This window comes from Manis pentadactyla, chromosome 2 (assembly GCF_030020395.1).
Source record: "Manis pentadactyla isolate mManPen7 chromosome 2, mManPen7.hap1, whole genome shotgun sequence".
NCBI classification, from domain to species: domain Eukaryota; kingdom Metazoa; phylum Chordata; class Mammalia; order Pholidota; family Manidae; genus Manis; species Manis pentadactyla.
Window position 1 is genome coordinate 76,576,230 of NC_080020.1, and position 144,179 is coordinate 76,720,408.

At 37.8% G+C, this 144,179-nt stretch overlaps 1 protein-coding gene across 4 annotated transcripts; it reads right to left on the bottom strand.

Annotated features, from left to right (window-relative positions):
* Positions 1-16,409: 16,409 nt before the first annotated feature.
* Positions 16,410-118,830, bottom strand: VCAN (versican). 4 transcript variants are annotated; one of them, XM_036914217.2, is made up of 15 exons: positions 118,248-118,827; positions 108,113-108,188; positions 102,675-103,052; positions 99,455-99,629; positions 99,234-99,361; positions 84,234-84,527; positions 74,689-77,688; positions 53,412-58,607; positions 50,108-50,221; positions 47,787-47,900; positions 42,798-42,956; positions 41,434-41,516; positions 24,633-24,777; positions 18,526-18,708; positions 16,410-18,380 (listed from the first exon to the last, which is right to left on the bottom strand). In XM_036914217.2, the coding sequence occupies exons 2-15, from the start codon at positions 108,180-108,182 to the stop codon at positions 18,253-18,255; spliced, it is 10,167 nt and encodes a 3,388-aa protein (XP_036770112.2). In that variant the 5' UTR covers positions 108,183-108,188; positions 118,248-118,827; the 3' UTR covers positions 16,410-18,252. The 4 variants fall into 4 exon arrangements, with proteins under 4 accessions (XP_036770112.2, XP_036770115.2, XP_036770114.2 ...); XM_036914220.2 differs by lacking the exon at positions 53,412-58,607 and having other exon boundaries at positions 118,248-118,830; XM_036914219.2 differs by lacking the exon at positions 74,689-77,688 and having other exon boundaries at positions 118,248-118,805.
* Positions 118,831-144,179: the final 25,349 nt, after the last annotated feature.

The following is a 144,179-nucleotide window of genomic DNA, read 5'->3' on the forward strand; positions in this document are numbered from 1 at the left end:
CCATCACACTGGGAGTTAGGGCTTCAACACAGGATTTTGGTGGGGAGAGGGAGGGGCACAAACATTTAGCCTGTAACACCTGCTGTGTGCACCAGGTAAATAGAAAAGCTGGGCTTGAAGGGCAAGTGTGGTGCCAGATTAATGACTGCTCTTCTGTCATGCCTTGCTGCATGCCTGCTCATCTCCTGGCCCCTGCTTCAAGCTAATATATTCTCTGTATTCTATTAGAAGAGTAAGCAAACTACAGCCTGTGGTCCAAATCTAGCCTGCCACTTGGTTTTGCAAATAAGCTTCTACTGGGATCCAGCTGTGCATATTTGTCTATACATTATCTGTTGCTGTTTTCACACCACCATGGCAGAGTTGAGCATTTGCAGCAGACAGCACACGGCCCACAAAGCCAAAAGTATTTACTTTCTGCCCTTTACAGAAAAAGTTTGCTGACTCATGTATTAGCTCATTGCAAAAAGGAACTTGACTAAGGCAACCAACTTATGAAACTGTCATTACTATTAACTTCATCAACTGGTTAAGTACCATTAAGTTAATCACTCCTTAATAAATAGTGAGTGATGCTTATGTTCTGGGAGGAAAGACAGCAGCCAGTGCTTGGAATCGGAAGTAGTATGGTTTCAGCTGTCATGACCAATGTGCATAATTAGTATTAGACCTGTAGAACAAAAAGGGTTTCTCAGGATAGAATCCTCTAAGAATGAGGAGTTGATTGAAGTGACACTGTGAATCCCCATGTCCCTCAGAGTAAAACCCAAAGGTCTAGCTCCCTATTATCTCTCTGATCTAACTCGTAATCCCCCCACCATCGCACGCCGTTGCTCATTGTACTCTGTGCACATTGGCCTTTGTGCTGTGGCCTATTGACTTCAAGGAATCCACTCTTACGGCTCCCTTGCACTGACCACTCCCTAAACTTGGAACTATTCCTTCTGATCTCACTTTAGCGAGGTACTCCATCTCCTTCAAGCTGTTGATCAAATCTTACTTTTTGCATGAGACCAACCCAGACATCACTGACAGTACATCCAACTTGCCTGCCTGTACTCTACTCCATATTATTTTTACCAAAGTTATTATCACTTTTTCTATTTTGTAATATACTCAGTTATCATGTTTATTTTTATTGTGTGTCATCCCTCAAAAGGACCTAAGCTCTATGATGGCTGAAGTTATGGGTATTTTTATGTTCACTCATGTTTCCAAAATACCTGGAAGACTGACTGAAACATAATTCTTGCATATCATATATTTATATATTTCTTAAATGAATGAGAGTACATTCATATTTTGTTCCAGCATCCCAGAAATATTTTTAGTGCAATCTAGACCTATGATTTGGGGTTGGTCCATGTAAGACTGAATCATTTTTCCTTTCCTTCCTTGTCATAAGTCTCCCTTTCTTTCCTACTTGGTGAATAGCAAGTCTCTCAGAGATTTCTGGGGAAAGAATTTTTTCACAAGCAAAAACTCATTAACCAAAAATACTGACACAGTTTTTAATCCAATGTAGCTCCTAAAAGCTAGACACTGATGTCAGACCATTAGGGTTAACGTGGTAGGGTGGAACAGTAACTTTTGATATTCTATTTTGATTTAAAACCCAAATTGTAAAAAACTCAATGACTAATATTTCTATTTGTATTAGAACAAGTTGTTCAGTCTAAATCAGTTTTTGTTCCTCCTTCCAGAACATATCATTATGTTCTTCATGTCTTATTTCTATAATAAAAATACATTAAAAGTATCTATACCCCGCTTCTTGGCTCCAGACCAGGTCTGATGCAGAAACTGGCACTACTCATGAGAACAATTACCAACAGCAGTCTTTCTCAAAGTTCTGTATGTGTTTCCCTTTCATTACACAAAGGATTAAATAACAGAGATTTTCTATGCTATAATAAAATCATCCATTTTCAGCCTTTTAACTGATGTAGAAAATTTGTCTTGTTCTAAATGAAAATAGAAAGTGTAAATGCTAGTAGATGAATTTATATCCAATTATCCACTTGTCAATTTGTAGAAAAACCATTTCAAGATATGTAAGTCAGAATATTCTGCCTAGAAATCAATGTAATAGCCTGTTTTCTATAGAGAAAAATTTCTTATTGTTTTAAACCATATTCCAAGTTTCCAATTACAGATCTATTGCATAAATTTCCACATCTATTTAATTTTAGTATTTAAATATATTTCTGGAATGGGAAGGGGGTTTTCTTCTTTTAACAAAGCCCTTGTGTGGACTCTTACATGCTTATAAATATTAACTCAGTGTATTCCCAAAAATGATTCAGTTCTGAAATGTATCTGGTTTAGTGAAAAGTAAGCAAGAATTGTTCAAAACACTATGCAGGGTCTGGTCACATCTTAGATTTTAATTCTCTGAAAAACATCTATTCTGGAATCTGCCCTGGTTCTCCTACCAACAAGATCTGAAATAACAGAGATGAGCCCTAGGGAAGACTATCTATGATGTTTTAAATTTGTATTCATACAACTTCCAATATCCTGCCTGGCATCCCAAGATGGCAGTGTACTGCTTAGGCATTAAGGACCTGGGATACACATGGAGAAAGAGCACACTAATCGGCATGAATTACCTTTATGTGAGATGTTCTCCATTTGTAAAAGTCCATACAAAGTAGAAACAACAATTTGGAGTCAAAAGGAATCATATATGTGGAATTATTTAGTTCCCACCGAGTTAGAAAAATGGGGACCAGAATTGCTCTTTTGTTTTAAACAACCAAAAGAATAAAAAAAACAGATAAAATATATAAAACAGTGGTTTTCAGATGCTGAACAACAGGCAGTACTACGCAACAATTCCTGAGAGAGGAAAAGCAAATGAGGCAAATAAAAAGATGTCTTTCCATCTAAACAGCTGAGAAGTGGAAAAATTTCACAACCACCAAATATCTTCATTTTTCTTCCATTTTTCAGAATATGTAAACTCATCTGCTTATGCAACAAGTATGTATTGAGTCCCTAATATGTTACACGTACAGGCACTCAGTGCTAGTAAAAAAGACAAGGCAAGAAACAAGTAAACAATGAAATAGGTGATATAATTCCAGCAGATACAGAATATAAAATAAAATTTAAAAAAGCAGTAAATGATTCATAGGGACTAAAGACAAAGTATGTGTCTTTTTAGATGTGATAATCATGAAAGCCATGTTTAAAAGGACTTAGCAGTTAAGTAACTTGTCAAATATTGCAAGCTGTTAAGAGGTGACGCCTGGCCTTGCTCTCGGGCATCTGGCTCTACAGCTCCAACCCAGCCCCTGGCCACAGCACAGCGCTGGACCTAGGGGAGCAGCCAATCTCTCTTCTCCATCACACTGGCCTTCTTTTCGTTTCACACATACTCCATGCTCTGTACTCCTTCAGGGCCTTCAGATAGAGTTATTTTTTTTTTCCCTGAAATGCCCTCTCCCTTCCCAAGCTTTACAGGATGCTAGGATGCTTGGCTTGCTCCTTCCCACCCTTCACATCTTACTTCAGCTTAAATGTCATCTCCCCTTACTGCTGTTACTTCTCACAGTACTCTGTTTCTGCCTTTATAATCTTTTACCACAATTTATAGTCTCACATGTATTTGTGAAATTATTTATCCAATGTCTTTCTCTAATAACCATATGGCAAACTCCAGGACATCAGGGACAAAGTGTGTTTCATGACTGTGTTCAGCACCTAGCACAGGATCTGATATATGGCAGTCACTCAGTAAGTATTTATTGAATGACAGGAATAGGAACTGGAACTCTAGCTGTTTGAAGACACAGGCCATAAGGAACAGGGAGAAAGAGTATATTAAGAAATAATTCTGTAAAAACAGGTCACCTATTGCTCAAATATTAGAAGAATCATCTGGAGGGAGATAGTGTTTTGCTGGGTAACTGCTAAGGGCCAGGGATTCTTGGGTCACTGGGGATGGCTGCAGTAGTAAGCAAAAAAGACAAAAACAGCTGCCCTCATGGAGCCTACAATTTAATGGAAGTATGTACATAGTAAACAAAATCACTCAATCAATAATATGCTAAAAGATGGAAAATAAATTAACAAAGAAGGATAAGAAGTGTTGAACAAGGGAGTTGGAGTGTTAAATAGATGTTCAGCAAAGGCTCCACTGAAAAAGTGACATTTTAGTTAAATCTGAAAGAAGTGAGAGAACAAGCCAAGTGGATGTCTGGAGGATACGTGGTCCATGCAGAAGGAAAGCAAGTGTGGAGCCCTGAGGTGGGAGTGGGCCTGGCATGCTTAAGGAACAGCAGAGAGACCAGTACAACTGGAGCAGAGTGAGCGTGGGGGAGAGCAGGACAAGGAATAGAGAGGTACAGAGGAACCAGGTTGCGCAAAGACCCTACACAAATGTGGTCTATTTGTGGCTTTTAATCTGAGAGATATGGGAGGCCATCAGTAGATATTCAATAGTGGAAAAACAACAGGCTCTGACGTACATTTAACAGAGCCATTCAAGTTGCTCTGATAAGATTAAACCAAAGTGGAGTGAGGATGGACCCATGAGTCCAGATAGTAGGCTGTTGCCAAATCCAGGCAGGAGATACTGGTGGCTTGGACCGGGGTGGTAGCCGTGGAGGTGCTGAGATAGGGAAGACAATAGATGGAGGAAGCAGGAGGGAAGAGCAGGAGTTAGTATTTGGACATGTTACGTCTGAGATGCCTATTAACATTCAAGTGGAGGTAGAGTAGTCAACTGGCTGTATAATCTGGAGTTCAAGGGAGACATCCAGGCTAAGTCATAAACACATATGTGGCATATGCAGTCTCAAAACTAGATGTGCTCAATAAGAGAGAGGGAATAAATAGAAAAGATGTAAAGGAACCAGCAAGGGAGAGGCCCAAGGAATGGAAGAAAACATGATTCCTGGAAGTCATGCAGAAGAAAGTGTTTATGGGAAGAATTTAAACAAATGATCACCTAGATCAAATGCTTCCTGGCTTAAAAAACAGCCTTTGTGTCTTCCTTGGCCATAGAGCAAGTCTTTATCAGTTTTCTTGTTTTTAAATATTGAACTACATAGAAAATCATTAATTTTTTTGAATAATCAACAAGAACATGGGGCCGGAAAGATTTGTGGTTTCTAGCTATGTTTCTAGCTATAAATCTTTATGCCTTATGGTAAGTTTGTTTTCTTTGCAAAGACAGGTAGCCTTATGGATTGTTGCTTTTATAGAAAATGAAACATTGGAGGTTAGGATTCCAAAGATCCACATGAATGCTAATGGGCTAGAACTGGATCTTGCTGCCAATGCCCCAAGTGGCAGATCGGTGTCAGAAAATTTTAGAGCTGTCATTTTCATGGCAGTATGGTATCTTTGTGTTAGAGAAATGCACACTGCAGAATTCTAGAGTCGAGTCCTTTCTGCATCTCACAGAACTATACTTACTAATAGCTATTACTTTGGCTATACATTTAGAAAGCTGCACAGTTTCTGGCTCTTGTATAAGATGCATCATTGTAAGTCTACTGAAGAACTGAAGGCTTCAGATGGACATTTTCAGAAGCAAAACCCAGGAAAGAATTATATAGATTTAGATATAGATAGATAATTTATATTATATATGTATCGTATATTATTATGTTACATATTTATTTTCTTCACTATAGTGTATACATATGTAAATTATTGGTGATATATATTGTATTGTTCTAATGAGACTTTTTTCTATTTAGCAAAACATCAGGAGATCAGATTTTGTAAGATAATAATATTCCATTTGAAACTAAAATCCAATTTCATATTCTTTTAAGAGAGTCACCATTTCCACTGAGGTTTGTGTTGGCAACCTCAGTGTATTAATTCAGTAAAGAAGATGAAATATTAATTCAAGTTTGAGCTAAATCATTTTCTTTCCTTCTTGGATTTAAGAGCTTTGTTCTGCTTATTCTGGGTACCTGAGGTAAATGTAGATGAAATAAAATTAAACATAATTTTAAATGAAATTAATTTAAAATAAATAAAAACAGACATATTAGCATGCCATAATTAATTCCAAATGGCAAAAAAATAATTTTTGCAGGCCAACTTTAAATGAGATTTTTGTACCTATGTTAATTTGTAGTTTCAATTTTATTATTAACCACCGGCTACTGGAGCTGACTTCAGTTGGCTTCATTTGTGTTTTAAATAATTAGTGTTTAATAATGTATTGTGCATCACACAGATATTCATAGAGAACCCAAGTTTCAATTACCTGTCACTTCAAATTACAGACTCCCAGTAATTACTTTCTGCTACATAACCCATGATGAACAGACCCAAGTTAATGGAAAATGGGACCCAGACTATACAGCCAGTTTGGCATGAGCAGATTTCAAATTAACCAATTTGTGTATATTCCTCTTCAGGAATTAGAGTGTGTGGTTAACCTCTCTAGTCTCCCTCATTAGTAATAAAAGATAATGAAGAAAGTATCTGCCTTCTAGGGGTAATTCATTCACCTACCCAGATATGGTTCAGTTGTCAGGATTTCATCAGTGATCTGCTTTAAAACACTTTTGTAACCAGTCACAAATCATTTCTAAAAATACAGACAATTAGTTCATAGTATGATGTTTAGAATAAAATCTGAAGTCTTCATGTGATGGATGAAGCCTTCTATCTGTGGTTCTCAGACCTGACTGAACATTAGGATCACCCAGCGGGCTTTAGTTCAGATTCTGGGAGAGCACAGTATGGGAGACGGAGGGGGACAGGGAGGGGTGGAGGTGCCTGGCCTGAGTCATGCTTTATAAGATGCCAGGTGTGGCCAGGTGTGAGAATCACTGCCCTACCTGATCACATCCAGTGCTACATTGCCTGCAAACTTATTAGAAATATAAATAATCAGGCCCCACCCTTGACCTATTTAATAAGCACTCTGGCAGATTTTGAATCGCACTGAAGTATGAGAACCAGTGCTCCGAGATCTAGATATTCAGTGTGTTTTACCTGCCAGCAGTGTCACCATCACCTGTGGAGCTTGTTAGACATGAAGAGCCCAGACCTACCCCAGACATCCTGGCGTGGAATCTGCATTTTAACAAAGTCCCTGGGTAACTGGTTGGCGCCCCGCATTAAAGTGAGAAGCACTACTCTAAGACAGCTGTTCTCAACCTTGTCTGCAAATTGGAAGCACTTGGAAGAGCTGTAAAAACTACAGATGCCTCGTGCACTGAGCAGGGAGCTCCTGGTACTCCCCATTTCAGCACAGAGAGCTCCACTGTTATCATCTGGAATAAACTTTCATTTTAAGAAGGGCCCTGATGCTACTAAATGTCTTTAGCCTCATCTCCCGCCCTTTTCATGGCAACAGCCTCAGACGAAATCACAATGGCTGAAATAACCGAATTAGGCTGACTCTTGCCTCCGTGTACCCTCAGAGGGCCTCACCCCTGGCTCCCCAGGCAGCCACTGGTCTCTCTGGGTGTCTACACTGCTGCATTGCCGCGGTGCGTTCCCTGCAGCCCTCACTGTGCCAGAAGCACTCGACCTTCCCAGCCCTATCCCCCCACCCGCTGTGGCTCACGTTTGCCCTTTTCCCCCTAAAGCCCAGCACTGCATCTGCCTTGGTTTCAGAGTCTCTCACAAAAATAGTTCCTTCAGAGTCTGCCTCAGGTGGTTCCTGTTCTCTCATTTCCTCGTTTCCTCACGGGGGTGGGGGGGCAGAAAAACCTTTAGTTTTTAGCTAAACAAAAAGTTCCCATAGAAATAAATGTATTCATTAAAACAAAATTCCTAAGAATCATCTCTTCACCAGATCTTGAATAACCATTAAGGTCCCATTAACGGCCAGTGAGCAGACCGCGTCCCGCAGGGGCCAAGTCTCAAGAAGCCCCTTAAATCGTAGATGGAGATGTGGGGGTCTGATCCTCACGTTCTTTTCAGATTTCAGGCAGGGCTGCCTTCCGTCACACCTAATGTGCCTCTGTTGCCTGAGGTCTGACAGTCACTCCTGCCCACATGCACCCTCTGCAGGGTTAACTCCAGATCTCTCTGGGGTGTAGGATCCGCGGGGGGCTTTCCCAGCTACTTGGAGCATAAGCTTGCAATTTCCAACTCCCAGACAAGAAGCCGGGAGACTTCAGAATAGAAAGTTTGGCTGAAACATTGTTTGGCACCATGTCAGGACATTGTGAATCTATTTACAAAATGGCAGAACCGTGACTTTAAAAGAAATATTTAAGGCAATATGCTCAAGAAGGTCCTTCTTTACCACAGAATTATTACAATCTTCTTGCTGCTTGAATACCAATCTTCCTTCCTATCCCCAAACATTTACTTCTATTCAGAACACACAGGCTAGTTCTAGTTCCCAGCAAAGCTTGCTTTGCTCTGAAATGTCTGCAATCCTGTGGCAGAGGATATGTATCTTCAGTGTGTCAGGGTAGGTGCAGGATGTTTTCAGGTCATTTCTGGACAGCTGAAAACTCAAATTTTTCAGGAGTAATTGCCAAACACCAGAAGGGACTTGTCCCTATTGTAACAAAGTAATGAAGTTTGAAATGAATCCGAGAAACTGGGAAGAATAGCTCCTGGAGTGTACTTCTTGCTCAAAAAATGTTTGTTCCACAAATGAAAAAAAATTGAGTGCACAATGAATAAATTTGTGCTTTTACAGTTACAGCTAAATTGAAATAAATTCCTAAGGTTTAGGAGCACATGATTGCCATATTTTTTTTTTCCACTACATTTTCTTTGAAGGCAGAAAGTTGGATATTTTATTTCATCTCTACATTGACTTCAAAGGTTCACACATTCTCATACTTAAACATTCTCAGGACACATGATAAAAGCGTATCAGTGACTACTATGAATGCCATTGCATGAGCTGTTATTTACAAATTTCATGCAGTAATTTCTTGATCTCTGTGATCAAGTTAAATAACTGCATGGGGATTTGTCCACATCTTGCTGGAAAGCAACTTCTGGCTCTGTTTTAATGGCAAGTATTTACTTTGGTTAAACAGGCAAGAAGGAGAGTGAGAAGGTATTGACAGCCAGCAGGAAATGACACTGCCAATCACTCTGACTCTGCAGGCTGAGATAGACACAAATTGCATCTGTACTTTTCTGAACATTCTTTTCTGTGATATTCTAGAAGTCCCAACAGCCCATATAATTCTCATCTACTAACCATTCAGCCACTAACTCAGGTGGAAGACAACTGTGAATGGCATATTTCTGGAGCAGAATGGTAAGAGACAAACAACTTCACATTTCCCTTTTTTTTGTCCTCAGCTTCTGATACTGCTGGTTAATAGAACTGTCCAAAGAATATAACATAACAGGTAAGCATTTCTGTCTTAGCTGCAGTATGGTGTTACTAACATCATTGCACTGATCTTAGTTTCAACAGGCTCCCCCACTACCTACGGAGTAACAACCAAATGTGTTAGTGAGCCCCAGTCAGACTTTCTGGGGGTACATCTTATGCACTAAGTGACTTGGGGTTGTCCATGTAATCTCCCTGTGCCTCTGTTTCTCCATCAGTAAATAGGAATGAAAATAAATCAATGTGAATGTAAAGAGAGGTGATTTCCTCATTCATTTAACAAATATTTATTGAGTGTCCGCTGCATGCCAGGCACTACTGCAGGTGTTAGGAGCATGGTGATGGTCAAGACAGAGGGGCCCCTGTGCTCATAGAGCTTATGCTTTTGTGAGAAGAAACAGATGGCAATACGCTTATGAGAGTGACTGGCACCCAATAAATAGTACCTTCTCCACACAGCTATTGAACACTCTTTGAGCCCATGTAGGCTAAAAATAGTGATCTCAAGCAAATAGTCACTTGACCATTGACTTTCCTATTTGTGCTTTTCTGTATTTTCCAACTCATTTACAGTGAGCAGGCATTGCTTCAGTAATACAAAGACCTGAGAGTGTTTTCTGGTGTCTAGGAGACAGAGTTATGATGCAGGTAATGATTCAGCAAACATTAATTGCCCACACAGTTTTCAGCCTAGATGCATATTTTCCAGCATTAGCACAGCGGCCGATTCATTCTCAGCTATTTCAGCATCTGTCGTGCTTTGGTCTAGCCTCTACCCTCCTTTGAGGATAGACAGGACCATTATTTTTGTGTTTTCAAATCCTAATGTAATTAAAAGTCATTCTAAATATTTTTTGTCTTTTTATAACCAGAAACTCCCAAGCAACTGACATTTGCCTTATTGCTTAGTAAGTTTTAAATATTTCTTGGTTTTCCAGGTAAATTGTCTTCTCTTTTTAGCATGAATGCTTTATAGTATTTCTATTTTCCCTAACTGTATGTAAATTGTTATAATTGATATTTTTCTTTCCTCCTTTCATAATCAGAGCTTTACCAAATCCCAATGTCTGCTTTTTAATGACATGTTTTGGCTCTACCTACAGCCTCTAAAATGCCAGCAAGCCTTCTTTCTTTCCTAAATCTATTTCCAAAATCATGAAATTGTTGTGCTACTATCATTCTTCTGGAATTATTTGGCTAATTTCCTTCTATTTAATATGCTGGGCTATTTTTTCTTTTCTGCCTTGTAATGTCATCTTTAAACTCCCAAATTACTCTTTTTCACCCTACAGAGCCTTATACACAATGAAAGTATCTGTTAACATACTTCCTACTTTAAGGAGAAGAAACTCAAATTGAGAAATCAGAGTATTGCAACATATTAAGCATTGAAGATATTAGTTATAAGAAAGCCAACATAATACAGATGTTCATATATTTAGTTTTAAGAAATTATGCTTGCTTTTAGTGCTAAAACAATATTCCCAAAACCACATGTTGCTTGACAAAAATAAATAAAAATCTTAGCAGACTCTTCTCCCCCCAAATTCCTGACACACTGCCCTGTTCCATAAATCCACCTTGCATGTCCCTCGGACCCCTGCAAGCCTTCTGGTATCAGCTATATGACTCCAGGCCACGTCTTGCCATCTGTACCTGGCTTACAAAGACTGCTGCTTATCTCTGCCTGTCCACCCTCCCCATGAGGGCACCACCCATCTCTGAATCCCAAGGAGTCCAGTTAAACCTCAACTTACCACAACCATCTTGAGGACTCGAGGAAACATTTAACAATTCTGAAATAGTCCAGCAACAGTAAGTGTTGCTTTACTTGTGCACTTTTCTGGACAACTTCCAGAGCTTATAGGCCTCCCCACGCATCTCCACTAGAAGTTTCTCTTCATATCAGCACACCTGCCACCATCTTGCTGAAATCAAGTTCCCTGCTCAACAGAGGATGGCCCTTCTGCCAATAGCTTTCCATGCCTTGACATCAAGAGCCCAGAGAAAATAAACAGAATATTTCTAAAAGTAAAAGTTTACTCTAAAAATACATCTTGTAAGAGAAGAGAATAACACCTGTGCTTTAATGCAGAGCAGTTCAGCTCCTCTTTGTACCAATTCATTCCAAGGCAGGCGCTTGGTCTTAAACCTGCATGACTTCAAGACTTCCTGAAATGGATTCTCCAAAATCAAAGAGGAAAAGTCTTCCCTGAGAGATAAAGGTACACCTCTCTCCAGGGAAATGACATGAGCTGGTGGCTTTAACATTTTACTCTCCTTTTCCTTCTCTTCCCACTTTACCCACAGATGGCCATAAAACTTCAAAAATATCCAGGTTTAGTTGCAGAGAAACTTGTTATGCACGTGTATAATCTGACTCCTACTTTTTTCCTTCGCTCCTAATTATAAAACAAGCATTGAAAACTGAACTTGATGGTGATCTCACACTGGGGAGTATCATGTTTTATTTTGGAAATTTAAGTCAGAGAACACAGCTTCAGGACCATCCAGTCCACAATATGACTATGTTTATGCATAGCTGAGGTAAAAGAATGGCTGGTTTAGCATTTAGTGTTTGTTAAGGAGGGAACAAAAGATATAACCTTGTAAAAGCACGCAAGAAGATTCTAGAGAAGGAACCCAAGGGAACCAATTCAAAGGCTTCCAAACTGTAATATAGCATGCCCACCCTATGATTCATAGGAACTGGGTTATTTCCATGATTTCCCTAAAAAAAGCTTCTAAAAATACTTTGCCAGTCAGAAATCCAGGAGGAAACAGATGACACAATCAAACTGGAGAAGTTGGAAAGTTTAATAAAGGGATCATTTACAAAGGTGTCAACTTAAGGAAATCACAGTTTATCATGCAGTGCCCTGGGTCAATAACAGTGAAGAGCTCTTACTACTGCAGCCCCGAAGGGTGAAGGTCAGAGAGCAGCAGGGAGCTAGCAGGCAGAGAGGGCTCTGTGGAGATGGGAGCCTAGTCAGAGCTACGGACTTTGCTGCAGGGATGCAGGTAACCGTGGCAAGCCCACAGCGCTGGGGGAGCCAAGGGGACACCCACACTGACATCACTCCCCTTGTCACTCTGATCTCCTCCATGGCTCCCCCATGGCTGAAGACACTAGGAGCAGTCTATACAGTCAATCTCATGGGCCACAAACAGGAGAAGAAGGGTGGAGAGTATATTTGGGGCAGTGAATCAATGTTCGTCTAAGGCAGATAGCATTTCTGTTTCTGTCTGCCTGGTACAAAACTGTCACAAGGGGAGTCTTAACATTTGATCCAAGTCTGAACAGGAAGCCAAATTGATCTAATTAAAAGGAGGGGAACCTTAAAGCTTAAATTTAATGTTTGACTTACTTAAGATTTCTAAATCAATTCCTCCGTTCTTGAACACATAATACCTAGAATGGGGTGGTTTGTTTTTCCAAAGCATTTTATTATGCTTATAAAATTATATTTGATTTTATAGGCAATAGGTTCTGAAGAATTTTGGGTTTGAGAATGCCAAACTCTAATTTTCACATTTGAAAGAATACTCTACAATACTTTAAAATATTAGTTTGAAAGTGATGCATCTAGAGATAGTAATACCATATGAGATACTGAGGAGAGCTTTGATAGAGAAAGTAATGGATATAAGAAACTTTGGAGGTAAAATTAGTAGAATTGGTGCTTGATTGAATACGGACATTAAACTAGGAGCCCAAAATGACGCTTAGGCTCCTAGTCTTAAAAGATGTGTAGATGGTTAGTGGAGGGGTAGTTTATAGTTCAATTTGGGACATATAGGGCTTAATATGTCTGTGAAATCCAATCAACTGGATACATACCCATCAACAAAAGAGAGATATAAAAGTTATCATAATGTAGATCCCTTCAAAGTTGGGAAAGTAATGATAGCCAGACTGATAGAATGAATGTATTTTCATAAGGATGAACAGATAATGTATAAGAACTTTTAAAGTACTTTCAGGACTGTGTCCCTTAAAGCAGCAGTCTCTAAACCAGGGCCATTTACCCTGGGAGTACTCCAAGACTCTCCAAGGGGCACGAGGGTACACGCAGGGAAGCAGTTTCTAGAACATCAACTTTTATCTGGCCTCTTTCCCAAAAGTTACCTACCTAAGAAAGTGTCTGTCATGGAGACTATTGGTTCTACTTTCTTTATAACTAGTTCTCATAAACATTAGGATGCATCAAAATCATCTAGAGTGCTTGTGAAAACCCAGGTTGCCCTCCCCATCCCCCAGATCTCTAATTTAGTAGGGCAGGGCCTGAGGACTTGCACTTCTTACAAGTTTCTAGGTAATGCTAATGCTATTATTTCAGGGAATGAACCTTGAGAACCAAAGGCTTTAGATAATTGCCTTTTTCCCACTTTATAGAAAACCACTACCCCATCAAACACACCTTTCATCAATCCTGAGTCATAGGGTGCATTGCCATGAAATGTAAAATCTATGAGCAAACAAAAGGATGAATTGAAACTAAACTTAGGTTCGATCAGTGTCAAATCAAGTCGTTTTTCAAGTCAGGTGTTTACAATAAAATTTTAAGAAGGCTTTCATTGAGATGTCAGCGGAAAGGTAATTGAAAATAACTTTTGATAGACCACTATGTGACTTCAAAAATATTATTCAGAAAGAGGTTAAAAAATATCGACTAGCATTGCTTAATAAAAGTATCTTTCCCCTCTACTTATTTATGTGAATGAGCTTCCTCAGTGTTTAAATCGATAGGAACAAAATTGATGCTAAATCATGACACATTCTAGTTTTAAGTAACATTTACTCATGGAAATACAATATGGGAAAAAGAGCCCTAATCATCTAGTTGAGACATATTTCTAGTAAAATTTTACAATTTGTTTAATTATCTTTCAAATCTTGCAAGAGCATAATATTGTTTTGATCAGTTATATATGAGTAAATCACAATGAGAACTCAATCCAGGGGAAGCTTTTAATTTTTACACTTTCATGTTCACAAGAAAAAATTAATATTCAACTTTCAAGTAGAAATTTTGATGTACATGTTTGGAAGCTTAATCAGTAGAAGACTTTCAAGTATATAAATGTAATATTTAGGTAAAAATCCATGGGGGTGGGGACTGAAATTTCTAAAAAGTACAAAAATAAGAAAAGAAAAATACAAAATACCTGACTGACTGCTAAGAGTATATTTCTTCAAGTATTTTTTAATGGATGATAGTAGGCATCAAAGTATTGTGGTAATTAAATTCCACTGAATAAATTTAAGAATGGGTTACATGTTTATTTCAGAATGGCAAAATTTAAAATGTGCCAAAAATGATATCCTTTATAACTGTTTAACTTTATGATGAAATACTATTTTGTTGACAACTTAAAATGTGATGGGTATATAGTTTTAAACTTTTATTTTAGAATAAAGCCTATCAAAAATCAATGAAGACTTACTGTCTTAAGGCAATAAACTTTTAATCTTTAGCAGGGATCATCTGATAGACTCAGAACTCTGAATTAAATTCCAATTAAAACCCAGGCTCTGGTTATTGTGTGAACACCTCAAAAAAAACCATTCTTGTTCTCATTTGCATTTGCTCTGTCTTGTCCAGCTGGGATCCAAACATACAGAAATGAGTAATAATTGGAAAAGATTATACAGTCTTGAACAATTCATTCAGAGACCTTCATAAACTTTCTATTTAGACTTGTTTTAGAAAAGAAGCATTTGGCTGAATTCTGGCTTGGTTAGCAAATGGGACCTGCAGCACACAAAAAAAAGATGCTCAAGAATCAGTACAAAAACATCACTGCAGGCCTTTTTCTTCAAAAATTATTTACTGCATTTGTAATATTAGGAGACATAAAAAGAAACATGAAAAAATGTTGAAGTCATCAGGGAGTCACTAACCCCTTAATAATAACTTTTACCTTTATCTAAAATATACTGGCTCCTGTAGATTCTTTTCTTGGGAGATATTCATGCAGAGGTCATGCACAAAATCAACTCTGATCCTTTTTGCAAACTGTTATGTTTTTTCTGTCCATTTCCAAACTCCATAAATTTATTTTCCATGATATATAACTTCTGGACAATTAATGTAGGCTAATCCAGTTCCAACTTCCTGTGCTGTGTTGAAAATTCCCTTAAGATCAGGAAGGGCCTACTTTATAGCACATGAAAAAAATGTATCTCCCTACAATCTCTTCTCTCTTTTCCATTTCTGCTCTTCTGGTAGACTACCGAATCTTAAAGAGCCCCCAGTGATAGGGGCATATTCTTCCTCTAGGTATGCAATCTAGCCTTAAAAAATGAATAGAAAACCACCACGACTGACTCTGAGTAGTGCACATGTCCTTAAACTTCTGTCCCAGGATTCTGGGTAATGAGATATCCCAAAAACTCCATTATTTACACCTAGATCAATAAAAATTTATTTGATGGATTTATGAACATCTAATAAGGGTGTATGTGCACAAGTAATGCAAATTCTTAGGTAATTTTAATTTAAAGTCCTCTGTAAGTTATGAGAGATTTCATATCAAAAGGACAAGCCCGGCCAGGAAAAGGATCTCTTCTGTTCTGCCCTCTGTTCATGCCCAACTTCCCATTTATTTTTGATATTCAGAAAAGGAACCTCAAAATAATTTCAACTCACCTTTATTCTTTTATGATATCTTCTATATAATTGCAGAGCATATAATAGATTTGTGCTTCCAGATTATCATAAAGATACTGAATAGAATGAGCTGTATCTGCTGAATCTCCAGGGCCTAGTTTCAGTACTTGACACGTAGTAAGCACTTACTAGTGAATGGTTGAAGAATGAAGGAACGGATGAGTAGGAACTTGATGTTTTGACATCTTCTGATCATTATTTTGATATGATCTTATAACTAATAGGTTAACCTCTTTAATGTATAACAATTGGGAACATAATATTTTATATTTTTCTTGAGAATATCATACAGGCTGTGGAAATTACCTGCATCTACTACAAACTAACCATGTAACTTTGACCAAGCCAGTAGCTTGTATTCTGTGATGGAATTAGAATGTAAAAATGTTCGTGCACATTAGGATTCAGAGTTGTAAATAACCAGACCAGTCACAAAACAGTAAAAGAAGGATTTTAGGTTTCTTTGGTGAAACAAAAGCAGGTATAAAAGTTACAAAGATTTTAGATTTTCATTCACAAAAAAAACAGTCATTCACATTTTACACTATACATGTTATAATATAAATACAGGAATGTATTATGTGCATTGAAATGAAAGAGGAAAAATTAAAACCTAATAGGTCAACACAGTGCTCTATTTCTGTGCTCGAGGGCACCCAAAGATGGAATACATTTAATACAGCAACCAAGAGAACTTCTAAAGACACTGTGTATGAAGGTAACTACTAGTGTTCATATAAGCCAAAAGAAGTTTTGTGGGAAAGAATCAGTGTTGGGTACGCACTGTTTTCTATTTGCATTTTATTTGTTGTCCAATTCTCTCAAGGTCATTTTAACTGAAATTAGAGAAGGACTCCTAAATGTCATGTTTCCATTACAGGATTTTCTTCAAACATTAAATTAAGTGGATAATGATTCTAAGTCATCTTCACCAGTCACTTTATTCAAATAAAGGGGAGAAAACACAGTGGGAAGAGATAAAGAGAAATTTCAACACTCAACACTCCACCTACCAGGAAGAAATACCCACACTATTTCTACATATATGCCCCTTACTTAGGATGGGCAAACACCATTTTCTGAGAGCTATACACTTTTCCACTCTTTTCATAATAAACACTGGATGCATTCTATCCATCACATTATTTAATCAGGGACAAAGTACCTAGATTATATGATTCCAGACTGTGTGAGGGAAATAAAAAGGTTAATGCTGAAAATAACTAGCATACTATGTCAATTTTCAGGTTTGGAGGAAAATAACATCCAATAAATTAAATCAGTATGGCTTACTTCATTTATTTATGTATGCTTCACAGCTGCAGCATTCATACATGAACATTCAAAACTTTTATAAAAGATTAAAATGGTTATATATACAAAATTTCTTTCTTTGAATGTGTGTTGTTCTAACAATCCCCTGCCCTCCAGAGTCCTAGGTCTGTGTCCATTTAAAATGTGTTGATCTGTAACCTGCAAGTTAGTGCTACAAAAGCCATTAAAAAGTAGACCTGGTTGAGTTAATAATTAGCACTTTGACCCCTAAAAAATGTTCCTGGTTGTAGAAAAGTCCCCCATTCAGGCCTTTCTTGTAAGTGAAGGAAATGGAATGCAGCAAAGAAGAGTTCCACGTTGCAATCCCCAGTTCTGTGGGTTATCCCATTAGCCAGGCTTCAGCATCATGTGGAAGCAAATTGCACTAGTGGCTGAGATGGTGTACTGACCTACGAGACTTTGCGATTGCTAGTTATCCAGAAAAAGCCATCCTTAGTCTTGCTGACAAAGGGCAAGTGAAACCATTTCCAGCCTAAACAAACTACAAAAAGCAGCCGAACCAATGATTAAAGACCTCTAAGGTTCCATAATCATCATTAAATATGCCCAAACTCAGTGTGACTTTTCATTTTATATACAGGATTAAAATCAACATTAAATCATCTTATTTACATTGCCATTGTTTCTGAAATTGAGTTTTTTTAAATAGTACAGTAGGCTGGTATATGTTATAAAATTGTCTGCACTGGAGGCAAATAGAAACCTAAAGAAATTAGACAGGCTGGATATGGTTACATTCTGCCCTCATGTTCTTTCATTTTGTTTGCTTTCCTTTTGAATACCAATACTTTCATTTAAAATGTTTTGGGAGCATAGCAACCCAAAACGACTGGATGGTGGTCCAAAAATCCAAACCCAACTGATAATACTTCTTGAAGTGAAAGGAAAGGCACAGGAAGTTAGGACTTTGGCTGAAATGATGAAAACACATATTCGCCATTTTAGGGATCAGCGCCTCGACTCCTGCCACCTCCGGCTCCAACGGTGATCATGTTTTGATGTATTTATTGAATTGTCCTTTGCTGATGAGGAATTTTTTAAGTATTTCTTAGAATAAGTCCTTTGGTATGCAGATGCTACATGGAAGGAAAGAAAGAAAGAAAGAAAACACAACAATATTACTTGCTCCATACCCTAAACTACCAATACCGTAGCCGTAAAATGAGGGTGTCTAGTAGTTGTTATAGCACGGTTGTCCATTCTTTCTAAAGGACCACTTACGGTTCATGCAGGTAATTTTAGGCATAGCCCATCTTCCATTTCCTAGGCAACGGATAGTTGGAAGGTGGCGTTGAATGAAACCTTCTTTGCAGTGATATCTAATCAGGGAGTTGATTTCATAACGAGGTTTCATCTTTCCAAAGGTCTTGGCATTTTCTACAACTGGGGGTTGGCCGCAAGCAACTAAAGAAAAGTAAATTGGATTACTTCCAAATAATCTAAATATTTCTATTAGTATGAGTCTCTTTTTCCCTCTTTCTCTATGGCACCCACTCAAGTACCTTCACCAAATGCAATCATTTAGAATTAAGAAAATGAAAATTTTCAAAAGAAAAACTAAATATTGAGGCATGGGCCTACTTTGAATCTCAGATTATATCATCTTGAATTGTGTTTTATTAAAGAACCAAAGTTCTAAACAGTCATACATTCATCTATCCATCTGGAAGAGCTACTTTTCTGAAAAAAAAATCCCACATTAAGAAGTACCTGTCTCCTACCATCCTGCAGCCTGTTGGTATTGTCTTTATCACCACTCCCAAGTTTTTATTTATTACTCATCTTCACTTGGAACAAAAATGGTATGTAACAATTAACTATTACTGTCACTTCCCTGGAAAAACTTAAAATCTATAATAATATCATAGTTTCAAGATATAGACAAGATATGGACTCCTAAGTATAAATAAATATCTCAGGTTCCATTATGTTTATTTGCACTTGTCTATCTTCTGTGTGGAGAAGGGGAAAAGTCAGGACATAGTATTCATGCCTGTTTTGTAATTACCTTATAAATATAAATTTCAACTCTTGAGAAGGGTAAGTTAAGGTACATCTTAGAATATTTAACGATCATTTTAAATTTACAATGAAAATTTTGAATATCAACAACTTAGCAGTAGTAGAAATAATAAAAAAGAAACAGTAAAAGAAACCTTGCAATTTTGAAATTTAAGAAGCTATGAAAATTGATTCAACTGAATTAGTATTAACATAGTTTTATTCAACATTAGAGTACTTGTTTTAAATGATGCATTTTGAAGACTAATTTTTATTAAGTGATTTTGTTTTATTATATAACTATAATAAAAATATTACTTAAATACAAGTTCCCTAAGTGGCATTTCCTATCCATAATTTACTTTAAGAATTTTGACACCACAAGATCATGTAATATACTTTCTCGAAATAATGCAACTCTTAAATGGGAGAATGATTACCAGAAACCGTGGCACCAAGATGTTTGTACATCAATATCCTAATATTAAAAGTTTACAAATATTAAATTTATTTACATATTCAAACAACATTTACAACCATATTCTTTTGCAAGGACAAATGTGGGTTTAATTTAAATATTTAGTTCCTCTAAGTTACTTATGATTGACAAAGCAGCTTAGAATGTATTGACCCCATGGCAAACAAAGTTGTCTTTAATGAAACACAATCCAAGAATATACTTACATTGACATAAGAAATTTTCACTCAGACATAACTTAAAAATAGATTATAAAGTCTATTATATAATGTCTATAAAGATTATAACTAAGAAATTAGAAATATTTTTGCTTGTGAGCATTTGATCTTCACAAATTCCTACAAGACAGATTCCTATAGTAATACATCATTTTCCATTAATAAAGTACACTATGTATATGGTACAGTGATAACCTCAATCTGGGTATCTGTACTTCTTTTATTGTAATATGGAAAGCTAATACTAGTTATTGATACAAGCAAATATCAGATAGAATGAGACAGAAGTGATATGGAAGATTAAATATTATCAACTAGGTAATTCATTATATTTGATTCTGTGCTATGTTGACAAATTAGCGGTTTTTATCATTGCAGAGAAAGCAACATACATATTTCTTCCAGGACTATTTATATATGAAGACTTATTATAAAACTAAAACAATACAGTAATTGCAGTACTGTCAAAGACTGGCAGATAGTCCAGAAAAAATCTGCACATATATGCTTGATATTTGACAGAAGAAATATGGCAGAACAGGGAGGGAAAAGGTCATTTATTTTTTTCCACTTGGACAACTGGGTATCCATATGTAGAAAAAAGGAACTTGGTTCCCTAACTGGGAGTACATGGGAAGTCATTTCTAGGTAGTTTATAAATGTAAACATCAAAGGCAAAACTGTAAAACATTCAGAAAACAATATAGAATATCTTTCTGACTTAAGGGTAGAAAAAGATTTCTTAAGACACAAAATGTTTGAATCATAAAGAAAAATGCAACAAAATGAAGACTCCTATCCATCAAAAAATAAGTAAAATAAGAGTAAAGACAAGCCACAAACTGGAAGGAGATATTTGCAACATGTATAACGGTCAAGGAATTGGTGAACAGAATATAAAAAGGACCTAAGCAAGCCTGTAAAGTCTGGAAAAGAAGCCCCATTACTCAAATGTGCAGACACCAATCAAGGAATTAAGGATCATAAAAAATCAGGTAAACATGACCCCATCAAAGGAAACTCCAATAACTGACCCTAAAAATATGGAGATGTATGAACTCCTGGACAAGTTAATTCAGAATAATCCTCTTAAGGAAGTTTAGTAAATGACAAGAAAACACAGACAGACAACTAAATGATATTGGAAAACTGTGCATGAGCAAATGAGAAGCCCAGAAATAAACCCAAGCATTATGGTCAATGAATATTTGACAATGGAGCCAAGAATATTCAATGGAGAAAAGACAGTCTCTTCAAAAATGTGCTGGGATAATTGGATATTCACATGTAAAAAGAGTAAAATTGGATTCATATCTTATACTACTCTCCCAAATTAACATGAGATTGATTTAGGACTTAAATGTAAGACATGAAACCATGAGACTCCTAGAAGAAAACAGGAACAAATCTACTTGACGTGAGACTTGGTAATGATTTTTGGATACAATGCGTAAAGCATAAGCAGCAAAATAAAAAATAAACAAGTGGGACTATATCAAACTAAAAAGCTTCTGCACAGAAAAAGAAACATCAACAATGTGAAAAGAATAAGAAAAAACATTTTCAAACTATATAACTGATAAGGGGTTAATATCCAAAATATATGGAGAATATACACAACTCATTAACAACAACAACAAAAAACCCAACCCAATTCAAAAATGGGTAAAGGATCTGAGTAAACATTTCTCCAAAGAAGCTATGTGAAAGTCTAAAGGGTACATGAAAAGATGTTCAACATCAGTATCATTAACAAAATGTAAATGGGAACCACAATGGGTTATCACCTCATGCCTGTTAGAATGGTCATCTTCAAAATGACAAAAGATAACAAATGCTGGCATAGATATGGAGAAAAGGGAACACTTGTGCATTGTTGGTGGGTTTGTAAATTGGTACATCCTGTATAGAGAGAAGTATGGAGGAGACTCAAAAAAATTAAAAACAGAATTGCTAGATAATCCAGCAATTCCACTTCTGGGAATCTATCCAAAGGTAAGAACACTAACTTGAAAAGGTATCTGCACTCCCCCCGTGTTCATAGCAGCATTATTTACAATAGCCAAGACATGGAAACAACCTAAGTGTCCATCAATGGATGAAACTGTGGGATACATATACAATGGAATATTATTTGGCCATAAAAAATGAAGAAATTCTACTATTTGAGACAACATGGTTGGGCCTTGAAAGCATTACGCTAAGTGAAATGAGTCAGGCAGAGAAAGACAAATGTTTTATTTCACTTATATATGAATTCAAAACAAACAAACAGACAAACTCATACAAAAGGAGATCAGACTTGTGGCTACTGAAAGTGTAGGGAGAAAAAGGGGGAATTGGAGGAAGGTGGTCAAAAGGTACAAACTTCCAATTATAAGATAAATAAGTATTAAGGATATAATGTATAAATGACCATAGCTAATACTTCTGTGATACATGGGAAATTTGTTAAGAGCATAGACCCTAAGAGTTCTCATCACAAGAACATTTTGCTGCTTTTTTCTTTTCTTCCTTCTTTTCTTTATATTATCTCTTTATGAGAAGATGGAATGTTAGCTGCACCTATTGTGGCAGTCATTCCACAATATCATCATGCTGAACACTTTAAACTTATACACTGATGTATGGCAATTATTTCTCAATAAAACTAGAAAAAAAGTCTTTGGTATATATTATAATCCTCCTTTACAAGTATTTAATTAAAAGTAGAACTACTTGTAAATGAAATTTTAAAGATGTCTAAAGAATTGAAAGGAAAAATGAGTATCTTTTATAAATGTTTATAGATACTTTTAAAATTCCTAAAATTCCCCAGAGTACTGATTAATGAAGAATTAAGTCTATATTAATAAAAAGCAGACAGGAGGGAGATAAAATGCAAGAATAATTTTGTTTTGTTTTTTTCTCCTTTAATGAGGTAAGGCCCAATGTTTGATAAATCTTCTTCCCAATTGGGAAATGTAAGTCATGATGCTGTTTTGTGAGCCCTCTCTAGCTATAGGGCAGTCAGTGGCTCTCAACCTGGGGCCATTTTCCTCCTCTCCATCCCTCCACAGATAGAGTGAGAAATATCTAGAGACCTTGATGGTTGCTGCAAAGCAAAGGAAGGAGGATGTGAAGTGGGGGAGAATACTACTGCCATTTGGTGCAGAAAGGGCAGAGATGATGCTGGACATCTCTAATGCACAGGGTAGCGCTCCCCAGCTAAGATTATCTGGCCCAAACTGCCAATAGTGCAGCTGTTGAGAAACCTTGCTATAGGGAAAAATAACATAGGCAATATAAGAATGTTTGGATTGCAAAATGAAAAGCGTGACTCCAGGAAATATTTGGAAAGCTGAGAAGGCAAACATGACATTTGGGTAAAGATTGTTCATTAAGGACTTCTTAGAAACAGGGAAAACAGCAAATACTTGATTTGCTTTTTTCCCAGGTCCCATTACAGAAGTGCTGAAGTAATGCACATAGTCAGAAAAGCTGCTCACAGAGAAAGGATTTTCAGAATAAATTCTATTTTAGATAAGAGAATAGCAGAGCAAAGCAGTCACAGATAAGAACTGAGTTTCATCTCAGGTTTGTGTACCTTATTGTTCTTTTTCTTCTGATAGAACTTCTTATTATTGGTGTTTAAGTCTTTCCTAAAATAACTATACAGGATGCATTTTTTGTTTCATTATTTTTATATTCTAAGACAAATAAATTTAATGGATTTTATATTTTGCATTTGTACTTTGTCCTCTTATCTGAGGTAGATAAAAGTCTGTGTCTAGAGGCAAACTATTCATGTTCTAATATTATTATCAATTACCAACTATTGAAATCCTGTTTTTTTAAGGAAGAAGTCTATACTGTGTGTCTTAGAAATTCAAACATACTGTCTAATGAAAAACACTTAACAATCAGCTTTCTTAATTTTATCTGTATAATGTCAACTAAGCAATTCTCACTACAAAATTTACATTACAAATATTTTCATTTTATCATGTCTTGAAAGTATTCAATAATAGATACAGGAGTGGCATTTTTGTTCTGTGGTTTATAAGCATGCAACGGGCTTCTCGGAGAATTATTAAAAAACTCAAATGCCTACAAAGACCAGGCACTTAATCAAAACGTGGAGGACTGAATAAGGACTGCAAGGCACTTGGGCAGCCCCACACCAGGAGGGCGGTGGCTTTCGCTCCTGGGACTTCAAACCACTGACAAATTTGCCCAGGGGACAAATGGTACCGGTGTTCTTATTTTCTTAAAAAAGTAAAAAAATCCAGATTATTTAATGATATACCCCTTTTTTTAAAATGTTGACAACTAAGATTTTTCTTTTGTTCTCATCAAAATAAACTGGTTTATAGGCCGTTGGAATAGCGATTGTTTTAATTAAAGATACTGCCAGGTTATTTTTCCAAAGAAATGCTACATTGTTATCATAAACTCCTGAAATCTGAGGTGGAAACATTACTGAAAACACACTTCAATCGTATTGGAAGAGTGCAACATTCCAGAGCAACAAGAGATGCCTTAGGTAGTGACCTCCGTCTTCTGTCTGAAAGAAGGAAGTTTATTCTTCCTGAATACACTTGGTAATTAAATGAAAATTAAGTATACATTCTTAATGGGGTAAACATTACCTGTTCCTTTCTTGCAGGTATAGGTGAGGTGGTAATTGCAGGGAACATCATTCCACTGGCCGTTCTCATGCCAAATGATTACAACACAATCTTCTCCAGCAGAAAAGAAGCTGTCTGGCTGGTTGGGCCTCCAGTTCTCATATTGCTATAAAAATGCAAGAAGATAACTAACTACTCGATAGGCAAAGGGTAGCATATTATAAGAGTGACAGTGGTATTACATCCCAATTGAATTAGAAGAACTCAACAATTTCTGTTGAATGATGTAGCCGAAATGGTTTTGGTAGGAACCAAACACATTTTTACACTCTTAAGTGGAAAAAAATATATGTATCTCAAAGCCTCTCTTCAACAAATACATATTTTTTTTCCTGGCAATGAGATATCTGAGGAATTTTGTTTTAGTTATCCTGGATTCATAATATATAATTAATGTTCAATTTAATAAATTTAATTATGTTATTATTAATTGTAACAGCATTAATGGAAGTGGAACTTGAGAAAGAAAATCCATTATCTCATCACTTCAGTTGATCATGCTTCCTTCCAGCCCTATGTGTACATATAATTTTATGTAGCTGTGATTATACTACAATAGAATTTTTATTCTTTCTTTTTTATCTTTACCACTATAAAGAACCTTTCCTTGTGTTATCTAATGTGACTGCTTTTGTCCAAATTCATTTGTGTGGTTAAAAAATTGAGATATTTGCTGTGTTTATTTTTTTATTTTACCCAATACATCTACACCCATCACTTTATATTCCACTTTTCTGTGTAATTCTGCTTCAGATGTGATTTTTATGTGCACTGTACAGTTGAGTTTTAACTTTGTGATCTAATCCAGAAGTTGTTTTCTCTTAACTGGAACATTTATGCATATTGATATAAAAATATGCTTTTAAAACTGTGTCTTACTATAAATATACTTTTGCTTTCCTGTGTGCAATGTATGTTCAGATAATGAAAAATAATTTTATTGACTTGGTGTTTTTCTATTGGTTACTTTTATATCTATATCTTTAGATGTTGTCTATTGATTCCCTAGTCTGAGCAATGATATATCACCAGAACTATTTCTCCCCTTCCATCAAAGTAAGATGTGTCATTTATTTAGCACCTATAATGGATTAAGTGCTTTTCTAGGGATTTGGCATGCATTATCTTTTACAACAATTCAGCAAGATTGGGAGTAACTTGGACCTTAGAAATGTCAAGTACCCAGGACTTTGGGGTTTACATTCAATGTTTGGTTACCTTAAAATGTTGCCTCCATATCAACCAATAATTATATAAAAAACACAATCCCTATCAATCCCTATGCCTATTCAAAAATAACAAATTTTGGTGAGATGAAAATAAAACTGGACTACAAATAAAAGAGCAGTTTCCTAGTCTCAGGTGTCCTCTTAACTAGAATGTGATATGGGACAAGTTTGTTTCAGTGTCTCTCTGGCTCAATTTGAGCATCACTTTCCCAATACACTTTGCCTAGCGTCATGTTTCTCGCCACATCTAATATTGACAAGACCAGTGGAGACAAACTGCCTTCATATGCTACAAATACAGATGCAGATTTATATGATAATGCTTAATCTGACTACCTTTTCTGGGCCTACACATCTACTAGCCTTTCCTTGAATTTAATTTAAAGTAAGGCTGTGGTTTGATATAATGAGTTAAGAGTTTTTATTTAGGAAAGATAAAGTCAGAGAAGAAGGAACTATATGTAAGAGTTCAGACAATTGTTCTTAATTCAGAGTATCAAAAAAAAAAAAAGTCCTATTATTTACTCCCAACAGTATCATGGCTATTTTTATGTCTTTTAAAAAATGTATAATAAATATACTAGAGCATATTTTTTATTTTTCTTTGTTCTCCGAAAAAAAACACGGTTTTTAAAACTTTCAAAGAGAGTAAAAACCTAGATCTTTAATAAAATGATTTGTGAGAAGACCTTAAGTTGGAACCTCAGGATTAATGGACCTTCTACTTTTCCTTCAATTTATTCACTTAGTTTTGCCTGAAAGTCCTCCTCCATTATCCTAAAATTAAGATAGGAGATGTGATCTCTGTTATGTAAAAAAAGAGGCTTTGAAAAGCGATACAATTACAAAGAACTAAGGAAAGCTTAAAAAAGTTTTTTCTTTTGTCAAAACATAGAATGAAGGATGTTTTTATTTCTCTGGTGGAAATCCAAAAATTGTACGGGTTTAAATCCAACTCTCATAGCCTGAATGGTCCCACTGGGCTACCCTCCAGATGGACCTGGGAAGCACTCTCAGGGGACAGAAGCTCTCTGGGACCGGCCAGTCTCCCTGCCGCTAGGAACTGACATTTGCTCTTAACTGGGTTACTGATTATTCCTCTATTTTCCTTTCCTTTGCTTACCTCCCTTTCCTTATCATCTCTGACCCTACACCCACCAAGCCTTTTTTCTTCCTTTTTATTGCTACTCTCCTTTAATAGATAACAGACAAAGAAATAGAAATCGAGTGGTAGAGCAGACATATGGAAGTCATACTCGGCCTGTTGCTGAGTTGTCTTTAACAGATGAATTAAAGCAGGATAAAATAAAAATAAATTAAATTAACAAAAGAATAGGAATTCCTTAAAACTAACAAATATCTATATTTAATAATTTTTTAATACTTTTTTATGGTCTGAGATTCTAGAGTTCTCTTAATTTGGATTTTGGAGCTCAATACTCTCTATCTTACCTTCTAACAAACCTCTTACAGGAAACCTGTAAATGTCCTCAAAGGTGGAAAAATTTCCAACATCTCAGTAACATATGCAAACTGCAATGCCCCTTCCTTCCCTGACCTTACCCACACCACCCAACTCCCTTCCTTGCTTTATTTCTTCATAACACTTATTACCTTCTAATATCCTATGAAATGTACTTATTTATTATATACTTTTTTCTCTTTAGCAGAATATAAGCTCACTGAAGATAGGAATTTGGGGTTCTTTTGTTTATTACAGTATCCTCAGTGCCAGGAACTAATCCTGGCACATACTGGTGTCGTTTAATAAATAATTTGACATTTAGAAATAATGAAACACAGTGTGTTGCATTCTTTCCCATCCACACCCACCCCTAACGTGAGATGGTGCTGGCTATTAGCAAAGGACAGGGGAGATAGTCACTGACAAAGCCAGTAGAAGTAAATAACCATTTTGGAAAACAATTGGCAATACACATCACTTCTAAAATTGTATTCTAAAAAATAATCAGAGATGTGAACAATGTTTAACCTAAAATACTATTCATTTACTTGAATACTAGATTTTTCTTTATCTAAAATGCTAGCAGTACATGGGGGAAAAAATTTATAAAGTGAACATACATTCAATGAAATATGGTATAGCCAGACAAACAGAATATTAATATAACCATTAAATAACTTGTTTTTGAAAATCATATAAAGACATGAGAAATAATAACAAGTGAAGCTAAAATTGAAAAGCTAATTACTAAAAATATACAGTGATCCAAACTTTACACAAAACTCTCAGATGCAGGTTTGTGTGCATGTGTGTGTACAAAGGGCCAAAAGGAAATTCAGGAAACTGTTACAAAGTTTATATCTGAGTGATATGAAACTGAGATAGTATTATATTCTACATACTCTTAGTGTATTTTTCCAAGTTCCCTAAAGTGAGCATGAATTATTTTTCTAACCAGTTAAAGCAAACTTAATAAAATGATCTATTAGCTATCAGAAAGGACTTACAGATGTCCTAGCAAACCTTTTCTTAATCTTACCTTTCATCAACAAATACTTCTTCACATTAGCAAAGTCACTTGACTGCCATGTATTTTGCTGCTAACGTTTCCTCCTGATCCTCACAATAACCATCTCATTTTCACACTGAAATGAGATTCAGAATCCAGGCCACTGAAGTGATTCTCAGGACTTAGGCTGCCCAGACTCAGACCTCTGGTCAAAGATTTAATTGTTTTTGGTGGAATTACATTTGGCTTGCAACAGTTATTTAAAACCTGTGTTCTGTGTTGTTGCTTGGCAGAACTGTGGCTTCATGGTGCAGGACCAAATTTCGGTCTGTGGTTTTTATAAAAATGTCTGATACCCACAGGCATGTCCCACTATTACCTCATATCTGATAGCTCCATTGTGCAGATTTATTTTGGCTAGGTTACTGATTTTGCTCCACGGAACTGCCAAACTAGCTCAGCAAAGGAAACTCCAGTTTTCTGAACAACTTTCTTTGTTTCCTCTTGAATTCTTTATGGTCTTATTAACATCACTTGCTGGGAGAAAGTGTATAAAAAATAAATCTTTGACTTTAGGTTTAACAATGTATTTTTTTCACTAAGGTTAAATGTAAGGACAGGATCTCTGCTCAGGAAATCAATTCTGAACTATAGGAATGTCATTAAATCTCTCTCACATAGACAGTGTCTCATACATATAGAAATACAGATTCTTGGAGTGAGCAGAGACAAATTCCCCACTCCCATCTGTTTTTTTTCTCCTCATTTGAGATCATAAACAAACATTCTGGGTGATGTATCTGGATCAACCCTCTTCTAGGGCTGGACGGGCAATCTAAGAATTACTCCAAAAAGCTGGCATGGCTTGGGGAGAATGTATTTAATACCAATGAGAAAAATAAATGCTGATCAGACCTCTTCATGTCTGTGTCTTAAAGACTCAGATTTCCTATCCCAAATGCATGTCGCCTTCTCCAGTGACCAGAATTAGATAGATGCTAGGTCTGAAAAGAAAAACCTAAATTACTTTGCATTTTTGTATTCTTCTGATGGAAGAGAAATTTATGACATAAAACTCAAATAGTTGATGAAGGAGAAAGTCAGCTCAGATGTGAAATTTTCTACATGTTCCATAACACACTTGGCATTTTATTAAGAGACAATAATTTTACAAGTGTGAAACTGCTTAATGCTGTACATTAGATGATAAAGTTCTTTATTTTTAGAGTTCCAATTAAATGATAAATAAATCTCCGTATTTGTAAAAAAAAAAAAAAGTGCAAAAGAAGACAGCCATGTCAATAAAATTGTATTTAGTAAGTTTCAGTTATTGTTTTCTCTTTCTTTTTCTCCCAATTAGCTTCAAGCAAGTCAGCTGCCAAAAGCATAAAATGATTCAAAAGCCCTGGCCAAAATCCAACAGCTAAGCACAGTTCTCCCACATGAAAATTGTCTCCACAAACCAGAGAACTCATTTTGAACCAATCCTAATATTGAGAGGAAAAATTCAGAGCCAACTGAAGTTATTCATCAAAATCTATCAAAGTTTATAAATGCTTAGATTACTTCATTCCAAATAATCTGTATTTTATTGCCAAAAATTTATTTCTGTCTCATGCACTTTTAACATAAAAGTGCTCTTCTGGAGCACACAGGACTTGCTTTCCAGTCTACATTCTTCAGTCTGAAAGAGACATCAATTCCACAGATCTAAGAGGTACTTGACTAATTTTTCTGAAGCACAGTGGCTGAAGAGCTTATTCACTCCTTCATAGTTCTTTGCAAGGCTCCGACCTGATTTAATCAATATCCTTGGTTGGGAGCGAGGGGATTGTGAGTGTGTTTGGTTATGTGGGTGGAGTCTCTGCTTTTGAGAGTTAAGAGCAATCTACTAAAGTCAGACAGGTTTTACATCCTGTCAAGGTGGATCTCCGATTATACAGTGTCTAGGAATCCCAACTGTCCTTTGAAGATACCAGACAATCTTTTATCTTTAAAATGCATACGGCACAGCATGTTCAATGGCCCCTGAAATCTCGGTAGATAACTACATCACAAGCATGAGCAAAACAAACTGATGATAAAAAATGCAATGTAATTAATTGACCTCTTCCTTACGCAGAGATATATAACTGCCTTTTTTTCTGAGGTTAAAAAGACATTATTTCAGTAATATATAAGATTTAGTAATAAACCAAGTACTTTGCTTGTTTTAAAAAAGGAGCTCGCTGTGTTCAGCTTTGAGCTCAGCTTTCAGTTAATGAAAAGAAACAAGACCATCCAGTATCAGTCAGTTACTGTTGTGACCGTCACATTACAACTGGTTCTATACATGATATGTATATAAGCAAATTGATTTATGAGAAAATATGCAAACATTTTTAGCACCAAACATTGGGTACTAAAAATTAAAGGCTGGAACAAAGAAAGCTCTTGAGCCATAGAGTGACTTACTCTTATTCTTCCATGCAACATCCCAAAACAGTATTTTTTTTCACATCAGGATTTTTTTTAAAGCCTTTAAAAGAGAATGTAATTCAAAATCAAAGCCCTGAAGATACAAGGTTATGTTTCAATCTGTCATGGAGAAAGAACTCTTGGAACACTGAAGAGTCTTGTTTTTAAATACCTTTTATCAGCATCTTAAAACTAAGAAGTTTTCAAAGCTACTGGTCAATTGAAAACTTAATCAACAACTAGCTCTTCTCTATAATATTTGACCCATTTCAAGTTCTTCTCAATGAGATTTTATAACTTCTTAACTTGGTCAAATAACTACAAAGACTAATCAAAGGGCACCAATAAGTTATCCTAGGGTTAGACACTGTGTTTACAATCCCTTGGTTTCATTTCTTCTCTACTGCAAAGAAAACAGCATTTTCACAGACACTAGTAAAGTTCACCTTTACTAGTGAGACACAAATTTGAGGTTTACCACCATTACACACACACACACACACACACACACACAATCTACAAATACAGTACTTCTTGCCACCAGGGAAGGCTGTATCTGAGACCTTTGGGAATGCCCCTATCCACGCAAACCGGTAGAGCAGATAGGTTCCCAGCATAGATACAATAGAGACGGTCCAAAATCATGAAACGGTTAGCAGAGTAAACAGTGACAGACCCCTTGAGATGGGAAAACTGAGCTGTCCAATAGATAGACTTGATAGCTAATCACCAATTCTTACACATTAACCAGTCATCAGGTACAGTTCAAATCTGTGCCTGAGCAAAAAAGCACAAATTATTTCATACTGTGGATCTTCAGGGTGTCACATGTATAATTGTAACTTCAAATCTTGAATCTGCATCTGCCACTGGCCTACTCTATCTACTTGTCTACATATTTAGCTGTAATTTTTCGGCTTGATGAAGTCACCTTTTATTTATAGTTTAGATTATCTTAAACAGCCAATTAAAGGCTCTAGGTTTTAAAACTATTATGGATTTTGCCAAGCACATTTAAACAATCACACAACATTCCATTGATAAAAACCATTCTTGAAATTTTCCCAGTGAAGCTATTCAATGATGTAATATATTATTGTAATTGTTGGGACAATTTATTAAGGCTTCAAGCCATAATTGGAATTTTTTTCCACAAACAGTCCAGTCACTGTTCTCCACCTACTCTCCCTACCGCCAAACACTGCTAATTTAATTCACTGTAAAAAATTGTGGTAAGAAAACCAAAAAGTCCTCTAGGTTTGTGTACTGAGGGAAGTAGCCAAGGAAAACTTTCTTCTGGATTCTATTACTGTGTATAAAGTGAAGATATGGGAAAGGTTAGTCCTAATATTTGCCTCAGTTGCTAGGGTTTTTACTAAACATGTGACTGACTCCACAAGATAGCTTCATGCTGCATTTGAAACATCATCTCATTTCATATTTAATTTTTAGACTCAAAATGTACTTCAACTCATGCTAGAGTTTTTAAACCCAAAGCTGCAGGAACTTAATTCACAGAGAATTATTATCCTTGCATAGATCTAAGTGAAGTTTGGGATGCGAAGTTTTGAAATGCAAAATACAATATGGCCACTAGGTGGTGATATCCACCCACCATCATATTATGAATTGTCAACCAAGTTACTTAAAACAAAATATAGAATACCCCCCAAATTATGATTATTTACTCCATGTGGCAAAAACGATTAAAGTATTATCTGTAATGGTTCTCCTCTATTTTGTAAGGAAAAGCATGAAGAGAACTTTTTGCGGAAAAATTGACCTTAGCTAAAACAGTGTTCACCAAGCTGATGGCACTCTATTCTGTTACAGGCCGTTGTACCCATTGTCTGAACTTTCTATCTTACTAAAATGTCCATCTACAAATAACTTATTTTTATCCATTTTTTCCTTTTAAAATTATTAGATGATTTGCATCAATGGGGAAATTGCATGAGAAGTAAGCCAAATCTATACTATCCTCTTAAATCCTCAGAACAAGGGAGATCATAAGCAAACAACTACACATACAGATTGGCGTCGGCAGTGTGATTCACATTTAGTTTGTTTTTAGGTAAAAAGTTGTCTCGATTAGCTATAAAAATATGACATCTGTACAAAAAGCTGACTTCTCTGTGCAAACTCCTTTTATTACCTGGAACTGTTAGTGCCATTGCTCTACGATAAATAACATCCAAATGCCATCGATGTCAGGGATAAGCAGATGATGCCACCAAAGCATAAGAGCAAACTCCAAACAGACAACACTTTCCCAAGGGGACCGCATACCCGTTTGAAATATACGCTGGTAAGAAACCACATTTTCACGAAATCAAGAACTCAGTATAACCACTCTGGGTTACCCCCAGCCTTTCAGAACACAGGTCTACCTTTGAGGAAGCTGGGAGGACTACTTATCACAGAAATCCAAACAGTTGGTAACTTTAAAATGCCTTTTCTTCCTAGATGGCTGTGGCACACAATAGGCATTTGTTCGCAGTCTGTGGGGGGCACGTTTCATTCTGTTTTATTTAACTGGCTGGGGCAAGTGACCTCATGCAAGGCAGAGACAGACCCTCCTCCGACCCTGTCCTTGCTTCAGGTTACTCTGGTCTGGGTCCTGATTTATTTATGTTTTAAGAAAGGTTATGGTTTTGCTGTTGTCTTTTAGTTAAACAACCAAAGGAAAAGAGTGGCTTTGTTTTAAAAGAGAAAGAGACGTTTGTTTCGGTGTCGCCCCCCTAAGCTGGCAGCTGGAGTCGGATTCTACAGACACGAACATGATGAAGGGAAGAAAAACTAACTGGGGTCTCCTGATAGTTGTTAACATGGCAATATGCCCATTATTTTCCTGGCTGGCAAATCCCTGTGCAGGAGAGACGATCTGCCAGACCTTGAGCACAGCACTAATCTTGGGTAATGGCGTGAGCTCACAGCCCTACAAAGCAGCAATTATCAACAGCATTTTCCGAAGGATGTGAGTTACTCCCACTGTGAGACCACGTGGAGAGGGGGCCTGGGCACAGCCCCACGGAGCAACTCGCATTTAATCCCCACCATGAATGGTGCCAGTGGGCTCCTGTTCCCGAGCTTGTCTGCACAGGTCTTCAGTTAGGAAGTGCTAAGATCCAAGTGCAACGTGAACCTGCCAAAACCCATCCAACTTTTTTTTTTGCCGTTGCTGTGCATTGATTGCCTTAAACTAATTAGCAATTACATTGAAATATCTGTGTGTCATTGTAAAGTTTCATACAGCACTGTTGGAAAAGTATCTGTGAGAAGGTACCACTGCATTGATAAATTTTCTTTTTTTTTTAGGATAATCCTGTCAATAATGAAATACTGCTTGACCCATGGTTAGCAATCTGCACTCAAGTAAACGCAAGGCGGAGATGAGGGTTTTGGGTTCTAGAACTACTCTATGACTCCTCACAGTTCACACTTAGAAGAACCAGTTCTTTGGTTTAAATCAAGCTGAACTGCAACACAAGCAGAAGTTTTCATTAAGAGCTCAGTGGTCTTTTACTTAAAAGAAACTGAGAATTCTTCCACTCATGAGTAATGTGTTAAGGGATGAGGAGACAGCACGTTTTCCTTGGCTTTTAAGTTACTATAATGAAGCCTGTGAGGTTTGACATAATTAAATCAATGTTGCTCTGCAGTGTGACTTGTTCACAAGGAAGTGGCGTCTGGCCTGGAACCAAACCCATAGCCCAGGAGAGGGGCCTCCACCAGCAAGTACTTTACAGAAAGTCTCCTAAGACTTTCAGGTAGAAAAAGGAAAACAAGTGTTTGGTCTGTGGGTTTTGTTCTGCATTGTTCTCTGCCAAATCACGGACAATCCTTCCAAATGAGCAGAAACCTAGCGAGAAGCTTGGCAACACCAGGAATCAGTTAATACTCCAGATTCTCTTTTCAATGTCCAACACATCTGGGAAAGGGAGGAAGATAGGAACCTTTGTGTTTATAAAAGGGTAATGATACATTCCTGCAGGAAAACAATAATGGTTTATGGCCTGTGATTTGTTACTCCTTTCCTCTGCCCCTTTCAGTGTCTCTTCCTGGGTAAAGGGCTATTTCTTTATTGTTTCTACCTTTTTCAAAGCTGGTTTTTCTCACTATACTTTGCTTGACAGACTGATGTGTTTATTTATGAAAAAGAAAAGGGGCCTCTGGATTTAAAGTCAAAAATCTAAAACCAATCTGGCGGGTCCCATGCATCAGCTCTAACCAGGAGTGCAAGTGGCATCCCAAATTTTAAGTGAGCCAGCTTGCTAAAGGTGGACCATGCTTAACAAAATGAAAAAAAAACAAAAAACAGAAAACAAAAATTCAGTTATCCTCCAGAAATATTTTTCAAGTAGGATTTTTAAGTACAAAAGGATTTCTTTTCAATTAGCCTTTTACAATCTATGTCATAACGGTCAAGGGGCAAGATGCGGTTGGTTAGAGCTAGAAAAGAAGATATTTATGGATCTGTGAATTAGTAAGTTGTCTGAGAACTTCCTGACTAGATTCAGACAAATGCAGAGGAGAGGAAGTCTTTCTGTTTTCTCCAAACAGGAGTGAAGCAGGAGGACACGACAGCTTCCTAGGAAGCTGACCAGCCAGCAGCCTGGCAAGGGTCGACACTGAGTGCTGACGAAGTAGCGATGACAGAGGGAAAACGTGAAGGAGGCATAGATGTTTTTTAAATGTGTAAGAATAAAGTCAGGACCTTTATTTCCTGTCCCACAAATCAAACTCTCTAAAAGCTCCTCAACACTTTTCAGAGGGTTCTATTTGGTCCTCAACCTCTGGACACTGCTGTCTAAGGTGATATTTTCCTCTGCGGTAACTGCAGCTGATCTGCTGAAGCATCCACTCTGAGTAGTGAAGGGTAAGCTTGAGGTTGCCACCGGATGCACTAGAGAGAAAAGGGAATGGAGCAAAGTTCTCCCCTCACAGGAATTTATTCCTGGAGGTTAGAGAGAGGAAGGAGTGAGGTAGTGACAGGTTTACATCTCTGAGGTCCATGGGTTAATGGTGAACCACTGGCTGGGGAGATGTGTTGTAAGAAGTACTATGATGAAGGCACCTAATCGTTCCCAGTTTCTCCCTAATTGTGATGTCAATGGGCAAACCATAAAATGTGGTTGAAAAGAAAGTTGTAAAGAGGATTTTACTAGAAAGTAACAGATAGAGAAACATAAATGATCCCACAGTGTTCCCTGGTGACCGTCTGCACTTGGAAGAACAGAGACTTTGATAGTGGATGAATAAATGAAGCTCTGCCCAACTTTAGGCAACCAATCCATCCCTGGTCAACCAATCTGTAAGAAATTAAATGAGCCAATTACATTCAGGAATGAGACTTCTTTTTGCATGTTTCGTTGCATTTTGAATTTGAATAATACAGTTTTTTAAAGCCACTCTCTTTCAGAAAGTGTAATAGAATTTAGGCCTATCTTGAAAAAAATTCCTCCTTTCAAGTTTTGAGTAATTGTTGGTTTCCTAAAACTTCATGGAAACTCTGTCCTGATATAACTCAAACCTGCAAGGGTGGCAGAGGTGGAAAAGTTCGCTCTCCATTTTTTCCTCCCAGAGCTTGTTGCACATGTATTCTCGGGACAGCCATGGGCAGGACTGCCAGCATTTCCAGGAGGAATGTCTGTTCTCCTTTAGGCTAATAACTTGTGAGATGCATTATGCTCCATTATGCACTTCTGTTTTTGAGGGACATTTTTTTTTCTTTTCACCATATTTGATATCCCACCTATTAGGTTTTTATGTTTTTCACACAGGTGAAACTTTAAATATTTAATTTAGATAAGCAAGAATTTAGCAAAATACTTCATTGATCATTTCAGGATTCAAAAGAGAGTGAGCTGGTTGGGCAGTGGGTGGATATTGATACCATTCAAAAAACATTTATTAACTATCTATTTTTGTCTGCCAGTCTGCTAGGTGCTGAAAAAAAATAGAGATCCAAGTTAATGCAGGCCTCAGAAAACTCAGTGTTTGGGAATTAGCCCCACAGTGGTCAGTGGTAAATAAGAAGAGGACACAAAGGCCTTCTGGAACACAGAGGGTGAGCTCTTAGTCACACCCAGCGAGGAAGGCTTCCTGGAAGAAGCAGACTCTTGACTAAGCAAGATACTTGAACATTTATTAAATAAAACTAGGGCAAGAGGTGAGAATATTCTAAGCACCAGGACAAGTGGGTATAAAGACACACAGGAATGAGATGCCATGGCTTATTCCAGAAACTGTATTTTAAGATGAGAAAACTTAGGAAAAGGCATATGGAGTTGGTGGACTTGGTATGCCATGCTAAAAGTTAGAACTTTTATCCTGAAGGCAAGAGGAAGACATTGCAGAATTTTAAGAAGGAGGTAAGGGTATATAGCAAGGGGAGAGGAAGGTCATAAGCCCTGGAAAACAACTGGGAAAAAAACACTTCAGACTAGTCATTCATTTAACAGTGGGTTAAAGAAAAAACTTGAAAGTCAGCTAATAGTAAAAAAAACTAGATAAGAAATGTTTGTTTAAGTTTGCCAGCTTTAATGTGTATTTAACTCGGATGGTTTAAGTTAGTGTCTTTGAAGACATTACTTGTGTGACAAGTAAAGTAATTCATTATTGAAGTTATTTGTCAGGGTTTCTAATGAAGCAAATGGGGCATTTTGCTGTTAGAGATCAATAATCAAGTTAAAGAATAACTGGTTAGTACAAAACCAAGGGAGAAAATGAAAACTAAACTCTGTTATGAGAAAATAACCATAGGAGAAATCACAAGGGTAAGGCTAGAACCAATTTTATTCATGAGTATACTTCTGTGAAATGTATTGGATAAACACCTCAAATAAATAATAAAACATATTTTTAAGCTATAACAAAAAATTGAATTTGGCATTTTATTAATGATACTAATGTCCCATTAGAGGCCAGTAGTGTGGAATGAATCAATTAGAATCTGAAGAAAAAGGACAACTTAGTTAACTTGGTCAAACAGCATTATTAATTTAGTATAAGCATAGCAATTGAATTAGTTCAGCTATCGTGCATAATCACACTAAATATGACATAATTACACTGCAAGTTTACTGGAAGCAAAGTTTGTTTCAAGAAAAGAAATTACTAAAATTAAGACCTAACATAAACTTGTTTTTACTGAATTGTAAAACTGAGTAACAAAAGATCATGTATGGTAAATATCAAAGGTTCTTTTTATTTTAATACTGCGCTACCTCCCAAGAAGAATAAGCCCTAATAAATCTTTCAAACAAAAAATGGAGATGCTGGGGATGGGGAGAAATCACTCTAAAACATAAACAAGTCCTCAAAATTGCACATAGTCAAGTTAACACCATTTCCAAGTGTATACAGATAACTGCTCTTCCTGATGAAGAGTTTACTATTAGGGACATTTTCAAAAGCAAGACATTTGGAGTAAACAGCGAAATAAAGAACGACTATTAGAGTCAAAGGCCTGAGCACATATGGAACCTGTTAGGGGGTCGGTGGCTGTAGGAAGAACTACAAACGCGTTTGAGACACCTAGGCTGTCTCTGAGAGGAAGGGATAGAAGCAAGGGTGGTTACAAAAGCAGAAAGTGGGCCAGAGATCAATCAGATGGGAGGGATAAAGGCTGCTGGGCAGATGGTCTCTTCTGTTCCAAGATGTTCAAAGTTAAGGGACACTCCTTAACACACTTATTCTACACAGAGAGGGAATTAAGAAGAAACGAAGGGTCTGCCAGAGTTTTTTCTAGATTTACTTGTGTCATTTCTTTGATAAACTTTGCTTGTTTATGTAATTCATTTGCTGCCTTCTGCAAACCAAGGCCCTTATTTGGTGCTCTCTCCATAACCCTTATGTTTCCATTTTAAAATGTGAATTAATAAAGAGTAAGGTTCTTGCTTACATTGTACAGTTACCTATGTTAGGTTATGTTACCTTCCTCTAAAAATTTCATAGGACGATCCATATTTCTTTTTTGACAAAGGGCAATGCTTGCTTATTTACCAAGTTTAGGGCCAGTCTAGACTATGGAAATGGTAATTAAATTATTTTCTTCACAGTATTTTTCATAGCCATTAAAACTTAAAATTAATGGACAAAGATTAAGAAAACAACAACAGTTGAGGTGGCCGGCTTCAGGTAGCAGAATGATGACATCTGATGAGCCAAGCTCCCCTGAATGGCATTTGACAGGGAAGATAAACTCCCAGAGATACTTCACAGACTTCCCATAGCTGCCAGATAAAAGCCCAGTGTCATTAGCAAAGAGCATCAGCAGCACAGGGCCTTATCCTAGACACCATGAGAAATAAAAAGCAGGCAAGAGAAACACTTCTCTGGAGAGATGAATTGCCCATGGAGAGACCAGAATAGACATCAAATAACACAAAAAAATGCTAAGAATGAAAACATACAAATCAATTCTATACAACCAACAATAGATTGGAAATAGTTGGGGACTTGATCCAATAAGGTCAGTATGACATAAATGACAAATTTTACATATACTCCACCTGGCCAAATGAGGCTCCTGTAGGCTCAGGGGAACATACAGGGACACTTTGAGGTAAGTCATGGTCCAGGTCGATAAGGCACAAGGAAGCAGCAACCAGAACTGGCCGCCTGAGTCCTTGGCATTTTGTCTTCGGTGGTACAACTGGAGCTCACAAGGATCTTGCACTTTTTACTGGGCTTATTTATAAGGGAAAATTTGTGGGAGGAAGCCTTACTAGTGAGTGTCCTAGAAACCCAATCTGTCCCACAGCAATGAGGCGTGCATTCAACAAAGAGAAATCTCATTAAATGCCTATACTACTTAATACACATTAACAAAATTATAAAAGTTTTAACTCTCTGTAATATACGGAAAAAAATCCTTCTAATTTTTATGCTCACTTCTCAATTAAATTAACCAAAATGTCCATCTTCAATTTTATATGTAAGGACTCATGCCATACCAACCACTACTGATCTAACTGAGCAGTTATTATCCCCTGCTCAACTGAGCAAAATTATCCCCCTGAAATTATCATCCATTTCAGCAAAGTGAACTCATACAGATGCAACAATTGCAGGTACACCATCCAGCTAGAACAATTAGAAGAAAATAAGACTATTGATCCAGAACATGTGATTAATATATACCTTACTGGGAATTTATTTTATGTGGACAATCTACCTGCCTTATTTTTTTGCATCTTGCAGAAGTACCTACTTAGGAACTTGAATGACAAATTAGTGCTGATTAAATATAAGGGGTGATGACAGAGAGACAGAAAGCCAGGCTTTATTTTAAGGTTACTCACATAAAAACGTAGTGACTTCATTACATTTTAAAGTCAAAGAGATGCCAGCCAGGAGAAACTGGCTTTAGAGTTTAAGTTCAGGTCTGAGTTCAAATATTGGCTCCACCACTTAATAGCATTGTGACTCTTGGAAAAAATCTCAACTTAACTGACCTTCCCTTTTTTCACCCATAAAACATCTAGTGCCTCTCTTAAAGTTTATCATGGGGCATAAATAAATAAAAAATGCTTAGTGTAATGACTGACACGGAGATGAACTAAGCAGTGTGTCCACAAAAAGGCAGAGGAGATTTCCTGAACAGAATAGAACTTCCAAAAGCAGAGATTCCTTTGGCATCAGTTCTAGGATGAACTTTACATTTCGCCAAACTCATTAAATCCAGATGAGTGGCCGGCAATGAATGAAATTTAAGCACCTAAGTAATTTCATACCAAAAAGAGCTTAAAAATTATTTTCAATTTTCCTTCTTATTTTTATCTAATTTAGAATTTAATTTACACTTACTGTGTAGCCCAGTGGACCCCAACTTTGTCTGCATTTTAGAATAAGCTGGGAACACCTGGAAAAAATCACTGCCAACAGTTTTGCTTTAATGAATTTGAGCTGAGGACTAGGCACTGGATGTTTAACTATACCCCCCAGGAGATTCTAATCCGCAGCCAGGGCCTAGAACCGCTAGTATAGTTAACCACTTTTGCTTCACCTGTCCAGACTTAAGAACCAGCCTACTTAAGGTTGTAGCCAGAATCACCATTCACTCCTTTTTTGAATAAGTAGAAAAATCTAAAAAACTACATAATTAGTCAGCAGACTTGAATGGAAGGAAATTCACAAGGGAAGTCCACAGTCATTTTTGACATGAAAAAAATAAGCACTTTTGTTTGGATAAAAATGAGCCATGCCTTACAGCAGGTTTCCAGCACAATTATGTAAGAGCAAGAGGTTTTATTCTTTTTTAAAGGCCCTTTCTCTTACATTCATTCTTTTCCTTTTTGCTTTGAAGCTCTGAAAAGAGAGATCATCTAAAAGACAGACGTGAGACAATACCGCTGATCATGCAGGTTTCCAGTTCAATGGAAAATCCGATACACCTCTCTCGTGAAGAGAGCCACAGTGACTGGGGCTCCGGTAGTCGGACCAGTCAGCATGAGCTCTGTTCTAACCCCCCTTTCCCACTAGGTGACCCTGAGCAAGTCACTTAACTGGTCTCCAATCTAATACACCTTCTGCAACGCGAAATCAGCACACGGTACAAAGTTCCTAGAATTGGTGTCACTTCCATGAGCTGCTTACCAGCGTGCTGCCATCAGTCCAACGGAAGTCATGTTCAAACATCTTGTCATTGAGGCCTATCCACTGATAATCATGGCCCACACCTAAGAGAGGGGAAACAACACAGACATTTTTACTACCATTCCCATATAAGGATGAAATGTAGCAAAGAAAATTATTTTCAGAGTGAATCATGTGTCCTTTTTTCTGGCAGGGTTTTTGTTTAGTGGCTCATAAAAATCTGTCATAGTCTGACTATCTTTTGTTTTTCTGCCCAATGTGTTTTAAACTAAAAAAGCTAATGCACCAAGATTGTGAAACATTGAAATATCAGACATAAGGCAATAATTTCCCTGGCAGTATATTATAAATATTTTTCCATCCTTACTTATCATAAAAGCTTTCCATTTATTTATTTATTTATTTTATTAAGCTACGCCATTGGCAAAAATTCAGTGACCCAATAAAAATGTGACAGATCTCACCCATGGTAGCCTTGCTTTGGAAGCCACATGTTTCTTCTCAAAGTGTTTTAAACACTGAACACCTAGACCAAATAGTTCTGCAAAATTATCCACAAGAATAATTCCTTTCATCAGGAGATGAGTCACTGGCAAGGACACCACGTAAAAGGTTAAATGAACCTCTATCCAGATTTTGCAAAGTAACAATCAAACTCTTAAAAGATAGCAGTCCTCATAAAAACATACATAACAGAATATCAAAATATGTCATGAGCCAAACACTTCTACATATTTGTACATAAAAGCTAGCTGCCCTTCTCTTTGCTAGAGTTTAAGGAGTTATTGTTAAATAATTATTACCCTGGTAGTAAGTTTTATTAACTTTCAGTCTCCATCTTTTCATATTCTTAATATGAAGCCCACTTTCTATGGCCTAAAACAATTAGAAACTTGGAAGAGAACCAATTATGTACAGAGGATAAGATTAGAGTGCCATCAACAATTCAGTTTTAAGAAGTGAGATCAAAATAACTAACAGCAACTTTCTCTTTAGCTTTAGGCAATGCATTCACATATTCAAAACAGAGACCACAAAGGTAGCCTTGAGGAGAATGAGACTGACCCATAAGCAGCCACTTTTGCAAGTCAAAAAATAATCAAACAGCACAACTCAACTACAGCGTGCTTTTGTACCTATTACTGCTGGCAGACCAGGAAATCCCTGCCTATGTCACAACTGAAGGTTTCTCAGAGTAGGAGGCTCATATAGGAGAGATGATTTTAAGTAGTTTGCAGATGAGGGATTTAATAAGTTGAATCACCACTGAGAAAGCTATGTCTTTTAATTCGGATACAGAGAAAGCCAAGAAGGTGGTGAGACTGTGTGAAGCTTCAGGAAACCTGTGTATATGTGGTACATACGGTTCACAAACATTTGTTCCTCATGAGACAGGATGCTTGTGAGATGGGCACCCTGCAGACGGCATTCCCGCTCAGCCGCGTCCCACGTGCGTCGGTGAGCGAAGTATTTGTAGCACTGCCCTTGGAATTTGTGCCAACCATAGTCACACGTCTCGGTGTCTGGAAGGAGGGAGGCAGGGGCTTATTAAACTCACCTACGTCATTCAGTCTTGGCTCACGTTTCCAAGTGTTAACAAGAAGACCCAACGATAGCAATGCCATGTCCCTGAAGTTACCAATTAATAAGCTGTGATCACGATGACAAAAATCATGACAAAGACAGCCCAACTAATTCCTGCCAAGTGGGTGGCTGTACATCGTTGGACTGCAAAGGCAGTATTTAATTGCAATTCCCTTGATTAATGGCCAGTGTCAGCAGGGGAGAAAACTGCAAGGGGGGGCCAATCCACCCACTTGTGAAGCCACTGGGGCTAATTCCTTACCAACAACTTTTCAAAAGAGACTCATTCAAGTGATAAGTTAAAATTCCAGAGGGAATTTCAGATAATAAGATTATGAATGTTCTATTTGCATAAGGACTTCAAAGGCTCTGGAATTAGTCCTTTCTTACTACACAGAAAGATAGCTGGGGTGGCCAGGGGCTCTTGTCAGTGCAAAAGCCACTTAACAGAGTGACTTTTTATTATTAAAAAAGCCAAATATCCACACTGATTCACTTAATTTTTGTTATTCATTAATTCAATAAATACATACTGCATGACTACATGTCAAAGAGAAAAAAATGTCAAAGAGAAAAACATTCACAAAGAGAAAAAAATGTCTTCATCGTCAGTAGGTAGCTTCGGAGATGTAGCCAGGGCTGTGTGCTTTCTTACCAAAAACGAGAGGGAATGTAGTGAACTCCTGGTGCAAATGCATCAGGATTTTAAGTCTATTAAGAATGAAGTAACCTAAGTTATTTAACTTTGTGCCCCACATTCCACCAAGCCATATACATATATGTGTATTTGTGTATGTAGTTTTATATATGTGTGTGTGTGTGTGTGTGTGTGTGTGTGTGTGTATTTTGCAAGAAGCACCCTATAACCAGTATCTTTGTGGGATGAAAACATTTTTCAAATATATCTAAATTTTACACTGACAGTAAACTTCAGCTATACTTTCTAGACTGCCAATTTTTACGTACTTTCAGTAAAGCAGCCTTGCTCATAGCTCTGCAATCTCATTGGTGATTTTCCCTCAGACTCACCCACTCATAGATGGGGTTAAATTATATGTATTAAATAATAGTCAATAGAAGTAATTTTGACTTCCACAAAATCCACCTCACAAATACATTGAGCTAGTTAACTGTAAAAACTAACAAGACTAAAAAGTTTATAGAGAACTTCCCAGATTGCCTAATAACCATCCTCCCCTTCCCTAATTTTACTGAAGGAGCCAAGGGTTTATTAAACTCACCAATTTATCTATGAAGAAAACAAAACCCTACTGGATGAAAGAAATGTGTGTCTTATATGTCATACTTAGTAGCCAAACTGAAAGTCAAATTGTTTCCTGACTCTTGCTCACTCGGATTTCTCCTCTTTCTATAATTGTGGGAAAGTATGCATTCTGAGAGATTTAATTTTTTCCTGGCTTCAGTGATTTAGACCATAATCATACAACAGATGCAGCTTACCTCTGAGAACAGTCTTTATTTCAGTTTAGTCTATCAGACCCGTTGTTTAGTTACAACCAGCTGACTAATTGGTTTAAGTAACATCTACTGGAAGTTGTGAGTTTTATAGAAGTGTTGTTTGGAGACCACCATATCCCCTAGGAAAGGACTCAAGCCTCAGCTAGGTGGTTTGGGTTAAATTAGCACTCAGCACAGAATGGAACATGTTTTGGCTACCTGGATTAATAATTTTCCTTTTGCAATATTCACATGGAAGAATTTAGAGGTGAAGTGGGAGTGTTGGGGAGCAAACATTCAAATGTGAGGGGACTTAGTTTATAAGGAAGGAGAATTGGGACAGTTTCAGAAAACTCTTACTGTTAAAGTCAGTATATGGTATTGTAATAGGACAGTTTTCTTTAACCTTGGAAATTATTATTTATTTTAAGACAGCTTAAAATTCTAGAGGATCCCTAACTTATTGAGTGAGACATTAGAAAAAAATTATTTTATATACTCTTTTTCTCTATTAACCCAAATGGTATTAGTCTGGTCTTAGTCTTTCATTATTAAAATAGATTATCATTAAGTACTTTTCCTCTTATACCAAAAATCTCAAATTATCATTAAATTTAGATGCATGACCACATCATTGCTACAATGCCTTTCTCAGTTCGCAGGTGTATATATTCTGATCAGAACACAGGTCCAAAATATAGGCACAGAATTTCTGTTAAAACTAAATGGGGACAGTTTATTTATTTATATTATCTAGACAACAGATTTATATTCCTAACGATTATATGTGTGCAAACACCAATTATAATACATGTGCAAAAGCCACTTAACAGAGTGACTTTTTATTATTAAAAAAGCCAAATATCCACACTGATTCACTTAATTTTTGTTATTCATTAATTCAGTAAATACATACTGCATGACTACATGTCAAGCAGCATCTTCTTGTATGCTACTCTGATAGGAGAGATCAGAAGCAGTCCATGTTTTCAATCTTTCCTAAAAATAATGGGGTACACATTCCATTTATTAAAAGGCAGACCTTTTAGATGATATTTTCTTAAAATTCTTCTGACATGTAGGATCACTTCTTACGCTTTAAAACTACTCGAATGCCTAGGTTTCAGGACAAGACTCAGGTTCAGTTTGGCCAGTGAGTGTTGGAGCAGGGAGAGAGGGGATGGCAATTCCTTTCATGGTGACAGAATCTGGAACTACCACTCAAGAGACTTCACTAAAAATATATTCTCATTATGCCAGATAGGTAACATTTTCAATATCTGCCATGCCTTAAGAAATTATCAACACTTAGGCACCTCTTGCTGTGTCATTGATTTTGGGTGGGGACAATCTGTGTGTGCTGAACTGTCTCCAAAGTCAGCTGAAGAAACAACAGCACAGTCATCACCGAAATTTGGACAGAAAACTGTTTAGACAGCAACGCTGCTGTTAATGAAGAAAACATTTGTTCTTAGGCAACCTGAAAAAAGGAGACATTTTTCAGTGTCCTGGCAATAAATCACAGGAGCGCAGCTGCAGCTGGTAAATAGACTCGGATGGCTGTGTCTTAGCAAATAATCTGGATGAAAGTCAAACTTGCTTTAAGATAAAATAGAATTTACCTGGAAGTCAAGTGGCTCCAGAAATGAGAGAAAAAAAATCAATGTCTTTTCTTCTTAATATTCTTTTAAAGAGTAGGAAAAGGTAACTGTCTCCAAAGTCTCTTCCAAGGATCTTTGACCACTGAATCCATTGGATAGACACATAAATAAAATGCTTATCTGTGAGAGTTACTTTATAAATGTGAAGATACTGAGAAAAACCTGGGATTTAAAAGGCAGCTAAGGTTCATTTTTCCCATTCTAATGCACTAGCTGTTTGACCTGGAACACTTCACTTTTCCTTCTTGAGCCTCAATTTCTGACCCAATGCACAGAAATACTATCAACGAAATAAAATCATGTACCTGGAAGCACCTGGCAACTTATAAAGTATCCAATAATAGTATCTCTTTTCATACCCTGTCAAGAATTCTGCTGTGTCATCAAGAGCCAGGATTTTTGTTTTCTTCAGAGCTTTGTTCTGTTCAGTTTCACTCAGAACAGTGCCTGGCAGACAGTAGGTGTTCAATAAAGACTTGCTGAAAGAATTTTTTGAATCACTCTGTGGACTTGGAACTAAGGGAGGCCAGAATCATTTGATTCTGTATTTCAAATATCTCACCCTTTTGTTTTCTTCAACAAAGGCATCCTTCTTACTGTTTTCTTTTAAGAAGAGGATCTTACTTGATCAATTTTCAGATTTCTTTCTAAATTCTAAAACAGACTCTTCCTATGCAATAGAGTAAATGAAAAAACTCTAAAAACTCAGCCATCACTCATCTTCTTCAATTGGTAATTCAATACATGCTCCTTTTAGTTTTGTTCTGAGCTGATGCCCAGATTGACACTGCAAAGTAGAATGTGGGGCCAGACCAATGTGCCTGACTGTCTTAATACATTTTCATTTTGTCTAGTGCTATAGAAGTTTGGCGCGAGACATTTTTGTCAAGGCCAAACCACTGTACAACTTTAAGCAGAGGAAATCAACATCTCAAAGTGGAGTGTGCTGAGCATGCAATCTGTTTCTAATTGATGGACTAAGAACTATTACCAATAACGATCTAAAATACACTCTCAGGTTGGCCATAAAATGCAAATTACAGGACAAGATAGTCAAGCCATTGTGCACATAGGTTTTTCTTTCATTCAGAAAAAAATAGATCTTCGGTAGGAAAATTCCCTGTTGAGCAGATTGACAATATCTTTTACATAGCGTTTGCCAAGCTAAAACTAATGCATTCTAACAACTATATTAACTCATCCTCCAGAGGTGATGGGCCACGAAAAATAAGCCTGCTGAATCTCCAGTGCTCAGGGGAGAAAACAAAGGCAGCTAACATTGAGTGCAAGACCCTTGGTACAAGTCATATACATGGGTGCCTAGTTTGTCCTCAGGAAGAATATATATCACAATGCTCCTTTTATTGGCTAGATGTCCTTACGTTCACCTCAGTATGCCTGTCTGTAATTCCACTCTATCAGCAAAACAGCAGTGATCAAGCCCCCACTACCGTTTAGATGTCGTGAGCTATGGACACATAAGGAAACCTAACATATGTGGTAACCTGTGCATTTCTTCTGCAGAGAATATGAAGTATGGCCAAAATTGCTAAAAACAACCAACTCATTATGACAAAAGGCTGCCTAGAAGTAATGTCAGAAATGAAACATCAGCAATGTTCATCATACAAATGTTGGGATAGCTCTTACCTTGCTCACAAAGTGCACCAATATAGCTCGGAAGACAGAGGCACCTAAAGGTATTAAAACCATCAACACATGTGGCTCCGTTGCGACAAGGGTTAGAGTGGCATTCATCAAAATCTGAAATATAATCATAAAAGCCCATAAAAGTACTTTCAAAAGTGATCAAGTTGTTGTAAGGATCCTATTTAGTGTAAAGTTTCCAGATAAAATAGATGGCCCATTAAATCTGAATGTCAGATTTTAAAAAAATAATAATCTTTAAGTGTAAGTATGTCTCATGCTATATTTAGGGCATACTTATATAAATAATTATTTGTTTATCTGAAATTAAAATTTAACTGACCTTCCTGTATCTTATTTACTAAATCTGGCAACCCTAAGAAAATTCCAAAGATATTCAGAGAAGGATCATTGTCTCCACTGCTTTTAGATGAGTCACATGAATCCTAACACTGATAAGAATCCCCCTACCTTTCTAGCCCCAATCCTGGCTTACAGGGAATAATGAAAACACTCAACTGGTTTCACTGCCTCTGCCTCTTCCGTCTTATATATCCTTCACTCTGCTGATCGTCATCTTATCTTTAGGCACAGACAAGATAATTTTACTCTTTGGCTTCCAAACATTCTGTGGACCCCAGCTGCCCAGGGCAGTGGTCCTAAAAGCGCAGTCTGTGGGCCAGTAACACCACCACACCCAAGAATGTTGAAATGCACCAGGCTCACCCAGACCTACTGAATCAGATTCTGTGGAGACAGCAACAATTTACCAAGCCCTGCAGATGATTCTGATGCACTCTGAAGTCTCAGAATCATTGGCTAAAAGATGAAGTACAAAACTCTTCAGTACAATGTATTCAGGGCCTCTTCAGACCTACATAGATCCAACCCTCCTTCAAGTATTCTCTCCCGGTAGGTTTGTCTCCCACAGATCCCTAGGAGGCCACCTGAATGCTCGTAGTCACCCACATGCATTCTGCAGTTTGTGATCTCTGTGCTTTTGTTTGATGTATCTGAATCTCCTTCCTCCACCTATTAAAATCCTCCCCACTTGAAGATCTGTATTAAATGTAACTTTTCTATACAGATCTACACGATCTTCCCTGGTGAAATTAATGATTTTATTCCTGTACATTTTGCAACTCCACTAAAAATTTAATGTTTAGTTAAATGAAAAGAATGTTAAAAATGAATACATAAAATAAACTTCCAAGAAATATATAATGTGTTCTCACCTAAAATGGCTTTAGTAATGATGATATTATACCGTAGTATTACAAAACACTTTTAAGGTGTTTGCTATGTGTCAGCCACTCTTCTAACAGCTTCCCATATGTTAGCTCATGAAATTATTTTAAATTGATTTCAACACAAAACAAAATGGGGGTCTGATAGATGCTTTTAAACATATATATGTGAATTTGATATTTAAGATAAAATTATTCCTTAAATGTTATCTATTGCTATCTCTACATCCCCACTAATTAGTACAAATATGGAGCTTACTAGCTTATTGACTTTTTTTTAAGACAAGCACTCTTTTAACATGTATGTCATGGACTTTTTCTAAATATTTCTGCGTAATCTAAAACCGGCCTTCTTTACTCATCACGAGAACACTGCCACAGTGCCTCTAATGGGAGCACCTGGCCACTATATTCCATCACTTCTCCTCAAAGACAAGGTCTAAATTTAGCCAAATCAAAACTGGTATTTATAGTTTTAAGAAAAAAGGAAACATAAATAGGAACGGGAATAAAAGGAATTGATTTAGTAAAGAGACAATGATATTCCTTGGACCTCAAAAGAGGATGACAATCTCAAAGTCCCTTGAAGCAGAGGTGGCTTACAGGGGCCTCAGGGGACAGCCCCAGAAGGAGCTCTCTATTCCCATCAAAGGAGCCTGTTAGCCCAAAACAGAAAAATGAAACTCCCTAATTTTTTAAAGGTAGCTTTCTAAAAACTTTTTTGCATTTAAATAGATTATTTATTGATATGCAGATTTGGGAGACTAGATTAAAAGTTTTTGTTAATACTTATGCAACTTTATTTAGGCATTTGTAAAGCCTATCTGTAACAAGCGCAACAAGACAGCTAACCACAGTAAGCTTTAGGGAATCTTGGGTACATTAACAAAATCTAATAAACATCTGCCCTCATTTTCCATATCCAACTTCAATTACTTTGATTTTAACTTTATTTAACATATGCTTCATCTATACATGGGTTTCTCTGAAATCCTCTCATTGATTTGAGCAATATAAATTCTTCCACAGTATATCTTCTGGAAAAGCACTACAGCCTTTCAGACAAGAATATCTTACCGAGTTCACACTGGTCGCCACTGTATCCTGGCACACAGGTACACACATAGGAGGTTTCAGTAGGATAACAGGTGCCTCCATTAAGGCAAGGGTTTGTTTTGCAATGATCAGGTCCTAACATGTTCAGGAAAGTAAGAAAAGCAATTAGGCTCACCTCTGAATAAATTTCAACATATTTTAGCATAAAATGAAACTTATTGCTACTATAATAGAAGCTTTATCATAGCAATTTAGATATACAACACAGAAAAGTTTAACATTAACTTTACTCTCTGGAGTGTTTCTTGGCATTACAACTAATTGTTACAAATTGTATCTATTCATTTCTGGGATCCAATCGCTGTTATTTTTTAACAATATTTTGTATGACATCTGGCAACTAATATATTCTACTGCAGATTTAGTTGGCATGATAATGGCAATTGATTTTAGTCAAAATGATTACACATATGTGCACAGTGAATGGAAAATGTAATCTTTTAAACGAGGTTAGTTCATGGGAAATGGCTGGGTACACAGAACATGCATTCTTTTTAGCAGATTGGCTTGTTATCATCATTTGAATTGTTATTGCCTTTTACCACTTAATGCTCAGAAACTGCCTTTCTTCCAAAGTGTGCACTGAAGTCTCTTCTGCTACATTAATATGCTTTTTCCAAAAACACGTTCCAAATGTACTCCTTTAAACTATACTTGAAGAAAAGCAACACAGGGATTAAATTCTACTGTATAAAAACAAACCCAAATACAAAAGCCTCACCTAAAATGAAACCCCAAATTTTTATTACCATTTCCTTATTAAAACACAATGATACTGACACTCCTAGCAGATAAACGGAAAGGCCAAAGACACATATTTATGAGAAGAAACAGTTTAAAATATATTTCCTAAATGCAAATATTTTTAGACTATTTGAAGCACAGATATTATTCTGTAATATTGCTCAGATGATTATATTTACATTAATACCTTCTATTTATTATTTGAATACTTTTTCAGATTGCTTAAGTTTCAAAATGATCGGGAATCCAAATGACAGTTGAAAGTTTTACACAATAATTGATATAAATTGGTTATAAATGGAATAAAAGTCATATTTTCAAGAATCCTAAGTCCCAAAGCCCTGAAATAATTACACATGAAAAAAAGATATCTACTTATGAAACATGAATTTAAGGAATATTCTGACACACAGATACTGCTACAGAAGATAACTGAGACTTTTCCACACAGGAATGGCAAACTCATACTTTCTGAATGTTAATTAAATTCTAGGCAACTAGAAAGACTCATTAGATATACATTCGCATGTGTGAATTCAACATTACAATTAGTTTAAGCCAAATGCTTGCACCTATTTATTTAAAAACAATCCCAGTTTTTCTAAGATTCTTTCTCCTAAAATTCTAAAAATATGGAAGATCTCCCTAGCCATTTAGTTTTCTGCCTTTGAAAGTACACTGCTTAGATGACAAAGCTACATCAACAACACATTTATGTGCTGCACTTGGTGCAAAATCAACACGACACTTATGTGAAAGTGCCTGGTAAGACTGTGAGGTACCACATAAATGTGAGGAAGTGCTATGACTCCCCCTGCAGACCCCACACATCGTGCTGAGGGTATGGGGCAAGGACTTGGCAAGAAACTAGGTGTCTTGTTTATTAAAGTAGTTTAGATTGAGAGAAAAGTTTTGTTTTGATGAATTTTATTCTTCTCTAAACAGTTTGTATTAATCTCTGAAAGTTCAATCTGCAGTAGATGGGCCAAGCAATCCAGTGAGAGCTGCTCTTTCCTGAATTAGCCGAAAGCGTCAATTTGTTTTGCGATGAAGATGCACTGTAGATTGGATAACTGATACACATTTCTCACTCATTTGTCAAACCTAACTCTCTCTATTTTACATAGCTATTACCAATGATATCTGTATCATATTTTTGCCAGCCTGAAGTATATTTCAACAAAATTAGGAAAGAACAAATACTAGAGTAACATCACCAACAACAAGAAATCCACCAACCACCTTTGATCAATTTTATTCATCATTTGTAAAAGTCGCACTCTATCTGAAGCACAACAAACTGAAGTATCAGTGGCACAGAAGACAATGTTGAAACTATCAGAAGAATAATTCTAAGTATAGCTATACTGTGAAACGTACTCATTAAAACAAAACATGATTTCAACCAACACAGCCCTTGAAGTAATGACTTCTTTTTCTTTTTCTAGATAGCAGCTAGGTGGTAATGGCCACTCGGAGATTCCACTAACATAGTTATTTAAATTATGTTCCTGAAAAACACCATTAAAACAGACTTCTCAGCATCATCCAGCTGGATTAAAAGGAAAATAAATTCCTCAGAGTAAACGTTCCAAGACTTCTGGTTTGCATATCATTAAATATCAATTACACATTTTTATACTATATTAATAAGAAATCAGGAAAGAGCAGTGAAAAGACCAGAGACTTTGGCGTGGGACTGACTGGATTCAAATACTACTTTTCCACAGTGTGTGTAGCTATGCAACCCTGGACAAATTACAGAGCATCTCTGACCTCCATGTTCTATCCTTTTAATTGGGGATAAAAATATGTGCTTTATAGCCTTTTTGTGAATGAGATAGACCATGTGAACCAGTATCAAATTCATGTTTTCTGTCCATTCAATTAAAAAAAACAAAAAACAGAAATTCTCTCTTGACAGGCAAAGCACGAATATACATAGAATGGATACCCACCACGGGTAGGCACTGTGCTAGACACATTATGTAGGACTATCAGGAGCAAGAAAATTACATAGAAGTTTGAACTGATCATTAATACTGCACAAACCATAATATTTATTAGAGCAATTTACTATTCTCAAATTTTAAAGCTCTGACAGATTTTGATTATTGCCATAATAGCACCCATCAGTGAAAGAGTTTTAAAAACAGAATTTATTTTCCTGTCTTTATCATAAGGTGTATAACTTTGGGCCATATGACAAAGCAGTTCTTCAGTTGTGAGGAAAACCAAATTGATTTTTAAAAACCATTAACATTTTCAGTTTTTCCATGTTACAATTGTATGTGGTTCCTAAAACCCAGAAAAATACAAATAACTATAAAGCCCAGAAATAATCCATACTTACTTTCTTTGCATCTCATTATGGACTCAATCCTATGGCCTGTCTTGTTACATGAACAGTATAAAAATCTCCACTGATTTAATGTCACAATAACAATTATATACATATTATGTTATGACCAATGGACCATCTCCAAGTTTGGAAACAGATTTATCAGTGTTGTGACCTTACCTGGTAAATAGACTGCTGTGCCTTCCACTGATTCTTCATTAATGCCAATCAGGAAACTGGTTTCATTAGAAGTTTCCAGAAGGGAAAATGATGTTGTTGTAAGCTCAGTATTTAACTCTGCACTGCTTACTGTTGCCTGATTATTGGAATCAAGGATTCTCGCTGTTACTTGCTGTTCTGATTCTGCTACTGTGGAATCCTCCTCGCTGATCAAAGCCGCCTGTGTTTCAGGGTTTGTTTCCAGAGGAGGAATGGTGGGCCCCTCAGAAGTCTGTGGGCTGGGCTGAGGTACCACATCTGCATCAACCCCGTAAGTTGCAGAAGCAGTAGTATGTGGCCGCAGTGTAGCACCTTCTAACTTAAGTTCACCTGCAGCTGTGATAACAGTTCCAGCCTCAGGTGTGCTAATACTGGAAAAGACCTGGACTGTTTCTCCAGAAAGCTGAACACTGGCTTTGCTTTTGAAATCTTGGGGAATCTCAGTTTCGTCTGCAGCAATTGTTTCTGTGGGAAAAGCTTCAATTTGGTTTAATAACTGAGGTTCACTTTCATTTTCTGAAGGTTCTAGTTCTGTGTCAGGAGATAAGAATGGAGGCTCAGTTATGTGAAAGTCCTCTTCACTTGATAGTCTGAAAGTCCCTTCAATGTTTCCAAGTTTTCCTGGGTTCATTTGAGTTGTGACAGCATCTGTACTTGGCAGAGCACTTGGCTGGGGGCCCTCTGTGTGTTCAGAGAACCCACTGTCGAAGTATACAGTGAATGGAGATGACAACGTCTGAGAGGACGACTCTGCAGAAGCTGGAAACACTGATGTTATATCCATATAATCTGGGGGATTTGATCCTTCCATTCCATTTGGTGCCTCCGTTAAACTCTGAGTCATAAGGTGGAGAGGCCCAATACTTACGTAGGGTGAAGGATGAATCAGTGACTCCTCGGCTCCTGAAGAGAATTCTGGTTGAAAAGAAGGAGCTCCGTATTTCTGTTCTTCATACTCATCCTGTGTGCTTTCCAAATGGCCCAATGTGGATATCATCTCACTTTGGTCTGCAATTGCTTGACCATCAGACAAAGTACTCGATTCAAAGATGTCATCCAGGACTTTTGCTTCCATTTTTGGTTCTTCAATCCCTTGATTAACTGTGGCAGACTTACTAGGAAGGGGCAGGGATGTTGCTGTAGGAAACAAAATATCTAATTCTGTTTCTGTGCTAGGGACAGGGATCCCAGTTGTGAAGATAAAGCCCGTGTGATCTAATTGGCTTCTGTCTCCAGAAGTCATTGCTTCTTTATCGGTTGCCTGAGTGTAGTTAGCCAGAAGAGTATCACCAGAGCCCTCAAAGTTTTCCTCAGTTAAGGAAAGGTTAAGAGCTGCCTCATACTTCTCTTGAACTTGAGTACTTTCTTCACTACTGTCATGTGATCCTGATGGTACCTCCGGATCTATGTCTGTTTGCATTTCAAGGATGTCTTCATATACAGGTTTAGTGTGATCAATATCTATGATAGTATTTTTATCTGAAGTCAGCTCAGGTAAAATTTCAAGGATGGGACTCTCTGTAACAGTCAATATTAAATCCTTGTCTTCTTTGTCCAAATCTATAATAATATTTTCAGTGGTTTGTCTTCTCTCAGGTTTTAAGGTGGAATCCTCAAATGCTCTGAAATGGTCTTGGGAACTCTCTGCAGCACCTTCAGCAGACCTCTCATATGACAGTGTGCTAGCTGGGTTGGAGGGGCTTTCATTCTGCTGGGAACGAAGAGGCGGCGCCGTTGAAACTGCTGGGGATCCATCAGCAGTAATCGCTTTAGCACTTGGAACTTCAGGATGTTTTTCCAGGAATCTATCAGAAACAAATGTGGTGCTTCCTTGCCTGGTTGCCTGAATAGTTCCAGAAGTGTGGACTAAATCAACCATATCCAGTTCCCCAGATCCTTCTCCAGAATGTTCATAAAATAAGTCAGATGGCTTTGGAGCTGATGTAACAAATCCTTTCACCATTTCAAGACCGTAAGTCCTGGCCAGAAAATCAGTAGAAGAGGTTGCCGTTTCTTTCATTTCTGCTACTGAAGAATTGTCATCAGAGACTTGTTCAGGGGGAGGCTGTGGTCTGCTAGTCTGTATGTCTTCTGCCCAACCTCGAGCCTGATCTTGAAGATGCACAGTGTCTGTGGAGAGAATGGGAGGTGCCATAGAGGGTCCTTCTGTGCTGGTGTCACTTAAAATTTCTAGTATGGTTGGGCTGGATGCTGTGTCCCTATCATCAGAGAGACTGTCTGTCTGGGAAGTGAGTGATCTAACTACATGTGCCTCATTTTCTATTTCCACAGAGAGGTCAGTTGTATCACTTAAGGTGCTAGTTTCTAAACTTCCCACTTGAGAAATTTGGGGATATAATATGTTGATGATTTGTTCCATTTCAGTAAAATTTACCGATGTTGTAGCAGGCAAAACTTCTTCTCCTGATCCCAGTCCAGAGAATAAAAGATCAGAATCTGACTCTTTAATTATTGGTCTCATAATTTTGGGAGAGGGTTTCATACTTTCTTCCTCTTTGATTGGTGAATCTGTAACTATGCTTTTGGCTGGCAATGATTCAGTCACTGAAGCACTGGCTAAGAAAAAATGGGATTTTTCAGTAACTTCAGGGACAGTACTGTAGGGTTCCAAGCCTTTTGCATCTGGCTCTGGAGTAGACATATCAAGTAAGGAAATGCCTTCCACCTCCATTTCACCGATACTGTAAGTTTTCTTTGTCGTTAGTGTAGAATAATCTGTGGTTTGGAGTCCAGTTTCAGTAAATGTTTGCGAATCAAAATTTGTTTGTTCTGGTGCAGTAGAGCTTTGAGGGAATTCAAAAGATTTTTGTTCTTGAGTCTTTTCCTCTGAGGCTGTTTCACTTTCAATTCCTTGTCTTACAGGAGTGACTTCTGGCCTGGACCATAAGTAGGCCGGCTCCATAGTCTGGGGAAAGTCCATTGGAACTGTGCCACCAAACTTCACTTTCCTCATTTCTGTTGGAGCTTCAGTACCTTCAGCTTCTGCTATTGGTAAAACGGTGGATCTTGTACCAGCTTCATTCATGGCACCTTCTCCCAATCCTTGGTCAGTAAGTGGGGAATCTGTACCATAAATATTTCCCACAGCACTGGCAAACCCTTGGTCAACAGAGCTGCTTACTGAGACCAACTGCTCACCTGAGCCCTCAGCAGAGGCTATGAATTCTTCCCAAGACAAGGCGGAAGTGCTCACCAAGGTGCTTTGAGGTCCTTCCAAGTCAGCTATGCGACTGATATGATCTGAGGTAGGTGTTACAGATGCTGAAATTTGGGTATCCTTAAATGCTGCATCCCCAGAGCTTTCCATCATTACTGTTTCTTCTTGTGTTAGGGGATGAGATACTGTCACGTATTCTCTAAAGCCACCACTGAAATCTTCCTCCAAAGGAAAATCTGTAGAAAAGCCCTTTATTTCTGACCCACGATTTTGTTCTCCTGACACCTCTGAAATCAAGCTGTTTTTGGATGTTTGGCTTATAATTTCAGCAACTTCTCTGTCTGTTTCAGTACTGAAAGCCAATCCTGTTGGCTCAAAAGGGAATATAGTTCCCACATGGGGAGACAAAGTGCCATCTGCTTCCTTTTTGGTTTGAATTTCAAGTTGTAAGTGAGATGAAGAAAAAGCAGTGGTTTCTGGATCAGCAGCAGCTTCTCCAGAGCCCTGCTCCACAAAGAGAGAGATGAGGCCACCTGGGCCAGTGGCCAGCTGCTCCTGAACCCCAGGTTGCCTGCTACTGCTGGGTTCTGTGGTTTGTGCCCCCAGATTGTCTAAAACATTTGTTTCTGTAAAGACAAGGGTAGAACTTGTCATTTCCCTTTTAGACTGTGTGGGTGTCATCAAGGACATAGCATCGGTCCTGGTAGCAGATGCTGAATCCCTAGATGTGGCTTTGCTGGAGCTTTCTAATTCAGAGGGTAAGACTGACTGATCCGATCTCTGCAGAAGTAACTGTACCTGCATTGTAGAAGTTGTGCCTGTAGTTCCTTCCTCATCTTTCCTTTTCTTTGCAAGAGATGTGCTGAAGACCCACTCCGAAGAGTCTGTTTCCCTTACAAATTTGGTAGGCACTGCTTCTGCAGAAGGCTGTTCAGAAACTGAAGAAGCAGTGGTTGCCAGAATATCAAAAAGGCTTTCTGTCATCATCGTGTCACTGGGAACAAGAGAATCTGTAGTATTTCTCTGTGATAGATCAGTCAGCATGGTGAACATTTCATCTTTAGCTTCTCCTGCTTCCCCAGAGCCTTCTGGAATTGGAACTGACGGCCTTCCTGACAGCTCTACAACTTGTCTGGGGCTTATTTCCACCCAGCTTTCTACAGTGGACAGCACGCCATCAGGCTGGGGACTTCCTGTTAAGGTAACTGATAGTTCTTCTGAAACATTTGCAGGCAAAGAACTTGGAATCATACTTGGAGTATATGTGACAGGTGTGCTTTTTTCTGCCTTTTCACTGAATGTTATCATCATAGCCCTTGAAGAGACCATTTTTTGAGAGTGTTGGTCCATGACTGCCTCTCCTGAAGACTCTTCAAGAAAGAGAGGTAGGGGTTCATTGTGCTCATGGCCCCGATGCCCAAGCTCCGGTCCTCTCCCTGTGACTGATCCTGGCCGCTCTGTGGCCTCTCCCTCATGGAATGGGAGTGTAGGAAAAATGTCCGGCTCGCCACTTGAAAACTGTTCTGGTGTTTCAGGGTAAGTCTCGGGCCTCCACGTCAGTTCTGCTGAGTCGGTGGTTTCTTTAGATTCATTAGGTTGCATGGCAGTAGACAAGCCAATTTCAGCTATCACAAACTGGTGAGGATCACTTTGGCTGCTGTGTGAGAAGTTTTGAGAAGGCGCCACACTTTCAAACTGGCCACGCCTAGCTTCTGCTGCTTCTGGGTCCTTGGGCACTGTGGTGACTAGCTGCTTCCCATTTATGTACTGCACTGATGGGGTGGTGGTCACGTCAGCAGCGTTTGCACATTCTTCGTCTTCCCCCTCATCTTCACTGTGGTATATATCTATTTCAATTAACTGAGGTAAAATTTCAGCAATTAGATCATGCTCTGGATCTGTTTCTTCACTACAAGGCTCATCTTCTTTAGATTCTGAATCTATTGGATGACCACTTACACTCAAATCACTCATTCGACCTGAAAAAAACAAAGAGTTTTCACAATACTTAAATGGAAGATTTGACAGGGTACGAAAGAAGAAATCGATAACAAGGCTGGCTGACCACACACACAAAGAAGTATTCAAATTTTTTCACATTAAGTGCAATCATCCTTTAACACATGGTTCTCAGTCTTCAAATTTGCTGTTTTACATTAACAATAGGAAAGTGAATCCAATTGAAATTTTAGAAACGGGTTATGAAACCTTGTCAACATGTCTAACAAAGCAACATCCTTAAAATGAAACAAGGAATCACATATATACATGATAATCATGAAGTGTGGGAATTCATCTTTGTGTGAACTGAAAAAAAAAATTAACACCATTTCACCAGATCATAGAGAAGACGTAATTGATTATGTCTTATGTAAGGGGATGCTTAACACTTTCTATTTAATGAGAAAATGAGAAGAGATTCTTTTGGCCTTTTGTCATAATCAGTCCTAGAGAAGACCGTTTTTAGAAAAGTAGAAGAGAGGTTTCTTTATATCCTTTCATAGTGCCATGACAACCCCTCCCCAGTGCAACCATGAGACAGGACTGCGTAGGCAGCAGCCATGTCCCAGACACAGGGTGAGAAGCACTGGATGGAGGGCTCAGTGGGTGCAGGCACAGCTCACTGAAAGCACAAGGGAAGAAGGGCCCTCCACACCTTTTCACCTTCATCCCTCATGGGAGGTGACCTGGATTGGGTCAATTTTAGTTCTGTTCATTAACATTTTCTCCAAAGGAAGTTCAGGAGTCACATGTCCACATTTGTACTAGCGTACCTTAAACAGCACATACCTTCAGATCAGCCCCTAGATTACAAACTGCCATAGGGTTCCCACCAGTAAGCCCAAGGGACTTCTCTGCCTCCAGAAATACATCAGCAAAGCTCTTGTCTGTGCACCAGGAAGGAGGAAATTCTGGCCTTCACACTTATCAGAGTGTAATTCAATTGTCCTAAGAGAGGGTCCTGCCACTACAGGAGTCCTATTCCCAGCATCACAGCAGCGCGGACATGCCTGTGGCCTCGCTGACCCATGAGAAAGACGGAAGCACGGTGTCTCACCCTCCTGCCCCTGTCAATACCATTATGGAGTTTGGTTTCAGCCCAGCCCAGGTCCATGCCACACAGGCTTAGGCCGAACCCGCAAAGCTTACAGAAGACCAATGAAGATGGAGCCACTCTGCCCCCCGTAGGTAGGGAGACTGTTCCTGTTACAGGAAGCTGCTGCCTTCCATGTAAGAAGGGATCAACATCTACATTTACTGATAAGTCAGAAAAGAAAACAACCCTATTGAGAAGGAGCCAGTATTGCTTGCATTCTTTAGGCAACACATATATAGAAATACAAGAACTCTCAATTAAAACTCTATGAATCTCCTTCTATTTTCTTAACTAGGATTTATTAGAAAAACCAAAGACCACAAAACCTTTCTGGAACTAGAAAAATTAGGCTACATTTACAATTATCCCTTTCACTCTGATAAAAACAAAACAGAAAACTCTTCTCTACATCCCATCACATCTTCACTGTACTATCTCCATAAAATACTACTCGTGTAGGGCTAGATTGCTCTTAACCATAACTATATGTCTCTTCTCATTGACTTCCACACATTGCAGTTCATTTCTTATATCTCCAGCCTAATCCACTACATATATTCAGCCTTTTAACTATGTAACCAAAGGCTTATGGGTATTCAAATGAATGAAAAAATATTTCCACCATAAGAAAAGTGAGATTAATGCATAACTATTATTAAAAAATGAATAAATACAGATAATTTCTACCATAGATGTTGCAACTACCCTAATTATCAAACTTAAGAAAATGACTAAATGCCATACATTTTTTCAAAAACTGTAATTAAAAGAATAAGTTTATTCAATATTAGATCACTGAAGTTGTTACTGTGGTTTATAGTCCCTAGTGGTGTATATGTTTTAAAAACGAACACAATAAAATCTTCAGATAATAACACCTTTCAACATAGCTTTCAGTGAAATGTACCTTTACTCTATGAAAAAAGAATGTGAGAGAATATATATGCATGTATATGTATATGAAAGAATACATTTTAAATGCTTTTTGTACAAACGAATCTCTTGAAATGCCCCATCAATAATTTTTATCTAATCACCAAATTAGTCTCTCATTGCTTATACTATTTGGATGTAGTTGAGTTAAGCCAGACACAATTAAATCTCTCTGTACAACACGGTAGGATCGAACTGGAACTGCAAAAATGTGCCTATTTTGAATTGGTTATACTTTTATTTTATATTCAACTCTTTTCATTAGGCTTCATTAGGTGTAAATAAAACTAGAACTCACATTAAGAAGTATCACACACATAGACACTAAATCCACATACTGTCTTTCATTTAAATATGGAGAATACTTTTAAATAAGAAACATGGGTCTATGTCAAGCATATAATGAATCCCCACCACATTCTGTACCTTTCTGTAAATAATGGAGATAAAACTAATCATTCAGCCAAGCTTCTCCAGACAAATGCAAGGAAATAACTGCTTTATATTGTTTATAATCATAGGCCAGGAAGAGGGTAAAAGCACTCATTGCTATTATAGATTTGTATGGTTTTCTAAATAAAACCCTAAGTTTTGAAAATAATAATTTTAAAAAACTGATATAAAATATCCCATGATCTTCTCAGGAATAATTATAGATGGAGGTTCCACCAAGTATGATGTTGGTAGCTCTAAAAATAATGGGGTAGAGAAAAGCAGAGAGAGACACTAAGGTATGTCAGTACACCAAATGTCAGGGTGTCAGGGGCAATGACATGTCATGATGCTCCCTTAACTCCTTTACAAAGGAATGAATAATTTAAAATAAAATGTTTTTCTAGGAAAGAAAACAAATAAGATTCTAATTGTAAATCAGTAATTTTTATAATAATTTCATTGACTATCAATGCTTAATGAGTTGTTAATCAGTTTAAAGACCCTGGCATTTCACTTTGTATACTCTAATTTTAGTTCCAATGAACAAAGTATATCATTCTTTCAGTTCATTTTCCATTTGAATAAGCAACTCTAACATTTCTGATCGCTCCTAAATCATTAGGAGTTCATTCGCATTTTAGGCCATCACAATGGAATATTTCACCAAAATATTCAACTGTTAGATGCAATATAAACCATTTTCTAACCTAAACAAGTATCACAATATTTCAAGTACAGCAACACAAACACAGCAGGGAGATGACCTTTGCAGAGACTTCATGAACATAGTTAGCTTCACACTGGTTTTGTAAGCAAAATTAAATTCACTACTACAACCAGGCAACCACACAACTGTGTTATCTCCCCAGAAGCACAAAGTTTACTTATGTATGAGACTGTATAGCAGGAACTTGCTTACCAACTGTATAGAGGCCTAAGACCTCCAAGGGTATCTTCCAAGTCTGCCTGTCTCTCTCTCTGAAATAAATGCTCTTGGCAACAGGTTAGAGAAAAGACTTTACTAAACGTTTTTTCTCCCTACTTTAAAAGGAAACCTTGAGTTCACATATTGCAAATTTATTGATCATTATATTTAAGTTAGGGATCCTACCTGCCTCCTGAATAGTAGAAAACATAGAAACATGTTAAGCTGTCTCATCTTGTCACCTTATTGTGACATGAAGCTGGCAATGGACAAAGAACTATTGGCACATCATAAAAACCAGTGATTGAAAAGAAAATGTGTATCTTTTCAAAGTGCTCATTTGATATATATTACAAAAATGTTCTAGTAAATGAAAACTCTTAAATAAATAATGATACAAAAGGAGAGTTGAAATTATTTTGCTTCCTTTTTCTGAAAGGACTATTCTCATAATTACAAGACTGATATTCATTGTTTAAATAATTTGTGTCAGCTTCCAAATGGTTTCATTTGATTTCTTAATATCGGTCTGAGGGTGAGGGAAATGTTCATTGCCTAGGACTTTCAAGTTCATATTTTTCTGCCAACAGACTCTCTACAAATTACTTGTAGAGAATAAGTAAGTAAATTGCTTTTTATTCTCTTAGTGTAGCTAGTTTTTTCCCATACTTTAAAAATAGCATGGGGGTGTGGTGCTACGAATTTTATTATAGATAAGTGAATTCTTTCCTGACATCCACACCCAACATTGCCACCTTACATTTCACCTGTGTTCCTATGTGCTTCTCTTTGTTTGTTCAGTCTCTGAAATTACTTCTTCGTCCCCTTACCCTGTCACCACCCCCACCCACTACACATGCCATTAGAGTTGCAAAAGCTGTAATTACAGCAAACCAAAAAACTTTCTTTGTAGGGTGTGGTGGGGGGACACCTGTGCTATTATGAAAGGGGATATCTCATTCTGAAATCGTGATGTGCTCTATTTTGTACTAACAGTGCAACCTAATGGAGTAATTACCGTTCCCAGCTCTTAGATGAACATGCCCTTATAAAAGACTGCTCTATGTTAGAATTTTATTCTGAAGGTAATATAACTTTTATTTGAATTTCAAGAGTCAAACCACAGAACTGTACGTAGCATATGTATAATCTTTTCTATGTTTATACAAATGTACTTTAACAGCTTGACTTGAATATACTACCACCACCGTTAATAGATTTTTTAATGGCATTTCACACAAAGCTTTATTGCTAGCTGACCTCAAATTATTCACTGAGTATTTTTAAGTACTTCATGGCAGAGTTTTGCAGACAAACACAAGTCTTCCAGTCATACTGTTCACAGACACAAAACATAGTTGCTAAGATGCATAGGCACTGGCTCAAGTTCATGTTCCCTTTAGGGGATTTTACCATTTAAGTTTAAGAGCTTTTAATTAAATATAAGTACATACTAATCTACTCAACAGAAATATATTAGTATCACATTTCTCTACTAAAACAAATTTCATTTTAATGTGCAACAAAATAGATTTTGTTTCCTTTAAAAATACAATAGATGGGCAAAATGAAGTGCTTGAGAAATACTTACAGAATTTAAATAGACAAAGTTCAAATTTCTATGTTTAAGTTTTCTGACACATACCTATGGATCCATAACCAGACAGAGACAAATGCTTCAATTTCATTCATCTTTGATATGTTCTTAATTAAAATAAAATATTAATGGGCACCTTATGAAGCAAATAAAACCACCTAATGTGAATTTCAACTAGATTGTTTTAAACATCCTGAATTCTCCAACATTTTCAAAATTTAAGATACCAACTCAGGATGTTATAAAAATTTGACATTAGTAATCAAAATATAAATGCACTCCCCAAACCTAGTCAAATATTTTTGCATCCTTAACTACCTTTATAATCGAAAATCATGGGATATATTTATATCAATACTCAATCCATCCAAGATGAAAGAGATTAACTAAAGTTTGGGAGATCAATACTTGATTCTGTGACCTGTGTCTGTCAGCTCTACTAGCTGAGGCCCATTTGGAACACCATTCAAGCATGTTATCTTACACTGACAGCTTCCTCTTGCTGAGCAAGGAGCTCAATATTTCTCAATTCATGAATTTTACACCCAGAAAGGGTGATATATATTTATAAACAACATAAATGTTTTTGATAGTTTCACTTTTAAGAGGCAGCATGTTGTGGGGATAATAAATGGGAATCATCTCTTTTCCCAACTTCAGATAATCCTCTAATAATGCTGTTCCTTCAAGCGGAAAGAGTATGTTTAGATCCAGTCATCTGGTATAAGTGCGCATAAGGAGAGCTCAGAGAGTGTGGGCTCTTCTGGGACTTCACAACTTCCAATTTTTAATGAGGAAGGGCTTTTCTGGACAGCACAATCAAGCAATGTGGGGACCTTCAAGCATTTCTGAATAATAAGATAAAGAGTTGTATGAAAGAGAAGTAAGCTAGGATATTTATGTTTCTAAATGTCTCCTTTAAGTAGAACAAATAAACAAAAACCAACCACAGGACAGTACTTTCATGCTTTTCATTTTAGTTCTTTAACATTGTCAAAGCCTTCTATAGATAAGTAGATAATTGCCAGATACCCTAACACTAGAAAATGTTTTTTTCAGAATCAAGGGTTTAAAATTTAAGTATAAGCTTTGACTGAAGTAAAACAAATGCCTGTCATAAATAAATACCCAGTACATACTTTCTTTCTAAGTCCCCACTCCCCAAGCAATTACAGCTATTAAGTTAAACTTTACCAAACACCATTTTATTTTTAATTATGCCACTCCCTTACAAGTCAACAGCAGTTTCTGGTCCTCTTCCACCTGACCTCTCCAACAGTGTGTTCAAGCAGCTGCATTAACTGTCTGCATGTGTCCTCTTCCTTCAGTGCTCTGTTCCCACTGTTTGCGTCTCTGCATAGGGCCCCGGCAGCTCCATGCTCCCTCTCAGTATCTTCCTCATTCCCATCTTAGACTTCTGTCCAAGAGGAGCCCTCCTGCCCCCAACTTGGAATGCTTCATAAATCCTCCTTTGAACTTCACCCACTCATTTAAGGAAGACCCAGCTGAAGCCCTGCATTCTCCAGTGTAACTTCTCTAAAACTCCTCAAACTGATTGTATCTTTGATTTGTATGCCATAGGACTTCTGTCATAGTGTTTCTTATTTATGAATTCCCTAGCTGTTCTTATATTTTTGTCTCACCCCCTCCTTACTAAAGTTTACATTCCATAATTAAAGTGAAGAGGTCCTTTAAGCATGTAATGCTCTTCAGACCCTGGCCACTTAGCCACTCTTTCAGGAATGTGGTTGGAAGAATGTCTATACACTTATTTATCACCCAGAATAAAAATGTTTACATTCTACTAGTTCAATCTTTCCTTTGAAAAATTTGCATTTTGGACGGAAGTAATTGTTCTTTGCAGCAGTAACAGCCCAAATTTCTGCAGGTCAGAAAGCCTTTCATTTACCAGTGGTGTTCAACACTCTCTGCACATCACAGTTACACGGAGAGCATTTAAAAATACAGATCCTTAATTAAGAAATTAATAAATGAAGAAAATTTAAGAAAAGAAACTAACAAAAAATACAAATGCCCAAGCTCCACCATGAGAACTTCAGATTCAAGTTGTCTGGTAGCGGATGGGGTAGTGGCTGTTTTTATTTGGAGGCTGGCTGGTGATTCTGATATATAGCGCCCAGGTCAAAAATCAGTGTGGGTAGTGTTCATGCACTGGGTGACTTCCTGGCATTTCTTAGCCCCCGCCGCAGCACCTGCGTGGAATGGCATTATGTGTGGTTAGCTGCTGGCCTGCCTACAGCTTTGGGTTCTTCTGGGTAAACTAGGCGGCTGCTCAGTAAGTGTTGAGTTCCCTGAGTTTCCTGTGAGTCCAAATTTGAGACTTTGCCTGCGAAAAATAATTCTTACATGAACTTATTTCATATTACCTCTATATTCTCCTTTTTTACTAAGCGCACAATAAGCCTTTATTATATACTCTCTTGTTTACTAATTATTTCAAGTTGCCTTACCAAGAAAACTATAGATCACATCATATTCTTTTTCCCAGTCACAGGGTAGCTTGATTAAGTGACTTTATGTCAACAAACCACTGAAATATTCCCTGGGGTGAGTATGAAGAGATGGGCAGAAAACATTTTATCTGCAGATAGCCAAAGAGCTCCCCAATGGAGCAGAGCAAGGTAAAACTACAACAGAGCAAAAAATGATAATTATACTATAGTCCATTACACTCTACAGAAATACACGCCACTATATTTATTTTTCCCTTTCTTTACTTAGAAAAACTAAAACTAAAATCTTCAGAAACTCATTAAATGTAGCATAAGGCCAAGAGTACCCAACTCTGAGCAACCAAGAATACTGTGGCACAAAGCCAACCAAAAGATGAAGCCACCAGAAGCCAGTCAAGGTAGTGTGTTCCAGTTATACATGTGTGCAAGCAGGTCTGGGTAACACCAGGGCACTGTGTGTCAAATTTTCATGGACATAGGAGCTGACACATAAATAGATTTTTCTTCTCACCCCAGAGATTATTCCTTTACAGTTTAAAATCTCCTATTTAGACTTTAAATATGGAGAAATACTTCCTACATTGTCACAATAATGTAACAAGTATTTAGAAGGTTCACCATAATTTATTTTCATCTCAAGAAGCAAATCACTCTTTTTAGGAATGATTAATGCTCTCTTGCTAATAGGTGTTTTCCTACCGATTCATATTCAGAAAGTCTAAACATTGGCATTATCTCTCTAAGGAGCACCATTTCTTAATGCAGTAAAATAGGTTCTCAGTTGTCCACGTAATATTTTGCATTTTCTTTTGCCACAATTATATTGCAAAAAATTCACAGTACAACACAAATAAAGCAAATATACAACAGTTTTCCCCGAAACACATCACCATCCCTACCCCTCAACAAAGGTCCCATTCCTGGAATTGTTCTATCAGTGAAGCCACTGAATAATCAGCTCTCCTTTTTGTACCTCACAGACAAAACTCACTGAGGTGTGGTGTTATAAGTTTTGTATACTGACAAAAATAGGCAATGCCTACTTAAAAGCAAATTTTCAGCTTTACATCATTAAAACGAAACCTCAAAGAGCATTACTTTTTCCTTTAATCTCTGTTGCTTCTCTCATGGTGCACGTTGCTCCCCTTAGCTACACTCCTCCCCCAAAAAAGTCCTGAACATTGTCTGGGCCCATGAATACATTTTTTTATTCATTGCACAAATGAATGATCTGAGCGCTATTAAGAAAGAAGAATGCAATCTCTGTGTAGAGAGCTGGGGGGGTTTCCTTGACAACAACAAGGCAGCACGGAAACCCATGCATTCTGTGAACACGCACGAAGAGCCTAGGCCCAGGACTTGGAAAAAATGTATAAGAAATTTATAAAAAGGTCTTTTTCTTTAAAAATATAAATAAATTGGTAATTATCAAAAATCATAAGCTCAATTTTCACACATGAAAAAGGGCAGAAAGCTAATGAATTCTACACATAGGTACTACACAAACAACCCTGTATTTCAGTTTTAAATAAGGGCTGCAGCTGCTTCTGATTTGCACCCAAAATGGCATTACCCTAGACAAACACAATCCATAGAGGATTAAAATTTTAACAAGCTCTCCTAGTCAAGCAGATACTATGTAATTATATTTGACTCCTTGTAGTATAAATCATCTTGAATTTTAAGACACTTTTACCTATTAAGTACAAAACAATCTAAGTTTCCCTACATTTAGAAGCTCAGGATAATTCTTAAACCTGTGAAGGAATTAATTTGTACCAGAAATTCCCATGGGCTAGGCGCTGTACAGGGTGCCTGGTCGTGGAGTATTAAATGTGTGATGTGCCTACCACAGTGACTGGCAAGTCCTGAAAGAGATCTCTTTTTACTTTAAGCAATCTGGTTGATTTGTAGTACTATATTTATTTTTAATGTTAGAACAATAGACGCCTATAGAAATAAGCAATTTATTCAAGACCAAACAGATTGCAAATAACAATGTTGTCAATGAACTCAGGCCTGTTTCCAAAGGCCTTTTCCAGGACATCAACTGCCTCTTTCATGTATCCTATGGAGCAAATTGCTCATTTATGTTCACTCAGAATATTACAGAGTGTGCTTCAAAACTCCAGTCCTAGAGTAGTACCTAGTACATTGTCATTGACTATTTGTTTAATAAGTGAGAAAAAAATGTATTTGTAGATTATATGTAAAAGCGAGTTACATATATGTGTATGCATGTCTACATTTGTGCATGTATTTAAATGTACATATGATCATCTTTCTCGTCTCATAATCCCTGTGATTTGGAAAAAGAGTATGGGTCCAAGTTTAGAAAATATTATTCTTTCTGTACAATAATAGTCTTTACATCCATTTTACTGACAAAAAATTTGGGCAGAAATTAAGAAATTCCTGGGTCCACAATGCAGATGAGCAAAGGAGAGACAATCCCACATTCTCCAATTTATAGCACCTACATCTGTAATACCACCGACACAAAATTCACTTGAGTCAATATGTTGTAAACCTTTAAATCACTGTTTAGAGTAGCAGCCCACTCTTTAAAAAGTAGTTTTATGCCATTTAACTTTACAAGTGTGTGACTGAACCATGATACTGCATGGGAATGTGTTTTGAAAAGTTAAATGTACTTAATCTATAGAAGAGGCTCTCTTTACCAACAAGTATGAATCACTGATGAACAGAAAAATAGTATGAGAGCACTCGCTCTTGAGGAAGTTGAATATCTCTAATTTCCATAAACCAGTATAGGTTTCTAGGTGGATCCTAAGAAGGCATTCATCTTATAAATCGATACTTGCAGACCACATCTTACATAATTATCGCGTTTAAACCGATACTGTAGGTTAAACCTATACCAGAGGCCATGCTCTCTCTGTCATCCCAGCCCTATTTTTAAAAAATGCCTGATTATATTTGGGGCTTCTTTGTCCTACATGGAGCCTCTCTTGGGAAGCAGCAGACCACCCACTGGTTTCCAGGCATTTGTTTTATTCTACCCCTCCAACAAGGAGTGGCATACATCTCTTCCTTCTTGTGGAATATTTTCTGACTTCCTCTGCCTTTAAGGATTCCATCCCTTACTGACTCCGTCTGCCATCACAGTCAGTACCACCCTGCCTCGTGTGTAATTATATTTGAAGTTATATTTGACTGTGTTAATATCAGCTCCCCAAAATGCATCTAGAGTCCTTGGGAGCAGGGCCTATTGTACCCTTCTAACATCCATCAAAGGGCTGGGCATGTTGCAGCTTCACCGGGAGATAATCCTTGACTGGCTGTGCTGTGCTGGAGGACAGTGTGCGCCTTTCTCTCAAGGTCACTGCCAATCATAGCTAAGAGGTGTTTGTCTTTGGATAATGTCCCACCTCAGTAGTAGTTTTAATAATGACAAGTTGTAATTGCAAATGCCATTTTCAGAAAGAATAGCCATTGGTTCGCTTTAGGAAAAAGATAAAGTTCCTTTTAGTTATCTGTGGAATACATCTTTTATTATTAAACTTCAACCTGTGAAGAAAACTTGAATTCCTTAAATTGTTCCTCAAGGTTAGAAGGTTAATAAAACATTCATAGATCATTTAAAAAATTGAGATTCTATGTGTGTTTGTGTGTGTGCATGCGAGTGGCATGTGTGTGCATGTACAAAATATTTCACTTAGAAGGACTTTTTTAAAAGGAAACCTTTGGTCTGTAGTGTAACACTGAGCTCAATAATAATTTAGAAACACTAAGGTCAATTCTTTTCTTCTTACTATAGAAATGCAAGGAACATAGTCTCTTCCCTTTTCATTATCTGATTAATAGAAAAGGAAATCAATCCTTTTCTAGATTTTAGGCAGCCAAGGAAGGATAGGAGAAACCATCCTAATTCTCTGCAGAAAAAAAATGTGCTTCTCTGGAAGAAATCACCACTGGAGCCCAAAAAAGGGAGCCACTCATGTGTGCAGGCACCAGCTCCATCCACTTTTAGGAATGTAACCAAAATTCTACAGGGAAGCAGCAGCCCAGAAACAGGTTGACCAGTTTCAGCTTGCTGTTCTTTTGCTGTGGCAGGTATTTAAATAGCTTGATAGTCTCCATATTTGTAGCAAACTAAACCACGTCATCAGCTCTAAACAAACTAATAGAATGCCAATGAAAGGTCAGTCTTTTCAGAATCTGTGCCCTTTCAGGAACTGGTGGACAAGGCAACATGAGACAATAAAGGCTCATGATTTCTGAGTTCATCAGGGGAGACAATCACCTCACTGCAAAAATGCTCCAAGAAGTCCCCAGACTGTTGTTCCCAGCGCCAGCAGGGATGGACTTGGTGTGCCTTTGTTTGCCCATCTGCAATACATTCCTAGTTGTCTCACAAAGTATCTCTGAGGTTTAAACATGGCAATTAAGTAAAATGTGGTCTGCAAGCATCAAGCTCTGAGTGTGAGATTGATGATGACTTAGCTCTGCAAGTACATATAATATTCTGAAATGAAACTAGATATTATCTTGATTACATAGAAGCATCAAAAAGATTGAAACTAGGTTTGCTTAATCTGCTGTATTCAGAACCATACAAAGTTATTCAAAGGTAAATGTTAATAAATGTGTGTCCACTATACTGAGGTAAAGTATTGACAATCAGATCAATAATGTGTTACTTAAAAAAAAATCAATTCACTCAAGAATTAGTCATTGTTTCTGCTTTCCATTGAATTATCTAGATGATATCATTCTGCTTCTAGCTGTGTTCTGTAGTACATGTTATATGACAGACAATCACAGTGGGTGAGAGGGTCCAAGAAAGCAGGGCTGCTGATCTCCTCTCTCTGTTTGGATGTTAACCAAACAGCCACCCTTTTATCTGCTTAAAATATAGAGAACCTCAATAAGATTTTGTTTGAAGAAAGGAATCTGATTCATTAAAAAAAACTGAAAGTACTTCCTCTACATAATAAATTCTATAAAAATAAAAAATATGTGATTTATAAAAATCATAAGACTGTCTTATATAAACATTACTTTTAAAAGAATGATGCCTGTGCAATCAATGATAAAAATATTGGCATTTGCCCAGATATCTCCTGCTCTCAGAGACGACATCTCTTATTCTTAACCCTGTTCTCAGCACCATCATATTCATAAAATAAGATCTTAGTCTTACAAACACTTCTTGAATTTACAAAGAAATGCAGAGAGGATTAACCATAATCTAAATAATCATAAATAATCTAATCATAAAACTAAAAAAAAGAACACCTTTGGCAAGTCAGAATGACAAGCAGTATGTAATATCTATAAACTTGCTTTTAAAAAACTAATAAGCTATCTACTTTTAGGTTATGATTATTTGCATAATAATGTTTGTATTTAATAGTGGTACATTTCCAAAGTATTATTCTAAAGATACCAGCATATCAGCCTTTAAGAACATTCATAGTCTGTCACATTAACTTGTGACATTTCAGATTTTTTAAAGAAGGAGTATTAAAAAAAAAAATCCCAGCATTTAAGAAACTCTTCCTACACATTTAAACCCTGTACACTTCATACATGTTCACAAAGCAAACCTTTCAATAATTTTTCAAAATGCAGGTGTGCAAATTACTCCTGAAAATAGACAGGAGTCATGTTTTCAGTATCCCCTGAACCACTGTTAAACACACCCCATAGCATTTTTCAGCTCATAAAAGTTTTATGAGCTGAAAAGTTCCTTCAGATTTTTTTAAACTGCTAACTATATTTGCCCTCCAGCAACAGTGCCTTAACTTGCTATTAAGATCCATTTGAGCAAATATAACATAAACATATCCTGAGTAGCATGTTTTGTTTCATAGTAGTAGAAAAAAAATCAAGATTTATATGACTTGCTGAGTGCAGCAAAAAATTATGAATGCCTTGGTTTAGTATAGCATGGGCAGTATTTTAGCTTACTTGGATATACAGTATGTGTAGAGGTCGACTCTATGGTTGCAAATAGATTTATATAAGTTCATATATGTACCAAGGGTTTTCCAGTCTGGAAAAACGTGCCTTGGTACATAAAAGGATTTGTTTTCCAGACACATATGTACTTTCCCTTATTAATGTACACCTGCCTTAGAGCACATTAATTGAACATCTGCTGTAGGGTTTCCCTTGCCAAAGTTCAAAATGTTTGACGAATTAAATTTCCCATAGAAAACAAATAAAATTAGTGAAAGTAAATGGTTGATTTGAGTAAACCTCATTGTCTTATCAAGACAATAAACAATGCTTTTAGTCTTAAGGAAAATGAAATCTCTAAAGCACACAAAAATGATAGATGAGAGAGAGAGAGAGAAATGGAGAGAGGGAAATAAATAGATACCCACCCCACCACACACATACTGGAAAAAGTCCTGATGGAGATAGCCAACTACTCCCTTTCCAGAGTTTTCTGATCTACTGTTACCAATGCTGAACAAAAATTAGTCTGAAAGTAAATCATGGTTCCAGGTTTTAAAAGTGGAAGAAAGAAGAGGAAACACATAGTGATGTCCCCCAGACCTAGCTGAATTAATATAAATGGTATATATAGCTGAATTAATATAAATGGTGTGTGTGTATATATATATATATATATATTTTTGTGTGTGTGTGTATAAATGGTTTCTGGGTTAGGTTACTCAGACTCTCCATTTCAAGTAACCATTTATAAAACTTAGATTGTTTTTCCTGATGACTGCCAATTCTTCCAGGGAGATCAAGTCTCACATTTTCCATTTTGTAATTTAATCACCCTAACCTTAACATTTTGATCACCCTAACCTTAACATACAGTTTCCCATTCAGAAGAGTTTTTTAATGCAGAGCATTTTTTACTATTTTTTTTATATCATTTTACTCAATGTAGCATCTACACTGATAAGAAAGTAATCTAAACTGGGGAAAACTTCTGCATAGTTTTCCAAGCACTGTTTTTTTAATTCGACAATTAAGGGTTGGTGGTATTTCCTTCTCGCTTCTGTTCACTTCTGTTCTTTCTCTTTCATAGTAATGTTGTGTCACTTTTCCAACCGACTATAACAGCAATCCTCATTTCCACTTGGCAACTCAGCTTCTCTCTCTGACCTGAGTTCCAAGAGGTGGAAAGGGCAAGTAAGAGACAGGAAATATGTTTGGGTTTCCTTGAAACAGCATCATTAGCAGGAAAATAGGGCTCCAATCCTGGCCGCTTTCAACTGCTTTGGAAAATGGAAATTAACTTCAATACTCCAGGAATGCATTCCCTCCTCTGCTTACTCACCGCTCTGCAAGAGCTTCTACGCTGAGAGTATTCTGCACAGTAGAAGCTGTGAAGTTTCCACCTACAGCTCGAGAAGCCCGCTGATTTGCCCATAATTACCCGCTTGCTTCAGCAGGGGCTCTCCTGAGCACTCTGTGAGGATAGCATCACTCTTAAGAAAAATGGCACCCTCAGGAGAATGCCCCAATGGTTAAGAAGGAAAACCTGCCGAAAGAACATTCTTCCAAGCCACCTTTTTAGAGCCAAGTCAAGGAAATATGAGTTATTTATTCATTTAATTCACATATTAGTGCTAGAATACAGCAACTTAACTAAAATTAATGATCCTAACTTTAAAATTAAAAAGAGACAAACCTGAATTGATCTATTGAACTGTATGTGCTATGTATTCTCAGCTCAGCTTGCCAAACTTAAGAGACGATGTGGCCTGACCCTTAGGAAGGAATAAGTTATGTTTTGATAATGAAAACTGCAAGTATTAATCAATGTAAGCAAACAGTGTTTAAGAATTTTGCCAGAGAGACAAATAAAATAGCTGAACAGAATGGAAGGTTTCACAAATATTCCTAGAGATAAAACAATTAAATCATAAAACAAATAAACATTTCAGTCTGGTTTTTACGGAATAGAAGAAAAGCTGACATATCCACTTTCTGAAATTATATTTGGTACAATGAACTACAGGATTTCCTAGAACTGGGCTAGATTGTATTTGTTCTAAATATTTAAAGCTTCCTTGAAATACCTACAGATAACAGCTTAAAAATATGTTGAACTTGCATTAAAATGACATTTAAACTACAGACCCATTACCCACCCCACAAGTTATATGATAAACCTGCAAAATCCTGAAAGAGAAAAACCGAAAGTAAACCTTTCGATGTCTTTCTATCAACCCTAGGGATAGGCAATACAATTTTAGCTGTCCACAATGTAAGTACTGAAGGTTAATAGTTAAAGACCAATGGAATGTTAACACAGTCTAGCACTACACTTGAGCAGTAATGCATGGAAAGACACTGAAATTAAAGCACTTGGTTCTGCATGTTCTGAAGTGATGTAACAGTGATGATTTGGTTATATTAGATGACAAAGCAGAGCTTTTTATGACTTTTAAAATCAAATCACATCTAACATTCTTCCCAGTTGTTTAACATATTCTTCCAATTCTTGTACAAATACATGAAGCTAAAAACACAGAATTTTTTTTCACACTCCAGTTATCTTCTAATGGCACCATTTGGTATGTTGATACTTATTTTCCAAAAGTAATTTTCAAGATAAAATGCTGAGTGCCTTGACTGGTATGTCTAGAAAGCAAAGACTTACCTGTCTTGTTTTCTCTGACCTCAATAACAAAAACATTTATGTCAGGGCGGAGTTTTGTCCCTGCTGGGGGTTCTGGAGTGGAAGGTGCCTGAGGTCTGAAGGCCTCTTGGCCTCCTACTGTGGGTGGTCTTGTTGGCTGTGTAGAAGATGGAGTACTTGAAGCAGTGAAATACTCTCTATCGATGTCAATTTCTGCTTCCTTCATTACAATATCCTCAGGGGTAGTGGGAGGAACACGAGATGTCGATTCTCCAATGATTACCATGTCCCCGGTTATTTCTTCACCAGGCCCCCTGTCAATGAGAGGTGGTTTCTCAGTGAATGCCAAAGACACCTTGAATTCTGACGTTGTGTAACGTCTGTCTACTGAACTGAAGGCAGCAGTGAGATCACTTGGAACTGTGGGTTTTTCTGTTGAAAATTTTGGGAGTTCTGTGGCTTTAGGCTTTTCCAATAATCCTGAACCTAAATCAAAATAATCTACGGATATTTTCTCTCTTTTCCCAGTAGTGGTTTCCTCTATAATCTGGGTAACACCAGTGCTGAAAGGTGATACAAATCCCCTTGGACTAGTACCTTCTGTTTCATACTTTTGTTCAGGCTCTTGACTTAAAGATGCTGTTGGCTCTGTGCTCGGTTTTGGTGTTGTCACTTCATCAGTCTTCACTTTGTGCTCAGTGACAGTACCAGGTGGATACGACATACTGTGCTCAGTTTTTCCTATTGGAGTTGTTTCTAAAACTGGGACTCTCTCAGAAGCTGTTACGGGTCTGTCTTCAGAGATGGTATATGCTGACCAATCACTCTCTGGTTCACCCACAGGCATTGTTGCCTCCTGGGCTGTACTGACTGTAGGACCTAAGGCAGGAACTGGCCTCTCTGGAGTCTGTTCTTTCCAAGGGAATTCTTCCTGAGTTGTTTCCTGTGTAATTTCTCTTGTTCTTACGGTTTCAGGAGAAATAGTTGCTTCAAGATGAGTCTGATCAATGACATGTATTTCTTGAGAGGGTTCACCTAGAACTTCACCTTCCGGTAGAACAGAAGGTACCAACATCCCCCATTCCGTCTTGGGAATTACAGAAAGAGGAACAGTATGGGAAGTGTCTACATAAGTAGTAGGCTCCTGAGTAGTACTATAATTTAAAAATGTTGATCCTTCTACATCTGAAGGATGTGCAAATGGGGGGAATGTAGGTGTGGGCTTAGAGGCAACCACATCTTCTCCTTCATCCAAAGCACTTCCTTCTGTGGCTGCATGAACACCCTGGCCTTCTGTGCTTGTGATAGGTAGAACTATTCCTTCAGTTGTAAAGTCTCTCAAAGTTGACTTTTCTGCAATACCAACTAATGCAGTTGGCTGAAACCTAACTGTGAATTTCCCAAGGTCTGTTGTGTCTTCCTCCATAAACTCCTCTAATGACTGGTGAGTACTATCTGGGATAGTACCATATTCCTCTCCTCCATCTTCAGTAAAACCTGGGGTTTCTTTATCCTTTCCACTCACTCCCACAGTGGTGAATAAGGCAGGAGGCAATTTTGGATGACCTGTATGTTCCGTGGATCCTAAAGGCTCTGATGTTACATTATCTTCTTCCCACCACCATTTTGATACAGTGACCACCTCCACATTTAAAGTGCTGTGGGCCGGATGCACCATTGTAACACCCTCGTGATACTTGGTAGTTTCTTGGTAGCCATCTCTTTCTAAGCCAACTGGACTCATTGTAAAGTCTTCCTCCACATCTCTGGCCTCTGTTGGTGCCTCACTCAGCTTTGTTGCTGTCAACACTGGAGAATCAAAAGATTTGGTCATTTCTACTGAAGACTCTGTAAGACGAATTTGCTCCGTGGGGGCCATAGAGAATTTCATTCCAGAGATGCCTTCTTCTTCTACTTTTCCTAGAAAAGGGTCTTTGGTGATCTTTTCCTGTATTTCTTCATCAGTACGAGTATCTGTTCCCACCCCTGGTCTTATTGTTTCTGTTCTTTCTCTTCCTTGTGTTGCTTCTGTGTGTGGAGAGGGATAAATAACTGTGGACATTCCCTCAACTAATCTTTTATCACCAGAATAAGGAAATAATTCAACTTCTGGGTGATGCCGTGATGGGAAAGGTGTGGTAGACACATACTGGTCAAAAAAATCTTCAGTTATCCTACCATTAGTTTGTTTCTCTTCCCAGTCATCTGGGGATTCATCACTGTCAGGTACAGTCACAGGCGAAACAGTCATCGATGCTGAGACTGACCTCATGTCCTCTCGTTGAATGGGAGTAGTGTCTTCCGAAGTCTTCGACACAGTAATGACTTCAGGCACTTGGCTAAAGACTAAGGTGCTCTGACCAGATCTAACTATGAATGTTCTGTCTTCACCATCACCTTTTCCCAAGGTGAATCCAGAGTGGCCCACTGATTCAGAAAGAGTGCTGCCTATTTTCTTCTCAGTTCTGGATTCCAGGGTCATTGTTGTAGGCACAAATGTTGTTTCAGCTACCAGTAATCCCTTGGAAGGAATGTGCTTGGAGATTTCCATAGACGTTACCAAGGGACCCACTTCTATTTGTTCAATTTGTGTAACTGATTCCTGTGTTTGCATATCTTCCAAGACACCATCCCATGAATCAGTAACATGATGGGAGGTGACAATTGTGCTTTGGGGCACTTCCTCCTGAATTTCAGATATGTCTGGTTTTTCAAGTGGCCCTGAAACAGGTGAGTAGAAGTCCATATCCCAAGGCTTCTTGGTACTCCTAGCAGGTGCAGGTGATTCAGTGGCTAATCTGTGTGTGACAGCTTGAGATTGAACTGTAGCTTCCTGTTCAAAATTGACTATATTTCCCACAGCAGGGAACTTTGTTGTAATGACAGGCAATTCAGTGACTAAAGGGACGATTGCTGTAGTTCTGTCAGGTACCCTTTGTAGTTCTTCAGATAAATTGGGTGATGCAGTTTCTGCAAGAACACTCAGTTCGGTGGTTGTAGCCTCTGATATATTCTGTTTAGCTAGAAAAATAATTTCAAAGAGTTGATTAGACAAGTCGCTAGTAAAAAGTTGTACGTCCAGTGTTTGTTAAGAGCTGTTACATATTTTGGGGTAACCCCAAAATGCTGTGTGATGGAGAGGAGTCTAAAAATGATACTGAAATTAACTCGAAGACAGACAATTAAATAGTTAGTAATCACAAGTTGATCACTTGTTTTATATTGAAAGAGTTATCACTGCTTTTGCCTGTAGGTGTGAACATTGTTCTTGGTTAAGGAAATGAATAGTATGTAGTTTTAAGATATGGAGAAGTCCAAAAAAATACAAATGCAGAGTTTGGAAACAGTAGATAGGTTATGTATCAGAAACTACAGCAGCACCTTAAAGCCTGACAGGAAAACTTAATACTACTATTCTGAAGGCTTCTGTACCCTGCCTCTGGCTTCCTCCCTCCTTCTCAAGCTGCCTTGTGTCTCAGGGGAGAGGGAGTGCCTCCGATTGCAAAACAACAAAAAAACCACATCAGATGTACCCATGTTACATATAAATGATTACATTGTGCATAATGTGGGGGGGTTTATGAAAACAGGATATGACATTTTTAATACCCCTCTTCACTTGATTCCAGGTGTTGGGATATTTGTCTTCATCTTCTTTTCATCTGTTGCGTAGCCTTGTTTCAAATAAGTAATCAAACGTTTCCAGCAGGCTGCTTGTAGTTCTCCATTTTGTTCTATGTTCTACATACTGTGTTCATAACTCTTAAGGCTTACTGTAGCATGAAACACAAGCCTAGAACAGGAAGTAAAGTACCCACATGATATATTTTAGGTCTGTTGTTACAAATCACTGGGAACAACCCTGAGCATCAGAAGGAATGGGCTCAGGCAACAAAAAGGCACCTGTCATCATAAAATGCTACATTATAATGCCTCCAGGCTTACGGAGAATGGCTTGGGGCCTGTTTTAAGATATTTAAATTGTGTAGAAGTGACAGTGTTATAGACAAGATTCATTCTCAACATAGGAGAATGTAGCAGTTTAGCACATAAAGATTATGTTTTTTAAAAAAATCATATTTCCAAAAGTCAAAAACTAGTCGCCACTAAACTCAGAAGGAACTACTCTGAGGACACTTGTAGTCACTGTTTTGCTGCATCCTATGACTTAAAAATGGTTATATGGGCAATGCTTGTTCTGCCTGATAGGAGTTATAATATCTGTAGTATCTATAATAACTTGTGTCTTACCCTAAATAATCCCAAAACAGAGTCCTTGGAAAACAAAACTGAACTCCATCTACTCTGTCAAAACTCAATGATATTAGGGCAGTGAAACCAGATGGGTAGATACATGTCATTACACATTTGTCTGAACCCATAGAACATACAACATTAAGAGTGAATCCCGATGTAATCTATGGACTCTGAGAGATGATGATGTTTTCATGTGGGCTCATCAATTTAACAGATGTCCCACTCTGGTGGAGAAATGCTGAGTGTGGGGGAGGCTGTGAATGTGTAGGGGCAGGAGCATATGGGAAATCTCTGCACCTTCTGCTTGAATTCACTGTAAACCTACAACTGCTCTAAAAACAAAGTCCATTAAAAAATTTAATGATAAAATGATGTGAATCTTCTGTAGATCAGACTTAAGCTATAATAGGTTCCTCATTTTTTGTCTGGTCTGAGCTGTTATTAGCTGCGGTCATTCCCCAAGCATTTTAAAGTCCAGATTCATCAACTTTGTAATGAAAACTTGATGGCCATTTAAATGATGGTACATTTAAATATTCCCTAAAGTCTATCACTGTTTGTCATTTATATTAAAACAAACTAAACAAGAAAGAGTTGGGACTCCTCAAAAACATGTTAAATAACCTTTTTTCTCCTTTTTTTTAAGAAAAACATTTTTCACATTCACATCTTTAATGAAACTTTGGTCTATTTTGATTGACATGAACAACTTAAGGAACCGAAGTGTGGTTGACTATTTTTCTTTTAATTCAATTCTCTGTCCTCTGGAATTCCATAACTGTTACCTCATTTAACTGCCAAGTATCATGTTTGTCTTATAACTGCATTCTTTGGGGAAATAGTAAAATGTACACGCAGAGAAAGTTTCCATAGAAACATAATATAAACACTTAGCAGACTGCATATTAGAGAAAAATCAATCATATTATCATGAGTAATAACAAAAAAGCTAATTTTGATTTTTCCCTCTGAGATTTCCATGGCTGATGAAATTAACTTCAAAAGAGGTGAGATTGCGTTCAGGTCAAACAGAGGGCCTCTGAATCAGGCCTTCCCATGTTCCAACCTGAGTCCTGTTCTAGCAACTTTCTACAATGTTATGAAAATACTTTCATAGTGTTTTTAAAATGAAGGACTGAGATTTCTAAAACTAAATAACATTGTCAACTATTCCTGTGCCATTTGGTGTTGTCTTCCTCCAGCCTGGACCAGAGCGAATGACCACAGTGTGTCTCAGAGAATCTTTATAAAGCCAGGATTTAGGTGACTTTGTTTTAAAAAACAAGGGTTTTCAATAATTTTAGAGCAGCCCTGTTAACAAGTCTGTTTACAATTAAATTAATTAATGCTACTCTTTGGAATGGAAAATCTCAGACTTACTTTTGGGGCTGGGTGGCTTTTTCATCAACTTAACAGCTGATTTCCATCATAACTCAGTATGTCAGATCATCTGTACTATTTGTTGCAACCATTCAAAAAAAAGGGAAATAATTTTAAAAACACAGCTATCTACAAAGATATCTTAAGAGTAAATACTACTACATTAATGATGATTGCTATAAAGGTGAAAACACAACTCCAAATGTTTCTGAAAGTGTCCTTCCAGAAGGAGAATTTACGTGGAGAAGTTTTGGTCTTGGAAAACTACCAGAGTCCCTTCAACTTCATTAGTGAGGAAGCCAACAGAAATCAGCACGCCTCTTTTCCCACAAAAGCTCCTTCCAACCTTCGCAGCTGTCTGCCACACAGATGTTTCACATCACTATACTTATAGTATTTTATGTCTTATGGACTATCTTCTTTATGCTTCTGTTGTGAGACACAAGGCAGATTTTTCCTAATAAAATATATGTAAAAGCCCTATTAGCAGCATGACAGTCAATTTAACTCATACTCATACTGCCTCTGTAATAGGGAAATGACTAGTTTCAAATTAGTTCTTCTGTTACATTTTTTATATGTAAATAACTGTAAACATGGGAGTTCACAAATAGAGTAGATATTCAGTAAGTGTATTCTGGGTTCATCATTGGGAAAAGAGTACAGGTTAAAACAAATGGGATTACAACTCAAAACTATTTTTTTTAAGTTTTGCGAGTGATTAAATGCTAACGGAGTTAAAGTCAATACACAGAAAACATTTAAAAAACACCAATTAAAAAGGATTCATTTTTGGCATCTATGGTCAAATTAAGATCTAGGGCATAAAAATGATAATAAACTGACCACAGGTTAGAAGGACAGGCTAACTTTAAAAGTGAACAAATACACCATATAAAGTGGTGGGTGCCTATTTATTTAGCTTTCTCTAGACTACAGTTTCTAGTTGGAAGCTTAATCAAACAAAGGAACACCGCAAATAATGAGGGTTCAAAGCAAGATCACATAGATTACTAGAGGCTTAGAAATTGAAATTTCACAACCAGGATATTGTTTCAGTTGAGGAAGAGGCTGAGGGACAAAGTGCACAGTTGTGTTGAATAATAGAAAGGGTTGTTATTTCAGTTTTAGTTTCCAACTTAAAAAGGAAAAATGGACTCAACCTCAAATGCAGATTTAGATAATTAGAAAACTACCTGAGAGTGATGGTAAAAGGATATTAAAATAGGTTTTCTAGGAAACATGCTCTGTCTTTCCATCTTAAAGATCATTAATAACATTAAATGGGAGATTATCATGAGTCTGGCATGGTTTTAGCTCCCTGAAATTTGGGGATGTATGGCTGAGTTTTCAAAGCACTGTTTAACTCTCCAACTTTCACAGAACTTGCTTAACTCTGAAGACAAAGAAAAATCCAAAGTACACAATTTAGTTTAGTCATCACAGGGAAATATTCAGGAAACCTTTACTTTATAAAGACATTAATTTATTTGTTTTTCAAATCTATCTAACAAGAATAGATTCTAATTATATTTATCATCAGCCTTTGTTAATATTCTATTTAGTGATTTTAGAAGGAAAGGAAATTATAGAACAGTGAGATTTGGTATTGTTCATTCACCAAGAAGTAGCTATAAAACACTTTCTACATTTGGTAATAGCAAAGAATATATGACTATATTACTAAATTCTTCTACTTAGCCAACCAGCTGTGCATCTCTGAAACCACTTTTGGAACTGTCACTCAGGCCACAACTCTTATAAATTTTCTCCCATAGAATTCAGTCACTACTCAACTATGTGAGAAAAGTGGACAGCAGTTAAGTCATTTTGAGAACATTTTTCAAATTCTTTAAAATGTATACATATTAAAAGAATCCTTGAAAAATGGATTCGAAATCTGAGGAAGCTGTTGGCATTGCAAGTGGATTAAAAAAGGTTTTTGTTATGACTAAACCTTCTAAACGTTTTATATGCTGAGGAAATTTTGAATATGTTAGGGTCTTAGGCTTAAGTGAGGAAAAAACCAAAATCTGAAACCATGATATTTCAAAATGTAGTTCAAAAATTGAACCACAATATTTGCAAGTTATATATTTCCAAGTTACATAGACTCAAATGAATTAGGGAGAAAAAAGTGGACCTAAACTTCAAAATTTTTTAGATTTTACGTAGATTTTTAGTAATCATTTATTTTGCTTGAATCTAAGTACCTTGTTATCACACACATTCATGTGAATTCCTCATTTAAGTAAATAATTTAAAACACATCAGGATGAATTCTTTGTGGCTAAAGACAGGCATTGGTTTAAATGTTATCCCCAGGAAGAAAAAAATGTTTAAAAGTTTTCTAGTGCATGTTTTATAAAGCACAAGAATATATAATCAAGCAAGGTAGTCAAGTTAATAATTCTATTCCTTCCTTTAAATAACCTCTCTAGCTTCCTCCTTCCCCCCAAAAAAACAATTAGATTTTGTTCCTTAATCAAATCAGTCACTTAATGTAAAACTGATTTTAAAGCTTGAACTACTTGAAAGTCACTGTTATGAAAATGTAGCTTAAAGGAATGTATATTTTTTTACTTTAAGGAATACATTTTGTTATTGTTCTTATTTGTTTGTGTTCCTGAAAGTGATTAAAGAAGACCTTTTTCTGTTGTTTCCATATCTAGGAACAAAAACAAGCATTTTCAATGGCTTTTTCTGGCCAACTTGTATTGCATGATCACAGCACATGGCTTTACCACTCAGAAAGCTGAGTCTATGGGAGGACATCCAAATAGAAGCAGTAAAGCTGAGAGAGAGCAGTATGTGACATCACACTTCATATCTATTGTTTCTGTTGCACTAACACCTATTCTACAGATACTCAGGCATCCCAGCTCTTTTTGGTTGATGAAGAATAATATCTGTGTGTTTCAGTTTAGAAACCAATGACATAATAAGCTAGTGTATTTTCTATTCATTTCAGTTACACATTGCGATAACAAGCTATACTGGAAATTTAGCAAGAAGTTTTCACTGTATTTCAATATAACATGGCTCTATCTTGAGCATACTCAAGGTCACCCAAAAGTCTAGATCTTTGTTCAGCTGTCACAATATAGACCCTACAGTAAATAGCCCAAGGAGACTGGATTACCTGCCTGTGTAATTAAGCTTCTACAAACATGCTACTAGATCATGTAACTCCTATGGCAAAATTACTTAAGGATATCTGAAAAATGTAAATAATTATATCATAAATGTTGAGAAATGTTATTTAAAACCAGTTTTAAAACTGAACATAGCTTATGTCAATACCTTGCAAAGGAACATAAGCTCTACTTCAATGACATTAGAGAATTTATGATTAATAGCACATAGGTCCATTACTTAAAATAAAATGAGGTAAATGGAGATTTTTATTCATAGCAGGTTCAGTTTTAGGTATTAAGTGAACATTATGATTATCCATGTCAGTTCCAAGTACTCACCTGCAATTACTGAAATTAAAATTCTCCATCATCTCAAAGACAGACACCCAAACAAAGACAAAATAAACAGAGTTCAAGGATTCAGCTCAGCCGCCAGTGGCCTTGGCATTATAGCACCAGCAATCTAATTGCCTTTAAGGGCAGCAATTAATATAACATAACTACTCAGAAATATGTTTTGTGTTTCTAGATGCAATGAGGCACAGCACAGTGGAGACCTCAACTTGACACTTCATCATCTCCTGTAAAAAAATACATTTGTCAAACTTCCTGTTGTTTTAACCATATAGCTGTTGTTCCATTTGCTTGCTTTGGAAAGTCACTATGTGTTTCCATTCTGTGAACAAATTTCAAGACATGGAATCCATTCCAACCTCTAGCTGAACATCAATGCATGCCTTCGAAGTATTTTTTTTTTAATCTATGATTTTTAAAAAGGTATCAAACACTTACGTTTAAAGCAGTAGGCATCAAATCTGCTATCAGGGGAAGGGAAGCCTGTCTGGTTCTCAAAACGATACAGGGTTCTCACCCCAAGCAAACCACCTCCACACTGGGCCCTGGCCACAGTCACAGGGTGGCGAACGCTGGCGTCAGACAGCCACCCGTAATCACACTGGTCAAAGCCGCTCCTCCAAGCTGCGTGGAGCTCCCCCGCCGTTGCCAGCCGCGCGTCCTCGTTTTCACATGCTTCCTCAGCCTCCTCGAAGGTGAATTTATTGGGAGCAGTGATGTGGAACACATCACCTAGAATACAAAGAGATTGAAAAAAAAAGCCCTAAATTTTACTATTCATTCCTTTTTAGTTTATAGTGGGAAGCATGCAATACTTTTTTCACAAGATACCAGTTTCTAATACTTTAAAGCAGAAGACACAATGGTTACTTAACTTTGTTACTATCAGTGTGTGATAAGAAATAACATCAGAAAAGTTCATACACATACACACACACACACACACACACACATATATACACACATGCCTATGGGTATACAGAAGCAGTCATTTGATAATGAAGTTAGAATAAATTCTTTAAAATGAAAAATTGTTTTCAAGGATTACTGTCCAGGAAATGAATTTTCTTTTTAATGAAAGAGCCTGCAATGTGCTTATTAACATTGTATGCTGAGAAGGGAAAGTGGTATTGACTGTGTCTGAGGTCATTTCATTTTGTTTATCCTACAATCAAATAATTCTCTGACTCTCCTTCTCATATATCACTATTATCAAAAAAGGCTAACTCCCACCAAAGCAAACAGAACAAGGTAACCTGTAAGGCTGCAAGTCGGGATGAGATCAAAGCAGAATGGAGTACTGCTACCCTCCTGTCCTGAGCGAGGCGCAGAGCTTCCAAGACTGTTACTCAGGTCATGGCCTGCAGTCAGGGCTGAGGGTGAATGAGAGCCACCCTCAGCTCCCTCTCGACCCGCCAAAGGGACCAAAGTCCTCCTGGAGGAAGGGGCACCTTTGGCTCCTACTCGCTCTGCCCAGGGTGCCCACCCACTGCGGCCTGTCTGCCCCGAGGGGGCTCCTTTTCCAGTTCTCACAAAGGTACCATACGTGCCAGCAGGGGCTCTTGCTAGGTTTAAGAGACTCTTCTCCTTGCTTCTCGGACAGTAAAGAAAAGCTGAATATTTATTTTGTTCATTGCCAGGTCCAATTAGCAGAGAATATGTTCATCACCACTTTGACATGTCACAGTGCAATATTCTAGAAAAGCCAGGGAGTTTGTTAAATTGGAATTGTACTTGGGTAACTAACAAAACAATTGGCCGAAATAAATTTGATGCAAATTAAATACTGCTTTTCACATATGAGCACAAGTGGTTAACAGACAGGGGCAGAAGTAGAGACTGCCTAACCAAAGATAGCAGGCAGGAGGAGGAATATCAAAGGAGGTGGAGAGAAAGCTAAAATACTGATGATCCCTTATAGTAGCAGCTGTGAGTTCTGTTTCCTTCTCCCGGAGGCTGTTCTTTGATTCTATGATCTATTGGACAACTGGGACTTCAGAGCTCTTATGATTCGAATCTTCACCTGACAAAATCCAGATGTAACAAGCGATTGTTTAAAATGAATAGAGCCATTACTCTCTCTGGGTGTCTGATAGTTTTATAAAACAAGAAAAATCAGTCATGGGAAAAATGGCCAAATCATACATATCAGCTCTTCTCACTATAAATCTGAAATTACTACGGACAAAACTAGGCCAAATCCCAGTAAGAGCTATTTGAAGAAAAGAAAGAAAAGTGACTTTTACCTGACTGAAAAACATAAGGTAGAGGAGAGAATAGGCTTCCATGCTTAATTGCCTAGTCTGGCAAATGACAGTAATCTCAAACCCAAAAATATACTGTAAGAACTCGAGTTCCCCCTCCCCATTCCTGCGATGTCTCTCTCCCTAATAGGGTTTAAAGCCTAAGGGGCACAGTAGCAGTTACATAGGAGATATTCAATAATATTTGTTAAATCAATGACATTTCAAATTCTTCTTAAGAAACAAGCAGCACATTAAATAAAGCTAACTCTGCTGTAGAGCTCTGGGTAGCTGCTGTCTGGAGCAAGGGCTTCATCACGCCTATGGATTTGGCTCGAAGTGCCGTGGGGAAGGCAGGGGAAGACTGTGTCCCCAGGGCAGCTGTGTATGCTTGAGCCTCACACGTGCATTAGGCCTGAAAGGGACACTGGAGTGAAGGAGAGCAGGGCTCTGACACGTTTCTCTTCAAGGAAGAACACTTGAAGTTGCTATTACAGCTAGATTATTATTCCTTAGTTTCTTGAATTGTGGGACTTCTTTGAGGCAAAGCTACTGCTCCTCTTAAGTAACAGGAGTGACCAGCCAACCAGAGCAGGGCAAAGACATATAATAAATTGAGTAAAACTCTGCTTTGCCAAACAGCAATGTTAGTCTATATGGTGGGGGAAAGCCACTTCTCCAAATACAGCCAGACCAAAGGACTAATAAGGAAAACGACAGCGGAAGTTCATAAGCACCTGGCTTCCTTGTTTTAAACAACAAACGAGTTTGGGATATGAAAGAGAAGAAAGGGTTTAGAAGGTGCTGGAAGGTTGAAAAAAGAATTCCTTATTATTGTTAAATCAATAAAGATCTACTTATAGAGCTTTTCATGTAGAAACTTCCATTAAATCTGACTTTATATCACTTTTATCAATTTATAACTCATCTGTTTGGATACAATCTCCATCTATCCGTGTACTACTTATAAAATGATTTTACTTATTTGATTAAATTTTATTATACCCAAGGCCACCTATTTCCTTTTCATTTATATGAAGGGATTTTTCAAACATTGCAAACAAAATTTTAATAAACATACAGAAAGAGACAAAACCACTGGGCTTCATGTAACTCAGACAAAAAGAAGATTTAACATGAACATTATCCACTTCAAAATCTAATGATAAAGGGAAACATTCACACTATAGAATTATCTTACTATAACCTGGAGCTCTTCTTACAGACTAACACTCATTCTATACCAAAAGTGATAAATTAAATGTCCTAACTTCACCTTAACTATGTATCAACCTCAAAAAATTAAGGCCAAAGATCTTAAACTTTTAAAAATATGCCAGAATATCCTGGCATCAGTTTCATACCAAAATTCAAATCAGAAAAAAATGAAACAAAATAAAATGAGAATTCAATAGGTATCAGACAGCAGTAATTGAACTAATTCATATTATCAAGTTCCTTGATTTCTAAGACATCTATAACCTCCTATCAAATGTTTTTCATTCATTAGATGCCTGGTTTAATTAGATAATCCTTTGAGATTATATAGTTTTATCTAACATGAGATAAATGTAGGTACCTGCTGTTCAACCTACTAAAAGCTTATTATTGAAGATGTGGATCAGGAAGATTGTTAACTATGGCTGAGTTCTAAGAACATATCTCCAAAAATGTCTTCTACAGAAAACTGGAGATCTTTAAGAAGTGACCAGATAGTCTAAATAAAAGAGGATTAATGGACAACTGTATTTAGAAAACAAATACAAGTCATCCAACAGCTTTCATTTCTTCAACATTTCTTAGAGCATTTAATATTATAGTATTTACTGGGAGTCCCCACAAGGAAGTTTGATTTGTAAGTCATTTAATTAGAGATCTCCTTTTCTCATAGAATACTAATTAATAATCCATGAACCTATTTCATGGACTAGTTTGGAAAACACTATTCTAGAGACATGTGTGTTTCAATCAAATAAGAACAATCTCAATTGATCCATAACAAGTATAACTTAGTATTAAGTTTCTGGTTGCCTACGCATCAACCTGATCAAGTTAGAAGCAGAGTAAGTGGACCAGGTAACAGACAGAATCAAAGCAGGAACCAAAAAACTAGAGTATGAAGCAGAGGGCATATGAAGTCCATTGCCCTCCAGGGTTTTGTCAAAGACCACAAGCTTGCAAAGGGGGCTGCAGGAGAGCAGGGAACTCTGGTACAGCATCTAACACAATTAAGCTGAACACAGAAGTAATTCATTTCTTAAGAAGAATATTTTTCCACAGAAAGAAAACAAAGGTACAGCACATAAAAGCAGCAGGCTTTCTCTTCAGTAATAAATTGTAGGCACAGTCTTTCCATCCCATATCCCACAGAAAAAAATACAGATTTTAGGCTAAATGTTGACCACTTTAACACCAAAAAAGCAGTCAAGATAATAAGATTTTCAGTTTCTATTGATCTACTTTCAGTTTTTAAATCCATAGTCAAGAATTATTTACAGGTCAAATCATATGTTCTAAACTGTACCACAGGAATGACAGCTATTAAGTCTGGGCCAATAACAAAATGTAACTCCAAGCTTGTTCCAAAAATGAATGATTATAAAAGGAAGCACCTAGAGATGAAATCTAGAGTCTAGAGGCAAAGCCAAATCCAGAACCAGAGGAACAAGACAACTCCAAAGCAAACGGGGGAAATCAAGCAAGGCACCTCAGTGCACTCCCTTAGTGTATTTCTCTCCAGCATGATCTGATCTATCAGGTTCTGTGAGTCCCTACTCTGAGCATATCGTAAAGGCACCTTTCTGCCTTGTAGGTAATAAAAGTTCCTTCTGAGTTTTTAATCACAGTACCCATAGTATGAGAGAGGAAAAGCAAAGCCTTACATGAGAGCAAACGCCTATTTTATTAGCATTTGACAAAACTGTGTTGTATTTCTACCCCTGAATACTTGTAACTGAACCATTTAATGTATTTTAGATTTACTGGATAGTTGCCCTACTGAAGGCAAGCATCCACTATCTAAGTTCCAGAGGTAGCCTCATCAAAACAGCTACACTATAGGACACTTATTACCAAATCGTTAACTACAGGACAGATTCGGAATACATTTCTAAATACAATCTACCTTTCAGAGAATACTTCATTTTTCTCTAATTAAAGAGAGCAAATAAAATGTCAGGGAAGTAATACACAAAATATATTTTTATATGCACAAAACAATGCATTATTTCTGATAAAATGTCAAGCTAACTCAAGTAATTATAAGTAAGTATTCATCAGGGTATATACATATACATTCACATTAGCACACACATAAAATATAATAATGCAGAACAGAGGATTTCACACACAGGATAATTTTCATATTCATATGAAAAACATATATGCAGTCTTAACACATGTTTTTCCAAAATTCTGAGTTAATTGCTGTGGCTTTAAATTATTCCTGTTATTTCAGTTTTCCAGGGATGTCCTAGAAGAAACTGCTGGTGAGACTTTAATATCTGATGACACTACACAAACAAAATTTGTCTTAATCACAAGAATTAGTATCATCAGAAATATAAAATAAAAAATAGCTAACTGCTACAAGATTTCCTGGAAATTGGGCCATGCATGTTCTTCTTCCACACTTCTGATTGCTATATGGAAAATTGCTCCTTGGCAGACTAAAAAAATGACACATACTGACACAGCAAGCAATGATGAAAAGAAATCAAAACTTTAAAAATGATCCACACTGTTCAAAAGCTTCAGTTTATACACAGGAGTAGCTCAGAAAAAACTTTAAAAAACTTGGGTCTAGAGCAAAGCTGGGATAGGATCTTCCTCTCCTGCTGACAATTCCTTGTGATCACTGAGGAGAAAAGGGGACATGGCATCAGAAGATCGCAGATAATTACTCAGTTTCTGCCCTGGACTACAGCTCATAGGCTGCTCTCTGTGGTAGTCAAAGCTGAGACTTCACCAGTTTTCTAGTTAGGCATATTTGCTGGGTGGGGTGATAAATGTTTATGTTTCTTCTGTTTGTTTATGCTCTTAACTCTTCTATCTGACTGGTCTGAAAATCAGTTTTCATAAACTAATCGTGATTTCCTTTGCCCATATGAGAACAGAACTTCCTGATTTTTTCTTTACACAAAAAGGAACTTCAAGATTTGTGAACGTTATTACAGTCCCTTGTTATCTGAATTTAAACAGTATATAAGTAATAAACGTATAGAGAAGTAGATATGGTGTGTGAGCTAGCAGTAGTCACATGAAATGAGTTTTTAAATGTCATTATGATACGACTACTTACAGTATATGGCAAGTCTCATGGTGACAAAAACAATTCAACATAATTATTATTAGTTTTGAAGTTTGGGACTTTTACATTTCCAGGAGTTTTCTTTTTCTTTTCTTGCTCTCTGTCTCTCTTGCTCTTTCTCACTCTCTCACTCCTGCTCTCTCTTTTTTGCCCATGAACACAGATCAAAGCAGTGAAGACTAATGCTCATTAGCCTCTGGATCACAAAATCCAACAGCTGTACATGTTAGGCTAACAGCTAACATGCACTGCTATATAATCTCTAGAGGGCTGGCATTTGCAGATAATTTAAAAGCCTGTCAATTCCCCTAAGATTTGATCCTTTAACCTGCACAGAATCAGCCTTCTGTTAACTGTGGCAAGAAAACCTCTAGGGCTGCAAGGTAACTTCACTCCATTTCTGCTGGGAGGCTGGCAATGTTTCTAGTTTCGGGGGTAATGAGACTGGAAAGCCAGGTCAGCACCTTTCAGATTTCTCACTTGTCTTAGGCTAAAGTAGAAGCACAACATAGCTTACAGCACAGAATTTTTAACCTCTAAGTAATTATTAGAAAATTGTCATCAGTTGGCTGTGATAGTCAGTTGAAATGTTCTAAATCAGATAACATTTATTAGAAAAGAAATCCACGTATTTGTCAAGGTGTTATTAACAAGATCTCATGTATGTCAATTTGGAGGGCTTAAAGACACAGGAAGCCCCACTACAATTTAAACATGCTTTTACAGTGTCCAGCATGTCAGATCTCATTCTTTCCCATTGACAGAGCAGTAAGATTTTAATTAGAGTGAGAAAGAAGTTCTGAAAAATTTCTGGGTGTCTGAGTCTTCGAAATATATAAGAGATTGAATGTGTAATTTGGCTTGACAGGCACAGTGTGGCTGCAGGTCAACACAGGAGGATCGGCCTAGTTGGTTTTTGTTTGTTTTTTTTTTCACTTTTCACAGCTGAGACATAAGTGGACACTGTATTTCCAAAGAAGCTCTTTCGATTCAGAACTCAATGAGACCTTGACATCAAAGTCTTAAAACAAATGACTGTTACATGTTTCAAGGGGTTTATGCCAAGATATTTCTATGTATTTAAGATAAGATTATAAAATGAAAGGGACTACATAGAGAAAATCCTAAGGATTCCATTAAAAAGATATTAGAACTAGTAAAAAATCTCAACATGATTGTAAGATACAAGAAACAAGACCAATATATAAAAATCAACTGCATTTCTATACACTTTCAGTGAACAATCAGAAAGGGAAATAAATTCCATTTATATTTACATAAAAAACTAAAATACTGAGGCCTAAATTTAACTCTGAAAGTTATAAAACATTGTTGAAAGAAATTGAAGATCTAAAAAAAATGCAAAAACATACCATGTTCATGGATCAGAAGATTTAATATTGTTAAAATGGCAATACACCTCATATTGATCTAGAGAATTAATGGAATCCCTATCAGAATCCTGGTTGGCCTCTTTGTATGAACTGGTGAGCTGAACCTAAAGTTCATAGTGGGAACTCGAGGTATCTAGAATAGCTGAAACAATTTTGAAAAGCAAGAATATAGTTGAAGGTTTGGCACCTAATAATTTCAAAATTTACTACAAACAAACAGTAATCAAAACAATGTGGTACTGACATGTAGATCAGTGGAATAGAATGGAGAGTCCAGAAAGAAACCCATATATGTATGATCAGTTAGGATTAGATTAAATAATAATGCTACCATACAATAAATAATTTCCTTCCTTAACCTACCCATGGAGCTACCTCACAGTCTATCTATTGAAATCATTGTACTGAATGAGGATGTCACTTGCCAGAGGTACTGACAGAGTGCCATGCCTTGTCGCCTTCCTTGGTGGCTTTTAGCTAGAACACTCAAACACTTAAATGAGAACAATTCCAAGTTCAGTTTCAAACCCCTTAGCAAGACATGTTAATCTTCAAATTTTGTTTAAGAAGCCATGGCCACAGCCGTGATCTGTGATTCCATAAGTTTTAAAGAAAATAGCTAAAACGTTTTCAGCATCTTCTAGCACCAACTTCAACCAATGTAAAAAGGTTCTGTAATCCAGTATCAATATTTGACTCATTTGCTGACTCACAGTATGGAGGAAGTTCTTTTAGGTGCTGTGGGGCTTTTTATCTGAATGAGGCCAGTATCACTAATTCTTAAATAACTCCTATAGTCTGTAGTTCACATGCAGTAAATTTCATGAAATTTAAAGTCAATCTGAGGATCTACAGGCAGGAAATCACACCATTTCCAGATGTGATATCAGACTTTGGTTCAATCAAAGCCTCAAAAAAAGCTATAACTAAACCCTGCCATAAGACCTGCTTAATGACATTCAGGCCTTTATCTAATTTTTTAGCTGTTCATATATCTAAAGGAGCTCATATGATAACAAAAAGGAAATGCTATTTTTGATTCTAGGTCAGACACAATGACAACACTGAGGCATTAGACAAGCCATAGAGGTGAGACAGCTTCCCTGGATTTTGATATGAGATAGCTGTAGAAAAATTAATATGTAATTTGTGAATAGGTACAAAGGAACCAATCCCAGAGAGGATGATTGGCTGGGGAGGCAAGACAGGGAAATTACTGTGAGAAGTGGAAAAGGGGAAAATAGTATTTCTAGGAAGTAATTACTTCTAAGAGGCACTGTAGTAAACAGTAGAGGAGACATACAAAGAGAAAAATTAGTATCATGGTGAGCCAATGAGGTAAAAAAAAAAATAGACCCTTATATAAATTTGGTGAACAAAGTGAATCATTTTTCATTTTTTTCAAATATGACAGAAATGGAAGGGTGGTGGAAGCGGTCTATAAAATAGACAAAGTTTGGAAAATACTGCAATTACCACCAAGTATTTCTTGCATAACTATTATACATGTATTACTGGAATAGGTCTGTCACTGCAGTTGGGAGAGGTCTACACGTTTCTGGCCTTATCTCACCCAGGAGCTTACAGAAGTTTTCCAGAAATAACACCAGTAGATAAAATTTCATATTTGGTTAATATAAAGCAAGCAGAGAACAATAAAACACCAAACCTGTGGAATTAACTCTAAGAAAAGTAACTCAGAGTCAGGAAATCATGTGATCTGTAAGAGCTTAAGATGGGCTCTTGGTAAGAGTAAGTTTTCAGGCACAGGGAAGAACAGAATATTGGGAAGCTGAGGGGCGTGTGTTCTCTAAGAAGACCCAATGCAGAAGGCATGCAGTCTAGGACCTGAGGGTCTGTGGAGAGCTGGTGCATGTGTGGGAGTCATGTTGGAAAGAGGAAAACTAGGTTGAACAGGTTACCCCTGAGCCAGGTTTAAGGGCTTCAAAGCCCAGACAGAGTTTGTGCTTGAGGAGGAAAGCAACAGAGAATTCACTAAAAACACTGGGTAGAGGACAAGACATGGTCATGGTGTGTAACATGTGCTTTGATGGTCATAAAACAGACCCTTTCAAGATCTGTTAAAGGCATGGGGATTATTTTTAAGAATCAAAACCAGAGATAAGACACAATAATCATCCACACACCAGAAAGGCAAGTATAGAATTCAGAAGAAAGTTCAGGGCTAAGCATGCAAAACCAGAAATCAACATTTTCATTTATTTGTTCTTTTGGTGTACCTTTGTGCCCCATTTATCCTACAAGGTATTTGGCTTACAGTTTATATTCAGGAAAACAAAAATGAAATTAAACAAAAATGAAAATAAGGAAATTGGAACAACGAAAAATTGGGAAGCAAGTAGAATAGTGATGAAGCCTGGAGAGGGGTGAGCTATCCAAAGAGCAAGTATACAGACAGCAAGGTGAGTAGAGTGGGCACTTATAGTTAGGAGGTTAATTCATTAATTCATTCATTTATTCAACTCTATCTATGGAGCATCTACTATATGCCAAGGGTATAGTGGAGAAGCACATGGTTTCTTCCGTCCCAGAACCCACAGTCTTGTAGGAGAGAGGGAGATGTCAGCAAACATTTGCAGGAAAGTTGTAGTCATGATTGTATGTCATACATTCAAGGTTTGGAGATGGTAAGAGTTAGAGAGATCAGCTAGGACTTAGAAAGGGGATATGAGATGGGGAGAGCCCTTGATGCAGATATTACAAGTGCTAGGAAGTTTATGTGAAGAGCAAGAAGCTTCTGGATCAGTCATTTGTCAGATGTGGGGACAAGACTGCAAGTATTAACTCACCTAAAACTAAAAGGATCAACCCCCAAAGAAAAAATTCAGACCTCACCTACCACCCTCCAATTTACCTGCAGGGAGAATGAAACCCCCATATAAAGGAAACTATATTCTTACAAGTATGTGCTACCATAAAGACAACAAATAAACAATCATCAATTAATTTCATTAAAATAATTTAAAGATTCCTTAAATGTTTGACTGGGGTTTTTTTTTAGCTGAAATATTTACATGGTATTCCCTTCTTTCCAACACTCCCTTTTTATCTTACTTAGGAATTATTTTTTGCTATGGGTATAGGTAGACACAATCATCTCCTACTAAATTGTCAGTTTTCTGCACAGAAATACATTCATTCACAAAGCACTTTCAGAAGTATTTCAATCTTCCTCCTACAAAGTGGACAAGTTTATGTGCCCGTGACCTTCTGTGGGGAGTAAGAGGCCAGACTAATTCCTGAATACTGTGGTTCAAGAACATAATGTTCTAATTAGAGAATAAACTGATTTCAAACAACTTAGGAAGGATAATATAGGAATTTTTAGTTTGCCACAATATTCTTTTTAATTATTCAATAATGCCCAAGCACTGATATTTAAAATGCCTTGACACATAAGTTTCCCTCTGTAAAGTGACCCATTTCCATTTATTCTCTGTATCTCTCAAAGTACCATGACTCAAACTTTGACAGAGCATTGCACTCACAACATCTCAGATAAATTCTAATTTTAAAAGACTTTCAGAAAAGAAATTGTATAGTCTATCAGGAATCTTTCTACATTTAATAATATTCATTGTCAGAAAAAATTTTTGATATTGAATCTAATTCTGAGAGTTGCAATTTTAACTCTTCTTTTTATAAATTTGTGGAAGCAAAGAATCTTCTATACACCCATAAAGTACAATAACAGCTATTATTTATTGAGCACTTACTCTGTGCCACACAGGTATGATAAAAGCTTTACACATTAATTCATCTCACCATTAAAAAGTCAGTACCCTTACTGTCCCCATTTCACAGAAGAAGAAACTGAAGCTACAAGAGGAGATCAAAGATCTCACAACTAGTAAGTGACAGCTAGCACTCAATTGAGGTTCTTCCTATTCTTAATTATGAGGAACTTTATTGCCTACCAAGAATCCTCCCTCAGAAATTGTCTTTCCCACTCCTAAATAACTCCAATGCTTTACCCAATTTTCTGAATATCTAATCATCTCAACTCTATTCTAAACCCTCTCAAGGTTTTCCAAATCTATCTTACCAGAAACATAAATCAAATTTCCTAATAAGGAACTCTCTCAACACAGATTAAATTTTCTAATAAAGATTATTTTATAGATCCTAATTTCTAGGTTCCTACTTTCAAATCTTAATTCCATTAATTTCTTAGTAACAGTGTTACTAAAATTACTCAATCATGGCTAACAAGCCACCATAAAGTCTGGACCAATTTAAGAACATAAACTAATACTAGAATGTTTGCTAGTGGATATAGCTAATGTAATTTTTCTTTTACACGTACTGAATTATTTTAAAAACAGAGTTGAATATTATATTCATATGCATAATTGTGTTATAATCACCACCTTAGAATAAGAACCAGATTAGTTTTTCTCTCCCCCAAACTAGCTGGATTTAATTTAGTATAGTTATTTGAGTTTTATAAAGAAACACATCAGGTTGACGTGATATTATAAAACAAGCAGGGAGAAAAACAATCAGGTCAACAGTCTATCAGCTATCTTTCATGATAAATAACTAATTTTTTTTAATTAACTGTGTTCAGGAATTAGGTTTCACTTCACATTTAATTGGATTTTTCATTAGACCATCTGGAATACTATGGCTTCTCATCTAAAGTAATTGAACCTTAGTTTCATAACTGTGTACATATTCCATCTCATGCATCCTGAGTACATCAATATCTCTAATTTTTACTGCCTCCACCACTTCTCACATACACACTGGCTGTTCAAAAAAAAAACAATAAAACAGAGGTGGGAGCTATTATACCCATGAATATAGCAATAAATATATCTTATGAGGAATTTTGGCCCACCCTCAAATAATCTTTTATCAGTGTGACAACTGAAACACCAGATGTAACTTTCGATAGTCAACTTCCCACAAGAATTTTTATCGAGTCAGGGTTTAGCCAATGGTCTTTACTTCAAAGGAAGGACATACATTTCTGTAAAGGAAGAAGAGAGATCTTACAAGAAGATTCTGGGATCTTCCTCTCAACATCATGTTACAAAATTCTCTTTAACACACCCGCCCACCACCACCAGTCCAATTGCAGATCAAGAAAGCAAAGACCAGTGTCCAAAGATTTGCTAATTATTCCAAGGGACGACTAACAAGTAGGAAACAAGTTCCAGAGCAGTGTCATTGTATGCATACCGAATATCCTCCAGAATTGTCAGGTTTATTCTATGAAACAAAAGGCCTTGTTACTCTGCTGACATAAATTTGAGTTCTTAAATTAGTATTTATACTGATTCTTTTATCTTTCTCTTCCAATTTTTATGTGCTAAAATGAAAAGGTTCAAACTCAACTAAAGTTATGCTATATTACACATTACAAGTTTTCACACATCAAATATGTGGAACATTTCTTCCAGCTAACTATAAAATACAGTTGGGTTACATTAGGGCAGAGACTGGTTATGAAAAAGAGTTGCCAAAGTTGCCTTAGAAGTGACAATGTTTATGGAGTTGGAAAATGACTCCTATATAATAAATCCCCCTCACTGCAGTGTATGCACACACACAGAGAAGAATCTGCTCTTCTGACAGAGCCCTGTGTTCCCCACACACTATTTATGATCCTCTGAACAGCATGTGGTCGGCCACTGTTCAGTGGGTACAGGGTGGCTCAGGATCCCTGGCAGGACTTCTACTACCAAGACCTGTCAGAAGCACATCAAACAGTATTTGCAGGGAGCATGTAAACTCTGGGACTCGGGAGTCTGTAGCCTGAGAGAGGAGGATTTCAGTAGTTCATCAAGATAAAACTGAAGAACAGACACACAGAAGAGAGAGAGGCCCCTTGGCGCTCCTTCTGGTGGTGTTGTGAGTACACAGGCCTGTCTCTCCTTCAAGGAGGCTGCCTCCCTGTGACGACTGTTCCTGTGACGACTGTTCGTATTTGGATCAGGCCATGGATTTATACCTGAAAGTCACTGTTTCAATTATATTTGGTAAAAATATTTTGGCAGTTATCTTTTATGTATACTTTTTCAAAAACAACCTCTGGTTCAGTTCCAGTATTACAAGCATTCTGGGAATTTTTATAACTATCACTATGAGAGATATTATTCTAAATTAAAATAACAGTGGTAAAACAAACTTCACTTTACTGAATTTGGATACAAATTTCCACCCTACTGAAATAGCAACAGCCGAATTTATTTCCTAGAGCCAGATTCTACTGCCAACCATCTCCTATTCCACGAGAAAGTAAATTAAACTTCAGATAAACTTACAATTAAACTTAAAGTAAGGAAAAGAGAGAGAGAGAGAGCTTGGTTATGTACGTTTTCTCTTTGTCCTTACACAAAAATGATAATTGTTAGTATCTCAACTTCTGGTTTAGAAAATACATTTACCAGTCTTAAGGGTAGTTATAATAAGAATGTTAAGATGTTAGAGAACCACACTTAGGCAGCCTTGTTGTAAGCCAGCCTTCCTATTCAAATTTCTTCAGAGCATTAAGAAAATATAAGCTGCTTATTTTCTAGCTTTCAGTCTCTGAAGTTGTTTATTCAATCCACAGAACCATAGACTCATAGAATTTTAATGTTGAAAGGAACCATGGAAATTGTATTGTTCAACCTCATTTTATACATAAGAATATTGAGATCATTCTTTTTATGTGTGCCCAGCCAAAATCAAAAGTATAATTCAACTTAATACTTCTACTTATATACTTAAGCTTCTAAAATGCTTATTGATACAAATGGAACTGCATTTCAAAAGTCACAGAAACTTCTCTTACAATAAAACTGTATTGTGTCCCTCAGGTAATGTCAAACTTGCCTTTATGAGTCTCTAACTAACTCTGAGTGAGAAGTAATAATACCAAAGTCAGACTTTAAGCATCTTTAAAGCAAAGCCTCTATCTTACCTGGCTCCTTATCACTAACAACTAGTAGAGTACCTGTGAGATAGTGGGGGGTTTATGTGTTGACTGGCTGAATGAATGAATGATTGCTCTGAATATTAGAGTGAGCAAAGCGAACGCAAGGAGAAGTGACACATGGTTCCTTCTGGGCTAGTTTGTTATTTAGTTGCACCATAGGGTGTTTATCAGCACTTGGATTCACAGTGGTTTGTCATCACAAGATTTTACCTGAAGCGCTCCCTGGAATAGGTACCACCCTTACAGCTTTCTATTCTTGATGTTCCAAAAGTGTATTGGAAACAGTCCAATGGCAGCATGACTGAAGGAAAACCTGCCATTAACTAAAGACATTTCCCACTTGCCTAACCATTTACACACTCCTCCTTCTCTTTCCACTTTAATTTAGGCTTATTTCACCACAGAATCATACTGTCGCCTAAACTAAATGTTGCTGTTTGGAATCCAAACAAGCACGAAGACTGTCTCTCTTCCAACATACTCCCAATATTTCCTCAATTTTCTTAGTCAAAAGAAGCTATAGAAACTTAAAGAAATTCTTACCATCCAGCTGGTCCACATAACAATACACATCGTAAGTTTCATGAGCAGAACGGAATCCATAGGTCCTGACTCCTGCCTTCCCCATCATATCTCCATAACAGCCCACACGGGGAGCTCGGATGGGATATCTGGGGAAAGAAAGAAAAGACTAGTAAGTAGCACCTTATTTTTTCTCACTCCCCAGTTGGTGAATTAAACCTTGTAGCCCCCAGACATCTCACCTAACGGTCTGATCAGCCAACCAGCCTGCATCACATTGCTCAAATCCATCTTCATAGGCAGCATAGAGCTGCTCCGGGCTTGCTATGACCGCTCCAATATCCAAACAAGCCTTCTGCGCAGACTCAAAATTCAGAGTGTACCTGCTGCTCGCTGCCCTGTAGTGAAACACAACCCCTGCAAAGACAGCAACACCAATTACAGGCATTCAAGACTCCCGCCATAACGTGCAAAGTTTCTCTTTGGGGTAATCTATCAAATGAATTGCTAACATGGTAACAACATCATGATAATTCTTTGTTTTTACTGAATGTAGCATTAGGCAAAATCATGGCGACCTGAGGAGCCCAGAAACGCTGTTCACCCAAGTGTCCCATTCTGCTCTATCGAAAAGTTTCCTAGCCAGGGATTTCCTGTTCCCATGTAAACTATCTATGAAAAAGATTTAAGTCACTAAATCCCAAGTGGTGGATAGCTGTCCTAATTCCAGGTAGTATTCAGGCTATCATGGGAACGCTGGACAATTAAAGGAACAAGTGCTGCAGGACACACAGAGTTCAGAGGGCCGCGAGATCAACTTCTCACACTTCCTGATTTCACCTGGGGCTGACTCGAGGAGCACATGAACATTCATTGATGTCACTACCTCCAAACAGAGAACCTCGAGGTACTTACTTCAAGAGACACTGTACTAAGATGGAAAAACAGAGGACTGTATATAAAAGAGAAGGCTTGTTCCATGCCCTAATTTGCTGCTTAATCATATAAGGAGCCTTAATTTCCTCCCCTAATAATGCTTATTTGATTGATCTGAAGGTCAAATTAGGTAAAGGATTTTAAAATGTTGGGTAGGCTACTAAGTACTACTCAAACGTTTATCATATTTGCCATCTCACCAGCAAAACTAAGGTGATCTGCTAAGACAGATGACGTGCATTTTTCTTCAAAGAAGGCCTGAAGCAAAGTTCTCCAGACTCCCCTGGGTAGAAACCAGGCATCCTGGTACTTGCCTCAAATTCCACTTTCTTGTGTTTTAGGAGAAGCGTAAACTAGTGGCTCCTGAACTGTGTTCTGAGGCTCAAGAGTTTGTCAAAGGGCTGAGCAAAGAGCAGCTGAGGGAGGAGAGCTTTGAGTCCTCTCATCCTACTACCACCAGAGCATCTGCATTTTAACTGGAGCAAGTATGGTGAGTCATTTCTATACAACTTCGAAGTGAGCCAAGCTAATGTGCCTGCAAAGTCACTGGACAACAGAAATTGGGGCAACTGGATCTTACAGATGAGATTTCACTAAGAGTTATATCATTTAAAACCACTTTTTTGTTATGCAAAATGAAATTTGGTTTCCAAGACAGCTTCTACTCTCCTTCTAATCCTAGTTATTTCCTAAGGTTGACAACAGTCTATTTCCCATATCTTGAGTTCCAGCTGTAAGACTGTCTCCTATATGCCCATCCTTCAATTGTTTCTCTCTTCCAAGACAGGTGTGTGCCAATAAAGTAACCACCGGGAACAGACCAGCCATGTCATAGGTGAGGACCTCTCTGAAGTGTCAGTACAGAATAGATGCACTGACAACTAACATTCACTTTCCTATTTCTGAGATTGCAAAGAAAAATTCCTCAAATGCCTTACAGAAAAATATTACCTTTATAGAACTAATTTAAAACTGCCAGGAAGTACATATCATGCTATCTGCTAAGTACAAGAGGTAGTTTATAATGATCTCTAAGGTTTAGCAAGAATTTGAATGGTATGTTGATCAAAATTTCAAGTAGTCTTCTTGATAATTAAAAATCTTCCACATACACTGAAGATTGGCAGTAAGGGGACATAAACAGACTTTCAAGACCAAGACAGGGAATATGAATCCATCTGTATAAGTATCTGTGATTGTCAGAATAATTTGAAGACCTCGTGGGGCTAAGGAGATTAAGTGGAGGATTTTCATTGTTTCAGAGGGTCAAGGGGTAAATCCACTGCTAATTCTTTAATGATGAAAATTGTACATTATTAAACTCCTTTTGAGATTTTAAATATATATATGTATAATGTATTTATGAATTTTTATATAGTATGTATATGTGTATACACACATATATCGAAAAAGAGAGACAGAAAAATACCAGTAGAGCACAACAATCCTAGGTTAACTAAAATAAATGATTAAAGGTTAAAAGAAAGAAAAGCCCAGAATATTTAGTAGGTGCCTGGACAACATAAAAATAGATTTATAGATGAGAGCAATAGAGTCTGAACATAAAAGGGTGTTCAGAAAAAAATAATTTGTTGCATCTGAAATTCAAAGCATTTCCTTTTTGGCTACACAAAAAAGTTTTAATAAAATCCTTTATATATCTTTCTGAAAGGTAAATATTTTATAGGGAAGTAGAAGGTTGTAAGAAAAATCTGTTCCATCATGTCTGGGTATTAGAATTTTGCTTAATAATTTGCCAAAATATTCTGCAACCAAGAACTATGGCATTATGTGTGTACCCAATTAAAGCAATTTTTCTTTGGTTTGTCTCCTAACTTAAATTCAGATGACATATAAACCACTACTGAAAGGGGGTTAAAATGAAAATATCTCATTGCCAGACTTCATGAATAACAACCAGGGTATTCAACTTAAAAAAAAATTCACTGAGTTTTTGTTTTGATCAAATTTAAATGTTTATTGAGTATTATTAGCCTTTTTTAGGCACATGATATGTGCCATGGTGCATATTAAGTATTTTATTTCTTCAATGTAAGTTAAGATAGAATTTATAGTCCTTAAAAGTAAATTCAAAGGTTTTTAATAATCATGCTAGCAGATAAGAAGAAGGGAGGCAAAAGTGCATGTGTGTGTGAATGTATAGATACATGTATACCCATGTAAAAATTGAAACAGATGTAGATCAGCCTTTATCATCTTTAAAAAAATAATCAACAATAGGTGTCAATAATGAAGTGACTATATCCCTGTCTTGAGGTACTCATTACTTCCAGTGTACCACACTTTACTGCATTAAATCAATGAAGCTGCTGTGTGAAAAGTCACCTTTCTTGACCCCCGAAAAAATAGCGCTCATTTAAGGTGAAGGACATGGACCGTTGGGATGTTTGATGTTTTCTCCCGCTTGTCCAAACCGAATAATCGTTAGTTTTTAGTACTGTTTCACAACACTTCTGAGCCAGGTGTTATGTTCTACTACCCTCCTACAGATTCCAAACGCCTTACCATCCACAGCCAATGACACCGTGTCTTGCGTGTCCTCGATCCCGTACATGACGTCGCAGCGGTAGAGGCCCGCGTCACTTGCACGCAACTTGGCCAAGGTGAGTGAGGCATCGCCCACGTCTTCGGAATGTGTAGGCACAGACACCCTCCCTCTGTAGCCCTGACCAATCTTGATATTTCCATTTTGGGCCACGAGAACAGTGGTCTCCTTCAAATCTTTTCCACTCTTGTCCAATTCAATCTTAGACCATTTGATTCGGAGAAATTCACTGGTAGTATTGTAACTGGGTGGTAAGGTAGGCATGGTTGAAAAATGACAAGGTAGGTTGACTTTTGCAGAAAGGGAGCCCTTAACAGGTGGGCTTTTTTCCACTTGGTCTAGAAAAAAGAGAAATACCACATTAACACTCCTAAAAAGCCCAGACTGAGAGTGTTAAATGCAAGAATGGGTATGACCCTCACAGTGGTTCGGTCACACCTCCAGTATGTGAAAAAATTAGAATGATTTTATATTCAGAGAATAGGATATAATTTCAGTAATGTTCTATAATAAAGACAAGGATTAATAATGCTCATTGTTATGTATTTAAAATATAGCATTCACTTTAAAGTATTTGTTACTTAGTGTTTAACATGAACAACAATAAGTGATAAAATAAAGCAAGTACAGGAAGGCAAGCAATCAAAGACGAAAGGAGACTATAATCAGCAATGCAGGTTTAAAAGACTGGAACTGACGTTAGGAAGAGTGGTTGAAAGGCAAATTTATGTCTACAGGTCAGAAGATGAAAACATTTGTTAAGGTAACTACCGCATTACCTCAGAGGAAATGAAAATAAAATTCAAAGAGGAAGTGAAATTAAAAAAGTACTTCAGTAGACTGGAGCAGGGGAAGACTAACAGTTGAAGGACCCTCTTTTGGTTCAGTGTTTGAACCAAAGGCTTTAATCATAATACAAATCCAGCTGCAATCACTTTGCAGTGAAACATTACCTCGCGATTATATCCTGGGGGGAAAGTTGGCATCTGTTTGCCTAACCCTCCTAAAGTATTAATCTGCAGAATATCTTTCTGTTTAAGCCCTTAAACTTCTAATGAGAAAGAATGGGGTGACTGCAATTTAACACTGTTACATGAAAAAAAAAAATCTTTCATTCCTATAGGAATCCATACCCCTCCCCTTCCTCTTTCCCCCATTTTCCAGTCTCCACAAATTATCAATACAATGTGTTGGTAATAACAATAGGAATTATTAATACATAGGAAACTCCCACCTGATAAAATCTGGTCAATAATAGTAGCCTCTAGGTAGAGTGAAATAATGAATCTTAAGTAACAAAATGATGTGTATCTAATACTTAATGTGTTAGTGGCCAAAGGTAGTGATGACACACATCTCAATGTGGACACGCATCAGAAATGACACAGTTGTCAATGTATCCCTGTGGGTTCAGTTGTGGATAAGTCATTTTGAAAATTACAGGAAGATATGCAGAATCTTAAGCAGAAAAAAATACTCTTTTGCTAAAGATTGAAATTTAACTCAAAAAGTCTGGCCTGTATAATCTTTCCTATGATACAAATAAATGTAAATAATACACTATTGTATTTACTGTATTTATTATAGAATCACTAATCTATTCCAAATTCATGTTATTTGTTGCTGTCATATGTTTATCATTTTACTATTACACCTTGTCCAAAACAGGACGGAAGGTACATGACAAGACTCAGTGAAAATAAAATGAAGTGTACTGTTAGCTGTACTGTTAAGCCTTAAAATGTTACTAAGACTATGAGTATCTTGAAATGTAAGAGCAAGAGAAAAATTCCATTTTTTATAGACTCCCTGTCTTACAAAATAAATTATCATACTCAGAGTGAAACTGGTCCAATCCTTTACTAAGGACACCCCAGCAAGAGGAAGTGACAGTCAGGCTCCCAGATGGCTTGTGGCAGACCTGTGCCAGGAGACAGGGCACTGTATACCTAATCAGGGAATTGTTCAAGTTTGGGTATTTATTGGATTCTCCCCCTGTCCCTAAATAGTTTTAGTTCCTTTTCAAAGTCTAGATCCATCCCATACTATTTCTTTAATCATTATCTGAAAACTGCTAGTAATTTCATGTTTCTAAAATAAATATATAAAGCCTACAGGGAACTCCCAGAGAGTGACCCCTACCAGTTTCACAGTCCTTTCATTTGGAACATATTAGAGAGAGAAAAAGAACAGAACAAATTTTTTTTTTTGCCAAAAACAGGGATCCTGAGAAGGGAAAGGGTGATAATTTTATGATCTAAAAATCTCCTAATTTACATTAATCTCCTAATGTTCTAGGGAATCTCATCTTCCTTCCTGAATAATTATTTAGATGGTTAACTTCACCACAGATAAAGTATTGCTACTTAAACAGCTTTATCTGAATCAACCTCAATTATAATATTCTTTATCATCTTTTTTATGAGATTCTTTATCATCTCCTAAAAATGAGTTTTAAAAAAATGATGTCTAATTCCTTTCATTACTAAATTATAGTTCTTCTCACACTTTTAGATATATAGGGGTAGATATGAGATTCACCCAATTTATCCAGTCAGGAGGTTTTCAAAACTTAGAGCATTGCTCAATCACTGTGCTTTGGTGAAAAGCTGTATTAGAACAAAATGATGTTAAAAGGCAAATTTCCCAAGGGTTATTTATCATTCTGAGTGTTTATAGATAGAAGAAAATTAAAAGCTTCAGTTGGATATAAATATACATTCATGTAGAATCTAGTCTTAACAAGAAGATTAACAAAAAGCTGTGTGGTCAAGTCTGTTGTGTATGAATTCTTCAGCCTTAATGCATTGGGTCACAATAAGTAATTTCAGTAAATCTAAATATTTTAAGAAATAAATGCAGTAGTTCAGAGGATAATGTTTATAGACTAAGCATTTTTTTTTTTTACAAAAAATCCCTGTTACCTGCAAGAACTTGTCTGAAACTCTGACAATACAAGTAATAAAAATGAATTCTAACAAAAAGTTCACTGTTCCCACCAGATGATTTGTGGTCTAAACGAGTATAATAAGGGAGAAATCTCTAAATAATGAATGAATGATCAGTTACCTTTCATTCTCTGTCAATAAATTCTGTGAAGGAAGGGTGATGTAAATTTCATCTATACAATTAGGCCAACACACACACAGACCTCGGCCAAATACATGTCAGATTGAGAATATGGCAATTTATCACTCTCTAGGGTGATAAGTATCACTCTCTGGTTCATGCATTTACTCATGATTGTGCATGACTCCATTTATTAATACTAGAGGAAGAATAGCCAAATAACTAGGTCAACATTAGGTAACCAGCATAATGAGTAATGTTAAAGCAAAGAGCTCTTCATGCATTAAAACAAGCCAGTAAACAGTAGACAAGGTGTGGGTTTATGTTAGTAATTGTCCTTTTGATTGCCTAGGGTTAAACCTATTGACAACAACCTTATGACAAACACACTTGAATTTGCTCACAAGTGATCACTGTGTGTCTCACTATGAACTTAGCAAATTTGTGTTTATGTGGATCTTCAACTTTTGCCCCTCATGTAAAAATAAAATTCTTCTGAAATTAGTCCCAGACTAATTACATCCCATGATTGTGATCATAGATTTACAAAGAACTTGATTCTTGGAGTAAAGTATACTGCAGTGGTTAAGAGCATGGACTACGGAGCCCGAGTGCCCAGGCTCAACTGCAGGCTCCATCACTGGGTTTCTGTACGGCCTTCTCCACTAGCTACGCCTCCAAACCTTTTGGTACAGTCGTTTCCTCCTCTGCCAAATGGGGAGAAAAACATCTGCCTCATTGGAGTAAAGATTAAATAAACTATATGAAATACTTAAAGCCTAACACACATAAATTACTCAGAATTGTTAGCTATTATTACTATTTTAAAATATCATCAAGGAGCTATACCATAAGTAGTTTTATTTCCCATTGTTTGTGTGAGTTCTTTCTTTGTTTTAAATAGAAAGCCTAAACTTTGTTTTCAGTGGAGGGAGGGTTGCTCTGCCCCTCAAGGTTCTCCCACTATTTTCTGTAATTCCCCGTCTATGATTACGCACACTAGCCAACTCCTTTTTCTTCTCTCCGTTCTGTGTCCTCCCTCTTCACCAGATGCTGTGGTGCTTTCCTTTCTGTGACCTTCACTTTTACTTCCTGATGATGCCAAAGACCAGCTCCTGGGTGGTTAGCAGGTTGGTGGATTGTAGACTCTGGCAGCCATCTCAATCACTCATGTCTCAGTGTAAATGCTATTTTCTCAGAGGCCTTACCAGCTCCCCCTAGTCAGGCCAGTCTTCATGATGACACTCTGCCTTATTTTTCATCAATCTGCAAGTATCTAGATAGTTTGTTTTGTTGTTTATTGCCTATCTCACATAACTAGGAGATTAGCTCAATGAAATCCATAAACAGTGTATGACTCATCCTCCGGTACATCCCTGGGCACCCAGAATACCACCTGGCACCCATAAGGTACTCAGACAATATTGTCAATGGGTAGATAAATGAATGGGTAGAGAGTTGGATGCATGGATGGATGGATGAAGGAACAGATAAGATGGATGAATTGATGGGTGTTACTAAAGCTTTGAGTCTTGAAGAATGAATTGAAGCAGAATTGTAGAGAACAAGAGAAGGGACTACCAAGCAGATGGAATTACATGGAAAAACCAGGGAATACAAAAGTCTATGCATGGATTACAAATTATCTGGAGTCTGAAGCATGGAGTGAGTGTGAGAAAGAAATGGAATCTGAGTCTGGAGAGGTGCACTAGGCAGGAGCAGAGCACTGAAACGCATGGTTGTATCGTTCTTACAGACTGCTGTCCACACACTGGAATTACAGAGCTTTCATTAGGTGGATATATAATTTAAAGCTAAGAAAAATATTGCATGAGCATTTAACCAGTTACTTTAAAAGAGAGAGAGGGAAGGGAAGGGAAGGAAAAAGGAAAAGAAAGTAAACAGATAGGAAAGGAGAGGAAAGCAAACAAGGGGAGATGGGAGCCAAACCTTGGCTGTCAGCCATCTCTTTGTCTTGTTGATCCTTCTCAAAATCTAGTCTCCTGAGGGTTTGATAGTCCTTTTTTTTAAATAGGAGAGACTTTGAGTAGTACTGAAGAATAGGCCAACGAGCCTTTTTGCACAATCTGAAAGTAACCTGGGAATTTATTGAAAGCCCCCTTGCTGCTTCAGCATCCTCTTCATTATTTTGTTCTGACTGATTTATTAAAAACCAGTTTTTAGCCCAATGACGTTTTAGCTAAAAGTGTTCATCCCTGAATAAATAAAAAATTAATCCTTTATTTTAGTGATTCCATATTGCCATTTGATGTCCCAGGACTTAGATTTTAACTTCTCTTAGCACCAAAGAAATTGTTACCACACTCACCTTTATGTAGTGCATGGGTGGCTATTAAGGTAGAGCACATCCATAATATGCTCTTTATATTTATCAACATCTTGTCCTAGAAATAAAGAAAAATACAAAGCATATAAATATTCAGGTTTGTGGAAGGCCATAAATCATAGGCTATCTGTGCATTGTATGCAATGAGAGTACAAGAAGCAGCTCCTCCTGAACTGTAAGAACAGGAGGAAATTTGCAATAGAAGTTGTCCCCACACTCTAATTATTAGTTTGACTCTCACTCAAAGCAGTAGGTACCAAAATAAGCCCAGAACCCAACTTGGGGATATATCACAATGTGGATATGTGGGACAACCACAACCGGGTAGGCTTTTGCCAGAACAATGAAGACCACAGCCTAAGTAACTAGTGGCTAGGAGCCGGCACAGAGAAGGAGGGGTGACCACAAAGTCTATTTAAGAACAGGAAGCTGGTCATACATGGAGCAAGAGAAGATGGGGAAGGAATAGAAAGAGATGTTGAAAGAAAGGGATTTGCATCAAATGTGAGGTGGGAAGGAATCCAAGGTGGTTCATTGCACATGGTCTCAAAACAGAGAATAAGGACTTCAACAGGCTTTTAAAAGCACTGACTCAATTTACTTTCCAGAAGGCTGAACAAACAAAATAAATGTATTATAAGAAGTTGTTAATTCCAAAAAAAACCAGTGCTTTTTTGCCATGAGTTTTAAAGCAATTTCAACAGTTCCAAACTCTGAAGGGTAAGGAATGAAAGAGAACACCCTGTTCTGAGAGTCAAAAAGCCCTGCCCTGGCTTTGCCATTAATTTACTGTGTGATTTTGGGAAGACATTTAATAATCTGGGTCTCAGAATGATTTTTTCCAAATTGAATTTCCATGAAGCTGTAACTATGAGGATAAATTTCAGTGCTGGGGACCATCTAGAAATCAAAGCCAATCTTAGCAGAACTACAGAAGATTATTTGATCTCCACAGTTGTTACCTTCTCAGCAGTATTTAGAACAATTCTGTAACAGCCATTGTAGATTGGCTACCCAGCAGCCATTGCTTTCTTTTTTCTAACAAAACTCTGATTCTATTCTAGTATCTACCCACCTTTACATAGCCATATACTATAGGGAGACTGGATCAAGGCTCAGCCCCAGGGAACAATCCTGATTATCTTAAGTCAGTTACACTGGTCCCTTTCCATTTGCTAATGATCAGTTTTGGAAAGAGTACAGTTGACCCTTAAGCAGCACAAGTTTGAACTGAACCAGGGTCCACTTATACGTGGATTTCTTTCAGTAAGTCTATTAGAAAATTTTTTGGAGATTTCAACAATTTGAAGAGTATTTTCTTTTCTCTAGTTTATTGTAAGAAACCAGTATATAATATGTATGACATACAAAACATGCTAAATGACCATTTGTTATTGTTAAGACTTCCAGTCAACAGTAGGAATCAGTAGTTAAGTTTTTGGAGAGTCAAAAGTTATACATGGATTTGTGAGTGTGCAGGAGGTCAGAGCCACTAACCCCCGTGTTGTCAAGAGTCAACTGTATATGATGCTATCTTGGCCAGTGAGATGTAAGAGCATATCTGCAGGGGGTAGAGGGGGTACTCCTGGGAAAGGCATATTCATCTTAAGGAGAGAATAAAAGGGAGAGATGGTTGCTTTTCTTCACTGGACTCAAACTGTTGTAGCCATAAGTAGTGTACAACTTATGCTTAAAAAAAATTGTCCTGTAACTTACTGCTGAGTGCTTGGAGTCATTACCTGTAAGCTTGTTTTATCTCCTCTGCACAAGAGTAGGCTTCTGGAAGGCAGAGCTAGTACATTCAAGCTACTAATTCCCACAATATTTCCACAGTGCCAGGTTCAGAGAAAACCCTTGAGGAAGGTTTGTGGACCAAATGCATGACAAATGCTTCCACTTGCTACTCAGAAACACACTTTGAGGTGAAATGCTGACAACTTCTTACAAATATGGACAAGTAAGCTAATTAATACCTAAAATGCACTTAAATCAGTCCAGTTGAATATTTGCCACAACACAATATTATCTGATGTTTGTCAGTATCTAGAGGGTCAGTTCTCATAACCAAACCAGAGAAAAAGTGTGATCCTGGCCCAGAAATAGTTCTTCTGCATCTTGTTTCCTATCCAAGACCGATACTGAAAGTCTAACTCTTTGTGCCATACTTCATTATCAAAAAAGTTTCTTTCTCTCCTTTTTGAAGAATAGTGGCAAGTGGTTTTTTCTGTCTATATAGCAAGTATAATCATCACTTGCCTTAAGACTGCCCCTAAGACAAGAGTAGGGAAGGAAGCCAGTGCATTAAAAATATACCATCAGCCATGTTTTAAATATGTCAGTATAAATATGTTTGAATAAGTTGTCAACATTTAAAAATTGGGGTTTTCGCACTAAGTCTCAGACCTCTGACTTGTTATGGAACATCACGTCAAGCAGCTCTAGGCCCACATTCTTACTGGCCCATCATCAGCACTGAGCAGCGGAAGCACCTTCGCTCTGTGCACTCGTGGTCGTCACTGGCCCCACGTGGCTTCCCATCCATCTCCTGAGTTTGCAACCCTTGATTTAAAGGAGGATCATTTATCTCTATAGAAAATATCTCAGAGTGCTTTAACTGGCCTTAGCTGCCTCAGAACTACAGCCTCTTCCTTGCAGTCCATCGGCATCACTCTATTGCTCTATTAAACCTCTGTCATGTTTATGATTGTTAAGACTATTAACACTATTTGCCTCCTGCATTTGATCTTACTAAATCAGACACTTTTTAAAGCCTCTTGTAATGTTTTTAGTGCCACTCCCACCCGCATTTCTATTCTTCTGCTCTTCTGTGGCTGTTTTGTTAGCGTAATCTGTTAGTGATAACAAGTCTGTCTGTATAGAAAGACCTGGAGATATGAGAGCCAGTGCCTATATATAGCCTTCTGCTCCAGTGAAGTCAATGAGAAGAGGAGAAAGTCATTGAACAATCAAGGCACAGCTGACTGAGGCTGTTTAATTGCCTGGGAGACACAAGAGCAAGGTCAACAGGACGACTATCCATGAGAAATGACTGCAGAGAGGATAAGGGTCATGCCAGGGATGGGCTGCCTCCGAAAAAGAGCGAGCCACGGTTCCAGGAAACAAATATTTAATATTGTCCCTTGATACTGGGGAAGCCCCACTGAACACAGGGTGCTTAAGGATGCAGAGACAGTGATTTTGACTTCCACTCTTCAAATTAATTACCCTAGACAACCAATTGTCTGGGACACCTCAGCCACAAGGTGGATATAACAAGCAGTGACTGTCAAACGGCTCCTGGGTGCTTTTTCCCAGGAGGACTAACTGTGATACAGAGAGAAATCTCATGGTTTAAACATGAAATCTCATAAATTTACTTCACAGAAGCAAGGCATCATGTGAATTTATCACTAACCTGTGACTGGATTCCTTGGCTAAGCTTTTTCATGTCACTGCCCCCTTAGAACTGCTCTGTTCTCCGTGTGGAGAATGCCTTCCTCGTTTCTCTATCTAAAACATTGCACTCTATTTCCTATTCCATACTCTATTTTCATCAGAGCACATATCAACATTATATATACATAAGAATTGCCTTTTTTACCTACGATAGTATAAGCTCCAGAAGAGCAGCCTAGTGCTTTGCTCTCTGCTGTATCCACAATGCCCAGGACACTCAGGAAATGTGTTGAATGAATAAATATGCCCATTTTTTTCATAACTAGATGCATGTTATATACACCATTTGGTACATTACTTTCTTCACATAAGATACAGTGTATCTAGGAGAATATTCGCTATCAGCAAATAGAGTTTTTCTGTGTTGATTTAACAGTTGCATAGTTTTCCATTAGATGAATGTAGCATCTTTTATTTCGTCAGTTACTATGATGAGCATTTAAGGTGTGTCTAAAATGTTGCTATTAGAAACAGTGCTGCAAAGGGCATCCTTGTCCATTTGTCTTGGGTGACATTTTTACCAAAGTCTATGTGACAATATCTAGAAGAGGAATTGAAGGGTCAATGGGTATATACATTTTTTAAAATTTGATAGCTATTTTCCAAATTCTTTTCTAAAAAAAAGATGAACCTATTTACATTTCCACAGTAGTAGATGAGAAATGCAGTTTCCTCAAAACCTAGCCAACACAAACTTTCATCAATTTTTTTAAAGCTTTAGTGCTCTGGTTGATGAAATAATGGTGCAGCATATTGTTGTTGTTTTAATTAGCATTTCTTCAATTATGAGTGAGGCTGAGCAACTTTATATGATCAAAAAGCCTATTTCTCTTTCTGCCAACCGTCTGTATGTAACATTTGCCTTTTTTTTTTGATAGATTGTGGTCTTTTATTTGTAAAAGTTCTTGGCATATCAGAAGTTATTAGCTTTTTGTTTCTCATATGCTGCAGATATTTTCCAAATGTGTTATCTGTTTTTGTGTAAATAGCTGTGATTTAGTCAAACTTACCTATCTTTCCTAGTAGCTTTTATTTAGAACAGGTTTCTCTACTCTCAGCTTACTATTTTAAAAATCCCATGATTTCCTCTAGCTATTTTTTTTAAATGTCATTCTATACATTTCATATTTGATCCATCTTAAAACTATTTTAGGATAAGAAATGGGACCAAGATTGACTCAGTTTGAGTGGACCAATCAGTAGATCCCAAAACATTTGTTGAAAAATCCTTCTTTTTCACTGAATTTCCATGTCCATTTTAATCTATTCCTGAACTCTGTCTTCTGTTTAATAAAACTAGACAATCTCTTAAAACAATATGGCCCTTTCTAACTCATTTTATAGATTTAGTGAGAAATGCATGATTTAGATAATACTGTTATTGTTAAAATTATAGAATTAGATCAATATAAGTTCCATGGACATAACATATTAACACTTGTATAGTTTTCCATTTGCCAAAGCCTTTCTACAGGTATTCACCCTTTCGATGTTTACAACTGTATTTCAATTTAATAGACTTTGACACCAAAGGTCTACAAGTTGTTTCTTAACCTGGTTTTCTCTGCTGGCAAGTGTAACTCAAGCTTTCTGACTCCAAGTCTAGTGCTCACTGCACTACACCACAGGTAATATCAACTCAGTAATTTAGCATAAGTAAAAAGATGATAAGTTACATACTATATTATGTGCTTATTATAAGCTATATAATCTCATTTTCACAGACAAACACCCCTCAAAATTCTGAGAAAATGTGGTATAATGTACATAAATACAAAAACAAGGTAAATATAAACATAGACCTGCATTTATACTCTTTTATAGGTGATCTGTCCAGAAGAGTTTCAGGAAACATAACTGACACATTAAGTGATGACACTTTGCACTGACTTGCTGACATACGAACACCCATAACACATTCAGTAATAAGAACATAGCATGTTGTTAACTGTTAACAACCATTTGATCGATAAATATGAGAGATACCTTCTCAAAAAAAAAAAACATAGCAGAGTCAAAACTCCTGGAAAATATATATGTAATAAAAATGTGTAACTATATCTAAGTATAATTTACCAAGTCTTGACTATCAGAGAAAACTGGGGAAAATTCATTAATCGATTCAGAGCTCAGCCAAGACCCTTACCTCTATTTACCCTTGTTCTGATTATGCATCAGAGAGAGTATGACACCTGTGTTTTCTGGTAAAGTACAGACCTAGGCAACAATTAGCATGTTTTCTCCGAACAGAGCAAGTAACCTCCAACAATGAGTGTTTGTGAGTCCTAACTGGTTTATCTAGGTGGGTGGTGAAATAATAGCCTACTACAGTCATTCACTCTTTTCCTCAAATGAGCTGTATGTCTTGAGAAGTTCTGCTCACAGAGCAATACCCCATTTTAAAACAGTGTCTAGAGATGTTTGTCCATGAAAAAAGTCAACGAAAATGTTTAAACCCCTCTAGGAAAGGAGAGCTTAGTTATATGACTGTTGGGAGACAGTTTCAGTTTATCTTTGTGCTCTCCAAGGCTCTGATGCTCAATTAGTGACCAATTATTAACCACAGAGTACTTAAGAATAATAATGTGAGGAAAGAGAGAACAATGACTCTATCTTTACATTAATCATATTCAGCCTTAAGTTAGGTTTTTAGATCCTTTCCAAACAGAATTTACAAGGGTGCAGATACCGGTATCCTAGAATATCAGAACTACTCCCCTCCAGTTTGTAAACACAGAAAAAAAGAAGAAACCTACTTCTTTAAACATACATATATCTATGGGGATTCTGCTCAAACTGCATTTTTAAAAGCAGGCAATGCAATTTAGGAATAACCTTAATATCTTCTTTACCTACTAAGAAAATCAAAATAAAACTTTGTATTCTTACATAAGTCCTTAATGATAGTCTTGACTCTCATGCCTCTTCCCACCACCCCCAGGAAGATCAAGGACTGTGGACTTTCCGCTGGAGGAAGGAATTTCTCAATGGCTTTGGACTCCATTGGAATCCATTGCAGTCGTTAGTGGGTGCAGACACGTACAACTGTAAATTATTCCTTTCTTATAGCTCAAAATTAGGAGTCAGTCTCTGAGACCTTCTGCTTGATATGATCTTACATTCCAGGTATACTGGAATGTTCCCCAAGTACAGTCCCCAAACTGTGAACAGATTTATCTCAGAAAACTAGTTGTTGCTTCCATTGGTGCCTTCCTATTTTTATACCAAAATCAAAACATCCTATTTTAGGACTTTATATGAATATTTTCACGGAGAAGTTCGGCACAACTGCCAAGCAGTACTTAATTTAGGTCACAGCTTTTTAAGAGGAGTCCAAAAGGGATAGTGGTACAGAATTTGAGATGGAAGCGATCATTAAAAGCCTGTTCTCCAAGATAAAGCGAAGAAGCGGCCACGTCTGGTCTGTGCCACGTGCGCCCAGGTCACTCTTGTCAGTATTTCATTACCAGGTGCTGAGCGCCCACTCTGGCCGGCAGATCAAGGGTTCCGGACGCGCAGGGATCCCCACGAGCCGCATTTGGGCTCATGAATTCTATCAGTCCTATCAACTGGCAACTACTGCCATTCTAGACCAGCTCTTTACTTTGGAACGTTATTATACTGTAATTGACTAAAAATGGTCTTAACCCAACTTGAACGTATTTAAAAAGTCAATATATGGAGCACAGGATAAATCGTCTATTTCTGCCAAAAAATAGTTCACTTGGAATCCATCTTTACTTCCTTCCTGTCTCAAGGCCAAAACTCCTCCTACAACTCCCAGGACTCCAGAAAAAAGAAACTTGAGTCTTTTAATAAGCGTTTAGAGCTTTCTGGATAGGAGTCTCGGCTCTCCCGCCGCCGCCGCCGCCGCCGCCGCCGCCGGCAGCCAGGCAGGGGTGCGTGACCGCGGGTCTCTCAGCGAGGAGCCCGCCCCCAGCCCGCGCCCCGCCCGCGTCCGGCGCGCCGAGCCAAGCCCCGCCCCACCGGCCTCCGGGCGGGGACCCCGGAGGCGCTGCGCCAGCTCCCAGGCTGAGCGCACTGCCGCAGCGGCCGGGCAGCCGTCTCCGAGCCCGAGAAGTCACACCCGTCTCGGGCCGGGAGCTGAAGCCTCAGCCCACGTGGCGGCAGCTGGTGACTCTGGCGCTGCCGGAGGGCCCGCGCGGTCGCCCCCTCCGAGCCCGCTGAGCGAGTGGGGAGCGGCTCCCGGCGCCAGCTGTTCCGAGGGGCTGGTTCCCCTACCTTTCCATCCCGGCACGCCGCTTCAGTCGCGTTTGCCGTCGCTCGTGGGATTGAAAAAAGATATCTTAAAACAAGCCGCCGAATTCAGTCCCAAACCTCGAAAACAAACCCTGCGTGTCCTCTCCCAGCTGTCTGCATGCCTCTGCCCCTTCTCCATGCCTTTCTTCCTCCCCTTTCCTGCTCTGCCCCCTTCATAGCTTTTCTCTTTCCCTCCGGGGCCTGCCTCTTCCCAAATTTCCACGTTAGCCCTGTATCGTGTAGTTGAGGAAACAAACTTTGAGTTAGGATACCTTCTGTAACGTTCTGGGGCGCAGCCCTAACACTGGATTCAAGTATTCCTGGACCTTAGTAAAATTTCCTAAAGTAAAGCATTCTATGTCTGTCTTAAAGTGACGCCCAAGACTGAGCATCAAAACCCCCACACCTGGATCTGCGCCTGGTCGTGTGTGTTCGTCCAAGTTGCAGAAGGCCTAGAGCGCCGCGCACCTCCCAACCGTCAAGAGAAGGCACTTTCGCGCTTGGCAAAGCAAGGCCTCCTTTTCGGGTTCGCCAAACCACTTGATTTACGTCTCAGATTCTGAAGTAGAAAATTAACGACTAAAGGGGTTAGCTAGGGTCCATCCTTGAATATACGGTTGTGAAAACGCCTTGAGGTTGGTTTGGTTTGGTTTGGTAGGGGTGGAGGCACATTTTTCTCTACCTGTGTTGAATTTCTCCATCAGGGGGCGCCCACACCCGACTCAAAACTCCCTATTCCTAGACATCTGAATTCTGCAATCCCGAAGCTAGCCAACGCAGGGGCAGATCCGAAGGAACCGCTGCCTCCCTCGCTCCTCCCTCCTATGCTGCCTGGGCGGACAGGGGAGGCAGGGATTTCACACTAGCCATTCATTTGTCAGCTGTGGGGGAGGGGACGCAGGAGCGAGAGAGCTGGAGCAGAGGCTGGGAGAGGGGAAGGGACGCTGTGAAGATGGAGACAGAGAAGAAGAGACAAAGATGAGAAATGGGACGTAGCGAGACTGTCTTTCCGCTTGTGGGTGTGCGCACATCGGGACAGCTCTCCAGAAGCTGCACAGATTTCTCCTGCCTCCCGCAGCATCACCCCGGGACATGCAGGACTTGCTGGAGCGCAGCTGGATCCGAGAACAAATAGTTTAAACTATGACTTTAATTTTATACCTCGGTCTCTGCTGCCTTACATACTGACCGCTAAACGCCCAGTGACACAGCGAACAGGGACAATTCTGATGCCCCCCAGCACGCACGCACCAGGGATGTTGGCTGCAGGAGCCCACGCCTCTGCAAGGCAGTGGTAAGCTCCAGCCGAGAACGTCCCCCGGGGCTCCCAGCACACGCTCTCGGCCACCGTCGACCCGCCAGTAAAGTTGCACAACTAGGGCCGAGAGCAAGTAGAGGGTGGGGAGTTAGAAGGAAAAGGACAGATGCAGTCAGGGCAGGAGGGTTGGTCGTAGAAGCCCCAGATTCGGGTCCCTGAGCCACCTTTGTCTGCGGAGCTCTCTGCACACTGGTTTGCAGGTTCAGACGGGAGCGAAATCCTCCACTTTGCTCTTCATGGTGAGAGAAAATTCTTGCACATCCCTGCTTGTTCGGGGCAAGCTTTTCCCGCCCAGGCGCCTACCGGACCTCCGCGGCGCTCCAACAACCCCACCCCCCATCCCCTCCTCGCTCCTGATCGGCCCCCGTACACCACGCGCAGGACAAAAGAACCCAGGGGCACTGGAGAGAGGCTTGACAGCCCCCAAGTAGCCAAAGAGACGCGGCCCTGGGACCCTGGACCTCCCCCGGTCGAACCTCCTCCCAGACTGCTGGCGGGCTGAAGGGGTCAGGTCTGCGCAGGTTCCGGGCTGCTGGGGCGCAGAATCGCCCTGTCAGGAGCTGCCGGGGAACAGCCTTCCAGGAACACCGGGCACTGACCGCACACCAGGGCCTGGAACCAGGTGGCCTGCACCAAGGCGGCTGCGGGGGCTTGTACCCGGGCAAGTCGCAGGAGTCCCCATTCAAACTTTTGCCCCGAGCAGATTATCAAAAAAAGATCAAGGTGCCAGGGTGCCTCGCTTCTCTCCAACTCAAGACCCCGGGACTTTTCTGGGGGTTCTCCACAATTCCTTTCCTTCCCTTCCCCCAATTCCGTTAGTCCTTCTACCCCCACCCCACCCTGGGCTTCTTTTGTCTGGATCTTTTTCAGCATCACGGTCCCTCTGTATTCCTCTCTCCAAATGTCCATCTGAAAGTTACCTGCATTTTTAAAAGTGCATATATTTTTTAACTTCGCCTTACAGCTAGTTCTCTTTGCCTTAATTAAAACCTTCTACCAATTACCGTGTACTTCTTTTTTTTAAGATCGCTTTTTTTTTTAACAAGTTTTTTTTTTAAGGGGGAACAAAAGAAACGTGATTACCTTGAAAGGCGGCTTATTGCAGTTTGGGGGGAAAAATTCACCGCAGCGCTGCGCGAATGGGCTCGGCGTTGCCGGGGCGGATCACATAGGAAGAGCGGTGGCCTGGGGAAGGGTGCGGAGGGTGCAGGACGCTGCTGGAGGATGCGGGAGGATGCGGGGCTGGCCGCAGATCCCGGTCCCAGTGCCTGTCCACAGCACCTACTGTCCGTGGCTGTTGCGCCCTCCTGCCTAGAGTTCTTCCCCAGAAAGGCTCGGGGCAGCTCGCCTGCAAGTTCAAATGCGGGTTGTGACACCCATCATCATTATATCACTGTACCGTCAGCACCGAGGAGGAGACTCAGCGAGGAGGAGGAGGAGGAAGAGGAGGAGGAGGGTTCATTCACAGGCTCCTGAAGCGCTCCACAGCTTCAGCCACTCCTAAGCGCCCAGGCTTGGAAAGCAGGCAGAGGGGCGGAAAGGCAGCTCCAGCGCCTGCGGTAGGGACCGCCTGCCTCCTTCCCCAGGCACTCCCACCTCTCGGCGTTTCTTCCTGACAAGAAGTACCAATCGGCTTGGGGACAGCAGCGCTCCCATTCAGCGACTCCCTGAGTAGCATCGCGCTGGCTCACGGAACCCGCTGCCCTCCCACTAGCCCCCACCCCCACTTCCCCGCCCCCTGTTCTGTTAGGGGAAAGGAGCCCCCAGGCTCTTGTGGGGCAGGCCAGCACTAGACAACTGGGGACCCGCGATTCTTCTTGGGAGCAAACTAAACTCGGTAAAATCTGTGAAGAACTTGGTTATAGTGTTTTTACACGGCCCCAGAGCCTGCCTGTCCCATCTGAAGGAAGTGTCAGACTCGCGGCTTCTGCCAACCTGAAAGAGACACTGAGAAAACGAGATCCTTCTGAGATCTGGAGGGAAAGTGTAAAAATTCCCCACTGCCTTTCCCGGGAACTGCTCAATGGGGAGCCCAACGTCATTGCGCAATCTACAAAGACCCGGGTAATGAAGGGCTGGACAGGAAATTCCCCGAAGCAAATCTCTTGTCGGATTTAAACAGATCCTTTTCCGCTGCCACAAACCTAAGTCCACAGTCTGCTTTCTTCGCTCGTCCTTTCTCTCAGTCTCTCGAAGTGTCCCTCATGGTAGACTACTTAATTTTTCTAGCTAACAGAGACTCCTTGGACCTATCAATCACCTTGTGGTCAGGAAATGGGACCATAATCTTTCATGAGTTTATGTGATTTTCTTTTTCAGCCAGGCCCACCGGACTATGTAAACAACATCAGCCCATGGAAGAACACCCTGCATTGTGTTACAGAAGATTTCCAATAGGACTTAACAGAGCAAAGGGTCAACCAGTTGACACAAAGGATTTCTGCCCCTTAGAAAAGAGGGACTTTGTATTTTCCTTTTCTTTGATGTCAAGTATGAGTTTATACAATGGGAACAAAATAAGTCCAAGGTGCACATCAGTTTAACGCTCTGGATACTAGAATAGATAGTAAACTACTATTACTACACAAATATGCAAGTATCCTCATAAATCTCTCTGAAGTTTCTACTTAAAAAATTACATTAAACACAACACCTCACAACAGTGATGGTCAAAGGAGAAAGTCCATTTTCACTCTGTTTCTTTGAGTAGGTTGGCTTAAGCTCATACTTTAAAACTCAGAATAGCTTAGACTCTTGTGCATCCCCATTTGTTATGTTTCTTTTGTGTTGTATGCATTCTGCATGGTCATATATTTTAGGTGACAAATGGATAGAAGTTTTGTCCAGAATATTTTAGCTCTCAAAATGTGCACCTTCCATTTCTTTTTTTTATTTATGTAATTTATCATCTCACTACAGTGAATGGCATAAGTATTAACTGCAGGATTTGGAAATCAAATTTGTTTTTTCACAATGATTTATTTGTTCTTAATATAGTTATTATACTACCATTCATAACATTAAAATTCTATTCCATTAAATGTTTGGAATAATGGAGTCACAGAACAGAATCAGATTTCAACATTTACATTTAATAGGTAAGCAAACTAAGGCCCAGAAAATGACTTTCTTTAAGTCAAACAATTAATAGCAGGGCTGGTTACCAGAACACAATTCTTGACTTCTAGTCCAGTGGTCTTTTCAGTGCTACTCATAGCAAATTTACAATCAAGGTGACTTTAATCAGAAAGGGAAAAAATGAAATAAAATAATACTTACTTAAATTTAAACTCCAGGCATTAGGGGAGAGGTTTTTCTGAAACATTTCAAGATATGTATTATTATTCTCACTCTTAAATTTGAGAAAACTTAGGTGAGTTCCAAAAAGTTTAGGTTGTTTTGCCCAAGGCCAGTTTCCAAGTGGTAGATCTGTCTATCTGAAAAGCTTATTAACTCTCCATTAATCCCTTCATAATACAGTTAAGTAAAACATTTCTACAAGGAAGACCTAGAGCAGAAACAAGTAACTAATAGAAGATTAATACCCATTTTCAAGTAAATGTTAATAGTAACATTCACTGTAAATAGTGCCATCTGTACATGGTGGAACATGATGAAAAATTATGGGTCAGATACTCTTTGCATGCTGATATTTTCCTTTATCTTGCACAATGTGTTTCTCTAGCTGTCCAACATTTATATGTCCATAGACATTATAGCTCTTGACTGAGTAGTTCTACAGGGCAAAGGCACTTTCTCAGGCAGACTTGCCTAGTCAGAACATGGACAATGTTGAGAAGTTTTTACTGCATGCCTTTTCTTTACTTTAGCTTCTAACATTATTATTTAGAAAATTAAATATTTCTCTAGGCTGTCAAATAGCTAAAATGAAATGAATATCTGCTTTATTTCTCTAAGGCAGATTTCCCCTTATAGCCATCTATAATAGAGAAGGATTAAAAAGGAATTTACACGACTAACAGTTGACAAAGGAAAAGGGACTGGGGGAGGTGGGTGGTAAGGGAGGGAGAAGGGGAATAAGGTTACAATTAACACACATAATGTAGTGGGGGCGGGGCATGGGGAAGGCAGTATAGCACAGAGAAGACAAGTAGTGATTCTGTAGCATCTTACTACACTGATGGACAGTGACTGTAATGGGGTATGTGGTGGGGACTTGATAATGGGGGAATCTAGTAACCACAATGTTGCCCATGTAATTGTATATTAATGATACCAAAATAAAAATAAACAAATAATAAAAAATAAAAAGGAACGCATAACAACTACATTTAGGATAGAGTTTACAGCTGTATTCTCCCTCCCTCCCAACCTCCCTCTTTGCCTCCCTTCCTTCCTTCCTTCCTTCCCTTCTTCTTTCCTTCCTTCCTTTCTTCCTTCCCTTCTTTCTTATTTTCACTAAGACAAAGATAATAAGAGAGGAGTTATTTCTGATTCTCCCATGTCTGAAAATTATCAGAAGTTTTTGAATGGGAAAATATATATTCACAGCTTTTATAACCAAAACTACATTTGCCCATTACACTTAAGTCTGAATCAAACAATAGCTAAAATATCATTCTGTGCATTCACTTTCAAATCATGTCCTTGTACTGGAGACATTCTGCATGTAAACTCTACAGTTCTAGGTGTAGACAAAGCAAGATCTTCATTTCTAGTGCTGGGGTCCACAAGAAGCCAGAAGCCAGAAGCTGCATATCATGCTTCGCTGCCTAGATCTTTTCTTCAGGAACTTGGCTGCGATCAGAGGCAGCCAGCCAAGGACTTAGAGAAGAAAGGTGTAGATGGCAGGTGGGTCTCCAGGGAATTTCATTATCTTCATCTAAACCTCCTTCTAAGGTCCTTTAGGATCACATTTCAGTTTTCTCCTTTTTTATTGATCAGGTGAAGTGTTCTCAAACATGATTCTTCATTATTTGTTGCTTCACTAGAGATGACAAGGCTCCGGCCCCATCCACATTCAGAAAACAGAGTTCACATTTCAAGTCCCTGATCTGGCTGATCCTAGGCACAGTGAAGCAAATATACTCTCTCTGGAGGGTGAAGCAATGTGACAGATAAAAAATGCACCTTTAATTAATTCCAAAGATCTTAGAAAAAGAAAGCCAACCCTCTAAGACTGCTTCATTTAAAAAAAAATTAACTCTAGAGATTAAGGAGAGGCAATTTATCCAACACTTTAAATCCTCTTTGGTTGTCTAGGAAATGCAGGCTTTTGTTGCTTTCTTTACAAAATAAAAGAAACCCTGCAAAAGGCAAAGTGATGGTGACAATCTGATTATACTTTATTTAGCCTGAAGTATAGAAATTACTCAGAGAAATTAAACACAGACAAATATTCTTACAAAGGCATGAAAATTTTGATTTTTCCCAGAAATCCGATACCAAGCCTTTGCTTCCCAACCCACAAATCAAAAATGTTACAGAAAAATGTTTCTTTTAGTGAGAGAAGGTTTTCTTCTTTCCTGTAAATGTCCTGTCCATGGTCGAGCAGATTTCTCCAGAACTTAACAGGAAGACCATCTACATCATGACGGAACTATGCAAGGCAAAGCCAAGTTCCAACATGGAGTGATGGGAAAGGCTGGGCTGCAGAGAGGAGATGACTTCACTAGGGGCAAGAGAGGCTCTCTGAGTCGGTCCACACGGCAGCCAAATGGCTCAGCACATCTGCATTTGCCCTGGGAGGCTGCTGGGAGCAGAGTATCAAAACTGCCATCATTTTTATAAAGAAAAAGATCAAGACTTATATAAGGCAGTCTAATTGAGTCAAATCAAAGATAGTAGCAGCCTTGCTCCCCTCCTTAGACACTTCCTCAAACTCTTTCCTTTCCCTCCCCACAGCCTGAAAAATATAGGTCACTTTTTATAAAGTGAACCAAGACAAACTGAAGAATCTGGTTTCTGAACACAAGGAAGTGGTAGAGATCTTAGAATCTACAAGACGGCAGAGAACAATACAGAGATTCTTTAAAGATGCAAAAGTTGTGCAGTTGCTGTTTATGTTCAGTGCATACCAGACCATTTTGTTAATTAGAGTACAATGGGACCCAGAGACAATAAGCTTCTTGAAAGCACCATGGATGGTGCATCACAGCATTATTAGTGTCTCTGGGAGCAAAGGTGGGGAACAAAGGAAGCTCTACATAGAGTGAAGAATGTTTGGAGAACTCCTATACAGGTATCAGAACAAAACATAGAAGTAATGTGCAAGCACTCCATTTTTATTCTTCAGTGCAAAGAATTACAGGACTAGTTGAATGTCAGGAACTTTAAGCTCTTGTTGCAAAATACAAATGAACACGTTTTAACCCTGAGATGCAAAAGAAATCAAATATTTGCTGTAATCCACCAAGAAAAAAAGGGAGAAGAATATCTGCAAGACTTAGCAAATACTTTCACAAGCTGATCTTGATTTCATTTCTATTTTCTCTGTTCAATTCAAACATTTATTGAGCACCTTCTACGTGTACTGTTTTAGACCTTAAGCATTCAGGCATTATGGAAAAGCTAAGAACTATTTCCTACCCTAAAGGAGTTTATAATCTCTATAGAAAAAGTTAATTTGTTAGAATAGCCAAGATTATGACCTATCTACATAATGGCTAATGAACTTAGAAGGAGAAAAGTGTTTGTGTGTGTATGTGTCCATAGGATGGTACATCCAACTATCTTTTAAAAAACATGCTACTGACAAATGAATAAGGGAGTATGGTAGCTCAACAAATCTACCTCTTGTATTAGAAAAATCTCTTCCATTCTACCAGCATTGAAACCTGGGCACTGATCTTGTTGTATATGAAGAAAATGTGTTCCTTATTTTCCCTTAATAAAAAATAGTTCATTAGTTGATATGTGTTCAGGGCTCATTTTAAGTTTCTGAAAGTCTTCCAGAGTTGATAAATCAAACCAAAATTGAATGGTGGAAGGAAAGCATTAAGTGTCATTCTAACAAGAAAAGAAGTTCAGGGAAATTGAGCACTGCAAGAACACTATGGTTCCTGGTAGCGGGGCATGAGTATCAAATACAGGCATTTAGAAAACAAGGAAGAAAACGATGTGCTAAAAATTCTTCTTCCTCTTAGTTATCAAAAAGCTGAAATAATTTGACTTTACATATATAATAAAATTTTCAGACTTCCCTCAGGAATGCAGGTGAGAATGTAATAGCCCTTCCCACCCCCCACTTCTGCCATCTTCTGGGGGCTTGTGTCCTTTTTCTAGGGTGGTACCTGCCTGTGAATGCCCCTCCACTCCCATAGCAACTCGTACAATATCCATCTCTTTTTTTTGCCCAGCTTTATTGAGCTATAACTACCATATAACAGTATGTAAGTTTATGGTGTACAGTAGATAATTTGATGCATGTATATATTGTGAAATGTTGACTACAATAAGGTTGCACATCTTTTACCTCATATAATTCCCATTGTGTGCTGGTGGCAGTGGTCAGAATGCTAACACTCTACCCTCCTAGTAACTTCCAAGTACACAATAGAGTGTTGCTAACTACAGTCACCCTGCTCTACATTGATCCCCGGAGTTTGTTCATCTTATAACTTACACCCTTTGACCAACATCTCCCCATGTCTCCCATCCTTCGGCCCCTAGTCTCAACATAACAGCAAGGCCATGCATAACAAGCCCACAGCTAACACCATGAAAGGCTGAAAGCTTTCTCACTAAGATCAGGGACCTAACAAAGATGTCCACTCTCCCCACATTATTCTACATAGTATCAGGAGTCTTAGCCAAAGTGATCAGCTAAAAGAAAGAAACAGAAGACATCCAAATCAGAAAGGAAGAAGTAAAATTGTCTCTGTTGATGACTTGATTTTGCAGTATATAGAAAATCCTAAAGACTTCACCAAAAAACTCTCAGACCTAATAAACAAACCCAGTAAAATTTCAGGATGCAAAATCAACATAAAAAAGCCGTTGCATTTCTATATGGTAATAACTATCTGAAAAGGAAATAAAGAAAACAATCCCATTTACAATAGCATGAACAAAAAAAACATACTTAGAAATTTAACCAAGAAAGTGAAAGACCTATGTACCAAAACCGTAAGACATTGAAGAGGACACAAATACATAGAAAACTATTTTGTGTTAATGGATTGGAAAATCTGATATTGTTAAAATATCCATACTATCCAGAGGCCAAGAAAGTCCCTTTCCCCTTCAGCTGAGAGATCCAAATCCCCAGAAACCCAGGTGGCAACTGGTTGCTGTTTTCCTAAGGGGGTCTTAAACAGTAACACTGTGAATCCAGCACTCCTCAGTGCACATTCTCAATCAGTAGGGTCCATATGATTGTATATCTTTGAGACAAGTATTCTTCTGAGGTCTACCGGAACAGTTTTACCCTAATCATACATAGAGATTAGTGCATCAGACTGTAGATAAAACACAAAAGATTACTACTATGGCAAAGATAATTAATGCACCTTTGGAGAGGGAAGAAGTGGGAAAGCAGATTTCAAGAGTGCTCACAAATGAAGAATAAGCCAGAATTTCCTAAGATGAGCCAGAGATGTCTACTGACAATGGAAGTTACAGATGGCAAATAGAAGAATCTGAGAGAGGACAGTGTTTACTTGGGAACAAATGAATAGATGATGTTTGGAGAGAGGGAGAAGTACAAAGCAAAGGTGAGTAAAAACTGAGGTTGCTTGAAAAACTAGGTTATTTTCCAGATTCTATAAAGGGAGGTTAAAAACCAAAACTGTGGAAGTTACTGTTTTTCTTTCCAATCACTGCCCAGACTGCTACGTCAAATGACCCCTTTCCCACTGAGAATAAGATTCCTGAATCTTGGGTAGATTCCATGACTATCTGCCCACTTTTCATTAATACATGCCTGTTTTTACATAGTTTAAAATGTTCCTCTCGTATACTAATCAAAGCTTTCCTTCCACCAAAACTTCTATGCCTGTTGGCTCAAGGGACAGGTGGGGAGGAGAGGATGTCTGTTTTTTCAATCTTCTCACTCCTCCCTGATGCTGGCATGAGACAGGGCTGGGCAGGCTGCTCTGGAACCTCTCCTCTTGCTCTTATTTAGGCTTTAGCATCTCTGCTATGAAGCAGCAGAAGTGAGGGTGAAGGAAAGGGACAAGACCCTCTTAACTGGAGGGTGTTATAATCCCCCTTGGGATCATTAAGGTTTCCCTGGATAACACTGGCTGACAGCTGATAGCCTTTGGGCAGCACGTGTCCCAGTGATGGCCACCCAGAGGAGCCCTGTAAGGGACCCCCCTGCTGCACAAGCCCCTGTCCTAGGACATGCACCAGGATTCTCCTTTCTCCCTCCCCGACTCACCTTGGTAGATATGCCACACGCCCTGGTCTGACACCAGCACGGCAGCTTTAGTGCAACCACTTTCTGCTCTATTACTTAGCCCATGAAAAATCACCTGAATCTTGATCCTTGCCAGACCAAATAGTGGGAGCAGAGGCTACCTGTGCCCTCTCTCCTTTTGATAACTTCTTTCCCAATACTTTTGCTGCTGTTCAGGTAGGTGCAAGGATGATCAACAAATCCACTTCCTGAGTAAACATGCTGAGCTCCACTTCTTGCAGACATCCTCAACTTCTGTGAATCATTTTCTTGGAGACTTCCCTTTACTCCTCCCTTGAGGAGAAGAGAGAAAATAGTCAGCACTTTTCACCAAACATAACGAAATACAGTATAGGTGAAAGGGAATGCACGAGAGAATGTGAGGAAAAAACAAGTTGCCAGGTTGTCCAAAAATGCAGTACTTTGTATCTCACTGGCGAAAAATATTTGCCTGAAAAAAAAAAAAGCATTAGAAAAACCTTTCCTCTAGTCTCCTCTGTTTTAGTGCCTTGGTTTTTCTCTCTGTGCCTTGGGTATTTGTATGTGTCCATGTGCTTCATATCCTAGATCTTATGTCTCATTTATAAAAATGTCCAGGTGTTCCAGAGGTTAGGCAATCCCATATCAAATTCCAGGATTTCTTCTGATTCATAGCATTTTGGCAATTCCATGAAGGCAGAAGAGGTCTCGTTCCGGTTCAGCAGTGAGAGAAGAGAAACACTGCCAAGCCCCTGGCAGTCCTGAATTAACAGGCTAGGTGTTTGACACAGGGAAGCGATGGGAAGGTGGTCATTTGAGGGCAGACTCGTGCAAGGCAAAAGCTTCCCATGTCAGGCGTTTCCCGATCTGGTTTCAGATGGAGGAATTTAGTCAGCGTTAAGGTCTCAACACCTAATGACAAAAAGAATACAAGGAAATGGCATAATGGAAAAACTGTTAAAATTGAAGTCACAGGATGGGGGCACAAATCTCAGTTCTACTACTTAAAGTTTTGTGATCTTTAGTATCCCATTGACCTGCCCGGGTTTCCTCACTGGCAAAACAGAGATAGTGACATCTACACGATGGAGTTAACACCAGGCTCTTATGAGCTAACAAAACAAAGCACCCAGTACAGTGGTCAGGACCAGTGTGCATGGCTGCACAACCTGGACACTACACAGAAGCATCTGGCCAAGCAAACAAGCAGGGGCTGAAGCAGCACCCAAGCCCTGCTAGTTGAGCCACAAGGCTACAATGGACAGGAAGAAGGGACAGACTTCCTTCCACTTCTGGTACAAACCTACCAAAACTTGTACCAAGGGGCTCTGTCTTGCCACAGCTGGCACCTCTTTCTAATTTTCACAATGCCTGTAACACTTGAATAACAACAGAAGAATGAATACATGGAAGACAGTGTCTTGTTACTGGGATGTGCCTTGGGCTATCTTCTTATGGAGGGCAGCTCTCAATAAATCCACAAGAGCAAGGTTCAAGATATGAACAGGTTCAAGTCAAGGAGCATTTGCAACTAGACCAGTGTTTCTCAACGTGTATCTTATACCACTGCAAAAAATGATTTGGATTTTGTAGCTCTGACACCAAAATCATAAGCAATAGAAGAAACCATTTAAAAATGAGACTTCATCACAATTAAAACTTTTGCGCTTCAAAGGGCACAGTTAAGAAAGTGAAAAGACAATGCACAAAAAAGGAGACAAATTTTGCAAATCACTTATCTGATAAGGAACATGTACTCAGAATATATAAAGAACTGTGCAACTCAGTCAATGAAAAGACAAGTAAACTAATTTTTAAAAATGAGCAAAGTGTCTGAGTGGATATTTTTCCAAAGGAGATATACAAATAACCAGTAAACACATGAAAAGATGGTGAATATCATTAGCCTTTAGGAAAACACAGTTCAAAAGTACGAGATACTACTCCACACCCACTAAGATGCCTAGAATCAAAATGTCAGATTATAACAAGCACTGGTGAGAATAAGCATAATTCAGAACCCTTGCACACTGTTCATAATATAAGATGGTACAGCCACTTGGGAAAATGGACTAGCAGTTCCTCAAAAGATTAAACATTAAGTTACTCATTTGCCCCAGCAATTCCACTCCTAGGTGGAATTGAAACAGAGACAAACAAAACCTGAGAAAAACGAAAACATGGCCACATAAAAACTTGCATACTGATGTTCACAGAAGCATTCTTTACAGTAGCCAAAAGTGCAAGCAACCTACATGGCCATTAACTGATGAATAAATATATGAAATACAGTATATCCATATAAGGGAATATTATTCAACAATAAAAAAGGACTGAAGTACTGATACATGCTCCCACATGAATGAACCTTGAAAACATCATGCTAAGAATAAGAAGCCAGACACAGAAGACCATATATTGTATGATTCCACTTATATGAAATGTCCAAAATAGGAAAATCTACAGAGACAGAAGGTATTTTAGTGCTTGCTTAGGGCTGAGGAGTACAGGGAGATGGTGTTGACTGCCAGTGGGTATTGTGCTTGTTTTCATAGTAATGAAAATGTTCTGGATTATCTTAGTGCTGGTGGGTGCATATCTCTATGAATATAGTAAAAAAGCATTTAATTATATACTTTAACTGGGTGAATTCTATCTGGCATGTGAATTATATCTCAAAGATGTCAAATAGTAAGTGTACATTTAAAAAAATCACTTTGATGCTTGCAAAAATGCAGGCAGTCTGAGCTTTCTCCAGACTTGCTAAATTGGAATTTCAGTGAGTGAAATCTAGGAATGTGCTATATAAACAAGTACACTCGGTCATTCTTATATTCATGAGGTGTGTCGGCCACACAACCAGTTTGTTCTACAAATGACTTATACTATATTTTTATTCTAGCTTTTGTTAGGAGAATTTTCCTTGTAATAAGTGTGGCATCTGAAGTTCAACTGTTGAAAAGTAGTTTGGATAAAAGTCTCTTCCTAGTGTTAATTGTTAGATTCAATTAAGTGGAAGATTCTACTTTTCTCATTAGTGTGATCAGTGATAAAAATTAAAGGTAGTAAAAGGAAAAAAACTAAAATTTTAGTAATTCTGGTAGAAATTTCCATCATCATCTTTACCACCATCAACAGAAATAACAAGAAGACTCACTGGAAAGTGTCTAAAACTTGGGGAATCTAGCTTCTACTCACCCTTTCACCACCAACCACTGAGATGAGATTCATCTTCCACATCTCAACCCCAGCCATTCCTCTGACAGTGTTGGCTAAATCAGAACAAAAATTTGAAGTGAGCTATGTTAATTGCATTGTGTCAATTGCATGACACAATGAATATTAAAATTTTAAATGTTCATATTAAAGATCTTTAACTAGTGGGTTGGGTAACTGTCTTTATATTTGTATAGAATGTTAGTCTCCACAAAGTTACCAAGTGAGTGTTGACTAGATTAGTCACTTAATCCTTGAACTATCCCTGTGGAGTATATGTGAACGATATTAACAGACCCTCTGGCAGACATAACATAGTTGCCCCCCATGTTAAAAATGTACCCAAGATTTGTTTTAATTAGATATGGTAAGACAGCAACGTGGAAATAACTGTCATGAAGGAAGATGTTTGTACTCACAGATCCCTAGAAATAGAAGCATGGCATGCCACAGGGCCACATAGAAAAGGACCAGGGATGGTCAGGAGCCAAAAAAACAGAGAAAGCAGAGCATGGCCCAAAGATGTTATTAGGTTTTTGTGGGAGGAAATGGGCGAGACAGGGTAGGTACACTGAATAACTTTAGGAATGGAGAGTTTGACTGGTTTGGGAGGATTCGGGGCTATAAAGGAGGTCCTTAGTTACCTGATACCTGGTCCAGGGACAATTCAGAGTGTTGCAGTTGGCTTGGTGTGTGCAAGTCTGATAAAGGAGATGGTTGGGGGAGTGGGCTCTGGATTGGTTGATCTGTAGCCAAAGGGTGCTCCCAGGACAGAGGTCTGCCATCTCAGGGAATTAGCCATCTCCAGGAAGGGCATTCTCTCCAGGACCACAGCCCCAGATGCCAGAGCATCAGAATACAGAAAATAAGGAACTGTAGAAAATATGTGTCCCCCAAGTAATCATCTGCCCTGTAAATCACCCCTTCTATCACAGCATGCTTGGATCATCACTGCTGAGAACATGACAATGTTTCCCAGATTGTCTTGTAGTCGAGAAGGACCACATGACCAAATCCAGCCTATAGGACAACAGAGGAAATGACACGAGCTCCTAAAACACGTCCTTCAAGGCCGGCAGCACAGCTGCTCTTCCTTCCTTCATCCCACTGCCTGAAACAGAGATGTGGCAAGCTTTCCTGGGCATGCATGTAAGGACAACAGCCTAGGCATGGCAGAAAAGCAAAGGAGAAGGAGACTGGGTCCCTGGCACTGTCAATCTCCCATGTCAGTATTGATCTGCTTACATTTAATTAATCAGATAGTTACATGTGACAGAAATAAACTTACAGCTTGTTAAGTGGCTCCTATTTTGAGCCTCTGTTAAAAAGATTAAACATATATCCCAACTACTGTAGTTGAGCTGCTGTGTACAATTGTGTAGGCATCTTTCACATCACAGAGTATACAGATTCTGGGTTGTACATGGCAGCCCTGAAACAGTTCCATTTCTCAGATGGGGACAGGAAGTCTCAAGGCGGTTAGGCCACACCTATAGTAAGTTGTAGATCAAAGGCCCTACAAACATTATAGATTCTAACGAGAATAATGTGCCTATTTTGTTATAAAATTAAATAGTGTAGCATGTCAACCTTCTTAGGCAAAAGATAAAAATGCCTTGAGTACTAAAATTCAAATTTTACTGACTTAGAAATGAAAGTAAGAAATTTAAACAAATCTAGAATTGGTGAAATTTCTCCTGCTGAATGTTCAATGTGTTTAGAGGACCATGATATCTCCTTAAATTTGAAGCCATCAGGACAGGCTGTGTGTGCACAAGGCAGCTCTAACACCTGCGTGCATGGGCCTATCATTTGCATTCATTAAGATGGAAATTGAGCATTCGTATTTTACTTACATGAGCCAGTGAAGTGATTGCACTTTCCAAGATCCCTTTGTACTCATAGTTACTTGACCTGTGAATCAAATGTGTGGTTTGAAAGTACATAGTAACTCCATTTGGGAGGTGCAGTTTTGACATAAATGACTAGAGACCTTTTTATTACAGAAAGATTAGATATAGGATTCAAATTTTGTTTATTTAAAACACTTGATATTTGGGGACCCATTTATTTCAAAAGGTCCAATTTAAGTTTCTGCACCTAAAATTGCACTTTAATTGGGAGATGTAGTTAAGTGATGACTGAAATAATGAATTTGTAACTAGAGAACTAGTATAAAGTATCATTTTTATCAGTAGGAGATATCATATCAACTCTGCAGCCTTAAGAAAAATACATCAAAATTTCTGATTTAAATGAATTGTAACAGTCTGCAATTATCTGCCAGTTATTCTAAAATATGTGCATAATACTAGCAATTGCAAACATGAATTTTGCCTCCACAGATCTTAGAGATACTTCTCTAAAATCACCCTGGGATTTATAGTTTAATTCATGAAAGTTTCCCCCTTCTTGAAAAGTCACTACTTTTTTCCCTTGTGCAAATAGGTTCCATAGGAAATGTAGTAGTCTTAAAAGCAGTCATTTCATTGATTCATATGTTGTCCTATGTATAGCTGGTGCTGTATTACTATAAACAGAACACCACTGTATTGACTATCTCACAGGTTGTAACTAACAGAAGTGCTTTCTACTAATCTCGTACTGCTTGAAAATCAGCTTTGCGTTTGCAGGACTGAGATGGTCTCCAGGTCTTCCTAAGAGTAGAAGGGACATAGGGGAACTTGGGACAGAGGTGAAGGCCCCTCAGGGTGCTGGGCTCACTTAGCTGCTGACCACTCACATAGGGCAATGCTGTTAGCCATTTTGAAACAATTTTAACCTAAGTACCAGCTAATGTTACATTTAAAAAGTTTACTGCCATCGGTAGTTCTTAAATTGAATAGTGCAGCCACCATTAGGATTCAAAACGAAATTCTCTTGGTTAAAGTAAATGCACAAGACCAGCATTGATTTCTAACTTTTAGTTTTGGTGACAGCTCTGATCATTATGCTTTATGCTATCTCCCTGTTATAGAAACCAAGATATTTTGTTTCCAGGGCAGTGTTGTCCAAAAGATACAAAAGATGCTATAATCTCAGAGAGGCTCTAAATTTCTCTCATTAATTCCCCAAATATGATTAAGATAGCAACACTAATGTCAATTAAATAATACTAATAATAGCTACAAATTGTAGAGCATCTAACATAGACCAAGAGTATCTTCATGATAATCTTGAAAAGTAGGTAAACTTATTTCTAGCTTTCCAGAAGAGAACAGTGAAGCACAGGGAAGAACACTACTTATGCAGCCAAGATCCTGTTGATGCCCCTGCACAACAGACCACATCTCAGTCTTAACGTTTTATATACCCGGTGTGTTGAAGGAGGTAAGAGAGAGGGGCTGAGGCCAGCAAGAGAAGTGAGGTTAGCAAGCAAGCTTACATATGTCTTAGGAGAGCATGATATAGTGTGGACTTAATGTGACATATTGTTTTTATTCTCAGGCCTGAAATGCCTGGTTCAAAGCAAACCTTGCTTTAGGAAAGATTGTAATGGAATTTCCAAAGAGTAAGTATATGGTAGTAGTCCCAGGGAGTTGTAACTGTTTAGGTGGGGTGCCACTTTTTTCTTCTGCATCTTTACTAAACTGAAGCTGAACAGAACAGGGACTGCCCTGCTCCCACTCTCCTTAGAAAAAAGGATGGGGAAGTGTGTCACAAAACTACTTATCACGTTTAAGTGGCTTCAGACTTCATTAAGTGTTCTGTAAATCCTTACCATCCGGACATTCTGATAAACTCTGCTCTGGGCACATATTATTTTGACTTTGATAATTTGTCTTCTACCTCATTCAGTTTTACGCAAGAACACAGAAAAATCAATTGGTGTTTTGTTCCATTGCTTTTATTCAATAAATGCCTCTTTTTACCTTTTTTTTTTCTCTACCATGCTTCAAAGTAACACAACACGATAGCATCAGCCTTGGGTATTAGCACTCACAGATAGAAATGTTCTTGAAATAAGCTCAGTAGGACTTTCTGTAATAATTCTACCCGTGTTCTCAGACTCCTATCAGTCCCTGAGGTAGTCATAATAAACATGAACTGAAGTTTCAAAATCTTCAGGAAATTCTGGCCTTAAAAAAAAATTGTCTTTGGAAGTTTCTCCAAATCTATAAAAATAAAACCAGGAATTATTTAAGAAGATAACTCAGAAAGCTCTGTTTATATGGTACTAAAAATTGTAATTTTCAACAAACGTAAGATAGTGATTTCATTAGAATAGGATTCCTTTAAGGGAAAATGAGCATTAAATGTTTTGGCATTTCAAGTGCTCCATTTTCTTAAATAAAAAGAAGTAAGGTTTAGAAAAGCAGTTTCATGAAGTTTTCCTAACAGTGTAAAGTTTGTAAGGTATGTTTAATAAACATCAGTTCATTTATTAAAATAGCTTTGAGGTGGTCTTGCTGCCATGTAAAATTTAGCTTGCCAGGAAAAGTTTAGTCCTGACTCAAATTATCATTTTACTGATATGCCACTTAGAGATAACATGCACTTAGCAATCCTAGGTCACACGTTGTGACCTGAAGGGTATATCGCAGCTAACCTCCTCAAGTTCATCTATTTTTGCTACCTCTTGGTCACAAAGCATGATTCATGCTTAATTATTTCTGGAAATGACAATAGCTTAACAAACTCCTAATGAATACTTTCCATGCCCCAGAAATTTCCAACTGAAATCTTGATGATTTTTCTTATAATAAATTGACTTAAAAGTTAATTTTCCTGTGACTTCCACCTCTAAAAACATCTGCTCTTTTATAGTGTCCTGATTGCCTTCATATATATTGTTTCAATAACCTGTAATCTTCTTTCTCTGTTTCCCACCTTTGTTTTCTAGGAAAAAAAGAATAAAAAATGGAGCAAATTTCAAGACCTGGATTATGTTCATTGTACTCTGTGAGGTTTCCTGGTGTCCCCCCTGCAGTCCCCCACCTTACCCCCCCTGCTGCCTCTCCGAAAACAAGCTCTTAAAATCGTAAGCACTTTCATCATTACATTCACCCCAGTATGCTACAGCTCATGGTTTACAGGAGACTCCAAAAGCAGGGACCTTGTTTTTGTTTTAGTCTTGTACACATATCTCAAATTTCTGGAGTAGTGCTTAACACCTAGATATCCTGAAAAATTATTTGGTGAAAAAATGAGTGATGAGAAAGAATATACCTGGTTTCTATTTCAAGGATAATTTTGTTTCCTTCTCAGTCCTCAAAATGTGGTAAAGTCTGTGTATCTATTTTGTTGTGATTAAAAATTGTTTATGGACATGTAAGTGTTAACAGCAATAGACTGCCTGGGTTCGAAATGTAACTTTACCATTTCATGAGCTAAATAAACTTAGAAAGGTAGGTTAATTCTACCTTCTCCTCAAAAAGAAGTCCTCAGTTTATTCATCTGTAAAATAGGGGTTGTAACACTATTTACCTCAGACATTCCTTGCTGGGACTGAAGGATATAATGCACACAGAGGGCTTTGCCCAAGGCTCAACACAGAGGAACAGCTCTTATAAATGACCAATTATCAGACTAGCATCTAAAATTTTCATTTTAAAAAACTGAGAAAAAAACTCACCTTATGGCCGCTTCTCCTGTTTGTCGTCCCCCTTTCTCCCTTTCTTCTAACAGCGCTTGTGAGATAAGAGTGGCAAACTTATTAATGTACGCAGAGTTGCAAGATGAAAAAAGTTTAGGTCATGACTGCACAACAGTGTGAATGTACTTCATGTCACTGAGCTGTACAGTAGAAAGTATATTTAAACAGTAAATTTTATATATATTTTACCACGATTTTAAGCATTTAGTAAACATTTCTAAATGACATAAAATAAACTTCACATATTAAAAGTGTATGATATTTTTGACTATTAACATATGTATGCACCCATGGCACCATCACCACAGTAAAAACAATGAACATATTTAACATCTCCAAAATAATCATGTGTCTCTGTGTAATCCTGCCCTTCTTCCATCCCTGCCCCCACACTCAGCCAACCACTGATCTGTCATTATCAGTTAATGTATATTTTCTAGCATTTAATATAAATGGAATCATTCTGCCTGGTTTCCTTCTCTGAGATTTATCCATGCTGGTCTATCAATTCTTTTCATTGCTGAGTAGTATTCCATTATAGGTATTCTATCATCATGTGTTTATCCATTCATCATTCAGTGGGCGTTTGAGTTGCTTCCAGTTATTTTTCTTTTTCTTTTTTTAAATTGAAGCATAGGTGACATACAATATTATATTAGTTTCAGATGTATAACATAGGAATCTGATATACATTACAAAATGCTGCCACGATGGGCACAGCTACCATCTATGTGATATTTCCAGTTTTATAACCACTGCAAACAAAGATGTGGAGAATGGTTACATACAACTCTTTCTAAGGGCATGTGCTTTCATTCTCTTGGGTAAAGAACTAGGAGTGGAATGGCAGGATCTGATGGTAGGTATATGGTTAAGCTTCCTTAAAATCCCACTAAATTGTTTTCCAAAGACATTGAGTCCTTTATACAACCACCTGAGAGTTTCCATCCCTCCACAGCCTGGACACTTGGGGCCATGGCCTGGAAACTCTCTCAAGGCAGTTCACTGGGACAGTGGTAGTTCTCAACTTGTTTCTTTCTTCCTTGTCTGATTTCCATTTACTTGAAAGTCATTGTTTAATATACTTTTTCCAGTTTTTTAGTTGTTTCTAAAAGGAGGATAGATTGAGGCCTCTTTGTTCTGTCTTGGTCACAAGGTTAAGTCTTGTATGCCTTCATTCTTACAGTATGAACAGTTTAATTTACCAAATAAAACAGGAAAGATGTGATCATTAAATGAAATTGCAGTCATATCTCATGTTTTCTAGTATTTTAGTTTACAATGGACACCAAATAATTAGTCTATTATTTATATTGTTACATTTGGATATTGGATCTCTATTATAAAGTAGGTTGCACACAAGGAAATACAATTTATTAGCTGTTGGTTTGGGAAGAAGGGAAGCAAGGGGACTATATCACTCTAACTCCTGGCCAGATAGTTAATTTTATACTCTCTGCACATTAGCATCAGAGAAGACAGTGGAGTGTGGAGTATGAAGTTGCTCAGCGCTGCACCCTATCAGTCTTAAGAACTAAATAAATATAAATGGTTGTTGATTCAGTTTGGATAGCTTAGAAACCTAATTACATATCAGCTGAACTGCAAGAGGTACTTGTAAGGAATTTTCACTTTAGCCTACTTTCCATCTGATGTGTTTTATCAAGCAACTCTCATTAAATCGGGTTTGTAAAGAACCCGTTAGCATTAGGCACTCTGGTCGCTGATTAGCAGATATCACATCATGCTTCACATATTTTCTGGTGTCAACATGTTGCTCATCTGCTAAGAGAATATTTCCTGGCTTTGGGGAGTTAGTGCAAGCTAAATGCAGCCCTCCAGCAACCCAAAGGAAGGTCGTGTGTGAGAGGCTCTGATCTGCGTCATTGGCTATCATTTTCTGGGAAGTCATAGAGGGGAGAGCTCAAGACCTTTGGATGCGCACGTTCTCATTAATGTACATCTTAGTATCCATTCCCCACATGTTATCCTTCCATCTTTACATAGTTTCAAATGAAAGCTGAGTCAGAGGAGAAAATGACTCTAGACTTCGGATGAAGCAGCTGACATGCGCACACTGAGGTGGTGGGGCTGGAAAGTGCGAACCTTTGAAGGAAGTGAAATAGTTCCCAAAAGGCTGGGCAATCTCTGCAGAGCCTCTCACAGGTGCTGAGTGTCCCGAGACAAAGAGGAGGCCCTGCTACAAGGCGTTTGTCAGTAATAAATCCCTCCAGTGCAGGTGCAGACTGGGGATAGGACCAGGGAAGTGAAATTCCCTCGCAGTGTATGAAAGGCCTGTCAATAAATGGGCACACTTTTCAGTGGCTTCAGACATTAACTTTTTTGATGCCACAGGCCCTGAAGTGAGGCACAATGAAATAGTAGTAAAGAGTGAAGAGTAAAAAAGAACAGAAAGCTTAAGTGGTCTAGGCAGAAGTCTTTAACAACTCCAAGGTCAATGTTTTATCATAATTGTTGAAAATCAGTTTCTAATTTTTTATAATTTTTGCATTGTGGTAAAATATATATAACTAAATTCACCATTTTAAAAGCCATTTTAAGTATACAGTTTAGTGGTACTAAATATATTCATATTGTCAGGCAACCATCACCACCATCCATCTCCAAAGCTCTTTTCATCTTACAGAACTGAAATTCTATACCCATTAAACATTAACTCCTCATTTTCCTGTCCCCCCCAACCCTGATCAACACCACTTTATTTTCCATCTATGATTTTGACTATTTATGTACTCCACATAAGTGAAATGTCTGTCCTTAGGCCAGTACCAAATTGTTTTGACTACTGTAGTTTTGTGGTAACTTTCGAAATCAGGAAGTGTGAGTCCTCAAGCTTTGTTCTTATTTTTCAGGATTATTTTTAGGTATTCAAGGTCCCCTGAGTTTTCTTATGAATTTTGGCTTGGGGTTTTCTCTTTCTGCAAAAATACCATTGGGATTTTGATAGGGATTGTGTTAAATCTGTAGATTGCTTTGGTTAACATCAGAATCTTAACAATATTAAGTCTTCCAATCTATCAGCATAGAATGTCTTCCCATTTATCTATGTCTTCTTTCATTTATTTCAGTAATGTTTTATAGTTTTTAGTGTACAAGTCCTTCACCTCCTTGGTTAAGTTAATTCCTAAATATTCTATGTTTTCTGATGCCATTGTAAATAGAACTGTTTTCTTAGTTTTTTGTTGTTGTTGTTAGTTTAAAAACCAATACTAACATCAAATTAGAAGCAAAATGAACACCCTTGGCCACAGAAATAACTTGAATGTAAAGTAAAAGTCAATTCACAGAGATTGAACTAAAAGCCAAGTGAGAGAAAACACCCTTTTAGATCACTTAGGTATTCTAGGTTGAAATAATACATGGTGATTAGATGGTGCCACATACCTTCTCAGTTTTGTTTTGTTTTTTTAAGTAAAATATCATTGCCTCCTCAGTCTCTTACTTCTCAGGTTTATAATGCTGGCTGGCTGGATGAATGGAGTCAAGATGTAGAAAAAAATGTATCTACATTTAGTAGATAGGATCCCTCAAACTTTTTCCCTTAAGACTGATTTATCAACTTGAAATTGACCAAATTAATCTGACCATTTTTCCCCTAAAGATTTTAACTAGTGTAAGCAGAAGTGGATTACTATTAGAGGTACTTGTGTGGTTGATAACAATATGGAAAGCATACTTTGGGGTACATGACCAAGTTAGATATAAGCAGAACTGTGATGATGTTTAAAATTGGCTCTCTGGATTGGAGGAGCAGAATCCCTGATTTAGAGTATTTTCTAGTTTCTGTGGTTTAAATACTCTTGCTATGGCCAGTTTCAAGTTAGCAATGCGGTGTCACTGAATGTATACTTGGAAAGAGGTACCCAAATTGGCCCTGTGCTGATGGTACAAGTTAGGTCCAGCTCACCAGTGGATACAACTGAGCCACTGTTAAATCGGCTATGAATTTTCTGCAAGAGATCCAGCTTCCGCCGCTGACACCCTCGTCTAAAGAATTTCTAATATCCTCCAATTAGGTAAATCTGACTTTTTTTCTTATGGGTCTCCTCTAATGCCCAGTTCTGAATTCCAGGTTTAAGCCCATACCTCCCAACTTTCTAATTTTCATATGAAATATTCTTGAAAATGATCATTTAAAAAGCATTATATATATTAAGTTCTTATCTCAAAACATATTCTTTACAGGAAAAAATTAGTATAATAAAGAAAAAGAATATAACTAGTCATGCCACTCTTCAGAGATAAACACTGCAAATTCTTTGACACATAGCTTTCTAGGCATTTTTACTTACATATTTTCATATATATGTATATACATATATGCTTATTCATAGATATCTCATATATTTACAAGTTCATGAAAGAGCAAAAAGTACCTACACCATATATGATGTTTTATGATCCATTTTTTGCTTCAAAAATATAATTTTGAAAATGTTCAAACAACAGGAGGGACAAAGAATTTAAAGGGAAGGTTATATGATAGAAAGCAGAGAGCCCAAACTAACTTCTTAGAGCACTAATTACACTATGTCTTGGAAAAAAGATTGATTCCCCCATCCCTTCCCATAAACAGCAATTTCTAATGTTCCTTTTGAAAATCATAATGTATTTTAGCATGTTAAGTAGTTCTGCAGTATATTTTACTCAGTGCATGACTTCAATTATTAAAATACTAAATAGTTATACTATAATATTACAGTCATACCGAATAACTGAAATAATTTGAAAATAACTTCTTTTTCATGAAACACTAATTTCACAGAACATTTAAAAAGTATTTTTAAGTTTCTGTCTGATGTACAATGATTTATCAATCTAGTCCTCTACTATTGGTTATTTAGGTAATTCTGAGTGGGGTCCACTGAGACCAAACCTGGGAAAAGGACATTTCTCTAGCAAGTTAGCAAAAACATACACACTCTACATTACCCTCCAGAAGTTTGCTCTTTTAATGCAACCACTTCTCCGTGCCCTCAGAAAAACTAGATAGAATATTATTTTTAGTCTCCACCAATCTGTCAGATGATACTGTTTATTCTCCTTTAATGAACATTTCTTTGATGACTGGTCTGCCACTCCATCTTCAGACTCAACACATCGGAACTTTATTTGTTATTGTTTTGTTTGGATTTGGTTTGATTTGTGGATTTTTTTGTTTCTATGTATTTATTTATGTATTGGCTGTTAAAATTAGTACTACTAGTATTTGCTAAGTAGGAATAAAAACCTTCCAGTTATGTGACTAGACATGTAGGTCTAGTGTAGAGATAGTGAAAAGAGCTTACAATTGTAGGAATAAGCAGAGATAAAAATGACTGAATTCTTGTATTCTGCTTTCAAACATGATACTTTTCTTACAGGAATTTAAATAGAATACCACTTATGCTTGAAAGTAGCTTAAATTACTGAAGAAATGGCTAAGCTTTCTGTTAGCCTCCAACTTAAAAATTCTTCAAAAAATGTTAGAGTTTAGTAACCTAAGTTTAATTAATATTTGTGTTAATAGATAAGGGTTCATATATAGAAAGCAGTTGAATTTTACCTTAATTTATCTACAAGGAACCAAATGTCTTTTGGAAAACTTTGAAAGTTATTTTGTTGGGAAACAATTCAGCTTGAGAATCATTGGTTCAGGCTGCTTATGTTTTATGTCTATTTTTTTCTTTTTCCTTTTTTAATTAAATTTCTTTTTTACTTGAGGGTTCTGTTTTTCTTAGATCTATCTTTTCTATTCTAAAAACACTGCCATTTAAATGTTTCTTCATTTACTCTCTCAAAATGGATAGGACCTTGACATTTTCTTGTAAAAAATAAAACCACAGCATTGAAATTAGAGGAAATAAGTTTATTTAAAAAGACTAGAAAGTTTATTTAAAACTGCGTGATCATTACTGAAATAAAGCCTGAACATTAGTTCTGTTTGCACATATTAGGTGCTTGTTTTGATCATTTGAAATCAGTTTCTAATTTTTTATAATTTTGTATTGTGGTAAAATATATATAACTAAATTCACCATTTTAAAAGCCATTTTAAGTATACAGGGTAGTGGTATTAAATATATTCATATTGTCAGGCAACCATCAGTTTATCGGTAATTGCATGAAATGATGGGTGAACTATGGATTAATTGACTGATCCTTTTTTATTTTTATTCAATTTAATTATCTTATGTTACACTTTAAAATTCACTTTGGCAGCCCATCCTAGGGTTTTATTCAGTGACCAAATTGCTCTGCTAGAGACAGGTTCAGTAGCAGTTTCTTTCCACATTTATCCCTTTTTATTTAAGAAAAATAAGGCATCTTAAAAAAATTTTTTTTTAATCTTATATGACATAATTATCTTCATAAATTTATTTAGATCACTTTGGGGTCAGCATGTCCTTAGGTTTTGCCCACTCATCAAACTGCTCTACATTAAGATAGCCTAGTTCAACAGCAGTCGCCTTTGCAGTCGACCCGTTTTTCTGTGCTGTCTGAGCAGTCTTTGCTGCCTTGTCATGCCCTATATGAGGATTAAGAGCTGTCACCAACATGAGAGATTCGTTCATTAGCTTGTTGGTCCTTCCCATGTTGGCCTGGATTCCCACAACAGTTCTCTGTGAGGGAAACTGTTGCATCCCCCAACAGCCTGGCAGAGTGTAACACGTTTTTAATCATCATTGGCTTGAAAACACTGGACTCAAATGGTCCATTGCAGCCTCCAACGGTAACAGCGATTTGATCCCCCCCGACCTGGGGTGCAACCACAGTCATTGCTTTGCTCTGTGCAGAGGAACTATGGATTGAGAGGAGGATGGAACATTAGGTTAACTGAACATCTTTTACACAAATCCCATGTTCCAAAAATTTAAGTTATTGGTACTTATATTAGGTCAGCTTTATATGAAACCAATCTTTTATCATAGAACTTTTGAAGCTCCTAAAATTGAGGTTCTATTCTAATAAAAAGACAACAGATAGTTAAATATAAAATGTACAACTATACAAGTATTGTAATGTGTCTTAAGACACTTAATAATGTGTCAGAGAATCCTTTTCTAAAATCAAAGAAATTAAGCACAGCTCCATGATAGATATTCTATAAATTAATAAAGTAGGTAATAACATGACAAAAGAATTTTGAATTTAAAAATATTTTAAATTTAATTTAAGTCTCACTGTCTCTAACACTCTTTTTCTTATTACTCTAGCTGTCATGCTATTCTTCTCTGAAATTTGATAGTACTTCCAGTCTTTACCACATAACTTAGGGCTGAATTATATACTATTGTATAGAATTCACTTCAGCATGTTTGATTTATGATTATTTGACTTCTGGCTATTACACACATTTCTGGCATACTGTGAACTATAACTATCATATGATAACAAGCATGTGGCACACACATATGTCTCTAATTATTGATAATTACTGTATAATTAATAACTGTAAGCCCTTTAGATTGATAAAGTTCATCTCATTTGGTTTTACAGTAACAATGCAGTGGATATTAATGCAAGTATCCCCATTTTATAGATGGGAAACTAAGAACCAAAGGAGTTAAGGAGTGGTCCAGTAATTAGATATTCACTGAGTTATGGACTAAACCCCCACATTTATGACATCCAAAGTCCATTTACTCACTTCCTGGTCTGTTTTCTGATTTGCTCGAAGTATGCCTGGTTCTGACATTCAAAACCCATCCAGTTCTCCAGTCTTTCTGCCCTGCACAACTTTTATCCCAGACACTGCTTTCTAAACAATTCATGGTTCAAGAGGCTGAAGGGAGAGAGGGAGAGTAAAAAGAAATTGAGAGAAATCAAGGAAGTAGAGACAGGGGAAGAAACTAAGAAGGAGAGACCCAGACTGGGGAGCTCAGGGCCTCTCTGGCCAGTGGATGTGTTTTGTTTGGCCGTCGCAGAGCATTTTTTTTTTTTTCAACTGAATTCATTGCCAATTTTTAAAATGGCAAGTGTTCTCATCTATATTTCTGGCTTCTCTTGACAATATGAGATGAATGACAAATTAGCCTATAATTTCTGCATAGTGGCAGTTGGCTACAGTTGAGTAGTGGCTGCTCCCTTAAGGCAGTGTGTGCCCCTAGCTACCCCAGGCCCAACCCTCCCTCTTATTTAACTCCAGGTAGCTCCCCTCTTCCAGGTCCTTCAGGGATTTGCGGCTGTTTCCTCTGCATAAAGAAGTAAGATGGCCTTTACCTTATGGCTGTCTTTGTCTCTGGTTTACAGATATCTTCAGCTTTAATGGGTTCCTTTTAATTATGCATACCCTAATCCAAGGGCTGCTGGAAGTCAAACTCTTTTATTAGCAGAATAAATTCATTCATTGAACAGATATTTACTAAGTGTCTACCATGTACCCAGCATTGTTCAGGAATAAATCTCATCAATTCAGTTATATCTTAGATTTCCCCTAAGATGACTAATAATTACAAAAAATTAATATCTGGTAAAGAGTCAGTCTTATGACTAAAGATACACACACTTTTAATTATGCACATTCAGGATCAAATTTCAACAGCAATTTGGTCATCAAATCTAAGCATAGCTTTAAGGATTCCAAAATGATGAAGTAACACTGTAGAAGATCAAAGTGCTCAAAAGGGTTAGTTTGTATATTTTAAGGATTTGTGATCTCGTTTTCTCAACTGTATTACAAATAAGAAAAACAATATAATTTTTAATTAGGTTTGCCTCAAGAAGCTGGACAGACTTTGGTTTGAAGGTGATTCTCTAATTCCTTTATGTGTTACCCAGAACTTCAAATAAAGGAAAAGGTAAGAGCAAAGCAGATGCACATGGATAAATTTCTCTAGATTGTCTTGTCTTCCCAGACATC

What these genes read in the sequence shown, in the direction of transcription:
- VCAN (XM_036914217.2), bottom strand. Translation starts at nt 108,182, where the DNA reads ATGTTGATAAATATAAAGAGCATATTATGGATGTGCTCTACCTTAATA. An exon ending in GGTGTCATTGGCTGTGGATG is followed by an intron (nt 99,630 to 102,674) that starts GTAAGGCGTTTG and finishes CTGTCTTTGCAG; the next exon opens with GGGTTGTGTTTCACTACAGG. An exon ending in CACAGCAGTCTATTTACCAG is followed by an intron (nt 50,222 to 53,411) that starts GTAAGGTCACAA and finishes TGAACATGTTAG; the next exon opens with GACCTGATCATTGCAAAACA.